At 36.4% G+C, this 144179-nt stretch overlaps 8 protein-coding genes, 3 long non-coding RNA genes, 1 other non-coding gene and 3 pseudogenes across 21 annotated transcripts in view; 8 read left to right on the top strand and 7 right to left on the bottom strand.

Moving 5' to 3' along the window:
• Positions 1 to 33364: 33364 nt before the first annotated feature.
• Positions 33365 to 36506, bottom strand: LOC125187387 (uncharacterized; annotated as a pseudogene). Its single transcript, XR_016130755.1, has 3 exons — positions 36499 to 36506; positions 33933 to 36284; positions 33365 to 33592 (listed from the first exon to the last, which is right to left on the bottom strand). The product of XR_016130755.1 is annotated as an uncharacterized LOC125187387 (transcript).
• Positions 36507 to 36997: 491 nt separating this feature from the next.
• Positions 36998 to 39351, top strand: LOC148924299 (uncharacterized; annotated as a pseudogene).
• Positions 39352 to 40760: 1409 nt separating this feature from the next.
• On the bottom strand, positions 40761 to 41258 carry LOC148924300 (uncharacterized). Its single transcript, XM_089058107.1, has 2 exons — positions 41100 to 41258; positions 40761 to 41009 (listed from the first exon to the last, which is right to left on the bottom strand). The coding sequence occupies exons 1-2, from the start codon at positions 41202 to 41204 to the stop codon at positions 40929 to 40931; spliced, it is 186 nt and encodes a 61-aa protein (XP_088914233.1). The 5' UTR covers positions 41205 to 41258; the 3' UTR covers positions 40761 to 40928.
• Positions 41259 to 51784: 10526 nt separating this feature from the next.
• LOC125189921 (protein FAR1-RELATED SEQUENCE 5-like) lies at positions 51785 to 54498 on the top strand (annotated as a pseudogene).
• A 1375-nt stretch (positions 54499 to 55873) lies between these two features.
• Positions 55874 to 56703, bottom strand: LOC148924301 (uncharacterized). Its single transcript, XM_089059046.1, has 4 exons — positions 56624 to 56703; positions 56365 to 56545; positions 56115 to 56237; positions 55874 to 56038 (listed from the first exon to the last, which is right to left on the bottom strand). The coding sequence occupies exons 1-4, from the start codon at positions 56701 to 56703 to the stop codon at positions 55874 to 55876; spliced, it is 549 nt and encodes a 182-aa protein (XP_088915172.1).
• Positions 56704 to 57371: 668 nt separating this feature from the next.
• LOC148924302 (uncharacterized) lies at positions 57372 to 58383 on the bottom strand (the record flags this gene model as incomplete). Its single annotated transcript, XM_089059047.1, has 4 exons — positions 57372 to 57392; positions 57463 to 57522; positions 57624 to 57641; positions 57724 to 58383. Coding segments are annotated over 4 exons (759 nt in total), but the record flags the coding sequence as incomplete, so codon positions are not given.
• Positions 58384 to 67166: 8783 nt separating this feature from the next.
• Positions 67167 to 72161, bottom strand: LOC125186831 (RNA-binding protein BRN1-like). Of its 5 annotated transcripts, none has more exons than XM_089058000.1 (12): positions 71883 to 72161; positions 71721 to 71803; positions 71599 to 71650; positions 71396 to 71521; positions 71179 to 71258; positions 70459 to 70638; positions 69974 to 70304; positions 69692 to 69835; positions 69483 to 69613; positions 69079 to 69170; positions 68692 to 68799; positions 67167 to 67614 (listed from the first exon to the last, which is right to left on the bottom strand). In XM_089058000.1, exons 1-12 carry the CDS (start codon positions 72025 to 72027, stop codon positions 67488 to 67490), a joined length of 1599 nt encoding a protein of 532 aa, XP_088914126.1. In that variant the 5' UTR covers positions 72028 to 72161; the 3' UTR covers positions 67167 to 67487. The 5 variants fall into 5 exon arrangements, with proteins under 5 accessions (XP_088914126.1, XP_047939246.1, XP_047939245.1 ...); XM_048083289.2 differs by lacking the exon at positions 67167 to 67614 and adding an exon at positions 68838 to 68919 and having other exon boundaries at positions 68462 to 68736; positions 71883 to 72159; XM_048083288.2 differs by lacking the exon at positions 67167 to 67614 and having other exon boundaries at positions 68462 to 68799; positions 71883 to 72160.
• Positions 72162 to 93150: 20989 nt separating this feature from the next.
• LOC125189919 (uncharacterized) lies at positions 93151 to 94671 on the top strand. Its single transcript, XR_016130556.1, has 2 exons — positions 93151 to 94298; positions 94408 to 94671. It is a non-coding gene; the product is annotated as an uncharacterized LOC125189919 (long non-coding RNA).
• Positions 94672 to 102576: 7905 nt separating this feature from the next.
• Positions 102577 to 104088, top strand: LOC148924303 (uncharacterized). Its single transcript, XR_016130552.1, has 2 exons — positions 102577 to 103715; positions 103825 to 104088. It is a non-coding gene; the product is annotated as an uncharacterized LOC148924303 (long non-coding RNA).
• Positions 104089 to 108955: 4867 nt separating this feature from the next.
• Positions 108956 to 109957, top strand: LOC148924304 (uncharacterized). The gene is made up of 2 exons (XR_016130430.1): positions 108956 to 109159; positions 109397 to 109957. It is a non-coding gene; the product is annotated as an uncharacterized LOC148924304 (long non-coding RNA).
• On the bottom strand, positions 109435 to 111847 carry LOC148924305 (plant/protein). Its single transcript, XM_089058403.1, has 2 exons — positions 111559 to 111847; positions 109435 to 109818 (listed from the first exon to the last, which is right to left on the bottom strand). The coding sequence occupies exons 1-2, from the start codon at positions 111793 to 111795 to the stop codon at positions 109558 to 109560; spliced, it is 498 nt and encodes a 165-aa protein (XP_088914529.1). The 5' UTR covers positions 111796 to 111847; the 3' UTR covers positions 109435 to 109557.
• A 2504-nt stretch (positions 111848 to 114351) lies between these two features.
• On the top strand, positions 114352 to 118569 carry LOC125186509 (tubby-like F-box protein 3). Of its 2 annotated transcripts, none has more exons than XM_048082880.2 (5): positions 114352 to 115379; positions 116325 to 116412; positions 116627 to 116756; positions 116835 to 117014; positions 117966 to 118569. In XM_048082880.2, the coding sequence occupies exons 1-5, from the start codon at positions 115038 to 115040 to the stop codon at positions 118441 to 118443; spliced, it is 1218 nt and encodes a 405-aa protein (XP_047938837.1). In that variant the 5' UTR covers positions 114352 to 115037; the 3' UTR covers positions 118444 to 118569. The 2 variants fall into 2 exon arrangements, with proteins under 2 accessions (XP_047938837.1, XP_047938838.1); XM_048082881.2 differs by having other exon boundaries at positions 116835 to 116921.
• Positions 118506 to 121629, bottom strand: LOC125186510 (membrane-anchored ubiquitin-fold protein 3-like). 4 transcript variants are annotated; one of them, XM_089058300.1, is made up of 6 exons: positions 121448 to 121629; positions 120960 to 121052; positions 120608 to 120831; positions 120116 to 120286; positions 119849 to 119944; positions 118506 to 118895 (listed from the first exon to the last, which is right to left on the bottom strand). In XM_089058300.1, exons 3-5 carry the CDS (start codon positions 120738 to 120740, stop codon positions 119877 to 119879), a joined length of 372 nt encoding a protein of 123 aa, XP_088914426.1. In that variant the 5' UTR covers positions 120741 to 120831; positions 120960 to 121052; positions 121448 to 121629; the 3' UTR covers positions 118506 to 118895; positions 119849 to 119876. The 4 variants fall into 4 exon arrangements, with proteins under 4 accessions (XP_088914426.1, XP_088914427.1, XP_088914428.1 ...); XM_089058301.1 differs by having other exon boundaries at positions 118506 to 118918; XM_089058302.1 differs by having other exon boundaries at positions 118506 to 118961.
• A 17042-nt stretch (positions 121630 to 138671) lies between these two features.
• LOC148924306 (small nucleolar RNA R71) lies at positions 138672 to 138778 on the top strand. The gene has a single exon (XR_016131890.1). It is a non-coding gene; the product is annotated as a small nucleolar RNA R71 (small nucleolar RNA).
• Positions 138779 to 143563: 4785 nt separating this feature from the next.
• ABP1 (endoplasmic reticulum auxin binding protein 1) overlaps positions 143564 to 144179 on the top strand; it is a 2197-nt gene continuing 1581 nt past the window's right edge. Inside the window, exons 1-3 of the mRNA XM_048083555.2 lie at positions 143564 to 143737; positions 143816 to 143922; positions 144160 to 144179. The exon at positions 144160 to 144179 is cut by the window's right edge and continues 184 nt beyond it. Coding sequence (XP_047939512.2) covers positions 143587 to 143737; positions 143816 to 143922; positions 144160 to 144179 — 278 coding nt within the window. The 5' untranslated portion in view covers positions 143564 to 143586. The remainder of the gene's footprint in view (positions 143738 to 143815; positions 143923 to 144159) is intronic.

Genomic DNA, 144179 nt, shown 5'->3' on the forward strand with positions numbered 1-144179 from the left:
CACCTCAAAAAGGAATAAGGGTCTAATATCTTGGGACGGAGGTAGTATAACCAAATCTGTGGGCCCTACTAGCCTAAATCTGCCCCAACATACAAATCCAAGCATTTCCTCATCTGGTTAAGCGAACACGTCCTCAGTATTTTATGAGCTAATGTCATTAATAAAACAATCTTATAAACATGTAAGTGATGATGGGATTATTTTATTTTGTTGTGAGTGTGGATGGGAATGATGCACCATTGTTGGAGCAGGAGATCCGCTCACGATTTATAGTGACTGATGCTCTAATTAATTCACAAAAAAAAAGGTATAAACAACTAAACTATAAATTATACGCGTATATACATGTGTATACTATCAATTGGTACTAGTTGAAGTAATGAATTAATGTATTTATTGAACCCGTCGGAATTGGCAGGACTCAATCCGCAGCTGCCGCCTTGATACGGTGCTCTTACCGATTGAACTACAATCCAACCTAAACATTCTTCAGATAGAGCTTATCTAGAGGTTTATGATTAAAGTTTTTCATTTATTAAAGTCTATCTTTGTATTCAAGTTATTTCTCTTAAGCTACAAATAAGCGACTTGTACGTACCTTCAATTTGATTTTACTCTCCAACACATTTGAGTAAATACAATTTCAAGTTTTGTTTAGTTATATTATTTGATTCATTAACATAAAAATGTGTAATTTTTTTGGTATCACCTAATATAAATAATACATACATACATACATATATATATATATATATATATATATATATATAGAGTTGTAATCAATGTCGAACCCTTCTTAAAGACCGAACTAGAGAACATATCTGGGTCATAAGATCTAGTTTTTTGATGAGATATGTTGCTGTGTAAATTTTTTTCGCTCTTCATTACAAGCCAAATTTACTTCATTGTATAGGTTTATTACTTCATTCTGTACGTAATACATTGAAACTACAATATGTTTTAACTTGCTTCAAGTAGGTTTTGAAATGATTCAACATATGTTTCGTTCGAATTCATTGACATGAGTTTTTACTTTATTCACATTAAAAAATGCAATTTATTCAAGTGAATTTATTACTTCATTCAGAAACGTTATTACTTCATTGGATAAGGTTTTTACTTCATTCCCGTAGGACTTCAAATGCTTCTACACATACTTCATTCATATAATTTATTATATTATTCCATGTGTTTATTACACCATATCAGCGTCGTAGCGGTGGTGATAGATATTGTAGAGAGAAAGAACGGCACGTGACGGCGAAACTGCATTTACGTACTAGAATGAAGTAATAATCCTATTAGAATGAAGTAAAAACCTACCGGAATGAAGTAATATATTATGGAATGAAGTTAAATATTCGTAACGTGTTAGTATGACTTATTTACCTTCGGATGAATAAAAATAGACTGGTGATGAAAGAGAAAATAATTTATAAATTTGTGAATCTCATCCATAAAAAACTAGATCTAAAAACCCTAATTTGGTATGGTTCGGTGGTTCGGTCTTTAAGAGTGGGTTTGTGGATAATGGGACTCTCTCTCTCTCTATATATATATATATATATATATATATATAGGATTGTGATCAATTGGGATCTCAATTTTTTTATGCTAATTGAGAAATGAGATGCAATATCAGCCACTCATTTTTATTAAATGAGTGGTCCAGATTTTACCACATGGAAAATATTTTTAGATTAATTAATTATGAAAGGGCAGAATGGTAATATCATGGTAAATTTCATTCAATAAATATTTTTTTTAATTTTTAATTTTAATTTTTGTAATTTTTTTTAAAATTTTTTAAATTTTATTTTTTAATTTTTTAATTTTTATTTTTCAACTACATATACAATTCATGTCAACTACACACATATAATGTCAACTATGTGTATAATCCATGTCAACCACACACACAATTCATGTCAACTACACACATAATGTCAACTATGTGTAGTTGTGTACAATCCATGTCAACTACATATACAATTCATGTTAACTACACAATATAATGTCAACTATTGAATAAAGTTAAAAATAAAAATTATAAAAAATACAAAAAAAAAAAATTAAATTTTTTTTTTTAAAAAATTATAAAATTTTTTAAAAATAATAAAAAACATTAATAAAATTACAATTATGCCCATCTGTTGACATAAACTACATGCTATTGACATTTCACAAATATTCTGGATGAGTGGCTGATATTGCATCTCAATTCTCAATTAGGTTGATAAATCTCAACCTAACAAGACCCTCTATATATATATATTTAGGCTAATTGAGAAATGAGATGCAATATCAGCCACTCATTTTTATTAAATGAGTGTCCAGATTTTGCCACACAATAAATATTTTTAGATTAATTTAATATGAAAGGGCATAATGGTAATTCACATCCATCTCTCCTCTTCTCAAAATTCATTTTTTTCCAAATCGCTACCACCAATCGCCCTCCATCTTCATCCCTCCAATTTCGCCGACGACAATGGCGATTACCGCCGCCATATCGCTGCTGCTGATCGCCGTCAAACACTGCTCTCGTTCACCAGTCTCGTCTTCATCTCTCAGTTTCTCCTTTTCGTCAATTCATGAAGATCTAATCTTCGCTTCTTCTCCGCCTATCTGTACGCAATCGGCCGCTTCTTCACCTGCTCTGGCCTGACCGATTCTTCCGACGATGAAACCGAGGCTGGCTCCTTCTCCGCCGCAACGTCTCCTTCACCACCGCCTGCAAGTACGACAAATCGTCGATCCGCGCTTCCTCGAATCCGTTGCCTTATCCGACGACGCGGCGGAGCTCGTCCTTCGCCACCGGGTGGCGGAGGAGCTCCACCATCGCCCACTCGATCGTGCTGTTGTCATCCCCGATCTAGCGAGGAATAACTCTTGTGGTAAATTGAATCTAAAATCGATGAATTAGGAGTTTAATTAATTGTTTAATTCAATCAATTACCATGATGATAATGTGGTGTTGATGATCTTCATGATTAGAAGCAACTTAATCCTTCTAACTATATCTCAATTTCATCAGCAACAACTGTTCTCAATTTCAGACTTGTCTCACTGATTTTGAGTGTTCAAGGTATCCTATGTTTTCAATTGAATACTTCTACAGTAAAGAGAGGTTTTGTTTCTGCATAAATTTCCTAGATCTGAGGCTTCTTTATTCGTTTGGATATACCAGTTGTTGTTGCTTTGATCTTTCTGCAAATTTCTTTTTTGTTTATTAATTTTTGTTTGGCTGAATTGAATTTTTTATGCAGTTGTTCAGATTTCGAGAAATCTTGTTGCGTTTGCCTATGGGTGAAGGTTCAATTCGTAGGAGAAATAGGAGTACACTTCATATTCGGTTCAATTCGAATCTTCCCAACGCTGCTGGTGGTGGAGCTGCAGCGGCATCAGGTCGGTGTGAATGCGATTGCGTGGGCGCCGCATAGCTCCTGCCACATTTGCACGGTGGGAGATGATTCACAGGCTTTGATTTGGGACCTCTTGTCGATGGGGCAGCCGGTGGAGGACGGATTGGTCCCGATTGTGGCGTACACTGCCGAGGCAGAGATTGAGCAGCTGCAATGGTCGTCTTCGCAGCCAGATTGGGTGGCGATTGCGTTTTCGAACAAGCTACAGATTCTGAGGGTATGGGTAGAGTAGATGATGATTCTGTTTGTGAATTAGTGGTGCTTTACTGACCATTGTTGGTAGCCAAACAAGGTTTATTTTATACAAACATTGTTCAGTTTTGTTTAGTCTTTCAACTCTAATTGCAGTTTCTTGATTGCACGCCAATAGAAGTCGTCGTCGGTGAAAGCTGTTGACATTTTGCTATAAATTATTGACATTTGATATTCTGGCTAGTGATATATGAATTATAAGTTTTATTTTAGTTGTTGACATTTTAATAAGAGTTGTTGACATTTGATATTCTGCCTATTGATATGTGAATTATAAGTGTTATTTTTTATTTGTTGACATTTTAATACGAGATGTTGATATTTGATATTCTGGCTATTGATATGTGAATTATAAGTGTTATTTTTTAGTTGTTAACATTTAATATTCTGACTATTGATATGTGAATTATAAGTGCTATTTGTTAGTTGTTGACATTTTAATAGAGTTGTTGACATTTGATATTCTGGCTATTGATATGTAATTATAAGTGTTATTTTTTAGTTGTTGATATTTTAATACGAGCTGTTGACATTTGATATTCTGGCTATTGATATGTTATAAGTGTTATTTGTTAGTTGTTGACATTTTAATAAAGTTATTGACATTTGATATTCTGGCTATTGATATGAAATTCTAAGTGTTAGTTTTTAGTTGTTGACATTTTAATACGAGCTGTTGACATTTGATATTCTGGCTATTTATAACTGTTATTTTTTAGTTGTTGACATTTTAATACAAGCGGTTGATATTTGATATTCTGGCTATTTATAAGTGTTATTTTTTAGTTGTTGACATTTTAATACGAGCTGTTGACATTTGATATTCTCGGTATTAAAATGTGGATTATAAGTGTTATTTTTTAGTTGTTGATATTTTAATACGAGTTGTTGACATTTAATATTCTCGGTACTGATATGTAAATTATAAGTTTATTTTTTAGTTGTTGACATTTTAATACGAGTTGTTGACATTTGATATTCTCCGTATTAAAATGTGAATTATAAGTGTTATTTTAATACAAGTCATATCAACTACACTTTCAAACTATGTCAACCATATGTACAACTCATGTCAACTACACGTACAAGCCATGTCAACAACAATTATAAGTCATGTCAACTACATATACAAGCCATGTCAACTACACGTACAAGCCATATCATGTCAACTGCACATATAAGTCATGTCAACTGCAGTACATATCAACTCCACATACAAGTCATGTCAACTATGGTATATAATATGTCAGCTACACGTACAAGTCATATCAACTATACGTACAAGCCATGTCAACAATTATAAGTCATGTCGACTGCACTTTCAAGCCATGTCAACTACACGTACAAGCCATGTCAACAACAATTATAAGCTATGTCAACTACACGTACAAGCCATGTCAACTACAGGTACAAGCCATATCGTATCAACTGCACATACAAGTCATGTCAACTGCACATACAAGCCATTAGCTTCTCCAGTGAATCTGCAACCCTACCATGGACTCTCAACCCTATTCATAACCCCTTCCTCCACCCACAAACACAACAGCAAGGGCTTTTGACTATTTTGTAATAATTTGATATTTGAAAATTTTGTATTCTTATGTAAAGTTGATATGATTCAATGACATTTGCTTCCAGCCCAACTTGACTCATTCCTGCTGCCTTATTTCTTTATGTCATGTGCCACAGCATGCAAAGTTGAAAAATCTACGAGCCAATTGGGTTAAAAAAACAATTGGAAAGAATGAAAAATCAATCAGAAGATTACAACTCAATACAACAATGTAACTCTCACAAATTATCACGAAAAACAAGTTGAGAAAAAACTAAGCTGTCCAAGACTAGTGCAAAAATGAGCCGACCATTAGATGCCAAATAATGTAATTACTTTTCAGTAAATAATTTATGCCTTGACCCGACCATAATACTTTAGCTTCTCCTCAGTGGTCTGGAAACATCCATGTCCAAACTTGGATGAGGTATCCACAAACTTCAGCTTAATCTCATCGAGGGCAACACGAGATGTCTGTTTGAGGAGAGATTGACGAAGAGTCACAACACTTTTCTTAGGACCCACACACCCGCATTTGATCATTGATAAGGCTAATTTCATGCATCGGTTATATGTGAAAAATGTTATAATTGCTGGGTCTAACACGTTTCCTAAGCCAGGTGTGTAAAGAAAAATCGCTAGATCGAGGAAATGCTGAAGGAGATGATCTAGCGAAGGAAAGAAACGAAGTGAGCAGGATTTAAATGAAAAGAAGGCGTGACAGAGGAGTCAATAGCTGAGGGCAACAAAGTCTTATCTATACCTCGCTGGGCCCCACTCCAACGCCTATATATAGAAGAGCATGCAACGCACATCATATCACTTTTTTTCACTCTCTTCTTAGCTCACACACATTACACACACTTGGGAATGGGAGATCTGGGGTCGTTGCAACACCGTCCGAGTGTGGACGAAGATACAATTTCTCTTAATTTCAGTTGTTTGCTCGTTTTGCCGTCGAACTTCACTTTTGGGAGTCGACTTGGTTGTTGATGATACTTATTACCTTTTCGCTTTGGTTTATTTGCGTTTAGTAGTTGAATTTCAAGTTGATTTACGTAGATCTCTCTGCTGGAAGTTTATTTTTACAAGTATTATGTCAATCTCTGTTTTATTTTGATATTGTGGTGTTTGATATGGGAAATTGGTGATAGATTTGTGGTTTATTGACTGTTTGGAGGTTGTTGTTCAAATCTGAAGTGATGAAGTGTTTCTGTTGGTTGGAGTTCGTGTTGGACGCTTGGATCCGGAGTGGATTTAGCGTCTGAGGTTGGATTCGAAGTGAGAAAAGAAAGTTGTTAGATGGATTTGAGTTTTCTTTTTGTTTTCTGTTTTGCTTCGTCTAGCGTCTGCAGATCTGTTCAGTTCTTCGTTGATTATGCTTTGATTTGACTTAAAATTAGTTTGCTCTGTTTTGATTTTGTTCATGTTAATTTTCTTATTAGTTTTACGCAATTTGGTTGTAGAAGATGATGTCGCTGTTAGTTAGTACTAGAGTTAGCTATTCTGCCAGCTTTTCGTACGTACTCTGGTTTTTCAGTCATGGTCCCCACAGTCAGTTTGTTTCCTAGGTCTAGGTAAGTAGAGCAGTTTTCTTAGATCAAGTGTTGAGCAGTTTATTTCCTTTGCAACGTTCTCTTATAATTTCACCTAGGTCTAGCTGTTAGCTTAGGAGTTTTAAAGATTCCCAAGTCAAGTTTAATTTGTTTTCCTCAACCCAAAAATGCGTGGCAGCAGCCAACACCAAAAACACACCCAAATCCTTGAATATGAGTATTACGCATCCTTCTCTGTGGGATCGATCCCTACTTCCCTATACTAGGTTTAGTAAAGTGGTTGAGGGTTTTTGAAAGAAGTGCTCTGTGTGTCCGACGACCGGGATTTCCTGCGACCAACGAGTTCCTAGACCGCGTGATCTAGTGGATTTGCTGGACCTAGGGAACCTGTTATTTCCTTTTGAACACACTGTAAACACGCACAATCCAGCATTGTAACCTTTCAAATGGCGCTGTTGCCGGGGATGGATGACGTTTGTTGTTATTTCGTTTAAGGATTTGGAGTAAATATTTTAATTTCTGTTATTTTCTTTCTCCTTGACAGTTTATGAAAGCAGGCTTCCAATCTGGAAGTTGGGCAAGCTCATCTGGATCAGGGAATGGTCAATACAAGTGGCGAGTCAAGGAATTTACATCTACCATCACCACCAGATCAGGACTGAGGACGAAGGATCCATTCCCGTTCGAGTCAGAAAGTGAAAAGGAGTGGAATTCGTCGACAGAGGAGAACCCAGGGTCGTCAACAGAACCAGAGCATTCCGAGACCGAGGAGGAGGAGGACCTAGATATGGCTCATCTGCTAGATCCCGATCCGGAAATAGGGTCGCTCACCGCACATCTTGACGGTGAACCCGCTCATGCTATAGTCTCGAACCCACGACGGAGGTCGATCGACATCAAGACGAATGTACTTGGAGTTCTACCTACTTTCTCTGGGCGTAGGAACGAATGCCCCTATGAATTTTTGAACGAGTTCAGTAAACTATGCAGCATTCAAAAGCGACCCAACGAGGCAACAGAGGAGGACTACCGTCTTCGAGCAATTCCGTTTGCTCTCAAAGGGGAGGCGAACACTTGGCTGCTAAGGCTTCCACCGGACTCGATCAACACGTGGAAGGATTTTAAACTGGAATTTCTGGATTACTTTTTTCCATCCAACAAGACGAATGCCTTGAAGAAGGAGATTCAGGAGTGCATACAAGAATACGATGAGTCTCTGAGTTCTTATTGGTCCCGTTTCAAGGGGCTGTTGGATGCTTGTCCGAACAACAGGATGATAGAAGCGGAGACTTACTATCTGTTCTACGAAGGTGCAAACCCTGAATCAAAGGACTTGATGAACTCCTCGAGCGGGGGAAATTTTACCAAGAATAAGGCAAGTGAAGCTCGGGAAACCTTGGGAAGACTGATCGAGGCAAAGAAGGCCTATGATAACCCGCGAAGCATATTGAGGAGAGGATCAGCTAATGCAGTGATGGATCAAGAAGACAAGAAGGTGGAAGATAGGATCGATAAACTGGAAAAGGCCTTGCTAAATGCAATTGAGAAATACAATCCGCATGCTCCAGTGGAAATTGAGAAACCCCGTGGTCAAGAGGAAAGACAACTTCAACCGTACTACAGTCAGCCCTGCGAAGGGGAGTGTCAAGCTCAAGCAAATTAGATGGGAAGTTGGAATCCCGATGGAAGTTGGAATCAAGGAAGACAGAGAGACGCTCCATGGAGGACTCACCCAAACTTCAGATGGACTGACCATGATCAAGGCCAGCCACCTCCACTTCAGCTCACGAATTATGCACACCCTCCGGAGAGGCAGTCCAACTGGTCATGGAAAGGTCAAGAGGGACAATTGCAGCTGGGGTACAGGAATCAAGATCAGACTAATTGGGGAAACAGAAATCAGAACAATCCAGGGAGTTCCTATGTGCCACCTCATCAGAGAAATAATCAAGGAAACTACCAGAATTCCAACCAAATCATCAAGGGAATCAAGGGTCTGGTAGCCAGTACAATAACCATCAGGGAAATTAAGGGTCTAACAACCAATACAACAATCATCAAGGCAACTATCGTCAGAACCAAGGTCAAGGACCAAATTCTGGTCAATTCAACTCTAGACCACAACGGAGTTTGGATGACATGGTCCATGATCTAGTGAATTCACAGCAGTTCATGCAAGGTAACCTACACTCCAACAATGGTGCACAAGTTACAAGATGCTCAGTCTGAACATAAAGCCGCCATGGACATGATGGAAAAACAACTCTCTCAGATCGCAGTTTCCTTGAATGATATGCGAGGGAATGAAGGAAAACTTCCTGCTACCGTCAAACCGCCGGACCGAGCAAACATTGGTCAAATCACCTTGAGGTCTGGGCGGGGTTATGAAGGGCCGACGTTGGAAATTGATGAGGAAGTGCCTATGCAGGCCAGTGAAGGGAAACGGAGTTAGCAACATCAAGAGGAAGGCGCTAGACCGAGGGAAATCCTTGTTCAGGGAGACCTCCAGAAGGGAGATTTAGGGGGATCCCTACCTCGATCAAGGGACCCGTTCTTCCTAGACCCTGAACCTGAAGAAGTGAGTAAGGAAGGAAACAAGGGAGTTGATGAAACCCAGGCTGGGACTTCCAGAAATGCAGTAAAGCGAGCAAAACCATTTCCATATCGTGGGGAGGCGAAGAAGAAAAAGGATGATACAGAGGATCTCATGGAGATTTTCAGCAAGTTGGAAATCAATCTGCCATTCTTGCAAGCCTTGAAAATGTCCGCCTTCAGTAAGTTTATCAAGGAGTTTATTGCAGGGAAGACCAAGCCAGATGGGAAGATTGTGATCGGGGAGACTGTGTCTGCTGTGATACAAAAGAGAAGGATGCCCTCAAAATGCACCGACCCAGGTACATTCACATTACCCATCTCTCTAGGGGATATCAAGGTCGGGCATGCTATGTGTGATCTAGGGGCGTCAATAAATGTTTTACCACTTTCGATCTATAAGAAGTTGACTGGGGTAAGAATGGTTGCTACCAGGGTAGTGATCCAGTTAGCAGATAGAACTTGCATTTGCCCTGAAGGAGTGTTGGAAAATGTTATAGTCAAGGTGCATGATTTTCTATATCCTGCTGATTTTCTATAATGGAGAAAAGTATACCTTTAGCATAGATGAGGGGATGAAAAGGCCTTTAGATGTTGAGAATCTCTATGCTATTGATGTTATTAACCCTTTAGTCCAAGAATATCTTGAGACGGAATTGATACAGGAACAAATCGACAACTCGGAGTTGAGCCATTCGATTGACAGAGAAGTTGTAGGATGGTGTGCGGCAATGAACACAGCAGAATTAACAGATGAAGAACTCACAGAGGCCATTATGGAATTCTGCAGAAGCCCTGAATCAGCTAGATCTAAGGGATCAGCTTATGTGGCTAGTCTGGAAAAATCTCCTGGATCTGGGAAGGAGACCTTACCAGAAATAACAGACAAAAATCCCTTGCCCCAGGAGACGAATGGAACAAAAAAGGAGCTGAAGACACTTCCACCGGGCCTCAAGTACGCTTACTTGGAGGAGGATGAGACATTTCCAGTAATAGTCAACAGCAACTTGACCAAGGAGCAAGAGAAGGAGTTATTGGAAGTCATCAAAAGAAACAAGAAAGCAATAGGATGGACTCTCTCAGACTTGGTGGGAATAAGTCTGGATCTTTGTATGCACCATATTCGTTTAGAAGAAAGTGCGAAGGCTCATCGAGATGCACAACGGAAGCTGAACCCGAACATGCGAGAGGAGGTCCTAAAGGAGGTATTGAAATTGCTTGCTCTAGGGATCATCTACTCCATTCCTGACAGCGAGTGAGTCAGTCCTGTTCATATGGTACCAAAAAAATCAGGAATACAGGTTGTCAAGAATGAGAAGAATGAGTTGGTGCCCACCAGATTAGTGACAGGATGGAGGATGTGCATTGACTACAGGAAGTTGAACGAAGCCACAAAGAAGGATCATTTTCCTTTACCTTTCATTGATCAGATGTTGGAAAGACTGGCAGGCAAACAGTACTTTTGTTTCCTTGATGGATACAACGGCTACTTCCAAATCTACGTTAATCCAGAGGACCAAGGGAAAACCACATTCACGTGCCCCTTTGGTACATATGCATACCGAAGAATGTTGTTTGGATTGTGTAATGCACCGGAAACTTTCCAACGGTGTATGATGAGCATTTTCTCGGATCTGTTGGAAGTATGCATTGAGATATTCATGGAATATTTCACTGTATATGGGAATTCATTTGATACTTGTTTAGCCAGCCTTGATCTAGTGTTAAAGAGATGCCAAGAGAAGCATTTAGTGTTGAATTTCGAGAAGTGCCACTTCATGGTGACTGAAGGCATTGTCCCGGGTCACGTGGTCTCTGAGAGGTGTATTCAGGTAGACAAAGCAAAGGTGGATGTGATATCAAAATTACCATACCCTACGAATCAAAAAGAGGTGAGAGGTTTCCTAGGCCATGCAGGGTTCTATAGGAGGTTTATCAAGGATTTTGCAAAAATCGCACAACCGCTCACTCGGTTGTTACATAATGATGCGGAGTTCGTCTTTGACGAAGGATGCGAAAGGGCGTTCCAGCTGCTCAAGGACAGGTTAGTATCAGCACCAATTATCAGAGCACTAGACTGGAGCCATCCTTTCGAGATAATGTGTGATGCAAGCGATTTCGTTGTGGGAGCTGTCCTAGGACAGAAAATTGATGGAAAAAGTTATGTGATCTTCTATGCTTCCAAGACGCTGAATCAGGCTCATAAAAATTATGACACCACGGAGAAGGAAATGTTGGCTGTCGTATACGCGTTTGAAAATTTCCGACCCTATCTCCTTGGGTCAAGGGTTATAGTTTTCACGGATCACGCTGCAATTAAGTACTTGCTGGCTAAGAAGGAGTCTAAGCCGAGATTAATCCGTTGGGTGTTACTCTTGCAGGAGTTTGATTGGGAAGTAAGAGACAAGAAAGGAACGGAAAATAGAGTGGCTGATCACTTGAGCAGAATACATCAGGGGGAAACGGAAGAGGCCATACCCGATGCCTTCCCCGAGGAGCATTTGTACCTTCTGGAGAAATTTCCTAGACCACCTAACTGGGAAGCAGTTTTGGCTTTGACCGGTCTAGGGGAATCGGATAAGGGGAAGCGCACACTGAATGCAGAACCATGGTTTGCCGATTTAGCCAACTACTTGGTCACGGGAGAGATGCCAAGTTCAGACAAGACTTCCCGGGCCCAGAGGATGAAGATTAGAAGTGAAGCTAAATATTACTTTTGGGACGATCCTTACCTGTGGAAAATGTGCTCAGATCAAGTGATTAGACGCTGTATTCCCGAATGGGAACAAAGAGATGTGTTAATTCATTGCCACATGTTAGCATGTGGAGGCCACTTTGGACCAAGGAAGACAGCGAGGAAGGTCTTGGACAACGGTTTTTATTGGCCGACGCTAAATAGGAATGCTTTTGATTTTTGCCAATGTTGCGAAAAGTGCCAGCAGACGCGGGGGGGGGGGGGGGGGGGGGGGGATTTCAAGAAGAGACGAGATGCCTCAGGTCCCGGTGATCGTGTGCGAAATTTTTGATGTGTGGGGAATGGACTTTATGGGACCGTTCCCATCATCTTGTGGAAATACATATATATTGGTTGCAGTGGACTATGTGTCTAAGTGGATAGAAGCTAAGGCCACCATAACATGTGAATCGAAGGAGGTGGCAAAATTTTTGAAGGCAAATATTTTCAACAGATATGGAGTTCCTCGGGCCATCATCTCAGATCAAGGGACTCATTTCTGTAATCGCACCATTGAGGCTTTGATGAAGAAATATGGTGCTCACCATAGAGTGTCGACTCCTTACCATCCTCAGTCTAATGGCCAGGCAGAGATTTCTAATCGCGAGATCAAGGCGATATTGGAGAAAACAGTTAATCCATCAAGGAAGGACTGGAGCAAGAGACTCGGGGACGCATTGTGGGCTTACAGAACTGCTTTTAAGACGCCTACTGGAATGTCGCCTTACAGACATGTGTTTGGCAAAATGTGTCACTTACCTGTTGGTATTGAGCACAAGGCGTACTGGGCAGTGAAAGAAATGAACATGAAGCCGATAGCTTGCGAAGAAGAAAGGAAGTTACAATTGCAAGAATTTGAGGAACTTCGGCTGGAGTCATTTGAGTCTGCCATGTGGTACAAAGAAAGAACGAAGTTATGACATGATAAGAATCTCCGGGTCAAGGAACTTCATGTCGGACAGAAGGTGCTCCTTTTTCAGTCTCGGCTCAAGCTAATGCCAGGAAAACTGAAGTCTAAATGGATCGGCCCATATACCATCATCGGCATCCGAGCAAATGGAGCAGTGGAGATCCAGGGAAGTGCTCCAAACTCTGTTCCTTTCCTTGTCAATGGTCATAGAGTGAAAGTCTATAGGGATAATTCCGAGTTGTGTGTTGTGGACGAAGTTCCACCACATGCACTCCCTACTATCGCCTAAACGGACGGGGGATATTTCCGATGAATTCCTGGGTCAAGGAGTAAGTTGACAACTTTGAAAATACAAACTGGACCAGGGAATCTCGGAAATACAAAAAGTGTGTAAATAGTTTAATTGCTTTTTAAACTTAGAAAAAATCCAAAAGTATTTTCAAAGCACCAGACTCCAAAGGGAACCGATATTTTATACTCTAACCTTGACCTAGGAGTCTGGAGCCTTCATTTCTTTGTTATGTAGGACATGGTCGAGGGAATTAGCTAGAGAAGAACCTGAGGGAAGAAGTCAAGGGAAGTCTAGAGGAAGGAATCGAGGAGGGAAAAAGATATTTTGAATTTCAAAATCTGGCCGATAATTATGGAAGTTGTACGGTTGCTTACATCATGCCTGCAACCGCACCATCTTTTCATCAGAAAAGCAACCGTCGTCCTTCTCTCTCCAATTATCCCCAAATCGACGAAAATCTGATTCACTCTCCCTTCTCTCTACTTTCGCTCTCGCTCTAAAAAAATAAACCCTAACCAAATTCGACCAGTTTTTCTCTCATTTTTCAGATCTGCACCGATGGATTCTACCCAAAGCACTGTGTACGACCCAACCTTGCTGGCAGAATTGACGCAGAAAGTGGGGAGCGTCGAGAAAGCAAAGGAGGTGTATGCCCTATTCGCCGCTAGCCTGATGCCGTCTGCACCGGTCGTACCACCACTGACGATTCCGGCAGACTCGGCTGCATAACCGGCGAATCTTCCTGAAGAAGGACCGCGAGATTCTACATCTCAACATGCAGGAACCGCTTCACAAAAAGCGGAGGAAGAGGGGGCACCACACGAACGGCCGGAAGGTGATGAACCGACTCACGACGAGACCATGGTGGAGACAGAAAAGCAAGAAACTGAGAACCCTAATCTTGAGGGTAGGGAAGTTTGTAAGGGAGAAACCCCTATTTCTGATGAAGTTCGTAAGGGGGAAACCCCTGTGTTAGATGAAATTGCGGAGGGGGAAACCACTATTTTAGAGAAAGTTGCAGAGGGGGAAACCCCTATGGAGACGGGGGATGAGACCCCGGTTGATTTCAGGGGTGCGACCCCTGAGTTCATGGAAGAGGGGGCAACCCGAGGAGATGTCAGGGGGGAGAACCCCATTTATATTGAGGGGGTGACAGGTCCAAAGAGTGCAGTGCAGGTTTGTGCTGTGTGTGATATCACTCGATCTAATAGGTCCAGAGGATTCGACTAGACTTCAGAAGCTAGAAAACCATGAGACTTATCAGAAAGGGGTCGTTGGGTGCACTCTGTCCCTTCAAAAACCTCAACCCACTATACTACAACTAGCACAGGGAAGTAAAGGATCGATCCCACGAGGAAGCAGGTGTCACGGAACTGTAATTGAGGATGTTTTGGGAAAGGGTTGGCTGCTGCCACGCAATTTTTGTGGGTCGAGAACTTAAACTACTGGGTCTGAGAGATAAGCGAAACTTTACTCTACCTATTGGGTCTAATAGATCAGGAGAACTTTACTCTACCTACTGGACCTAAGAAACGAAAGCGTACGGAACATACATGACTCAGAGAAAGTGAGATATTTTAATGTTCTAAGACAGCTGGGGTAAACTTAACTAGACAGACTTTCCTAATTTGGACAGACAAGCATAAAGTGAAAAAGCAAGACAAGTTCCTTAAACTACCAGGGTCTGGAAAAGCATGCAGAAAAGTAAAAGAGACAAAGTAGATCGTACTGACAGGTCTAGCAGATATGCAGAAAAAGTAAAGTACATGCAGAAAAGTACTGACATAAAGCAGATCTGGTTCTAACTACCACCAACTTCATCTTCTTCGGGAACCAAACGAGAATAGCAGAGAAAACAGGGTATTAAACACCATGAAAACAGAGCAACCTTAAATCTAAACTTAAAACGAGACTTAAAACGAGAAATTAAAGCCTAAACTAACAGATCTACGCTACTGGACCTAAAGGATGCAGAAACAGAAAGTAAATAGCCATAATCATGCATAACGTAAACATCAAGCATCAAATATGCGAAACTCCAACTCCGAAACACCAAGATTCAACAAATCCAAACACCTTCATATGCAAATTCCCAACCTCCAACAACAAACACAGATCTCAGCTCCAAACATCCAACAACAAACAAAAACGAGAGCTAAAAACTAGAGATGAACATAAACTCAGAGATATTCAACCAAAAGCAAACATAAACTTCCATAATAACTTGAAATAGGTCTGAATCCAGTAGATCAAAGCAAGAAACTAGAGTTGCGAAACTTAAAACCAACAAGGTACTAAACGAAAGCAAATAAAATTGTTTCTTCGCCTCCACGAGGCGGTGTTACAAAGCAAAATAGCAACGATGACGATGAGAACCACGGTGGCCAGAATCCTCCATGTCCAAGTGCGCAGCAGTCGAAATGAGAAACTTGAAGTGTGGAACTAAAGCATGGAACGAAAGCTAGAGCTAAGAAAGTGCAGAAGTGGCTGTTCACGGACTCTTCTTTTTTTCTTCAAGGTTGAGCTCTTTATATATGTGAGGCTCTGATCCCTAGGGTATCCCTCCGGTGATTTTACGCCCTTGCCCTTGAGTAAGACTCTTTAAGATAATTTGCTCTCGCTCCATTCTGCTCCTGTCGCCAACTTTTGATTCTCCCAGGTCTGAACGACGACTTCTGACTTTTGCTTCAATTTCATCTCTTTTGCATCTGCCAGGTCAGGTAACAACAACTCCTGGGTCTGACAGATTTACTACGCACCTGAACTCAATAACACACATTAGCGCCCCAAATGCACAGAATTTTAACCCTAAACCGATGCATGAAACGAGCCTTATCAGGGGGCAACCCCGATGTTGGTTGGTGAGGGGGAAACCCTAGAAAAGCTTTTAGAGGAATCAGATCTACCTACGACTGGAGTACCGGAGCCCGAGAAGGGCAGGAAGAAGATGTGCCAAAGGTTGATGAGAGGACAGAAAGGAGGCGCACCAGGAGGAGCCTACTCGACGAAGTCGATGACTTAGTTCCTGACGCAACAGAGGCAGAGGAGCGCCGCTTGGTCAAGGAGAAGGCAAGGAAAGGAAAGGCGGGCAGCGACCTTATCCACCCGGTCTAGGAAAGCTCCCTCCATCCAGGAGGTCGAGGAGACCCTTTCCCCTGTAACCGAGGAACCCTTTGTCGAGGAACAAGACGAGCCCATCCCTGAATCCAGCTATGACTCTGAGGAAGCCGAGGAAGAGCCGATTCCAGGACGTCCGGAAGTCTGGCTGACTAAAGAATTGCTAGAGGAGATGAGGCAGTTCGACGACCAAAAGAGGATCGCAGTGTACAAGGAGAGATGTAGCGCCGGGAAGATGGCCAAGTCAGGAAAGCAGTACAGCTCGAGGGAGCTTAAAATGATTGCATGTGATAAGGAATTCCGCGCCTGTATCCAAGCGATAGGATTTGAGTGGTTGTTGCAGCACAGTCAGGAGAGGGTGCCAGTGGATCTAGCAAGGGAGTATTTCTCCACTTTTTGTTTAAGGAATACCACTGATCTCGACGCAGATTCTATCACATTCAGGCTTTTTAATGATGAGTATGAGATGAGCATTTGGGAGTGGTCTCTGCGGATGGGGTTGTTTACTCACGCCGAGGATGAAGAGGGGGCGTGGAATGATAGGATGGTCGGAGTGCCGAAGGACACGCCTGGTTTCAAAGTACAGACGGCATGGGAACTGGTCACACACCCCAAGTCGGGGACGTTTAAGTCCAGCTACTCCAAGGCCTCCCACATTGAAGACCGGATTCTCCGCTTTGCTCAAACGTTTGTCAGTTATAATTTGATGGGTACTGCGAATTCAGCTCTCACTACTACCGACCTCTACTTCACATGGTGCATGGCGAAGGGTGTAAAGGTGCACCTCGGATATTGGCTGGCGCAGGCGTGCCACCAAATGACGAGCAACCCTGGGCATCATATGTACACCTGCCACCTCATCGGCGCTTACCTCCAGAGAAACATAGAAATGAAAATTGCCAAGACCGCTCCGTTGGTAGTCATGTGCGAACCCCCAGAGGTGTTTAGTGTTGATTATTTCTTCAACAAGGGGTTACTGCAGACTCAAGGCACCAAGACTCTCTTCTATTCGTTGGGAGACAAGGTGAAGGCAGAGCCGGAGGAAGTTGAGGAAGCCATGCCAAGTGAAGAGTTTGAAGAGCTACGCAAGGAAGTCCAGGACGTGAAGAAGGAAATGCAGTTGATGAGGAGAGAAATGATCAAGGAGCTTGGTGGGATAAGGAAGGAATTGATGGGGAATCGGGAGGAAGTGAAGACCCTAAGGGGCAACATTGCTGATTTGGCGGTGAAGTGCGCCAAACAGAATGAGAGAATGACGGAAGCGGTGGAGCTTTCAATGAAGATGTTAAAGTGGATGCAGCAGACGCTCCCCTTAACCCAGTCGAGGACAACTCCTGGGTCCAGCAGTGAAGTCAGGCAGCCCACTCAGAGCAGTCCCTCCGTCAGGCAGTCGCAGCAATCGCTCAAACAGTTGATCTCCCCGGCCGTTCCCATGCAAGTTTCAGCCCCATCTAAACCAAAGTCTATAGTGAGGAAGCCAGTACCCGAACAAGCAGCACAGGAAGAAGAGCTGGAGCAGCCAGCAAAGAAGAAAGTAAAAGTGACCCGACCCGGAATCCCGCCCCAGTCTGGCTCTCGAGGGAGCCAGCTCCAGAAGTGAACCACCATCTCTTGATCAAGTAACTTTTATTTTTCGTTCCTTTAGTTTTTTTTTTAATTTTATTTTTATTCCTGTTATCTACGTGTGTTTTATAATTGTTGTGTCTTCTCCCACTTAGCCCACTGCGTGGTCTAAGTGTGAGAAGTTTGTATTTTCTGTTTTGTTGTGTTTTTTCTTGTGTTTCTGTTTTATTGTGTTTCTTCTCCCACTTAGCCCAATGCTTGGTCTAAGTGTGAGAAGTTTGTGTTTTTATAATCTGCTTTGTTATTTTGCATTGATCTCTCTGTTCCCCCCTTCACGATGATGGCTTGGGGACAAGTTTGAGTGAAGTGGGAGGGGGAGAGGAGTCAATGCATTACCTTTGTTTGCATGATAAGAGTCTTTAAGTCCAAGTTTTGTTTGTGTCGCATGAGCCAGTGAATACAATACGGCATGATTCCCTTCGTGAAAGTAATTGAAGATAGGAGGCATTTCAACTTAGAAGCTTTTTCTTTAAATAAGCCTAGTCAATATGAGTGAAGTGAGAACGATGGAGGATGCCTCTACTTACTTAGTTGTGAAACTCTACTATAATAGTGAGTTATAAGCCTTAAATAACTTCGAGCTAACACATGTTTAAGGGCCGCCACTGAATGCTTAGGGAGAAGAGCTGCGAAGGAGAAAAAAATGGGAATTGGGTTATGAAGGTATAAGCTGGACGAAGTCCCGGGTAAGACGTTATAAGCTGGACGAAGTCCAGAAGAGAGGAGAAATGGAGGAATAAGCTGGACGAAGTCCAGAGAAAAATAAATGTATAAAAAAGGAAAAAAAATATATAAAAGAGGAGGAATAAGCTGGACGAAGTCCAGGGGGAAATGGTTTAGAAGGCATGAATGATAATAGCCTGACCCAGGAAGGAGGAACTCTCATAACCCGACGCTTCAGTGGTGTAGCATTAAAAGTTGAAGCTAGCTCATGTATATGTGTTTATATGTTTGTATGTTTTTCTTAAACTTTTTTTTAGTGTTTCTTTGTGTCTAGGTCTAGGAGTCGGTCAAGAGATAACCTTGCTTGAAATTCGCCTTATTCATTTTTTCTTTTCTTGTCTTTATACTTGAGGACAAGTATGGTTTAAGTGTGAGCAGTTTGATAAGGCTAATTTCATGCATCGGTTATATGTGAAAAACGTTATAATTGCTGGGTCTAACACGTTTCCTAAGCCAGGTGTGTAAAGAAAAATCGCTAGATCGAGGAAATGCTGAAGGAGATGATCTAGCGAAGGAAAGAAATGAAGTGAGCAGGATTTAAAAGAAAAGAAGGCGTGACAGAGGAGTCAATAGCTGAGGGCAACAAAGTCTTATCTATACCTCGCTGGGCCCCACTCCAACGCCTATATATAGAAGAGCATGCAACGCACATCATATCACTTTTTTTCATTCTATTCTTAGCTCACACACATTACACACACTTGGGAATGGGAGATCTGAGGTAGTCGGGTACGAAGGGTTATTTTCTTTAGAAGTTTCGCGTTGCAACACCGTCCGAGTGTGGACGAAGATACAATTTCTCTTAATTTCAGTTGTTTGCTCGTTTTGCCGTCGAACTTCACTTTTGGGAGTCGACTTGGTTGTTGATGATACTTATTACCTTTTCGCTTTGGTTTATTTGTGTTTAGTAGTTGAATTTCAAGTTGATTTACGTAGATCTCTCTGCTGGAAGTTTATTTTTACAAGTATTATGTCAATCTCTGTTTTATTTTGATATTGTGGTGTTTGATGTGGGAATTTGATGATAGATCTGTGGTTTATTGACTGTTTGGAGGTTGTTGTTCAAATCTGAAGTGATGAAGTGTTTCTGTTGGTTGGAGTTCGTGTTGGACGCTTGGATCCGGAGTGGATTTAGCGTCTGAGGTTGGATTCGAAGTGAGAAAAGAAAGTTGTTAGATGGATTTGAGTTTTCTTTTTGTTTTCTGTTTTGCTTCGTCTAACGTCTGTAGATCTGTTCAGTTCTTCGTTGATTATGCTTTGATTTGACTTAAAATTAGTTTGCTCTGTTTTGATTTCGTTCATGTTAATTTTCTTATGAGTTTTACGCAATTTGGTTGTACCTTAGTGTGAGCCAGGACACGAATGACGCAAGAATATTTCTTCAATTTCTCCAGCTGTGCCTGGGTGTCTTTCTTCCCCTCGTCAGTCTCCAGCTTCTTCGAGTATTTGGAAAATGCCTTCTTCATTGACTTGCACCAATTCTAGTAGAACCTTCTCTTTACCTCCTCACTCAAGTGCTGAGCCCAAACTGTATTTAGGTAGCGAAGACCACGAGGAGTCTTCACATACCCAACGACACCAACAATTACCATAGGTGGTGTTTCAATCATGGTGACAGCTTCACATCTCTCCTTCTTGTGAAGTTCTGCAATAAATATTTCAATACAGAATATTCACATTTTGTGCTTTCAATAAAACTTTAGCCTAGTTCAACACAGAATCTCTGTAATATAATAGAACATGTCTACCACTGGAATGACAAACAAATTAGAAGTCAGTAGGAATGCACATCAATTCAAATATCAACAGATTTGCAGTTATGTGAACAAGAAATTATCATGATAGCAACAGAGAGTATACATGATATCAATAAATTCTACATAGAATGTCAGCAAATCTGCATTTATGTCAACAGAGTATAATTCACCAACAAAGTACAAAAAGTCATGTTAATGAAAATCAAACCAAAATACCTTCAACATTCATCGACGTCGACTCTGAATAAGATGAAGAATCCATCAGATGACACCTTAGGCTTTGATTATGAAGTGTACTCGAACCTAAAAATGAAAAAGCAAAAAAAAAAAAAAAACTGATTAGGAACAAATTTGACTGGGCATCAACAAATAAAGCATAAAAACATAATCGAAGTCGATAAAATCAACCTAAAAACTCCAGATTCAACCAAACTCCATCGAATTAGTCGTCTGTTGTTAAAAAATTCTTCAATTTTTGGATGAACGACTATTTTGAATGCCGATTTTGAAAATTCATCAACTTGAAGAAGTCGCTTCAACCACCGCCGATTTGGAATGTCGATTCTCTTTGATCGTTGCTTCAGCCGATTCAGCTACAATCGTCGCTTCAGCCGATTGTCTTCGATTTTGCTTTTCTATCGTCATTGCACAAAACTGTTCGATTTTGCTCTTCGATTTTGAAGGTCTACGAATTGAAATTTGAAGATCAACAGATTTTCAGCGAGATTTGCAGGTCTTCGATTTTAAAGGTCTTCGATTTTATGAAGATTTGTATGAAGATTTGCAGGTTTTTAGCGATAGTTTTAGAGAAGATTTTAGAAAATGGTTTGAAATATAATTTTATGTTTTCTGCCTTTTATTAATGAAATTACAATTATACCCTCTTGTTGACATAATGTGTTATCTGTTAACATTACATGAATCTTATGGATTAGTGGCCCATATTGCATCTCATTTCTCAATTAAGGTAAATAATCTCAACGTAACAATACCCTATATATATATAGGGGGTCTTGTTAGGTTGATAAATCTCAACCTAATTGAGAATTGAGATGCAATCTCAGCCCCTCATCCAAAATATTTGTGAAATGTCAACAACATGTAGTTTATGTCAACAGAGGGGCATAAATTGATATGAATTGTATATGTAGTTGAAAAATAAAAATTAAAAAATTAAAAAAAAATTAAAAAAAATTAGAAAAAATTAAAAAATAAAATAAAAATAATTTTAAAAATTTTTAAAAAAATTAATAAAGAATTAAAATTTAAAATTTAAAAAAATATTTATTGAATAAAATTTACCATGATATTACCATTCTGCCCTTTCATAATTAATTAATCTAAAGATATAGTACATGTGGAAAAATCTGGACCACTTATTTAATAAAAATGAATGGCTGATATTGCATCTCATTTCTCAATTAGCATAAAAAATCTCAATTGATCACAATCCTATATATAGGGGTACGATCATATCATAACTCATATTTATGTGATAACCTAATAACCCTATCATTTTATGGGTCAAAAGTATCATTTTTATTAAAAATGATATTTATACACGATAAAATGATATTTTTTCAGCATGCATAAAATGATACTTTTATTCCATAAAATGATATTCTGTTTCATAAAATGATATTTTTCGTCCATAAAATGAGGGTTATTAGGTTATCACCATAATTATGGGTTATGATATGATCACATCCCTATTAACCACAAATCCACCCTTAAAGATCGAACTAGAGACCAAATTAGGGCCACTCATTTTTCTTATATGGTTATGATTAATTTACAATTAATTTAATATTTTATTAAATAAAAATATTTTTTTATTATTTTATTATTTTAATTTTTTTTTATTATTTTTAATTTTTTTTAAAAAAAATTTAATTTTTTTTTATTTTTTAATTTTTTTTATTCGAAAAAAACTTGCTTTAGTAAATAATGAACTATATTCACTATATAATGAACTAAATGAATGTATGTTATGAACTTATTACTTCATTCAGTCGTGCTATTACTTCATTCTGTTAGTTTATTACTTCATTTATTCATGCTATTACTTCATCCTATTAGTTTATTACTTCATTCCGTTAGTTTATTTCTTCATTCAGTCATGCTATTACTTCATTCCATTAGTTTATTACTCCCTCCGTCCCATTAAAGATGACTCACTTTCCTTTTTGGTTTGTCCCAACCAAGATGACTCATTACTTAAAATGGAAACCCCTTTATCTCTACTTTATCCCCTCTCTCTTACTTTACTCTCTCCATTTAACACACAAAATAAAGTTGCATAAAATCCCGTGCCGTCCAAAGAAGGGGTCATCTTCCTTGGGACGGAGAGAGAGTCCGCGTCGGCGGTGTTGCAGCGCTCTGCTTCAGTTTGGCGCTGGGATTTTTGGCATACATTTGTTAATTTTCTTTTTTCGTTTTTTTTTAAAAAATATTTAAGTATATTTGTAATTTATTTATTTTTGCTTTTGGAATTGTGATGTGGATTTGATTCAATTGAAATACGAGTTGTTGACATTCGATAGTTTCGGTATTGATATGTGAATTATAAGTATTACTCCCTCCGTCCCCCATTACTTGACACGGTTTGACCCGGCACGGGTTTTAAGAAATGTAATGGAAAGTGTGTTGAAAAAGTTGGTGGGATGTTGGTCCTACTTTTAAAGTATTAGTTTTATAATAAATGTGAGTAGGAATGTGTTAGTGGAATATGGGGTCCACTACCAAAAATGGAAAAAGTGAAGTGTGTCAAGTAATGGGGGACGGACCAAAATGGCAAACTGTGTCAAGTAATGGGGGACGAAGGGAGTATTTTTTAGTTGTTGACATTTTAATACAAGTTGTTGACATTCGATAGTTTCGGTATTGATATGTGCATTATAAGTATTATTTTTTAGTTGTTGACATTTTAATACAAGTTGTTGACATTCGATAGTTTCGGTATTGATATGTGAATTATAAGTATTATTTTTTAGTTGTTGACATTTTAATACAAGTTGTTGATATTCGATATTCTCGGTATTGATATGTGAATTGTAAGTGTTATTTGTTAGTTGTTGACATTTTAATACGAGTTGTTGACATTCAATATTCTCGATATTGATATGTCAATAGTAAGTGTTATTTGTTAGTTGTTGACATTTTAATACAGGTTGTTGACATTCGATATTCTTGGTATTGATATGTGAATTGTAAGTGTTATTTGTTAGTTGTTGACATTTTAATACGAGTTGTTGACATTCGATATTTTATCGGTATTGATATGTGAATTTAAGTGTTATTTTAAAGTTGTTGACATTTTAATACGAGTTGTTGACATTCGATATTCTCGGTATTGATATGTAAATTATAAGTGTTATTTATTAGTTGTTGACATTTTAATACGAGTTGTTGACATTCGAAATTCTCAATATTGATATGTGAATTGTAAGTGTTATTTTTTAGTTGTTGACATTTTAATACGAGTTGTTGACATTCGATATTCTCGATATTGGTATGTGAATTGTAAGTGTTATTTGTTAGTTGTTGACATTTTAATACGAGTTGTTGACATTCGATATTCTCGATATTGGTATGTGAATTGTAAGTGTTATTTTTTAGTTGTTGACATTTTAATACGAGTTGTTGACATTCGATATTCTCGGTATTGATATGTAAATTATAAGTGTTATTTGTTAGTTGTTGACATTTTAATACGAGTTGTTGACATTTGATATTTTCGGTATTGATATGTGAATTGTAAGTGTTATTTTTTAGTTGTTGACATTTTAATACGAGTTGTTGACATTCGATATTCTCGATATTGATATGTGAATTGTAAGTGTTATTTGTTAGTTGTTGACATTTTAATACGAGTTGTTGACATTCGATATTCTCGATATTGATATGTGAATTGTAAGTGTTATTTTTTAGTTTTTGACATTTTAATACGAGTTGTTGACATTCGGTATTCTCGGTATTGATATGTAAATTATAAGTGTTATTTGTTAGTTGTTCACATATTAATACGAGTTGTTGACATTCGATATTTTCGGTATTGATATGTGAATTGTAAGTGTTATTTTTTAGTTGTTGATATTTTAATACGAGTTGTTGACATTCGATATTCTCGGTATTGATATGTAAATTATAAGTGTTATTTGTTAGTTGTTGACATTTTTATACGGGTTGTTGACATTCGATATTGATATTGAAGATTTGATTGTTGAAGATTTGAAGATTTGAATGTTGAAGAAGATTTGAAGATTTGAATGTTGAAGAATTCAAGATTTGAGGATTTGAAGATTTGAATGTTGAAGATTTGAAGTTATGAATGTTGTAGATTTGAAGATTTGAATGTTGAAGAAGATTTGAAGATTTGAAGATTTGGATGTTGAAGAATTGAAGATTTGAAGATATGAATGTTGAAGATTTGAAGATTTGAATGTTGAAGAAGATTTGAAGATTTGAAGATTTGGATGTTGAAGAATTGAAGATTTGAAGATATGAATGTTGAAGAATTGAAGATTTGAAGATTTGAATGTTGAAGATTTGAAGACTTTAGAAAATGATTTCAAATGTATTTTATTTTTGTCCTCTACATTATTAATGAAAAGACAATTATACCCCCTTTTGACATAATGTGATAGTTGTTGACATTAAGTTAATCTTGTGAATTAGTGGCTGAGATTGCATCTCATTTCTCAATTATGCCCAAAAATCTCATCCTAACAAGACCACACACACACACACACACACACACACACACACCGTGTCAACTTAGACTTACAAATGTGGGTCGTTATCGGGTCAACAATGCAACAATATATGGCCTAACTTAAACTGAACTCGAAATCATCAGTTTTATTGGATCATCCAATAAATATCCAAACCAAATAAGACTTGTTACGAACCATTAAATTCTTGGGTGTCCGTGTTGGAGTTCATGATATAAATTTTTTTTAACAATACGATGATAACGATCCGAACATGATATTAAAGTAAAACTAATTACGATGCCAAACAAGCCTCCCAAAATTGTCTATCCGTCTTCTCGTGGTTTTGAGTGGCAATAGAATTGCATTGATCAACCACTCCATCCTCCAGATCAGTTGCACAACCATCGTCCTCATCAAAATCAGCATCAATATGAGCCGCGACGCTAGTGTGGGATAAAAAGGCGCAGATGCATGTGCACGACTCGGCATCGTCCTCAGTCGTGGATCCGGCTTGCTCCCCCGTGTCATAATACTGGGATTCGGAATCGCCACTCGCCTCAACTAACATGCATGAAGATGCATCAACCAATACTGTTGCACCCACCATTGTTGGAGACATGGTCATCATCTATACTATTACAATTTACAAATTACAAATTACAAATTACAAATACAACTCTCCCTCTCTCTCTCTCTCTTTATAGTTGCATTAGCCGAAATGCTGTAAGGAAATGTTGTGGGCCGACAAATGCATTTATACTTTAGGTTTTTGTAAATTGACTTCCTCTTCCTACTTCCTAGTACAAAATTGGATATATTTCAACCACACGCCACCCTTACTTCTAGAAGGAATTGGGGGGCCTTCTTTATTGCATTTGCCTCTACAATGGAATGGATGATGGACCACTAGCTGCTCGCAATTCATTACTAGTACTATATCATAATTATCATTCAACCCTCGAACAAAAACTTATCACAAAAAATGAAATTTTTGAATAGTAGTATTTTGTATTCTATTGTAAAAATAAAAGGAGAATTAAATATAGAACATTATAATTGGATTGGTGTATCCTAGTTGTGAAATTATACTACAGTAAATCACAAATTATTAAAATTGAAGAGGAAAAATGCAACAAGAACTAAAACACTAACACAGATGATTTTGAATTTGATTTGTACACTGGTATATAGTTTTAGTATAAGTTTGTCTTTTAAAATTCTGGAATTTGATATCATGCTAAGTTCTGGTGAAACCGTGTAGACATAAAAATGAGTTTAATTAACACATGCATGTTTGACTGTGACAAGTTCTTGGATTTGGATCATTCTTTTTTGTCCTCTCTACAAATTGTTTATATTCCAGCTACACAATACTTTAACATGTAACGCACGCTTTTAATTTTAAAACGGCCGCTCCTCACCAATCTAGAATACATACCTAAAATATCTGACTCAACTCAAAACTATTCAGTTCAACTCAACTTATTATCATCATCTCCATTACAGCATCCACAAACATTTCTTAGTCCGGACTAACCACCTACAGCAGTGTGGACTAGTGTCCGCCCTTTCAATTTTATATTAAATTTTTTAATTTATTTTCAAATAGTAATAAATAGCAAAATATAATATATGGAGTACTAAAACACAAAATTTTAAAAAACACTTACATTAATTGAAAAAAACACCTACTTATAGGAAAAAAACACATGCTTACATAGGGGAGTGTTATATTGCTAACTCAATACCTAATTGCTAACTACAACTAAATAATAGCCATTAGATATTCAAATTAAGGGCCTAGATCATCAACCAAGAAATATCAATATGATCAACAAAAAACGTCAAAAAAGTCATAAGATTAATTCTATAAAATATCAATAGGGGTATTAATGTCAATTAACTACATGTTTAGTTATAACCAACTTTTAAAAGAAATCTCAAAACTTTAAATTCATATAACATATATCAAATTAAAGATAATTTTATAAGGATTCCAACGATATCATATATGCATATGTTCCGACGTCAAAATTTGAAAAAAAATTCAAAAATTTTTCTATTTTTTCGTAAAGCAGAAATGTCAACATACTATATAAAATATGTCAATATAATACATGTAGAATGTCAATATAAGCAATGGGTTAACATTCTTAAAACATCGTGTTGACATTCTCAAAGCATTGTGTTGATATTTCCGAAACACTATATTGACATTTTCACCTAAAACCCTAATTTGGCGTTTTTTTTAATCTTTTTTTATTTTATTAATAAAATCGAAAATTACACGTGGCAAATTGTAGACCACACGTTTTCTAAAATCCTATGGCCTTAAATTAGTTGTAGTTAGCAATTAAATGATAAGTTAGCAATTGATCACTCCCCATAAATAGCAAAATAGTATATGGAGTACATTAATTACAGTGGCGGATACAAGATTTTTCGTCTGGGGGTACGAAAAATACTTATACTGACCGACTCGGAACTTCAAAATCTAACCAATTCTCTTTCTTTTTTTAAAAAAACTAATTACTCTATCCCAAAAAATTGTCCACTTCGATTTCGGCACAAGTTTTAAGAAATATAAAGGAAAGTGGATTGACAAAGTTAATAAATGTGAGTCAATTTTTATATATAAGGTTTATAATAAAACGTGAATATAATAAATTAATGGAATATGTGGCCTATTTAATATTTAGGTAAAGTAGGGGACAGAGGGAATATATATTATGATGAAACAATATATAATTAAATACATTAGAATATTTTAAAAACTAAATATGCTTTAAAAGGCTTGAAAAAATAGGAAAGATTAAAAAGTATAGTATATGTTTTATATGCATTACAATTTTTTTTTAAACAAAAGAATGAAAATATTAAAATAAATAAGATTTAATAGAACAGAAAATATATATCTATGCATTAAATGTGTTTCTGTTTTCGAATGCATATAAGAATATTTAAGAAATACCTATAAAGGATATGAAATATATAAAAAAAGATTTAAACAAAAAATTCAATTTTCGTATCCAATTTAGAATATTTTAAAACAATAAAAAAATTTGAAGATATACAAAATGAATAATAAGAAAAAGGTCGCAAAGCACATGCTTTGAAATTGCATAAAATTTAATAAAATTTATATTATCATAAAAATATAAACATGCTAATAGGAAAAAAAAGTATAAAAAGAGGAATCGAATAAAATGAAAAAAGTATAATAAAAGTCAAAATAGAAAAAATGTTGAGTGTGAGGTTTAAACCCACAACCTTAATGACTTTTCAAGACGCGTTTACCACAAGACTAAACATAGATTTTGTATTGAAATCAAACAAATTTTTATATAAAGCTACAAAAACTCTATTTTAAGTGTAAAACTACTTGTCCTACATCGAAATCACAAAGAAACTCGGAGTTGAAAACCTATCTATAAATCAACCATTTATCCCACGTCGAAGTCACAATGAAAGTTGGAGTTGAAAACCTATCTATAAAAGGTTTACTCAATTAATGCAAAACATGTTCATCTGTGTGAAGGATTTTACTCTAAAAAATATAATCTTTCATTAATTAACGGGTCCGTCTTCTAGTATAGATCATGGTGAAATTACTCCCCCGTCCTACCACAAGTGATGAATTTCTTTTGGGCACGTGATTTAAGAAAATGATACTCCCCCCGTCCCATAAAAATAGACCATTTGGGATTGACACGAATTTTAATGTGTAATTGGTAAAGTAAGAGAGAAGAAAAAAAATAATTGAAATTGTGTAGTGGATGGTGGGGCCTATAAATGCTAAAGTAAAAGAGAAGGAGAAAATTGTTTCCATAAATGGATGGAGATTATTTATATAGGACAGACGAAAAAAGAAATATGGCATATTTCTATGGGACGGAGAGAATACTATTTACTAAGCTAAAGTATGAGAGAGTAAAATGTAAGAGAGATAAAGAGAAAATAAAGTAAGAGAGATGTAAAAAAGTAATAGAGTAAAAATGTTTTTTTTTTTTTGCTACAAGAGGAAATCAATCACTTGTAGTGAGAATCGAAAATGGAAAGTTGATCACTTGTGGTGAAACGGAGAGAGTAGTTTTTTTTTTAATTCTAATTTACAATTTGATTTTTTTAATAAAAAATTGAATTTTATGATTAAAATTGTTTTTTTATAAATTAAAAATTGATTTTTTATCGTCTTGGCACCTGCAGTGGCCAAACGATAGGTCGGACGAGACACCACTGTGGAGCCCTCGTCCGGCTGATCATCTGCCCAACTTTACCACTGCAGACGGACGGACGATCGCCACGCCCGAACTTTCGTCCTCGAACAAAGGGGCACCCTTGCATCGTTAGACCTATCATCCAGCCATGCAAGAGCCCGTACGATAGGTCTGGAGGATAAAAAATCAATTTTTAATTATAGAAAAATGATTTTTAATTATAAAATATTAATTTTTATTTAAAAAATCAATTTTCAAAATTAAATTAGAAAAACTATAATTTCACAATGATCCATACAAAAAGACAGATCCGTGAATCAGTGAAAGATTATATTTTGTAGAATATACCCCTTCACACTAGATGAGCAAGTTCTGCATTGCTTGAGTAAAACCTTTTATAGATAGGTTTTCAACTCCAAGTTTCTTTGTGATTTCAATGTGGGACAATTAGTTTTGCACTTAGAATAGAGTTTTTGTTGCTTTATGTAAAAATTTGTTTGATTTCAATACAAAATCTATGTTTAGTGGTAAATGTGTCTTGAAGAATCATAGAGGTTATTCGTTCAAACTCAAAACTCTAACATTTTTTTATTATACTTTTCTCATTTTATTCAATTCTTTTCTTGTTTATACTTTTTTTCCTAAAAGCATGTTTATATTTTTATGATAATTGTAAATTTAATTTAAGTAATGTAGTTTTTTTTTTAAATTAAGTAATGTAAGTGTTTTGTTTTAATTTAATTTAGGTTGTCCCAAGTTACTTGAGTCATTTCATTTTTTGACTAAAAGCAAAACATCTAATCTCACATATTGTATTCTTTCTTTTACTTTATTCTCTCATCTACTTTATTTAACTCACTAAACACAATTTTCTTAAATCTCGTGCCGAAAAGGAACGCCTCAAGGAACGTGGGACGGAGGGAGTACTTGAAAACAAAAAAAATTAAATTAAATATAAAATAGAAAGAGCGGATCCTAATCCGGCCACTAATCCGCACCACTGCAGGAGGATAGTTCGGACTAAGAAATGTTGATGTGGCGGACTATAGTCCGGCTACTAATCCGGACCATTGTGCATGCTCTTACAAGTGTGATTATAAAACATTCAATGGAATTCAAATATTCTTTTGGGGGAATGGAATCCAAATAATATTTAGAATTCACAAAGTTAGATAAAATTATAACTAATGTTGCTAGAGCTAAACAAATGTTCCTCAATAACACCAGAGAGGTTGTTTTCGTCAACAACACCAAAGTGGTTTGTTCAAACTTGGAATGACTGATATCGGTGATGACAAGTGTGTGCAATGCAGAGAAGAGCTGAAGCCTATTGAGCATCTCTTCTTCAGCTGCAAAATCTTTAGAAGCTTGTGGAACTACGTTTGTGATCAGTGGAACATATTCGTTTGTATCCCCAGCCAATCGTTAATGTGTTTTTGTTCCTGGCATGGTACTCCTTTCAAAATATTTTGCAAGAAGATGTGGATCCATATTCTATGTCAAATTGTGGTCAGTGTGGGACATTCGAAATGAGATTACATTGCAAGAGTTCAAACCCAACTGGGAATTTGAAAAGAAATGATTGTTTTGGCACCTTAGCTATAGGAACAAATGATGGTGAATAGAGGAAGAACAGTTCCTAAGAGTACGCAAAGAAGATGGTTTTTATGATAGAGATACAAGACAGATGGGCCATGGAGTGTCTTATAGCAATCAATGATTGTTGAACTGTTGACTAAGGTATTGTGTTTCCAACGAAGGTTATGTTTTCTGATGCTCATTTCTTGTTCCTTAGTCTAGGCGTTGTTCGGCTATCGATGGGTAAGTTATTGTTTTGTGTTGCATGTTTGGATCCTTCTGTATTTGCGTTCGTGGTGAGATCCCACCCGACTAAGTCTTCATGTCTTTGTTTGCTACTTTCCTCTCTCTTGACATTTGTTGCATGAGCTTAAGTAATGTAGGGACATCTTCGGTGTTAGTAGGCTTCTTGCTTTGTTGACTATGAAATGCAACTCAAAGACGTTTTTTCTTCAACTATTAGGTTAGAGGTTCAAGTCATCACTGGGTAGATGGAGAACTATTATTTATTTTCTTTTTTAAAAAAATGACTTTTTTTTATAGATATAAACTCTGCTCTCCACACTTGTAGTTTGAGCATTTCTATTTATAAAAATGAAACGAATATTTTCCTAACTAGATATCAAGCATCAAATATCGAGACTCAGTTAACTTGGAGTTTAGTTCACTTGGAAAACTATTACTTCAACTTGAGATCAACTTGACACCATTAGGTATTCACAACCCTCATCTCTTAGATGTGACACACCACTTTAACTCATAAACCATATTTCTATTCATCTCAATACTTTCACTATTCAAGGATTTAGCATAATTGCCGAATGAGAGCCTTTGTAGTTGCTAGAGTATACACCAAAAATTTTCCAATCAGTGCATAAAATTAGGGGAGGACGAAAAAAAAACTGATGGTAAGAACTGGACTTCACTATATATTTTTTCACAGACAAATATAATAGTAGGGTTAATGTATAAAACCTGGTTAAAGATTAAAACTAATTACATCCCTTGATTAATGGTGATCTGATGGTTAATATTAGGTCCACTTGGAATTAATTAAATTATTTTAAAAATCGAAAAGGTTAAAGACGGAACCCGCAAAAAATAGTAGTTATTTTTATCCCATGATTCACGTTCTTTGATTTATCTGCGATTTGATTTCCGTATTTATCAATTCCCTACCCTGAAAACTCTCTATGCGGCTATTTTGAAGAATTATTGTTTTATTGTTGCTTCTACAAACCTTATTCTCAATCGCCTTGCTTAGTTCATCTGGGTTTATCATTGATGGAAGAAGATAAATTACTTTTTGAAAACAGATGTCTGATATTTGTACAAGGTTCATCGAATTGCCTGATTTTTATCTGGTTTCCGAAAAACGATTGTGTGTAGATCACCCTACTTCGTTTTGCTTTGATTAAATCTGTTCATTGTCATTTTTCTTTCAATTTGGTTTCGTATTTGCATGGAGTTGCACCGTTTTTTTTTTCCATTTTATATTAATGATTACAGATAACTTCACCCTAGGGTTTAGATTGCTATGTGGCTAGGGTGTAGTACCCACTTATTTAGAAAACTAACTATACCACAACATAGACATGAATTCATTCCCCTAGGGTTTACCAATCCATTGGGCTAGGTTGTAGTATCAACAATTTTCTCGTAGAATATATCTTGATATAATGTATGTTAATGAATGTTTAATGTAATATATCTTGATATACAAATTAAGAAATTGAACGTATATGCAGTATGTAGTAATCTTCAAATTTATTGCTTTAATGTAATGCAAAAATTATTTTTGCATTCATTGAGTTAGAGCCTTCCCCTTTGGGTTTAGAAATTCTTGGGGCTAGGTTGTAGTGTTGGATTATTAAGTCACTAATTTTATACAGAGTAATGTATATTTAGCAAACAATAATGTAGCAACCTATGATGTACCAAATTAGACAGATAATGTAGCATAGCAACAACTATATCACCAGAGGCTATTAATGTAGTAATTTGTATGCTTAATGCATTATAAATATATTAGCAATCTACCATTCCTCTATCTGCAATGTACCATCAATGTAAACTTATCAAACAATGATGTTGTAACAAAGGATATACCAATTTGTCCGACATGATGTATCACAACATTCATTACAGCAGAAGCCTATAATGTACTAAAATGTATCAACAATGTAAAATACATGTATTTACAATGCACCACCAGAACATAAGGACAGATTGCTACATTATTAATGCACAGAACCACGTAAAAAATGAAGCATAACCCACAAATTGCAAATAATGTACCATGCTAAAAATGAACAATCTACAAAATTGGTTTATCATGATGTAATTTAAACACATAATAATGTACTAAATAATTGATGAACAAAACTAGCCATGATGTAGCATAGGATTTGGAACAATGTAAACAACGATGTTAACAATGTTCAAACATTACAGTAAACCAATAAAGCCATTTACTTGTCGCTTGGCTAGCAGGCCTCCTCGAAGTAGTGCGTTTGTTCACCATTTTGTAGGAAGTTCTTCCGGTGCTGTATGTCATCAAAATTTCGTTGTTGATTAATCAACTGTACTGAACTCATTATACACAAATAAAAGGGGTCGAACAGAGCATCACAAGAATGACCAAAAATTGCTTCCAAAAAAATGCCAGGAAAGGAATATAACTGCTAATTATAGGGCAAAATGTATTGACAAAAAGCTTCAATTTTTTGCAAAAACCAGAAACTCAACCAACCAAAAAACACTAATTAAAAAAACCAAACTTAGAATTCAAAATTGAGGCTTGAATAATGTAGAAGAACAATGAAAATCACTTCCTCAAATGTGAATCTACACCAATTTGAAGCAATTTAAAAGTTGTAGTCTTACCTCCCGATTTCGGAATTCGTCAGGGGAGAAAACAAAATTTCCAGGTTATATATCAGACGGCGTCGTGATGTTGACCGATTCGTCGTGCTCTAGGTCGTTCGTCGGTACAATTGACTGTAGAAACCGGTTCAACTAGGCGGCGGCTAGGGTTGAGTTGAATTGTGGGAGGAGAGAGGGGGGAGAGAGGATGGAAATAATGAGGGGTGAGAGTGGGAGGGAAATGAATTGATCGTGAGTAAGAAATACCCCTTAATGTATGAAAAGTGTATGATAATGTACTGAGTGACAATTAATCCAAGCCATTAAATTAATAGATCCAAGGGATCAGATTAGTCCTATGTTTTACACTAGGGGATATAAGGAGTATATATATATATGAAATTATACAATATAAAAACCGCAAACACTGTAAAAAATGCATATATATTTAACATGAAGTAGTCCAAAATATATCTAATAAAAAGAACATGTCATAGCTATGGTTTTACATCTAAAGCGGTGACAACTAAATTCTACGTTCTCAATCGTTGAAAATAGGTCCTTCTCAATGTACACAATTAATCTATCATTCATCCACTCATCTCCCATTCGATTTCGCAAATCAATCTTGATAGTCTTCATTGCAGAAAATGCTCTCTCAACAGAAGTAACGGGTAAAACCAATGCCAACTCAATAATCCGATAAACCAACAGAAAAAACCAAATGCTTACCACTTTTGACCATCTCCGTAGCAACGTCTCCTAAGTTTCTTAAGGCATCAAATTGAGGATCACATCGGATATTAACAATAAAATTACTAAGTTAAAGTGGAAGACGTGAACAATTATTTGCAGAGAGGTCCTCGTGATATAATGTAGCAAGATGAATTACTTGATCATCATTGAATCAAGAGAAAGAATTTCTCGAATAAAGACATGATATGCATCCTAGCTATTCGGTGCTAGCTTCAGAAAATCGATCATCCATCTCTTGTATAGTTAAATCAACAACCTTGACATTGCAACCACAATAACATAAATTATGATAAAAAAATATATGTATAGAAGACATGAATAGGAATATTATAGTACCTTATTAAAAGTGTCTACACGATAATGATGCAAATTCGTGATCAACTTTGCTCCATACTTTTTATAACCACGGCGTGGTATAATTTCATCCATATCAACTTGTGTAATATTATACAATTCACAAAAATTTGTTGTTTGATCATGTACGTCTTCTCATCCATTGTCTCTAAAACTTTGCAACTGATATTTCACACTTTACACTTTGGATCAATGATATGGCTTGAATAATATTTTGATATTTCTTTTGTAAGGCAATGGATAATTCATTGGTTATTCCCAATAAATGTTTCATCAAATGCAAAGTGAAAACAAACTCATAATTATCCATCTTTTCAATCAATCCTTCAGTGGTACTTCTGTTATCACGGAGAGTAGCATAGTCACGTACAACTTCCAACACTTTCTCAACCGAAGACCACATAGAGCATAGACGAAGCAATGCAAAGTAATGTGAGCCCAACAAGTGTCTCCAGGCCTTACCAAACTAGTTTCTTGATTTTTACCTCTTCTACTTATGACTTCTCCATCATTAAGTTGTTCAGAAGTTGGTCTTTTCTTTTACAAGATGCCCCGACCATACTCACAATTATGGAGACATAGCTAAAAACATTCTTCACAACTCTAATACCTTGGCAACCGCAACAACAAATAATTGGAGTTGATGAGAAAAACAATGAAAATACATGGCATATGGATTTTCTTGCAATACTAAGGATTTCAATCCATTAAACTCACCCCCCATATTAGAAGCTCCATCGTATCTTTGCCCTCTCACTTTAGATAGAGACAAATTATGCTTCACCAACAAATCATCAATAACGCATTTCATAGTATGCGAGGAAGTGTCAGTTACATGCACGATCCCAATAAATCGCTCAATCACATATCCTTCGTTATTTACATATCTTAAAACAATTCTCATTTGCTCCTTCAATGAAACGTCTCGAGCCTCATCAACCAAAAGAGTGAAAACTTTATCTCCAATATCATTAACTACGGCAAGTGTGACCTCTGAAGCACAAGCATTTGCTAATTCCTTTTGAATTCGTAGTGAATTCATTTGATTGTTAACAGGAGCATTTGTAAACAAAGTTTTGGATACATCATCGTTGAATTCACTAAACCATAGAAGCAACTCAAGAAAATTACTTCGATTTGAAGAACTACTTGACTCATCATGTCCATGAAAAGATAATCCCTCCTTAGAGAAACCGAGTCACATTCAATGAGACTGTCAACCGAATTTGATTTGCAACTTCCATCTCACGAGTACAGAGGATACTTGCCCAATTTTTTTCTTATTTTCTACTTTCAAATTTTTCAAAATTTTAATAATTATGTTAAGCCCTTACCAAATAATGCTACTGAAGAACAAATTATTTTGGGATGAATAACTGTAAGGAGCTGAAAATTAAAGAAAGGACAAGTAAGAATCTGGAGAAGAAATGTGTAATAATAGCGTTGGAAGAACAAGGAAGAAGAAGAGCACTTTCACTAGTTCATAAATGAATTAATTAATATAAAAGTAAAAGTCAAATGGACCCACTTTATAATCTTTAACTCCTTTTTAAAAACCTTTTTTAAAAAGAGATTGTATTCTTTAAAAGTGCTATCACTTTTTATAAAGTGATATATGTTTCTTTAATTAAAATTTAAGTAAAAGGAGTTTAAATTTTAAGTGGCATACGTTTTTTAAGATTTTAAAAAATTAAAGAAAGAGAAGCAGAAAGGTTTTTGTCTTTTTGAAGTTTACAGCAGAGGTTGCAATACAGAAACGGCGCAACTTTGTAAAAAAGGAGGGTTTGAGTCTTTGAAACTTTAGAGAAATTAATTTTCAAATTCTACACAAATTGTGAGGCAAGGAGTTTATTAAAGTTGTTAATTTTATATTCTATTTCTTGTTTTCTGTAAAATTTTGATAGAATAGTTGCAAGCTAAAATTTGTGATTGTCGTATAGAATACGGTTTATGTTAGTAAGTGTTGATAGTATCTTATGGAGTTATGGATATAAACTAATATTGTACTTCAATCATTATTGCTTAGGTTGACCGTAGATGATGGAACGCTTTTTAAAAAAAAGCATCGGGATGAATTTTCTTCTCCAAGTGAACCCATTGTTAAAGCAATGGAAAATTAGCCCCGAAGAGAAGTCGAGTTGAACTTGAATGATATTGTTGGTGATTCGGGAAAACGCAAGCCAATTGAAGAGTTCAATGTTTCAATTCGTGATAAAGTGTGAAGGGGGTACTTGAGTAAGGGCCCTGTCAACCAATTGGACATAAGTACGAAAAAATGAAATATGATATTTAAGAGAGAAGTTTTCAAGATATTTGGTTTAAAATGTATACATGGTTAGAGTATAGTGTATCAAAGGATGCAACTTTTTGCTTTTGCTGCTACCTTTTCAAGAAATCAGATAAAGGAGGTCGACAATCAAATGATGCTTTTACAAAGACGGGTTGTAGAAACTGGAAAAATGCATGATAAAGATTCAATTATCATGTTGGAGGCATAAATAGTTGTCATAATAATGCTAGAATTCAGTTCGAAGATTTTCAAGATCAAAGGATTAGTGTGGCAAGTATATTAAAGTCAAATACCCGTGAGATGGAAGTTGCATATCGCATTTGGTTGACAGTCTCATTGAATGTGACTCGGTTTCTCTTAAAGCAAGAATTATCTTTTCGTGGACATGATGAGTCAAGTAGTTCTTCAAATCGAGGTAATTTTCTTGAGTTGCTTCTATGGTTTAGTGAACTTAATGATGATGTATCCAAAACTTTGTTTATAAATGCTCCTGCTAACAATCAAATGAATTCACCACGAATTCAAAAGGAATTGGCAAATGCTTGTGCTTCAGAGGTCACACTTGCTATGGTTAATGATATTGGAGATAAAGTTTTCACTCTTTTGGTTGATGAGGCTCGAGACGTTTCATTGAAGGAGCAAATGGGAATTGTTTTAAGATATGTGAATCACGAAGGATATGTGATTGAGCGATTTATTGGGATCGTGCATGTAACTGACACTTCCTCGCATACTTTGAAATGCGTTATTGATTATTTGTTGGTGAAGCATAATTTATCTCAATCTAAAGTGAGAGGGCAAGGATACGATGGAGCTTCTAATATGAGGGGTGAGTTTAATGGATTGAAATCCTTAGTATTGCAAGAAAATCCATATGCCATGTATATTCATTGTTTCTCTCATCAACTCCAATTAATTGTTGTTGCAGTTGCCAAGGGTATTAGAGTTGTGAATGATGTTTTTAGCTATGTCTCCATGATTGTGAATATGGTCGGGGTATCTTGTAAGAGAAAAGACCAACTTTGGTTGTTGCAACATGACAGATTAGTTAAACAACTTAATGATTGAGAAGTCATAAGTGGAAGAGGTAAAAATCAAGAAACTAGTTTGGTAAGGTTTGGAGACACACGTTGGGGCTCACATTACTTTGCATTGCTTCGTCTATGCTCTATGTGGTTTTCGGTTGAGAAAGTGTTGGAAGTTTTACGTGACTATGCTACTCTCCGTAATAACAGAAGTACTATTGAAGGATTGATTGAAAGGATGGATAATTATGAGTTTGTTTTCACTTTGCATTTGATGAAACATTTATTGGGAATAACCAATGAATTATCCATTGTCTTACAAAAGAAAGATCAAAATATTATTCAAGCCATATCACTGATCCAAAGTGTGAAACATCAGTTGCAAAGTTTTAGAGACAACGGATGAGAAGACATACATGATCAAGCAACAAAGTTTTGTGAAGTGTATAATATTTCACTAGTTGATATGGATGAAATTATACCACGCCGTGGTTATAAAAAGTATGGAGCAGAGTTGATCACGAATTTGCATCATTATCGTGTGGAGATTTTTAATCTGGTACTATGATATCCCTATTCATGTCTTCTATACATACATTTTTTTTTATCATAATTTATGTTATTGTGGTTGCAATGTCAAGGTTGTTGATTTAACTATACAAGAGATGGATGATCGATTTTCTGATGCTAGTACTGAATTGTTAGGATGCATTTCATGTCTTGATCCGAGAAATTCTTTCTCTCGATTCAATGATGATCAAGTAATCCGTCTTGCTACTTTATATCACGAGGACTTCTCTGCAAATGATTGTTCACGTCTTCCACTTCAACTTAGTAATTTTATTGCTAATATACAATGTGATTCTCAATTTGCTTCCTTAAGCAATTTAGGAGTCGTTGCTACGGAGATGAGTGGATGAATGATAGTTTAATTGAGTACATTGAGAAGGACATGTTTTCAACGATTGATAACGAAAAAAATCTTGCAACGTTTTCAATTGATGATAACACGTAGAATTGAGTTGCCACCGCTCTAGATGTAAAACCACACCTATGACATGTTCTTTTAATTAAATATATTTTGGACTACTTTGTATTAAATATATATGCATTTTTACAGTTTTTGCGGTTTTTATATTGTATAATTTCATATATATATTGGAATGTGGGTCCTATTTTTTTATATTAGTTTTATAATAAAATGTGAGTGGAAAAAAGTTAGTGGAATGTGGGGCCTAATACCATTTATGGAATATTCCAACTGAGACTTCTAAAGTGGGACAACCAAAAATGGCATACCCGGACTCCTAAAGTGGGACGGAGGGAGTATTATATTTGACCGTGAAAAAATATATAGTGAAGTCCAGCTCTTACAGTCAATGTTTTCTGCGTCGGCCCCCGCGGTCCACCACTCTCATTCTTGCGGGAGAAGCCAGCCAGCAAGTCTGTGTTGCTGATGCCCTTACGCTGAATAAAATTCTAATTATCAACCGTCAAAGAGTTTTTGATCTGTACTCCTTTCAAAAGATTTAATAAGAAGACGTGGATCCATATTCTATGTCACATTGTGGTCAGTGTGGATATTCGAATAAGATTACATTACAAGAGTTCAAACTCAATTGGGAGTGTGAGAAGAAATGGTTGTTTTGGCACCTTAGCTATAGGATCAAAGGATGGTGATCAGAGGATGAACGGTCCCTATGAGTACGCCAAGAAGATGCGTTCTATGATAGAGATACAAGACAGATGGGCCCTGGAATGTCTTTCAGCAAACAATGATTGTTGACTAAGGTATTATGTTGCCAATGGAGATTATGTTTTGTGATGCTGATTTCTTGTTCCTCAGTCTTAGTGTAGTTTGTCTATCGATGGGTAAGTTATTGTTATGTGTTGCATGTTCAGCTCCTTTATTTGCTACTCTTTCCTCTCTCTCGACATTTGTTGCATGAGCTTAAGTAATGTAGGGACGGTGTTAGTTGGCTTCTTGCTTTGTTGACTATGAAATGCAACTCTAAGACGTTTTTTGGTGTAGTTTGTCTATCGATGGGTAAGTTATTGTTTTGTGTTGCATGTTCAGCTCCTTTATTTGCTACTCTTTCCTCTCTCTTGACATTTGTTGCATGCTTAAGTAATGTAGGGACGGTGTTAGTTGGCTTCTTGCTTTGTTGACTATGAAATGCAACTCTAAGACGTTTTTTCTTCAACCATTAGGTCAAAGGTTCAAGTCATCACTAGGGAACTATTATTGATTATATGTAAAAGAGAAGCTCTTTTTTTTAGATATAAACTCTGCTCACCACACTTATAGTTTGAGCATTTCTATATACAAAAATAAAACGAATATTTTCCTAACTAGATATCAAGCATCAAAATTCGAATAATCAAATCACATCGTGTTTGGTTTTCTCGTGATACAAAACTACGAAGGAGAAGATGACTATATAAATTCGAAGTGTCTGGATTCACAGTGAATTTAGAAAACAATTCGTCATGTATAGTTGTAGAGTACTACATTTCAAATCATTCATAAATAAATCACACAAAAGAAGAGACAAATTACAAGGAAAAAATTGGGACAAAGACGTACTGAATTTATTTGGATTTAATGTTATCTGGTAGCGGAGGCAATCGCAGCACGGCTTCCTCGGTCTCAATTGGGTCGGATCTCAAAATCTATGGAGAATCAAATCCCCAAACAAAAAACCTAATTAGGAGGCATAGACTTGAATTAAGTAGAGGTGAAAGTAATTGGGCAATTCTTACGGGGTCTCGGAGCGCCGGTTTGGTATCGTCTTTGGCCAGCCGGAATTGAGGTTTCCGAGTTACTTCGCCGCCGCTGGGCTTCGCCGGAGTAGCTGATGTCTTCATTTTTCACGAGTGCCCTAAAATTTGAGAGCTGCGATGCATAATAAGACTCTTATGACATTTTTTAAAATCGCGCAGCATAAAAAAGTTTTAATTTGGGTCTACCATTTTCTTTTTCTTTTTTAAAAAATTGATTAAATTGTTGTTAGTTCCCACTTATACCACTAATAAAGTGAGTCCATAATCCACTAACATTAATTCCATTAGAGCATCCGCAATGGTCGGCTAGCGACCGGCTAGCCGATTCGTCGCGCTAGCCGATCGGCTAGCCGAACCATTGCAATCGGCCAGCGCATCGGCGTGGGCTGGCCGATCGCTCGTCGCTAGCCGATCGGCTAGCCGCCATTGCAGAGGCCCGATCGGCTAGCGATCGGCCAGCGGTGTTTTCCGATATTTTTTTTTTTTTTTTTTTTTAAATCATATATAAACGCGATTTTCGTTTCATTTTCATTTGCACCACTTGTTTTAACGAGTTTTCTCTCTCTCTAACTTTCTGTTCAAGAGCATCATCGAGCGATGGATCACGCGGGTGGTAGCGGTAGCGGTAGTGGTGGGGATCCTGAGGAGTACGAACGGATGAACGAGGCTATGGAGGCCTACATGAACCGCGGGATGGAGCGGTACATGCGTATGGTGGAACAGCAGGCGATACCTCGCCCTCCTCCACCAGTTGTCCACCACCGAGCAGTGATTGATCGGGATCACGTAGCTGCACATCAGCGGCTGTACGAGGACTACTTTGCAGAGTACCCGCGGTTTCCCGCCAACATGTTCCGGCGGTGTTTCAGAATGCGCAGGGAGTTGTTTATGCGCATCGTTAGGGCATTGGAGCGTCAATATATGTGTTTCCGCTTCAGGCACGATGCGGCTGGCAGACCCGGCCACACCCCTATCCAAAAGTGCACGGCGGCAATCAGGCAGTTGGCCTACGGAGGCGCGGCAGACATGTGGGATGAGTACCTCCACATCGGTGAGTCGTCAGCCCTGAAATGTCTGAAGGAGTTCTGTGGGGGCGTGATCAGCATTTTCGGTGAGCAGTACCTTCGAAGCCCTACTCCCGAAGATTGTCAGAATTTGATGCAGATGCACGGGGAGAAGCATGGGTTCCCCGGGATGTTAGGCAGCATAGACTGTATGCATTGGGAGTGGAAGAACTGTCCGACTGCCTGGAAGGGGGCCTACACGACCAGCTACAAGTCAAAGAACCCCACGATAATCCTCGAGGCCGTAGCTGATTACCGGCTGTGGATCTGGCATGCGTATTTTGGGATAGCCGGGTCGAACAACGACCTCAACGTCCTGAACTCGTCTCCCCTCTTCAACGAGAAGTGCCAGGGCGTCGGTCCAGCCGTCTCATTCGTGGCCAACGGCAACCGGCATGATATGGGCTACTACTTGGCGGATGGGATATACCCTCGGTGGCCGGTCTTTGTGAAGACGATCCGACAAACAAGTGATGAAAAGAAGGCCTACTTTGCGCAACGACAGGAGTCGGCGCGCAAGGACGTGGAGCGCGCATTTGGTGTGCTCCAGTCTCGATGGGCGGCAATCAAGGGCCCAACGCGTTTGTGGGATGTCGGATGCGTTTCCGAGATAATGTACGCCTGCATTATCCTGCACAACATGATCGTCGAAGACGAAGGCGTACAACTGACTAGTTGGGTCAGTGACGATGAAGCCGGTCCAAGCCACGGAACGGCCACCCCTAGTGTACGACAGGGGGTACCCCTCGATGAAGCCGGCCGACTCAAGGAATTTGCCAGCATGCGCCAAGTGGATGCTCATATTCAACTCCAAAAGGATATAATTGAAGAGTTGTGGGCACGGAGGACTGCACGACGATAGTTTTTTTTCTTTATTATGCATGTACTTTTTTTTTTATCTATGTAACTTTTTAAAATGCAATTAATGAATTTTCCCGTACACGTGTCTAAATTTAATTCCGTATTTTAATCGTAATTTTAATTCCGTAAATGTAGTATATTTTGAATTGTTTTTATTGCGGCTGGCCTATGGCTGGCCTAAATCTGACGTGGCAGGTGGTTTTTTTAGTGTTGCTGACGTGGCAGATGAGAGAATGGCTGGCCTATTAACCATTGCGGATGCTCTTACTTTTTTCTTTCTCTCTCTTATTTTATTATTTTTTTCTCTTCATCTCTCTTACCTAATTTTTCTCTCTCTCTCTCTTACTTTACCAAATTATGCATTAAAAAACGTGTCGTTTTAAATATCCCTATTTTTAATAAATGGAGGGAGTATTAAATTATATACTACCACTGTTATAAAAAAAAATTAAATGATACGAGTTTTAACGCACAATTGGTAAATTAAGAGGAATGTAGAAAGAAAAAGTGATTAAAGTATTATTAATAGAGAATGAGACTCGCTTTATTAGAGAGGAAAAAACAAAGTTTCCTAAAATAGATATTTTCTATTTTTAATAGACGTACTAAAACAAAAACAGTTTCTATTTTTAAAAGACGGGGGAATATATTATTTTGTATCCGTGATGTCATGACTTAATAAAATGTATTCGAGTAATTCAAGTTCCTATTTAAATATCAACTAAATTAAAAATATGTTTGGTGAGAATGATATGTACAATATAATACTTCCTCCGTCTCATTAAAGATATCTTACTTTTCTTTTTATTTTGTTCCATTCAAGATGTTGTATTTCTATTTTTAGAAAAAATTCTCTTTCATAATAATATAATATTATATTTTCTCTTTCCACTTAACAACACAAAACAAAACATCCTAAAATCACGTGTCGTCACACAAGTGTGACATCTTATATAGGACGGAGGGAGTATTAATATTTTGTTCAACACCGAAAATGTATTTGTATGAAAGATATTAACGCAATAATTGACATATTCTATTTAATTATCAAAAAAGATGTAATTAGCAATTAATTATGAATAACATTTATTTGGATTTAATTATACTCCCTTTGTCCTATAAAAATTAATAGATTTAAATGGTATGAATTTTAATTCACAATTAGTAAAATATAAAAAATAATAAAAGTTGAAGCATTGGTAGTGGAGAATGAGTCTTACCTCATTAGAGCATCCGCAGCATTGCTCTTCCGCAAGAGCAGTCGTCGTGTTGATGGCACGGCAAGAGCCATGCTCGTCGCCGCGCTCTTGCCGTCGGCACGGGCGTGCTCTTCCGCAAAAGCACCATCGTGACGACGGCAAGAGCACGAGTAGCCGACATGGAATGCTCTGATTGGCCATTGGTTAATCATTTTCTAAAAAAATACTCCCTCCGTCCCACTTAAAATGCAACATTTGAGAATCGGCACGGGATTTTATGTAGTGTTGTTTTGTGAGTTAATGAAGAGAGAGTAAAGTAAGAGAGATGAAAAAGTAGAGATAGAGTTGTTTCCATTTAAGGAAACGTTTCATTTTTAATGGGACAACCAAAAAAGAAAAACGTTGCATTTTTAATGGGACATAGGGAGTATATGAAAAATCCAGATTTAATAACAAAAAGATGTTCCAACTTCCTAATGATATATATCCGTTTTTTTCACACTTTTAACTTATTTTTCATTATGTCTATCGCAAAATTCACACTTTCATCTATATATACTCACACTTCAACACAAAAAATCACACGAAACCAAACAACTCTCTCAATTTAAATTTTTAGGATTTTAATTATGTAATTTTTAATAGTATTTTAGGTATTTTTAATACATTTTAATATTGTGAAAATATTTTTAGTAATTGAAGTATTTAAATTGAATAATAGAATGATGAGACCCTTGAGCATGTTCTTCCCTGCTCCTAGGGAAGAGCATGGATGGGGTATTGTGCTCTTACAGAAGAGTAGAGAATTAAAAATGAATATAGGGGGTCTGGGCCGACATCCGTGCTTTTGGCAAGAGAATGGATGTGGATGCTCTTAGACAGAAAAAGTTTCCTAAATTAGAAATTTTGGAATAATTTTTAGGGATAAACTAAAATAAAAATATTTTATATTTATTTTGTTTGTATTTATATTCAAATTTCTTTTTATATACATTTAACTTTTTTTCACATTGATCAATATTTTTTTTTACAACTAAATTATTTCTCATTTTTGTAACAGTCAAATTGATAGTAGTTTATTTTTGAATTATTTAGTCGTTGAAATGTTATTGTTCTATGTAATAATAGTACTTAATCCTTACTATAATAGATGACACATTTCGGAAATGGCATGAGATTTTAAGTGATGTTTTTTTGTGTGTTAAGTGCAAAACCAAAATAGTATGTTTATACTAATGCGAGAGAGAAATTTTTTTTTAAAAAAAAGGAAATGTGACATCTTTTCTGTGACAAACTAAAAAGGAAGGTGTAACATCTATAATCTATTATAGGATGGTGGGAATATTATATTAGTGTTTTAAAGTGTTCTAATCAATACTATTAATTTTTTTGTAATTTTAAAGTTAATATATGTAATTGTATTACTTATTTCTTATTTTTATTAATTTTATTAAAATGTTTAATCAGTGAAAATTATATAGCCCCATGCATAGCACGGATGATAATACTAATTTTTTAAAATCACGCAGCATAAAAAAGTTTTAATTTGGGTCTACCAATTTCTTTTTCTTTTTTAAAAAATTGATTAAATTGTTGTTCGTTCCCAAAAGTTATTTATTGCACATAATAATCAATTCTGCGTATATAACTACAAATTATGAATATTTTATGTATTTTTAATGGACTACTGCCTTATATAATGAACATTAGAAATTATATTACAACGGAAAGTACATTATATATTAAAAAAAAATGTTTATTATAAGTGCATAGTTATGTAATGATAATTCTATGTATTTTAACGCACCCTCACATTATATATATATATATATAGGTTTGTGTTAAAATGACAACCACCCTTAAAATGACAACGTGACAACGCTTATACAGCAATATTATAAAAGCTACACAGCAATATCCAACAGTTAGACAACAATCTATAGATTGCTGTCTAACGTGTTGGATATTGCTGTTCAAGAAAAATTGTTGTTTAAAGACCACAAAATTGCTGCCCGTCTTTTTTGGTTTTTTTTTTTTTTTTTTTTGCCACGTGGCAGCTTATTATTCGTCCATGTGTACAAATGATTGGCTAGAAATGGTGGTATGGTGTTATTTTAAGGGGTGGTGGCACCCTAACATGCCCCTATATATATATATATAGGGATGTACTAAGATGACAACCCTCTTTATTGTAACACCATACCACCATTTTAGGCCATTGGATCTGAAAATCGTGTGCTTGTCATGCTGCCACGTGTAAAAACACGGAGGGGTAAAATAGGAAATTTCTAATTTTACGTTACCAGATTGCAGTGCTGTTCATTGAATATTGCAGTCTTACCACAACAATATTGCAGTTTACCACGACTGCAATATCTAATACAGTAGACTGCAATATCTAATACAGTAGACTGCAAACCCGTGTTTTTTCACGAAACTTAATCCTAGGCGTCCATAGATGAGATCTAACGGACTATATTGGTGGTATGATGTTATTTTAATTATGGTGGCACCCTAGTGCACCCCTATATATATATATATATATATATCTATATCTATATTTAGGGGTGCGTTAAAATGACAACACTCTTAAAATGACACTGTGACACCACGCTAGACTGCAATATTATAAACGCTAGACTGCAATATCCAATACACTAGACTGCAATCTATAGATTGCAGTCCAGCGTATTGGATATTGCAGGCGGGAAAAATTGCAGTCTAGCGTATTGGATATTGCAGTCCGCGAAAATTTACCCTTGAATAATTTTTATGATTGCCACATGGCAGCTGATTATTCGTCCATGTGTACAAATGATTGGCTAGGATTGGTGGTATGGTGTTACTTTAAGAGGTGTTGTCATTTTAACACAAACCTATATATATATATATATAGGGATGTATTCACATCCTTACACTATATATTTGAAAAACGCAACACTAATTACAACCGTTGGATATTCTCATCTAATGTCTCTAATTATGCCAGTTGGAAATTATAAAAAGTATATAAAAAATTCGAAAAGGGTGCTTCAGGAAATATGCTTTTTGAATTGGTTTAAATGTTCCTAATTTCACGCCACCCACATTAAAATTAGTTTTCTTATTTACACGTATGATTCTAATTACCATATCTTTTTATAATGAAGATCTTTCCACATCACGTATAATTTCTTTAATTATAATTCATATGATAATTCTTTCTTTAATTAAGTTGATTTTTTTGTTATGATATACCATATCCATATCACGTATTATTCACGCCACCCACATTAGACGTTTTTTTTTGTTATATTATTATTTTTGCATGAACCAATCCGACATGTACATTGTTTCATGTTTTTTTTTCGTCTAATGTTCATGTTGCGCTCTAATAGTGTATATAAATATTTGATATGGAGCTTGTGAACTAAATAATGTACGCCAAGTGGCCTTTAATGTACATGCGTAATACTAAATGATGTAGTTGTGTAAGTATTTAATGTTTGGCGAGAGTTGAATCCATACCCTTTGGGTTTAGCAATCCATGGAGTTAGGTTGTAGTACACACTTACAAAAGAAACCATCACCAAGGGCAGGGAGTTTGAATCATTCCCCTTGGATTTAGCAACACATGGGGCTAGAGTATAGTACCATCACATGAATTAAATTTTATTTTTTAATGTGTGTTTTAGATTTGGTACAGTAAATAATGTACCAGTAGTATCTAATAATGTACTTTGTAACACTGAATAATGTACAGATTGAAGAGAATAATGTTGAAAGGAACTTGAATCCATACCCTTTGGGTTTAGCAATCTATGAGGCTAGATTGTAGTACCGCTACACTAACAAAACTTTCACTAAGGCAGAGAGATTAATCCTTTCCCCTATGGGTTTAGCAATCCATGGGGCTAGGGCATATTACCAACACTTGCATATAATTTTTGTTTTTAACTGTATTTCATAGAATTAATGTACGAATATTGTATTTTAATTTACATGCCTAGTACTGAATAATGTAGATGTTGAACGGTTTAATGTTTGACGAAAGTTGAATTCATACACTTTGGGTTTAGCAATACATGGGGCTAGGGCATATTACCAACACAAGTTGTGAATACTATACCCTAGTCCAAATGGATAAATGAACCCTATTGTGATGACTCTAACTAAATGCACTTGTTGAACGTTGTGTTACTGGGTTGATACTACATCCTAGCCCCATGGATTGCTAAACCCTTGGGGAATCGATTTAATTTCCGGCTCTTATTGTACCATACAATTCACACAAGGTATAAACAAATAATGTATATATCTACTTAAATGATGTAACAACATATGATGCATCAAAACAAAACCAATTAATGTACATAACAGGCTAAATGATATAACATAATATGATGTATAAAAACGGAACAATTAATGTACACCTAGCTAAATTCCTTTCACCATCACTTCAGTGAGAATTGACATTTACTGGCTGGGTGGGTACTACACCCTATCCCCACATGGATCATTTGTCCATTTGAATTTATATCATCGCCCTCCACATCTTCAAGCATTTCTTGTCACAGCCGGTGGATGTCATCGTCGAAGTGCTCCTCGTACTCAATTCTTGCTTTCTTTGTACCTATTCAGACATATATACATTTATTAGTTACATTTATAATAAACAAATAATTACATTATAAGTAATAGCAAACCATAATGTAACATATCAGTATAAAAGAATGTAAATATCTAATGCAATGATGTAAATATTTGCATAAATAATGTATCAAATCCAAATGTAATCAGATAATGTAACTCTTAAATGTATTAATGTAAGATATCATATTAAAACAAACAATAAATCTGCATAAATAATGTATCACAGCCTAATGTAAACATGTAATGTACCATTATAATTCATATAATGTTACTTAACAACTGAATTCATATCACCAATCATATTACAACACATAATAATGTAGCACATGAGTATAAATGCTGTAAACAATTGCAAAAATAATGTATCAAAGCATTATTTAATCAGATAATGTACCATTATGAATCCTATAATGTAACTTAAAAAGTGAATTAATATATAGAGTTTACTACAAAACCAAATAATGTAGTGCATGAGTCTAAAGTAATGTAAACAATTGACTAAACAATGTATCAGAGAATAATGTAATTAGATAATGTGCCCTTATTAATTAAATAATGTATCTTAAAAAGTAAATTAATATACAGAGCATACTATAAAACCTAATAATGTAGCACATGAGTAAAAAGTAATGTTCATATTGGAAGAAACAATGTGTAAATCAGATATTACATTCTACGCAAAAAAAATGAATTCAACAAAACCCAACAATCGAAATGAATCACTAAACTTGAAAGTATAAATTTACCATATAATCATAGAACAACTAAAAACACATACCAAAACATCAATTAATGAACGGAGTAATGAATCACGACCTCAAATCTACTACAAATGTAGATTTAGGTGTACGCGAACTGAAACTATTGCACAATCATCAAATTTCAGTCGAGAATTTTACCTGATTTAGGGCTAGAGATAAAATCGACGACGTGTGGTAGCGACTAATCAGCAAAAATGACCGTCGAATGATGACAACAAGAATGAAATCAGCTTTGTTCTGATTTGCAGTCATGTTTGCAGCTTCAATCGTCATTTTTTCCTGTTCTCTGACTGAAAAAAGGGACGGTTAAGGTTTGGGATGAGGGGGGAACTGTGAATTGAGGGAGGAGAGGAGATTGAACTATGAATTGAGGCGGCGCATATGGTTTGCTTCAGATAGAGAATTGAGAGAGAGGAGAGAGAGTGGGTTGTGAAATCGTCGCTCAAATTAATCTCTCGCTGAAATTTAGGAATTGCAGTTTTGAAACTGCTCCACATTATTGTGTGATACCAAATTTGCCCCGATAATGTACGAAAATAGATGAATAATGTAGCTCGGATGATTTGAATCATATCCATCCAATCCATCTATCCTATGGTTGTGATGTGTTTTGTGTATAACACTAAAAGGGTGTAAGGACCTTAATGCACCCCTATATATATATATATATATATATATATATATATAGAAGTGATCAATGTTTAACTAATATTAAGTGTATAACTAGAGAATTAATTTCAGCCACACATTTAACATTCCAAATTAATCATATGGTTTAAATAAACTTTCAAATTTGTATGAAAAAATACTTGCCTAAGGGTATTTTGGGAATTCAATATTTCAACATGAATTAATGAAATTTATAATCACCCATCGTGAATTTATCGTCAACAATCTTCCCAAATCATTCTCCAATCTGAACCAAATTTAGCTTAGGATTTCTTCCAAAAATATGAAATTCCCGATCTGAATCAAATCTGAACCAAATTCAGCTTCGTTCTGATTGAATTCAAGCGCGATTTTCTCAAATCTGATTGGATCGATCAGCGCGATCTGATCAGGATTGACCAGCGCGAATCAAATCTGTTTGATTCTGATTGAATTCATCACAACTGATCAAATTCGCTCAGGATTGACCAACGCAATTTGATTCATTCTTCCCGTTCATTCCTTCATCGCGATGTCTGGACTCCTTCAAATGGATTCAATTCCGATACATTCATCCGAAGATTATTTCGATTCTGATTCCTCTTCATTGGGAGAGGAAGGAGAAACTGAATCTAAAGGTAATTATCAATTATTATCAATTAAGTGTTGTTGCTCAGCATGATTAGATCGTGTATGATGTGAAAAAACGTTAGAGTGAACTATATGTGACGAACAGTGAAGTAAATATGCTCAATATGAGTTGTAGTGTAGTAAATATGCTTTATATTGAAGTAAATATTGTTTGTATTGATGCATTTAGTGAATTATTTTCATTTTAGTGATGTATATTATGCATTACAGTGAAGTACATCATAATTAAAGCGAAGTATTCCAATGTTAGCGTAAAGTGTTTGTGATTCATGGTTAGAGTGAAGTAAAACATGGTTAGATTGAAGTATTCCAGTGTTAGAGTGAAGTATCTGTCATCTATGCTTGTAGTGCTCTGTTTTTCCCTTTCAGTGAAGTAAAACATGGTTAGATTGAAGTATTCCAGTGTTAGAGTGAAGTAACTGTCATCTATGCTTGTAGTGCTCCGTTTTTCCCTTTCAGTGAAGTAAAACATGGTTACAGTGAAGTATTCCAGTGTTAGAGTGAAGTGTCTGTCATCTATGCTTAAAGTGCTCTATTTTATCGTTTCAGTGAAGTAAAATATGGTTAGACTGAAGTAGTCCATGGTTAGAGTGAAGTGTCTGTCATCTATGCTTGTAGTGCTCTGTTTTTCCATTTCGGTGAAGTAAAACATGGTTATAGTGAAGTATTCCAGTGTTAGAGTGAAGTGTTTGTCATCTATGCTTAAAGTGCTCTATTTTTTCATTTTAGTGAAGTAAAACATGATTACAGTGAAGTATTTTACGCTTACAGTGAAGTATATATTTCTTACAGTGGTTTACGTACCAAAATGTCCCGATGATTAGAAACCAAAAATTGGACAAAGTTTCATGACCCTTGATCGTGCATTGGACTTCTACAACAATTATGCTCGATATGTTGGGTTTGACACCCGTAAGAAGGGATCAAAAAAGGAAAAAGATGTCATTACTTGGATTTATGTGGTGTGTAGCCGAGAAGGTACAAAGCAAAGAAAAAATGAACAACATGAGGTGAAACGCAAGTGTTCTTCTATTAAGTGCTTTTGTAATGCTAAAGTGTCTTGGAAGTTTTTTATGGGTGTTGGTTATGTTATACAAAGTTTTGTTGAAGAACATAATCACGAGATGGTTGAGGAACGCCATAAGCGTTTTATGAAGTTGAACCGCAATTTGGATTTAGTCCATCAGAAATTCATACTTGATTGCGCTAATGCAAATATCGGTCCAACTTTAAGTTTTAGTTTACTCAAGGAAGTACTTGGTGGATTAGATTATGTAGGGTGTACTGTTTTAGAAGTGCGCAACTACAGACGCGACCTTAGAGCATACGTGGAAGGAGCTGATGCACAAATGCTATTAAATGAGATGCGCAGGAAGAAGGAACTTTGTGGAGCATTTACCTATGAATTTGAGGTCAACTCAAAGGATAGACTGACACGTTTGTTTTGGTGTGATCCAACTGCCAAGAGAAATTATCATTTGTATGGTGATATTGTTTCTTTTGATACGACATACTCAACAAATAGGTACGTGCACACTAATTACATTCACATGTCTTATAGTTTATATTCAGTGAAGTATATTGAGCATATAGTGAAATATATTGTTCATATAGTGAACTAGTATATGATTACAATGATGTTTATTTCCGCATGCTTATAGTGTATTGTTTTTCATTTTAGTGAAGTATATTGAGCATTTAGTGAACTACAATAAGCTTACAGTGAAGTATATTGAGCATGGCTTATACTGTACTGTTTTTATTCATTTTAGTGAAGTATATTGAGCATTTAGTGAACTACAATATTTGCTTACAGTGAAGTGTATTGAGCATGCTTGTATTGCTTTGTTTTTCCATTTCAGTGAAGTAAAACTTGCTTAGAGTGAAGTATTCAAGTGTTAGAGTGAAGTCTCTGTCATCTATACTTATGTGCACTATTTTATCATTTCAGTGAATTAAAACATGCTTAGAATGAAGTATACTAGAGTTAGAGTGAAGTGTCGGTCATTCATGCTTATAGTACTTTGTTTTTCCATTTCAGTGAAGTAAAACTTGCTTACAGTGAAGTATTCTAGTGTTAGAGTGAAGTGTCTGTGATTAAAGTATATTCTTCATGTCTTATAGTGATTTTAACATGTAGGTACTGCATGATATTTGCTCCTTTTACGGGCAAGGATAATCATGGTCGCCCTGTGACATTTGCTGCTGGCCTTTTGTCCAAGGAAAATGCCGACTCCTTTTCATGGTTATTTAAACAATTTGTGAAATGTATGGGTGTGGCTCCGAAGCTAATCGTAACCGATCAAGACTTAGGAATGAAAGTTGCTATTGCAGAGGTTCTTCTTAGTACGAGACACAGGTGGTGCATGTGGCATATAATGAATAAAGTTGCTGACAAATTGCCAAAGAACATGCTTGGTAGTGAAGAACTAAAGAAGGAATTGAATGCATGTGTTTGGTCGGAGTTGATAGAGCCGATGCATTTGAAGAATCTTGGCATGCTATAATGGAAAGATATGGGTTGGCCAATAATGACTGGTTTTCATCAATGTTTGCATCTATAAAGTTTTGGGTTCCAGCCTTTTTCCGTGATTTTCTGATGAGCTCGTTGATAAAGACAACATCTTTGTCTGAATCACAGAATAGCTTCTTTAAAAGGTACTCAAAGTGTCGGGCTAACCTTATGCTATTTTATATGAACTATAACCATGCTTTGGAGGCTCAAAGAAGTAACATCGCAAAGCTTGAATACTATGATTCAACAAAAGTGCCTATATTGCGAACAGAATTGGAAATTGAGAAACATGCATCAACGATATACAGTGGTAGTGCTTTTAATGCAATTCAAGAGGAGATAGTTTATGCATGTTTCTTTTTGTCTTGTTCAACTCTAGGAATGTCTACCAATAGAGAGAATGAAGTATATAACATAAATGACAAGGATTCAAACTCATGGACAGTGACTTACTCCATTGGCGATGACACCTATGTGTGTGGATGTAAAAAGTTTGAAAGACTTGGTCTATTGTGCAGCCATATATTTTGTGTGTTGAAATATAAGTTTGTTAAGTTGATACCCGAGAATTTGCGTGGATGGAGATGGTTGAAGTCACAGTTTGTGAAGCCAATACATGGAGGTTTTTGTGATGATGAAGAAATATTCTCTGTTGTGGACGAGAAGAAGATTGCATTTAAAAACTTGTATGCATTATTCTTTGAAATAGCACAAAGTATTGAAGGGAACATTGACCAAATCAATGCATTTACTGCAATTATTGAAGAAGGTAAGAAGCAGCTTTTCGGAAGTGTTGTTCTGTCTTCGACAGAGAAAAGAGCATTGATTGAGAACTTCTATGGCTCACAAGTTCCAAACATTATTGAAGTTCATCCTCCTAATGTTGTCAGTACAAAGGGAAGTGGAGGTAGGAGAAAATCGAAGAAGGAGTCGGCAATAAAGTTAGCAATGAAACCAGGCCGAAAGTGTGGAAATTGTCATGTGATTGGACACCATGATTCGAGGAACTGCAAAAAGGTGAATGAGAAGACAAAACAGAGGCAGTGAGGATTTGGAAAGAAACAGTTCACTTTGTAGCCTTTTTAGAGCACTAATGACTCATTTTTACTACACTTTTGAGTGATTTTTATCTCAATGCAAACTTGGTTTTTATGTTAAGCTCAATTGCGAATAAATTCACTTTTATATGTGTTCGTTTTACTGCTTACAAGTCTTTAGTTCGCTTATTACATGTTTTGGTTCATTTATAGTGAAGTAATATTGATTATCGTGTACTGTTTTCCATATCAGTGAAGTATATTTAGTGTACAGTGATGGATAAACAGACACTTCACTCTAACACTGTAGTACTTCACTCTAACCATGTTTTACTTCACTAAAATTGAAAAACAAAGCACTGCAAGCATAGATGACAGATACTTCACTCTAACCATGTTTTACTTCACTTTAACCATGTTTAACTTCACTGAAATGGAAAAACAGAGCACTTTAAGCATAGATGTCAGACACTTCACTCTAACACTGGAATACTTCACTCTAACCATGTTTTACTTCACTGAAAGGGAAAAACAGAGCACTACAAGCATAGATGACAGATACTTCACTCTAACCATGTTTTACTTCACTCTAACCGTGTTTTACTTCACTGAAATGATAAAACAGAGCACTTTAAGAATAGATGACAGACACTTTACTCTAACACTGGAATACTTCACTCTAACCATGTTTTACCTCACTGAAATGGAAAAACAAATCACTTTAAGCATGGACGACAGATACTTCACTCTAACTCTATAATACTTCACTCTAACCATGTTTTACTTCACTGAAATCGAAAAACAAAGCACTACAAGCATGAATAAACAGACACTTCACTCTAACACTAGAATACTTCACTGAAATGGAAAAACAAAGCACTACAAGCATAGATAACAAATACTTCACTCTAACACTGGAATACTTCGCTATAACCATGTTTTACTTCATTCTAACCATGTTTTACTTCACTGAAATGATAAAACAGAGCATTACAAGCATAGATAAACAGACACTTCACTCTAACACTTGAATACTTCACTCTAACCATGTTTTACTTCACTAAAATGGAAAAATAAAGCACTGCAAGCATAAATGACAGACACTTCACTCTAACCGTGGAATACTTCACTCTAAGCAAGTTTTACTTCACTCCAATGATGTACATTGTGCATATAGTGAAGTATATTGTGCATATAGTGAAGTACATAGCTCGACAGTGAAGTAAACATTGAACGGGATATTAATGTAAAATAAGAACTGACTATTGAATTTAAATGAAGTTTTGTACAATAGTTCATGAACGCTTGAAGTTTACAATCATTTTTTCCATATCTATGTTCACTGTAAAGAGTATTCTAGTTCACTGTAATCACAAAATACTTCACTATATATCATGTATACTTACCACAGTTTCATGTATGCTACCATAATTGATTGTGATGTCCTCATCGCTGCCATTCTTTGAATTGTCAATCACCACTATGGTTTTAGTGCTAAATCTAAAGCATATGGTGTAGTAATGTTCCGCAGCACAAATTGGAAAGAACACCTACAAAGATGATAACAATTTCAGAATAAAAACAACCAGTGAATATAGCAAAGAATCTTTTGTATTCAATATTTACCAAATCTACGTCGACCCATTTGAAATACGGAATTTGTTTAATCTCATCTTCTAGATTGCTACAGAATCTATCAATTATGGTGTTGATGTCCACCCCATCAGGCCGTTGTACAACTGTATACAGCTGAAAGATGAGACAAGTCAAATCTGGATAGAAATAATTCACTATAGTGAACATATAGTGAAGTAAACATGGTTTATAATGAACATATACCATGTAGTTCATTTTTCAAAATTTATACTATTCTTACACATTGGTATGTTGTAAAAAACAGGCGCCTCGATGAAGATAGAGCCCTGTATTCTTCCATGTTATTCAAATAAGAAGCCCAAGCGTTGATCACACCCACTTCTACTAGCTCATGTGGCAACAGTGAACAAAATTCTCTTTTTGTTACGATTACAACATCATCATCAAACAATATGTTGTCCATGTTCAAACATGTATATGTGTTAAGATTTCTTTTGTATATTTTTTCTTCTAAATAAGAACTATAATATAAATCTTACTCATTTAATTTATGTGTTGTCATAATCCAAAAAAATATATGTGACTCTTGCAAGCTAAACTTTGTTTTTGCCTGAACCATTCTTTCATGGAATGGAGATCGCAGTGCAGCGGATATTCTCTTCTCAGCTTTTGAACGTACTGCCATTTGTTCAATCCTAGCACTTGTCTGTCAGGGCAAGAATGAGATGAAAACTTCACTATATTGTTTATATACTTCACTTTATAAGACATATAGTTCACTGGATGTGTATTTTTACATTACTGAAATGGAATAATAGAGCAAGTTTTACTTCACTCTAACCATGTTTTACTGAAATGGAAAAAAAAAGCACTACAAGCATCAATAAACAGACACTTCACTCTACCACTAGAATACTTCACTCTAAGCTTGTTTTACCTCACTTAAATGGAAAAACAAAGCACTTTAAGCATGGACGACAGACACTTCACTCCAACACTAGAATAATTCACTCTAACCATGTTTTACTTCACTGCAATCGAAAAATAAAGCACTACAAGCATAGATGACAGACACTTCACTCTAACACTGGAATACTTCACTCTAGTCATGTTTTACTTCATTGGAATGGAAAAAAAGAGCACAATAAGCATTTTATCAATTCTTACAATATCTGGATCGTAAACTACTAATTGGGCCGAAGGATTTTGGTCAGCTTCTTTCAATTCTGACTGAATGTAGTCATCATCATCACCTATCGCCATGAATGCTTCTATTGCAGATGCAATTTAGGCATCCACATTGTCGTCCTATTTTCATAATAAGAAAAGAATATCAAATATAAATACCACAATACACATGTATTAGGTATCTGTATACCTTCAACTGCGTGTTTCGTGATGCTCCTTTAGTTAGATCTGCACAAAATTCATTTGTCTCCTGCATATAGTGATGTGTATTTAACCATAAATACAAAAACTTAAAAGGTAGATATAAACAAGAAGTCAAAAAGTATTATAAATTAGAATACAACATCATACAAATGTTTTTAGTTCACCCTGAATCAAATGTCAAGTTTTAGAACACAACAGACCAAAATCAAAATCAAATTGTTTACATCATTCCAACACTTCAACTTACGTCTTTCTTTTCCAAGTTAATTTCAGGCAAAATTGATGTGCCTTCAGTCACTCGTTTGCTCTTCTCATCATAGATTTCCATCATCTTTTCCATTAGATCAATCCACTCTGGATTATCCTCTTGATCGACTTCCATAGCATGTGTCACATTATCAATTGGATTTGACACAGCTTGGTCGCCTTGAGCAACCTCGACACCCACCATCCTAAGGGCAGTTACAGCTACAACCTTGAAGCAATTGATGTCTTTGCCAGTTGCCGGAGCATTCTTTATAGAGTTCATCATTTTTTTAATAGAAGCTGCAGCCTCCCTTATTGAACTTTTTACTTCATCATTTGAAGGAGCTTCATCAGTTGAAGAAGCTTTGGTTGTTGGCAGAGTATTCCCAGGAGCTTCATCAGTTGGTGGAAGATTATTCCCAGTGGTAGAAGGGACAGGGGCAGTGACAATGATTGAATCATTATTGACATATAAAGCTTCAATGGAGACCGGGTCAACAATGCTTTCTATGCTTCCTCGACCTATAACACCACCATTTTTGAATTCCAATTGACCTCTTTCCCTAAGAAGGGTGGCTGTCCAGTTCCGGACAGTGGGAAATCTTCGAACCACCATCCTCGTCCTGTAGACAACCCTATCAACATAGCAAGCCTGCAAAAAGGTTCAAACATGGATGATAAGCTGGGATGACAAACACTTCACTCTAAAAGTAGAATACTTCACTCTAACCATGTTTTACTTCACTGAAATGGAAAAACAAAGCACTACAAGCATAGATGACAGACACTTCACTCTAATACTGGAATACTTAACTCTAACCATGTTTTACTTCACTGAAATGGAAAAACAAAGCACTACAAGCATAGATGACAGACACTTCACTCTAACACTGGAATACTTCACTCCAACTATGTTTTACTTCACTGAAATTGAAAAACAGAGCACTACAAGCATCGATGACAAACACTTCACTCTTAAACTGGAATGCTTCACTCTAACCATGTTTTACTTCACTGAAAGGGAAAAACAAAGCACTACAAGCATAGATGGTAGACACTTCACTCTAACACTGTAATACTTCACTCTAACCATGTTTTACTTCACTGAAAGGGAAAAACAAAGCACTACAAGCATAGATGACAGATACTTCACTCTAACACTGGAATACTTCACTCTAATCATGTTTTACTTCACTGAAAGGGAAAAACAAAGCACTACAAGCATAGATGACAGACACTTCACTCTAAAAGTAGAATACTTCACTCTAACCATGTTTTACTTCACTGAAATGGAAAAACAAAGCACTACAAGCATAGATGACAGACACTTCACTCTAATACTGGAATACTTAACTCTAACCATGTTTTACTTCACTGAAATGGAAAAACAAAGCACTACAAGCATAGATGACAGACACTTCACTCTAACACTGGAATACTTCACTCTAACTATGTTTTACTTCACTGAAATTGAAAAGCAGAGCACTACAAGCATCGATGACAAACACTTCACTCTTAAACTGGAATACTTCACTCTAATAATGTAATACTTCACTAAATGAAAAACAGAGCAGGTAGTTGTTACTCACGATCGGAGTCTAAGGTTGTTGTTTTTCTTTTTTTCAGTCGATCAAAACCTACACAAAAAATAGAAGTAGTTAACTGTAGTAATTAACTGTAAGCTAACATCTGTTCTGTTCAATTTGGATTCCATAATAAACTACTGCATATCTCACTTATTAAAAACTCTCGTCGTTTGAATTTGCAGAATTCTCAAAACTAACTTTTATTCTAAAACTAAATCTAAATCAGAAACTAGTAGAACAACTTACATTTTGAAAAATCTTTCTCATTTGGATTCATTGTTCGACTATGGATGGAGGCGACGGCGATTGCAGCAACGATGGATGGAGGCGACGGCGATTGCAGCAACGATGGATGGAAGCGACGGCGACGATGGATGGAAACGGCGGCGACGATGGATGGAGGCGACGGGATGAGCAGTGATGGAGGCGACGGGATGAGCAGGGATGGCGGAAGATGAATTCTGCAAATGAGAAAATTAATTCAATTGTTAACCCTAATTTTATTAGTGAAATGTCCATTATACCCTCGCCTTGTATAGTGAAGTAAATCTGTGATAGAGTGAACTGATTTCTCCTTCAAATTCGAAAATCACATGTGTTAAAACTAGCCCTTGATTTTCTTGATCTTGTGGCTGTGATTTGTTCTCTAGTTATATACTTAATGGGCACTTTCCCCATATCACTACTCTATATATATATATATATATATATATATATATATATATATATATAGGGGAGAATTAGGGTGCTTTTCCATCCTTAGTGTCTATTTCCTTCTTAATATCATTCATTGGATTAGATTAATGGACCGTCCAGATTAAATTTCTGCAATTAATCCCGTGTTGCATTATTGGTTACATTTTGTGCATTATGAGGGTATAATAATAATCATATAATGGCTGGAACACGTTTCAAAACGGAGGTTCCGATAATTAAGCGGGATTTTCATGGACCTTCTGTCTCCCTACACTCTCTCGCATTCCATCCCATCAAACCACGATCAAACAAATTCTCTTCTTTTTCAAAAAATACTCAAACCCTAGCCGCCGCTGAAAAAGTTGAGACCAAGGCGTGACATCCGTTCTCGACGAGAAAAGCGACGTCGGTCGACGATTCGGAGTCTCCAATTTCGAGTTTCAGTTCGCGCGCACCGCCAGTCGACGATTCTGCTTTGATTTTCGAATACGGTGCGCTTCTAAAGTCACAATTTTTAGTTCGATTTAGTTCGATTTTGGGGGGAAAAGATGAAATTGTTAGCATTATATTTATGGTTATGCCAATTTTGAAGTATATTGTTGGTTTCTGAGTTGTATTTGGTTTGAAGTCGTCCTGAATTCGTCGAATTTTTCTGTATACCTAAGAGTTTGGGTTTAGTGTTTATGGTGGTTCCTATTGATGAATTAGCTGCGATGTTGGTGTAAAATCTAAAGTGGTTTCTGTTTATGTTGTGTCTCTATGTCGAAAAGAGGACGCCCCTTCAAAAACCAGCCTACGCAGACCGAAGGTGAGAATGTTGTTCCTTTTTAAAAAGTTGAAAGTATCTTGTACCTTAGTTCGATGCATTATTTATTGGTTTTGGTACATTGTTGTTCTTTGTTTTTGCATTTGATCTCTATTCCATCTCTGTTTAATTGTTGGGTGAAGTGTTGTCCATGTCTGACACATTATTCTATTCATTTGCTGCATTATTTCGTTGGCGTTCAACATTATTGCTTATTTGTTTGGAATTGAGCATTATTGCTTAGTGGTTTATAAGGATTAGTAAATTGCTTGCAGTCATTATTGGTTAAATATTGGTTAAATCTTATGCATTATGTAAGCGTTGTTGTACATTATTGTTCATTTTTTTGGTTTGGAGGTGTGTTATTCCAATTAGCACACATGTTTGTGTTTTATTTTATGCATTATTTGATTTTTGTAGGTCATTATTGATGTATGTGGTAATGTATTAGTTGTACATTTATTGGATTATTAGGTTGAAATTATGCATTATTATATGCACTGTCAACATCATTATATAATCAGTTATGTACATTATACAGTTATTGTTATACATTACTGAAATTCACTGTTGTATTTTTTTTGGCCAGCATCCAAGCATCCACGGTTGGCTATTGACGAGGCAGTGGATGATGTTCTTCGTAGCATCACTTACAAAGTCTAAGGATCCAAAAATGGCGGCAAAGGTGAGAAAATGTAATGCGCATGTCGTGACAATGCCTTGGAGGGACAACAGCGGCACCGTGGACACGGAGGTCTATGCGATGAGGCATATGGAGACCTACTTAGGAGAGCGGGAAAAGGATTGGGAGTGCGGACTAAGTGCAAAAGGGACAAAGAGCCTTGAAATGTTGCGAATGAAGTTTGCAACGACTCTGCTTACTTCTCCATATAACTCAAAAACTGGAACCAACCAAACTCTAGCCACCAAGCATTGGATGGTTAAGCCGGCAAAGTTCAGCTTCGAAAGGTGGGTCGAGAATTATGGGATCGAGTGATATTCTGATGGCTGATTGGAAAGGATTTTTATTTTGATATGAACTAGAAGTTTTTTTTTTTTTTTGATAACTCATGCTGGATGGGGGAATAGCGGATTTGTGGCGTGGAATGTTTTGGAACAGTATACATTGTGCTGAAAAATGTTGCAAGATGTTAGATATTTTGTTACTACTGTGTTCTGCACCACACTTGTAATGACTCCAAAAAACTTAATAATGTCACTTTACTGCTTGATAATGTAAAATATTAAGGAAATAATGTAGAACAAAAGTAGTAAACTTTATAATATTTTACAACAAACTCAATATATAATCGATGTAAGTAAACAAATAATGAAAGTAACTAAACTCAATAATGCACGTTCATGGGATGATAATGGATGATACTATTTTAGTAATGTACTACTTCTACAATAATAATGTATGATACCATTTCAGTAATGCATGATTATTAGTTTTAATTTAAATAGTGTTTCCACAAAAATAGTGTTTTCTACTAAGGGTGAAAAATAACTAAGTACTACAAATTAATAATGAAACATTTAAATATTAATAATGCACAAATACCAATTAAAAATGAGCAATCATTACCAAAAATAAGTTGACAGTGTTAAGACATCGAAAACAATAATAAGCCTAAACCCAAAACAAAAGCAATAATGTTGTGAGATTCAAAATACATCAACATTTCCTCTTTCTCTTACACAGCTCTTTCTCCTTTTCCATCTCTTTAAGCATTGGACAATTTCGAGAGTCGTGATGTCCCAAAATCTAGTGATTTGAGAGTCGTGATTCCGAGAGTCGTGATTTGCGCGTATCAAAACCAACAGCACGGGCATACACATCATAGAACACGAAACCAAAATCTAGTGATTTGAACTTCTGCCCAACCACAGGCTTCAAATCTGAAGAACAATCAGGAACAACAACCACTGTATACAATAACAAAAAACAAGTCTCAGCTACACATACGCATTACGAAATATAAAACGTGCATTATATGTTTTAAATTTTAAATTACACAGTACTAAGTCTACATTAATTTTATCTACTAAAATAACACCCTGGCCGCCCGGATTTCTAAACCCTAGCCGAGACCATAACTAAACTCTTGCACCTAGTACACGATTGTGGTAGTAGCACCAATCAAAACTGATACAATTAGGAAACGATCACATTAAGCCCTACAGACTACATACAAGCCACAAGGATTGTGTCTATCCTTGGGAATAAAGGAAACGTGGAAAGAATATTCATAGAGTTTTCTAAAAAGATTACCTTCTTCCATTGTTGAAGAATAATCTTCTTCCATTGGAGAAGAACAACCTTCTTGCATTGTAGAAGAAATTACAGTGACGCTCCGACAAAATATAATTATCAACGACTTCTCAAAAATATGCAAAAATCGTCAGATTATGGCTTGGACTTCTCAAAATTCGTCAGATTAATTACAGGGAAATTAATCGGTGAAGAAGAGAGATATATTTGAGTAAAATCACGGCAATATTTTGAGAAGGAGTAAATCTTGGACTTTCCATAACAGACATGCATGTGAATCTCCTAAACACCCTTTTCTAATTTTTTAATGATTAAAAATTATTAAATTAGGCTCTAATTTCAGCCCTAAGATCTGGAAAATAAATGGTAGAGATTAAGAAGGAAAAAGTATTAAAGATGGAAAAAGTATTTGAATACATCCCTATATATATATATATATATATATATATATATATAGGAGCGTATTCAGATGAAAACCATAATGTATATTAAAACATCAAACCATGTAAATAATGTACATTATACACACTAATAATGTACATTTATTCATGTATAATGTACTGTTCTAAATATTGTACACACTAATAATGTACATTTACATTATATGAATTCTGTACATTATGCTGAAAGTACATTATACATGAATAAAATGTACATTATTAGTGTGTATAATGTACATTAATTTACATGGTTTGATGTTTTAATATACATTATGGTTTTAATTTGAATACACCCCTATATATATATATATATATATATATATATATATATATATAGAGTCTCATTATACACAAATCCACTCTTAAAGACCGAACCACCGAACCCTACCAAATTAGGGCTTTTAGATCTAGTTTTTTATGGATAAGATACAGAAATTTATAAATTATTTTCGCCTTCATCACGAGCCTATTTTAATTCATCCGAAGGTAAATAAGTCATACTAACATGTAACGAAGATTTAACTTCATTCCAAAATATATTACTTCATTCTAGTAGGTTTTTACTTCATTCCAGTACGTAAATGTGGTTTAGCCGTCGCGTGCCGTTCTTTCTCTCTACAATATCTATCACCACCGTCATGGCGCTAATATTGGTTTAATAAACACATGGAATAATGTAATAAATTATTGGAGTGAAGTATGTGTAGAAGCATTTGAAGTCCTACTGGAATGAAGTAAAAATCTTATCCAATGAAGTAATAACGTTCCTGAATGAAGTAATAAACTCACTTGAATAAATTGTATTTTTAAATGTTAATCAAGCAAAAACCCACGTCAATGAATTTGAATGAAACATATGTTGAATCATTTCAAAACCTACTAGAAGCAAGTAAAAACATGTTGTAGTTTCAAGGTATTAGGTATAGAATGAAGTAATAAACCTATACAATGAAGTAAATGGGCTAGTAATGAAGCAGACTAAATTTTCACAGCAGCACATCTCATCAAAAAAACTAGATCTGATGGCCCAGATTTGGTCTCTAGTTCGGTCTTTAAAATTGGTTCGACATTGATCACAACTCTATATATATATATACTTTTTATCTTTAATTTATTTTGAGTAGTGAAAGGATCGTACGCAAGACTTGAATTCTTAAATTATAACTTCATAATTCATTTGCTTAAACTTATTAGATAATTTTTTACCGATATTAATTTAGTTGACTTAATAGAAATCGTGGCAAACCAGAGTTTAAAGCTCAATGAGCTCAAGAGTAGGCCTGCAAATTTAGTCCGTGGGCTTCGGGTATACCTGATCCCGACCCAATACCCGATGGATTTTTTATACCTGAAACCCGAAATTATGGATTCGGGTACGGGTTTGAATAGTTAATGTTATGATTTTTCGGGTTTAGGGTATCCGAAATTCGTATTAGGGTGCCCGACTAATGCCTGATTAATTATGTATTTGTGATAAATATTTTTAATTCGTATTAGGGTACCCGACTAATGCCTGATTAATTATGTATTTGTGATAGATATTTTTATTTAGTACAAGGCCTATGGCCCGTAGGATAAATCTAGAGTAAATTTATTTAATCACATGTAGATTTATGCCAAAAATTTCTTTATTTTAAAATTAAGTAGTTTCTATTTGTCTAATGTCTATATACATGTAGTCATAGAATCATAATCTAGAGAAAGCTAAAGCCTTAGAATTGAAGTTTAGACTTTTAATAATAGTCAATAAATAGTATTATTGTGTTATTTATAATAATTTCTATTCTTATCACAATATAATTTACATAAAAGAATAAATTTGAAATAGTAATTTTGGGTTTATGGGTACCCGATTAGTTAGGTTCGGGTACCCGAATTCATATACGGGTAGGGTATTGGGTAGGCCTGTCAAATTGGATACCCGCGGATACCCGATCCGAAATTTTCGGGTACCCGATCCCGAAATTCCAAAAATCCAATACCCGATACCCGACCCGAATTTGATTTCGGGTACCCGGATACCCGACTCGGGTATCCAGTCCCGAAAAATCGGGTATCCAGTCCCAATTGTGATTTTGAATTTATTTTATTTTATTTTTGAAAATTAACTACAAACTTTTAGAATTTATTTAATATTATTTTAATTCAAATTTAATACAAAGTTGAAGTACTAGTATTCAAGTAAAAATAACTACAAACTTTTAGAAATACAAAATTCTTATAGTAGCTCGAATTTAAGAGAAAATAACTACAAATTTTTAGAAATACAAAATTCTTGTAGTAGTTCGAATTTAAAAGAAAATAACTAAAAACATTGAAAAATACAAAATTCATAAGTTATAACCATATTAACATCTTTAATCCATCCACAATAAGTCAATAACCGTCAAAATTCATAAGTTCAAACATTCATCCTTTATAAATACACAATTCAATAATTCATAAGAATCAAGATCTAACAATAATATCATCAAAAATTCAAAATATCACAAGTCAATGAAATTAAAATATAATTAAAAAAATTAAATTACATATCTTATATGCTAACTATTAAGTATTAATTAAATTATAGTTAAGAAATTAAATTATATTTAATTATAATAAAAATATAATTTATTAATTTTAGAAAATAAATCGGATAAATCGGGTAATTCGGGTATACCCGATCGGATATCGGGTAACCCGATACCCGATAATCCAAAATTCTCACTACCCGATCCCGATCCGATATCCGAAAAATCGGATTTCGGGTATCCAATTATCCGACTTTTTCGGGTTTGGATATCGGGTATTGGATACCCGATATCCATTTTGACAGGCCTAGTATTGGGTATGATATTTTTTAAATTTCGGGTTCGGATACCCTGTGGCGGAATCAGAAATTTAAAGAAGCTGGTGCTGAAATTTGACAATAAGATAGTGTGACACCGACACCCTTATTATTTTCGAGAGCTGATAGCCAATTCTAGCAGTACCAGTTGTCTGCAATGACATTTCATATTTATCAATTTATAGGCGCGAAGCAAATATTAATACTTCATATCTTAGTACATATACATAGAGATTGTGATATTGTGAAAGTATGGCAAAATGAGCTACTCCCTCCTCCGTCCCACAAAGATTGTCTCACTTTGACCAGACACAGGTTTTAAGGGATATAATGAAGAGGAGTTGAAAAAGTTAATAGAATGTGAGTCCTACTTTTATATTTTAGTTTTATAATAAAATATGAGTAGGAATGAGTAGTGGAATATATGGTCCACTGCCAAAAATGGTAAAAAATTAAATTAGACAATTTTGTGGGACGGGCGGAAATAAAAAAATGGGACAATCTTTGTAGGACGGAGGGAGTAAAATATAAAGTAGTACTCCCCAAGTCTCAAAAGAATATGCACTCTTTGTTTTTTAGTCCGTCCCACAAGAATATACACTTTTTAATTTTAGAAACTTTTTTCTCTTTAATGAAGTGAGATCCATATAAGATATTATTACAACAAATTTCCAAATGGTAGCTAAAAATATATAAATATAGAAAACTTTGTTAAGAAAAAAACAATTAAAATAAAATTATCCCATGCTCTTAATCAATAAAGGATAAAACGATACTACTAGTAAAATTATAGGATTTCCCAAACTATAAACTTTTTAAAAAAAGGATAAAATTTTATAAATAAAAATATTACCTACATACTACATTAATACCTACAAAATGAGTAAAAAATGAAAAGCATGCAACTAGGTAGAGTATTTGACTCTCTCCCCTCCTCACCATTCAACGTTTCTCTCTCATTTTTAAGCTTCTCTATAAAAATGGGGCCGAGACGCTGCTCTTCCTCAGTATAAATAGGTGGATGGCTCCGGCAAAGCCCCCGCTCAAGCGGGGGCTTGGCCTATGCTAGTTCTGCCAGAGCGGATACCCGAATTTTAGGGTTTGGGTACCTACGGAAACCCGAATTTACAGGCCTACTCAAGAGCACACACAATGGTTATCCCGTTGGGTTGTTGCCCAGTCCAGCCAGGAGGGGGTGGCAATGGGATGATGTTGCAGGTGTCTTGTCCCGGAGGGCTTCTCGCTCTGAGGAGCTGAGCCCTTATTCAAGGAACATCAACATGCATCATAGACCCATAAATAGCGAAGGTAAAAAATGTTTAAAATATGAATATTTGCAGGGATTGTCTCTAAAATAATATGTAGATGTAGTAAAAAGTGATGTCGGACCAATAAATAGTTAAGGGACGAAAAAGATAAATGATGATTGTTGTGGATGCTCTAAGGCCCGTGTCAACAAAAAAATATTACTAGTATTATTAAATATTTATTATTTTGTGTAAATTAAAAGCACTTATTATAAAAATTAATTAAATGAAAATTCTCCAACATTTTTAACATACTACAAAATACAGTTTAAACCGATTTTTTTTTCCATCCACCTATGAGTAAAAAGTGTTGTGACTTGAATAAAAATTGAACTTGGTAGAATATATTGTGAGCAAAGTTAAATGTGGAATAAATATAAGTGCATGTGACAACTCTATTGTAGACCTGGGCACAAAGTAGTTGAGGAGTAGTTTTCTTTCCTTACATTAAATTTTAATCATTCCTTCCCCGTTCCTAATTTCAGGTTCTGGATCCACCACTATGAATAAGAAATACATAGTTGAGAACAAATTTAGGATTTGGTACGAAAATCACATCGATAGAACCGCCACCTACCGAGCTCATCTAGCGAACCACATAAGCATACACGTTCCCTCATCTTAACCGATTCTTTTTTATCCCCAATAGTAAAATGGTGGATTGTTTCTCCATCTAACCATGTGATGACTTGAATCCCCAACCTATTGGTTAGAGGGGAATCGTCATACTTAATACTTGTATTGTTTATCTGTCTGTCCTATCAGCAAAAGTAAACATCCAACGATACTACCAATTGAGATGACACAAAAGAATCCCCCATTTCCACTGATATGACTTATATTGTACTATTAGCACAGCCAAATTTCCTCCCAAAGCCTAAAAGCATAAATTAGATACCAAGATCTCAATCACATAGGAGTACAAGGTTGTTCTCACTCTAGTTAAAGGTGAAGATGCATATGGTTGTAACCCCTCTTTCTCTCTCTATCCAAAAACAAACATTTGACTCACATGGTAAATGTTTCTAACCTTAAAAAATATCGTCTTATGAAATAATCGACGAAATTTAGTAGCCTGCATTGGTCATAACGGAGAGAATGAATTGTACTCAAACAACCAATCATATATGCAGGAAACCTGAAAAAAAAAACAGTTTTCAATCCAAGTAAGACTACCTTTATTCATAATGGATCATAAACAGGAAGCATCTGTTACAAAACTGGACCAGAGACGTTAGAAGCAACAGAAGGTGAAAATCTAAAATCAAATAAAACATATTTCAGCTAGGAAGTACCGTTGCAGTGAAGCAAGTCAAAGAAACCACCAGAATACGAGCAAAATATGGTTTCAACAGTCAATATGATAATATTGGTCACATTAACAACTGCAGTAGTAGTTAAATTTGCACGAATTCACCTTGATACTCCAGCCTCCAGGTGATTGCAGGATGCTTTAGAAGCTCGATGCAGGCATGGCAGAAAATTTCCAACCTTTTTGTGCAGTTGAATCTTACACAAGTAGGGAACACCAAAAGGTCAAAATTTAGAAGACGATATTTTTAAAAATACTAAAATAACTTCAGAAACAGTCTAGTTCTCATAAATAAACAAGTCATATAAATTAAATTAAATAAATAAATTCAATGTGTAATGTGCGGCAACTGTTTTACAAACTACAAGTACAATATACAAATTGGAGATGAAGATTGGCCAGAACTGCTGTATCCACCCCATTTGCCCAATCTCAACATTTTCCATATCCGAGATTCTAAATCATGTCAAGATTCACACTTGATGAATTCAGCTGTCTTCATCACTTACCTCAAAGTTCAGATTTTTTTTGTTACTCTCCCTTTTAAGTTGAACCTTCAATTTTTTACCACCTAACTGATAGCCATTCATTGCACTAATTGCGTTTTGTGCTGCTGCTGGTGAATCATAACTAACAAATCCTGCAAATAGCGGCTCATTAGAAGGAAAACCGTTAAATATAACTTGCATCAGATAGAAAAATTTAAGAGAGTTTATACCAAAACACTTGCTGACATTCGTTGCTTTGTCAACAAAAACTTTTGCACTCAGTACCCTACCAAAACGCTGAAACAGATTTGCAAGCTGTATATCACCATATTGTTGAGGAATGTGGAAGATAAATAGATTAGCTCCGCGAGGACCTGCTCTTCGAAAGATTGACAGCATATAAGATAGTTGCAAAGGCAGATATGCATCAAGTGCATAGACACATCAACTAATATTTACAAAATAAAAGAACTAGGGAAAAGACAGCAGAATAAGAGTGAAGATTCAGCGACCTTCAACGTGAACAGCAGAGCTTGCTCTAACACGTGAAGCAGCTACAGAACTAGATGGTGACAAAGTTGAAGAAGCTCCAAATTGCTGATTATTCATGATTGCTCTAGGATGTGTCCAGGGATAATGAACCCCTGGTGTGGTTGGATAAGCAGAACCTATGTAGTTTGCAGATGGCGCTGCATAATTACTTGGTGAAGCTCCGGATGAAGGATCAGGTATGGCTCCACGTATAGAACGTCCTTGGTCTGTAGTTGGTACCAAATTAGGGAAGGTTGGTCGATTCTGCAACTGAGGTAGGCGATAGCGCACAAAATTATAAGGACCTGGTGTCTACAAAAATGAGAAATTGATATAAACGTACATTCAGTAATAAATACCAGTACGGTAGTACCAAAGGAGAACAGTACTCCTTTAGCTACAAAACTGCATTGTACAATAAGAAAACTTCTGAAGAGGACATTTTCCTAATAAAAATCCAACAAACCTGATAACCATAGCCATTATATGCAGGCACATAACTCATTGGTAGAGCACCATATACGGCATGATGTTGTCCAGAAGCTATTTGCAAAGTCGAAGCTTGCAAAAGTGCTTTTCGAACTTTCCGAGTCTGTCTTTCCTTCTCTGTATCAGCCCACTTGACCACCAAAGGAATAGAAGAACCCTGTCACCACCGTAAGATTAAAATTTCAACAAGAAGAATGTTTTTACTTGGAAAGATAAGAGATGCATACTTCTACTGGGGATCATCATAGAAAAAATAACTTTGCTTAAAAATTCAAAATGATATGGAGGAGTGGTTTCAGAAGCCAGATAAATATAAACAAAAAGACACCCATGTTCATAGTATAGATGATTTTGCGAGAAGTAGAGTCTTGAGTTTCCTGCATATGCTCAAAGAATAACCAAATGGAACTTGCTATACAATAACGGTCCAATTTGTAGTACATATGAGAAATACAAAATTTTCCCAAGGAAGACTAAAGCACCCTTGTATGCGAAAAATATCGATTATAAATCAGATACTGCAACTTTGAGTACAGACAACCTTTTAAGACATGAATTTTGACATATTAGATTAAGTGAAGAGCATAATTATGTCACAGAAAAGGTTTGGCTCTTAACAAGTTTGTAGATGCATCAAAGCATGCTGAGTGAATACTTAAAATTTCATATAAACATGAACTGCTAAATTGACACACACCTCGATCTTATGCTTTCCATTAAGTGCCTCTATCGCCGCGAGTGCTTGCTCTTTTGTCTCAAATTTCAAAAAAGCACAACCTATATGAACGAAGATGGATGTTAGCTTAAAATACAAGTAAGATCGCATGCTTTGCTTTGCTAATACGTATATTGCAAAACAAAGCTCACAAAACAAGCCAAATTGAACATAAGGAAAGAGGATTCAAGCCATTAACCTTTGCTAGTTTGACCAGACCCCCTGAGAATTTGCAAGTCTTTTATCGTTCCATATACCGAAAATAGAGCTGACACCTCAGCATCAGAAACAGTTTTTGGAAGCATACCAACGAACAATTTATGCTCTGATAATACATTTAGAAGATGAGAACATTCAAATAAGAGAGAAACGTAATAGGAAACACAAAATAGCTACATATACCTAGTCTTTCCAGTTCTCCATCAGCGTACTTCATTTGCAACAGCCTAGATGCCTGAATTGGAAAATTAAATCATTCTAGCGACATAAAACAACCACATTGCCTAAATTGTGATGATACTAACCCCAGGCAGCGTAATCTTCTCATGGCACGCGTTGACAGCCTTGTCTGCTTCCTCTCTAGAAGGGCATATGGCGAAACAACATCCTGATTCAAGCTAATTTTAAATCAAAAAAACATAAATCGCATTTTGGATACAGACATGCAAATGAGGATGGAATCGAACCTCTGGAAGCGCGCGTCTCTTTGTCTCTGATGAGTTTGACCTCGTCGACGAGGGCGAAATCTCTCAACAATTGGAGGAGCTGAACCTCCGACATCGGCTTCGGCACTTGCCCTACGAAGAGCTTCACGCTCTCTCCTTCCGCCATTGCCGCGTCACAACTACAGCTACTACTACTTTCTCTCTCTACAACTCTCTTTCTCAGTTTGAGGGAAAATGCTTAACCTTAACGGTGATCTGTGATGATTTTCAAAGTGCTTTCCATTTTTGTTCCGAGTCGTCTTCCAAGGAAAATCGTCCCTGGATTTACGTCGCCAAACCACCCTCCTATTTCCTTTTATTTACGAGATCTGCCATTCAGCGCTTGATGTGTTAAAAAGTTAAAAATCATAAACCATTATTAGGAAAAATCTGAATAAATTCATTTATGGAGTACTCTCTTGCTCACATTGCTCACATTTAAGCAACACATTGTAAGTATATATCTCTCTTATTTTATCATTATTTTATTTTCTTCTCTCTATTTTCTTCTCATTCATACTTTATTCGGATGAAAATCCTCTGCTTTGCTATTTATTATTCTTTCCGTCTCATAAAAATATGCACTCTTTCATTTTTAGTCCGTTCTTTAAGAATATGCACTATCTAATTTTGGTAACTATTTATCACTAATGAGGTGAGATTCATTCTCCACTAACAATACTTTAATTATTTTTTCTCTCTATCTCTTTCTTAATTTATCAATTTTTCATTAAAATATGTGCCGAATCCAAAATGCATATTTTTTGGGGACGAAGGAAATATAACACAATAACAAAAAAATCAAAGAAATATTATATTAAATATATACAGTACATTTTTTTATGTCATATTAGAAACATCAGAGGTTGTTGTGCTGAAGAGAACAACAGAGGATCCTCATCCACTTTATTCTCTCTTTATTTGGTACTATTTAAAAATTTGTGCTCAAAAGAAATGTGTCACATATAATAAAATAGAGGAAATAGTATTTGTAGAATTATACCTTAAAAAAGATTTTTTAAAAAAAGCATTAGTATACGGACCCTGAACAAGTTTTATTTGAGTTTTGATTAATTTTCTCGATTTCACTAATACTTTATTTGTCCTATTAAAAATGAAACGTTTTCCTTTCTAGATCATTCCATTAAAAACTAAACGTTTTTTAAAATGAAAACAACACTCACTCTAATTTTTTCCTCACACTTTTACTTTACTCTCTCCTTATAATCTCATAAAATAAGACTATACAAAATCTTGTCTAAAAAATCAAATGTTTTATTTATTAGGGCCGAGGGAGTAGATTACTGGGCTTGCTTTCCATGGCCATACTCCATAGGCATAGGATTCTACATTCAACTATGTCGTGGCAAAATCGTATATAAACATGAAGATGAGGGCAAAACACAAACGTGACAGACTGTCCTGCCTAGCCACGTAAGCAAGAATACAAACAATGAATTCAGTTCCCGTGCCAACTGTGATTGTATAAGTTCTATTCCAATTTTGCTTTTTCCATTTTATAAATTCCAGTGTTTTAATAAAGAGTGATGCTAAATGGCGGCTAAGGCCCTTAGAGCATTCCCAATGGAGGTGGCGAATTCTCGGCGATAAATCGCCGGTTATCGCCGAATTATCGCCGGCCATTGTGGCGAAGTCGGCGATAATTCGGCGATAATGTTGCCGTTGCTTCGCCGAGTGGCGTTCTAACGCCGGATTATCGCCGAGCGATCGCCGGCCACTGTGGCGACGCTCGGCGATAATCGGCGATAATTAAAATTTTTTTTTTTTTTTTTTGAACCCAACGGCTATTTTACATTCCACCCCTATAAATATTTCCTCCACTTCCTCCATTCATCACCCACAATCTTCATTCTCTCCATTTTCAATCTCTTCTCCCAATCTTCAATTTTCATCAAAATTATGAGCTTTTGGAAGAAAAGTTCCCGATCGGGTAAGGATAAGGGTAAGGGGAAAGAGTCGAGTTCACAAATTCCCAACACGGATGAAGCAAACGAGCAGTGGATGCAGTCGTTGTTGGCGATGGGTTCTCCTCCCGGCCAACTTCCATACGGGGGTCCGTCTCCTTTGCAGACTCCTCCGGCGCGGAGACTTTCTCCGTACTTCAACTCTGCCGGCAGAATGCCCTTTCCAGCCGACGATGTGTATCGGCCCCAGTTCGACACCCCCGGATCAACCCCAGGCGACCAAGAATCTCAGGCCGCGACACTGAGCGCGGAGGACTTCGAGGTGGAAGAAACGCCCACCGAGCCGCCTTCTAGGAGCGGGAGGGGGAAGGCGCCGGCGTCGTCGGCTGCGACTGATACGGGTTCCGATGAGAGGCCGAAGCGGGTAAGGACTACTTACACTCTGCAAGAGTCCGAGCTGATAGCCGACTGCTGGGCGGACACGTCACAGGACGCGGAGCGCAGCAACTACCAGACTGAGATCATATTCTGGGAGCGGATTGCCGCGAAGTACAGGAGCCACAAGACTGCCTCAATGAAGGACCATGGCAGCGAGGCGATCCGTCGGCATTGGGAGCGCCTCATGAGGGACTGCGGGCACTTCAACGGTATTTATTCTAACTTGATGACTCACATGACGAGTGGCCAGAACGAGCACATGGTCCGAGATGAGGCCATCCGGATGTATAGTAGCCAGTACTTGTCGACGAAGGGCTTCAAGTATTGGAACATCTACGATAAGCTGAAGGATCTCCCCAAATTCCGGACGGGAATGCACGACGCGCTGCACGGGAAATCGGTGCGCTCGCGACTTAGCGTTTCGGAGAGCGAGGGGAGCGCGGCCCACATCGACTTGAGTGGGGATGGTCCGCACGAGCGCCCGGAGGGAGTGAAGAAGGCGAAGGGGAGGCGGAAGGGGAAGGGCGCAACGTCGGAAGTCGCGTCGGAATCCGTCATCGACTTAGAAAAAGCCACTTATTCGAGCAATGTCGCCAATCTGACCCAGATGTACACGCTGTACTTCACCGGCGGCGGGACCCCTGAAGAAAAGGCGGCCCTCTGGAAATGCATCCAACACCTGCAGAGTACGCTGGGGCTCGATCCCGACGCCCCTCCGGCCCCTCCGTCTTAGATTTTTTTTTTTTAAATCTTTGTTTATTTGCGTTTTTTATTTGTAGTTTTTTTTTTCTCGTTGTATTATATTTTCCAATGATTAATACAACGATGAATTGTTCATTATTAGTCTATTTATTAAATACATTTGTAGGGAAAATTAAATAATATAAAAAATAATGATGTAAAAATGAAATGTTGAGTTAGGGAGAAATAAGGGAGAAATAAGGGAGAAACCAATGTAGCACTTGGCTAAAAACTGGGGATAAATTTTGGTGCTGATGTGGCGCTGATGTGGCAGGAGTTAGGGAGAAATAAGGGAGTTTTTAGGGAACTCCATTGGGAGTGCTCTAAGAGCACTCCCAATGGAGGTGGCGAATTCTCGGCGATAAATCGCCGATTATCGCCGAATTATCGCCGGCCATTGTGGCGAAGTCGGCGATAATTCGGCGATAATGTTACCGTTGCTTCGCCGAGTGGCGATTTATCGCCGGATTATCGCCGAGCGATCGCCGGCCACTGTGGGCGACGCTCGGCGATAATCGGCGATTTTTAAAATTTTTTTTTTTTTTTTTGGCCGAACGGCTATTTTATCCCACCCCTATAAATATTTCATCCTCTTCCTCCATTCATCACCCACAAACTTCATTCACACAAATTTTCAATCTTTTTTCTCTCCATCTTTATTAAATGAGTTCTGATTCATCGTCTCGTGCTCAGTCCGACGAGGAAATATCACATTCTTCTTCCGAAGAAGAGGTACCTCCCGCTCCCACCGGATGGGATGTAGCGGGTTTCGCCAACAACCCAATCAACAACTATATCTCCCGCTGCATACAAAGCGAGATCGCTCGAATGCAGCAGCCACCCCCCCAACGGCCAATCCGCCGGCGGCGCCGATACATCCCTCGCAACCACACTGGTGCGCACGATCGGCTGTTCGCCGATTATTTCGCGGAGGAACCACGTTATCCGGCAGATGTATTTCGTCGCCGGTTCAGAATGCGCCGCTCCCTCTTCCTGCGCATTGTTAATGCGTTGTCCGCGCGTTACCCCGAGTTCCGGCTCCAGCGAGACGCAGCAGGGAAGCCCGGACTATCGCCCCTACAGAAATGCACTGTTGCCATCCGGCAGTTGGCATATGGAGGGTCCGCCGACATGTTCGATGAGTATCTGCAATGCGGCGAGACGACTGGCAACGAGTGCCTGAAGAATTTCTGTCAGGGCGTGCGAGAGATATTTGGGGAGCACTACCTTCGCTCGCCGGACGCAGCTGACTGCCAGTTCCTACTGGATTGGCACTGGAGGACCCACGGCTTTCCGGGGATGCTCGGCAGCATCGACTGTATGCACTGGCAGTGGAAGAACTGCCCAACCGCGTGGCGAGGCCAGTTTACTACCGGCTACAAAGGTACGCATCCCACCATCATTCTTGAAGCCGTTGCCGACCAACGGCTTTGGATTTGGCATGCTTATTTTGGTATAGCCGGGTCGAACAACGACCTAAATGTTCTCAATTCCTCGCCCCTTTTCAACGAGCGGATCAACGGATTAGGCCCCTCCATCGAATTCACGGCCAATGGCAATGTGCATAACATGGGGTACTACCTGGCTGACGGCATCTATCCGCAATGGCCCGTGTTTCTGAAGACGATCAGATGCCCACTCGGAGATAGAAGAAGGTATTTTGCCCGAGCGCAAGAGTCTGCGCGCAAGGATGTGGAGAGGGCATTTGGGGTGCTCCAATCGCGATTTGCACTGGTAAAGGGTCCGACGCGCTTTTTCTACCAGGGGGATATTGCCGATATCATGTATGCGTGCATCATCATGCATAACATGATCATCGAAGATGAACACGAAGGCGTCCTCGACGTCACCAACGACCCAAGTGTTGCATCATCGAGTCACGGTGTCTCAACCGAGTCCGCCCGCCAGGGTGTACCGCACAACGAACATGAACGGTTCCAGGCGTTCATGGACATACACCAGAAGGAGGCCCATCAAGCACTACAACACGATATCATCGAAGAATTGTGGGCAAATAGAAACCGCGCCCACCGCCCTTGAATTTTTTTTTCTTTGAATTTTTTTTTTGATTTTTTATTTCCATTCGTGTACTTTTTTTTTTTTTAATTTTCTTCGTTGTAATGTGTACCCGTGTTTAATACAACGAACTTTATTACTATTTATTTGATTTATCTTTATAAATTAAATAAGCTAGCTTTATTATATATAAAAATAAAACAATTAAATTAGTGATGATGTAAAAATGAAATGTTGAGTTAGGGAGAAATAAGGGAGAAATAAGGGAGAAACCATTGTAGGGGTTGGCTAAAAACTGGGGATAAAATGTGATGCTGATGTGGCGCTGATGTGGCAGGAGTTAGGGAGAAATAAGGGAGAAATAAGGGAACTCCATTGGGAGTGCTCTTATAAACCAGTAAATATAAGTGTATATTAATAAATAAAATATTAGTTATAGTTAGTGGATGACTTAAAATTACTTGTATATCCTTTACCTTATTTTTAGTTATTTATTCTCATCTCAAATTTTCAGACGAGGAGGGAATCTGTATACTATTTCAAATTTCAATAAATTAAAGTTGCATTAATAACTACTCCACTTCCTATTTAATAGCCCTCTAATTGGAATTTGAATCAAAGCAGACATTAATTAATTGAGTTTTATTTATATGCCCAATCGATTAATATATTGTTTACTATACTACAAAATTAAATTATATATTAACAAAATATATTTATAAATTTGAAACATATAATACCGAATCTTAGTTAGCATGAAGTGTAATTTTTTAAATAAAAAGTTAAAAATAAGTGTATTAGTAACTCAATTAAAGAAAATTAATCTGCTATTTTTTTTGTATTATAAGTTTTAAATGTAGTTGAACAATTAGATGAATTTTAAAGTCAAATGCACAACTAAATAGTTACACCCTCCATCCAGGATAATTTGGGTCATTTTGATCGGGCACAGGTTTTAAAAATTGTAATGAAAAGTGGGTTGAAAAAGTTAGTGGAATGTGGATCCTACTTTTATATACCTCCATCCCACTTTAGGAGTCCCGGTTGAGTTCGGCACGGGTTTTAAAATATGTAAATGAAAGTTGGTGAAAAAAGAATGTGGAATGTGGGTCCTACTTTTTTATATTAGTTTTATAATAAAATGTGAGTGAAAAAAGGTTAGTGGAATGTGGAGCCTAATACCATTTATGGAATATTCCAACCGGGACTCCTAAAGTGGACACCTAAAAATGGTAAACCGTGACTCCTAAAGTGGGACGGAGAGAGTATTAGTTTTATAATAAAATGTGAGTATGAATGAGTTAGTGGAATATGAGGTCCACTACTAAAAATGGTAAAAGTGAAATGGGACAAATTATATGGGACGGACCGAAATGGAAAACTGGAACGAATTATCTGGGACGGAGGGAGTACTTCTTATAATCGAGTGAATTTTTAAATAGTGGAATTGTTCAATTTGATAATTGAATAGTACCAATAAAAATCTCAAGTGTATCAATTTAAAGGATTACTACCTTTTATATACTACAGTACTACGTTTAGATGTAATTGGGCAAGGTGAATTTTAGATTCAAGTGAACAATTCAAGTGAATCTAAGCACTATTGAATTGTTCAATGGATTCTAAGTTCATTTGAATTATTTAATTACATCTTACAGTCGAGTGAATCTAAACAATAGAATTGTTCGATTTTATCTAAGATTCAATTAAATTGAGTAGTATCAGTAATTCAATTAATTCGATTACCTTTATATACTATACTATGTTTAGATGTGATTGGACAATGAAGGTTAGTTTTAGGTTCAAATGAATAATTCAAGTGGATCTAAGCACAATTGAATTTTTCAATGAATTATTTAGTTACATGTTATAATAAAGTGAATCTAAACAGTAGAATTGTTCGATTTAATCTAAGATTCAATTAAATCGAGTAGTAACAGAAAAAAAAATATAAGTGAATCAATTTAATCGATTACCTTTTATATACTATGTTTAGATGTAATTATGCAATAAAGGTGAATTTTAGATTTATATGAACAATTCAATTGAATCTAAGCACTATTTAATTGTTCAATTGGTTTTTAAGTTCAGTTAAATTATTTAGACACATCTTATGCGATTGAATCTTAAATAGTTGAATTGTTCGATTTGGTTTGAGATTCAATTGAATTGAGTAGTATCAGTGTATCAATTAAATACCTTTTATATATTATGTTTAGATGTAATTGGGCAATAAAGGTAAATTTTAAATTCAAATGAACTGAGTAGTATATGTAAAAAATCTAAAGTGTATTATTTTAATTGATTACCTTCTGTATGGAGTAGTACTATGTTTAGATGCAATTGGCCAAAGGTGAATTTCAAATTCAAACGAAGAATCCAAGTGAATATAAGCACTACTGAATTGTTCAATTGATTCTAGATTCAATTGAATTATTTAGTAACATCTTTTAATCTGGTAAATTTAAACAATCGAATTGTTCAATTTGATCTAAGATTCAATTGAATTAAGTAGTGGCGTATTAGTAAACTCTCAAGTAGTCAAGTGTATCAATTTAATCGATTATTTTTTTATATAGCATGTTTAGATATAATTGAACAATAAATGTGATTTTAAAATTCAAGTAAATCTATGCACTATTAATTGTTCAATCCATTATAAGTTCAACTGAATTGTTCATGTGAATATAACTTCCAATTATATTGTTTAATTTAATAACTCAATTGAATCAAACACCAAATTAATATAATAGTATTAAATTAGATAATCGGATTCGATATTTTTAAATTTTGACTAGATTTTTAGATTAAACTTTATTTATTCAGGGATTATTTGTTGCTTAGTTATTCTTATATCTATTTTTAATTAATATTACGTTGTATTCCACATTTTTCTTAATTTAGTTGAAATAAATAAAATTAGATATAAAATCCAAATAAAATTAAATATAAATAAACTAAATTTAAATATAAAATTGAAATATTTTGACATTTTCTAAACCCGAACGTTCGGGATTCATTTTCTTTGGAGTAATTTTTTATGGCAACTTTACTTTTAGTCAACAAACATGTGAATCAAATTATCAATTTAATCTATTACATTTTGCATTCATTTTTAGATTAATTGGACAATTAAGGTGAATTTAAATTCAATTAAACAAATCAACTGAGAATCAGATTTTATTGTTAAAATTTGCGATGGAGTTACTGATTTTATTTACTTAAAATTGTGGATGATCGATAGGATGCTTCTTTAATTGCAAGATTTCAATTAATTGTCTACAACATCTACATTTAAATTCTCACTCCTTTTTCGTTCATTTATCGGTCCATTTATCGGTCCATTTATCAATACAAGCATGCTGCTTCCACTAGATGTAAGACATGTACATTTAAATTCCTGCTCCTTCTTTTTCGTTCATTTTTTTGTCCATTCAATTAGAAATATAAGAGCATCCACTATAGGGGCGGCGCGCCGGCCGCCCCGATCGCGGCTAAGCCGCGGCGGCCTATTGCGGTGGATGCGTCCGCCCCGGAGGCGGACGGATTTGGTGGGGCGGAAGGGCAATCGCCCCGAATGCGGCGAGGACGAGCTGGAGGAGAGAGAAGCGCGGCGGCCGCCGCGCCTATCTATTGCACGGCGAAACCGCCGCGGCGGTCGCCGGTTCCTATTTTTTTTTTTTTTTTTTTTATAAATTTCGATTTTTTAATTATTTTTTTGGCTTATTTTAATAAATACCCCACCAATTTGTTTTTCACTCCACACCCATTTTCACTCCACCTCCAATTTCACTCTACAGAATTTTATACCAAATGCACGGGAGAGACGAAGATTCACCCGGCACGGAAGAATCGGGATACGGATACTATCCTTATTCTATAAAATGTTCGTTGTATAATTTTCCGGTATCCATTAATACAAAGAATATTTGGTCTCATCGCACTTTTTAATTTTATTATTATCTCGTTTTCTAATTATTTTTAGTCTAATAACTTTAATTTTAATTGAATTAAAATATACAAAGAATAAAAATAAAGTGAAATGTGGCTAACAAAAATGTCCACTATTGCTGCGGAAACTTTTTTTTGTGGCTATGGACAAAAAAAAAAGTGTCCACCAAAAAGTGTCCTCCTATAGTGGATGCTCTGACTCTTGCATTCTAACCTTTAATTGCATAATTTGTCCCTTATATTATTCATTCGTGGGAGAAGGGATGACCCTGATGGAACACTATGGAGATCAACCAAGGGCAGTAGCAATGTGTAGAGCAACAAATACTAATAAACTCATTCTCACATTTTATCATGTCAATATAAATCTATTTTACTTTATCTTACAACGAATCTAACCAAAAATAATAACAAAAATTTACTGAAAATCAAAAATACCTTCATAGAAAACATTTAAGAAATCCATCCAAATTTTATAGAAAAACAAAAATATCAACACTGGAGTCTTTTCCATCGCCGCTGCATCGATTGTGAATTTCAGTCAAAATATCAAAATTACGTAGACTCTTTCTTGACAACTTCTCCACTGATTCAAAGTTTGTCTAAAAAATGTAAATCGGGGCTTTTTTGCCACTAAACCTATTCAAATTTTATCCAAAAAAATGTAAATGTGTGATTGAGAATTGCTGCACATTTCCTTTTTCAATCTCAGTTTCGCGGATTTGCAAATTGGGGACTTTTTTTTTGCATATTTTTGTGGAGATGGGTGAGGGTTCCAGATATGGGAGAGAGAGAAACTAAAAATGGGTGAGGTTTCCAGATATTTTCAGTTTCAAAGTCGCTGCTACATCAAAATAATTTTTCAGATGACAGAGAAAGGCTCAGATATGGGGGAGAGAGGATGCTGAACATAATAGAAGAGAGAGAGAGAGTGACGACGCAAAATGTCATGGCTCCAAAATGTCATGGCTCCAAATGTCATGGCTCCAAATAGCGCCAATTTCACCTCCAAATATGAAAAGGATATAAAAGTAAAATCAATTACTAACTAAACCGGAAATTTTAAATAAACCGGTTTTTTTTCTATAAAACCAGTTTATGGCTGGCCATAATGTGGCCACGTAGCATTTTCCTTTAATAAATTATTAAATGACTCTGTAAACTGCGACTTTTAGATATTATTATTATTATATTTAATCAATTAGGAAAATTAGGAACTCATAAGTCTACTCCATTCGTTCCCTTAAAAAAATATTTTTGGCACTTGATTTAAGAAATTAGAGTCTCGGTAGTTAAATAGAGAATTAATAAATAAATAATAATAACAATTAAATTAAAAAAAAGTAAAAAGAGACTAATTAAACAACAAATGACTCATTTACCACGAAAAGTTCCAAAAAGAAATTTTATGAATCACTTGTTTGAAATTTTACAAAGGGAGTAGTATTAGTTAGTGTAAAATATAGAGAATTGAATAGGAATGGAGAAACCTCCATTAAAGGAGGATGGAGAATTGCAGAAACCGTCATTTACGGGAGAAAGAAGAGAGAGGGAGAAAATATCTTTATTGACTACATTTTGGAAGAGTTAATGCAAGGTACAATGGAAAGCCTTATATATAGGCACAAAATAACAACTAATAAATCCTAAACTAATTCTTATTCTAATAGCCTCCCTCAAGATGGAAGCACAACAATTGCTACCATCTTGACAACAAGCATCAAATCACAAAATAACAACTAATAAATCCTAAACTAATTCTTGCTGATATAAGAGAGGAGTCAGGAAATGCTGAAAAAGTTTGAATCAAGCTCCACCCCAAATTTCAGTAGCACATAGACTTGAGTTGTTATTCACTTCCATCACAAAGGAAACTTGTCTTGCAGTTAGGTCTTCCATCACGTGGGTAGGCAATGCAAGAGATAAGAGAGAACCATCATCGATGTGGGCCGGAAAGGACATCGGTCTTCCACTCGTGAGGTAGATAAGAGATAAAGAGAAAGCCATCATCGACTTGGGCCCGCTCTGATACCATGTAAAATATAGAGAATTGAATAGGAATGGAGAAACCTCCATTAAAGGAGGATGGAGAATTGCAGAAACCGTCATTTACGAGAGAAAGAAGAGAGAGGGAGAAAATATCTTTATTGACTGCATTACTGTACCTCCAATTGAAACAAAAGCCAAACAACATGCTAGATCATAGACTATTTTCCAGATTTTGAACATCTCGATCAGAGAAACCAAAAAAAAAAAAAAAATTGGAGAAGGAGATTTGTAGAGAAATCGAAAAGAGATTTCGAGAGATTTATAGAGATTCATGAGATTGAGAAACAGAATTGAGATTTCAAATTCATTGAATCCTATTTCAACCTGTGAGAACAGAGAAAACAGATTTTGATCGGTGATTGAGATTGAGAAACAGAATTGATATTTCAGATTCATAGAATCCTATTTCAATCTGTGAGTAAAGAGAAAACCGATTTCTATCGGTGAAAACAGAGAGAACCGATTTAGATCGGTGAGAACAGAGTGAAATCAGAGAGAAATTTCAATGAGAAAAAAAAAATCAGATCGGTGAGATTCAAATCAACCGATTCAAAAATGAAATGAAAAACAGAGATTGATGAGAGGAAACTGAAAAACTGAGAGAAGAACAAACACTTTTTCGCCGGCGGTCAGTCGATCGGAGAACTCTGCGGCAACAAGTCACCACGATTGTTCATCATGATCAAAAAAGGAGATAGATCGGGAGATAAGGCTCGATTGCGATTGTGCATCGCGATAGGAGAAGATCGATCAGAGAAGATCGAGATATGAGAGAAATCAGAGAGAGATTGTGGAAGCTTGTGTCACTGATACCATGTAAAATATAGAGAATTGAATAGGAACGGAGAAACCTCCATTAAAGGAGGATGGAGAATTGCAGAAACCGTCATTTACGGGAGAAAGAAGAGAGAGGGAGAAAATATCTTTATTGACTACATTTTGGAAGAGTTAATACAAAGTACAATGGAAAGCCTTATATATAGGCACAAAATAACAACTAATAAATCCTAAACTAATTCTTATTCTAATAGTTAGAAATAAAGCAATGTTTATAAGAAAAAAAAAAGGTGTTTGTTTGAAATTGGTTTATGTATTAAAAATTTTGTGATAGTTGTCTATGTTTAAACGCAAATATGAGTAGTTGATATTGACTTAGACAGGAGTTGTAAAATGTCGATAATGAAGCTGAATAACCCTATTTCGATATAAATAATTTGAAGCTTAATATTTATATCTATGTTAGTAAATGGAGTATATAAATGTTATCTATGAAACTGAATTTCTATATGATCACTTGTAAAGATAAAAATTGTGAATGTCAACATCCATTTATTATTACAGTATCAACACTGAGCTTAATGCAATTTTTTTTACTTTTCCGCCTTAGTAACATTATTAACTCTAGACCTTTAATTGCTGGTTTCAAATATTTAGATACGAGAGTAATAAAGTATAATAAAAATTATAGACTATTAGGCCTTTAAACTCATAATTATTTATTTATTTGATAAAATTAAGATGAAGCTAGAAAGAAATAAAAAAATCTTTATCTTTTTTACTCTATGTGCAGCTCTATCTCATGTATAATTTGCAGTTATCGCATGATACCAAAGTTTATTCAATAATATATTGCAATTGTGAATATCTGCAATACAATGTTTATCAATATAAAACATAACCATAAGCAGGCTAGCTGGATAGGATCTCATCATTGAGCGAACAAAAATAATTTGTAATAATTAATTTGATATTAGTGTACGTTAGTTATTATTTGATTTTTATAATAGTAGAATACATTTAGCTAAAAAAAATTGTCGACACAATAACTGAAAAGCAATTAGCCATTACTATTGTTTGAATTTTTTTTTAAATAATTATAATTTAGGTTGACAAAAAAAAACATCTCTAAATTAAGGATAAATTATCTTAATCTTTTAAGTACTATAATTTTTTTTGAACACTTATATTTGTGTTCCACAATTTTAATTGAGATGTCAATAATAAGTACACTTTACACAAATTAATGTCTTTAATAGCATTAAAATATATCGCTGGCTTCTTTTTTGTTAGTGATTAAACATACATTGACGGTTGACCATTGACGACATCATGATTATTAAGATGGACGACTCTTTTATCAAATAACAATTTCTTCTGAATTGTTATCTCTTACATATCGATTTCGAAGCAAAGATCATCTAACGAAATCTAATCAAATCCCACAACGGACGATGTAAATAATTAATACTGTCTTGTTTGTATACATGAACTAATTTATCAGCATTTTTAGCGTTCTTTTGTTAGCCTAGTTAGGATCAAATATTCTTTTGTAATATATTCATCTTAATAAAACATTTTCATTATGAACACAAGAATAGTTTAATCAGTACATGCTTGTGATGCCAAAACCTAAATTTCACTAAATAATTCCGGCCTCAATTTACAATAAGAGATCAGCTTATATATAGGCAAAATTGAGGGTCATTGTAATTCTAGTGACACTAGGAAATATTTCCCCAAGAAAATATCATGAAAAAAGAAATCATATACTATAATAAACATATTAGCCTGATTTACTTCCTTTCAGATTCAGTGTTTAACTGGTTGGACAGTTAGACTCTCCAGAGAGCTTAATGGTGCATTTCGAGACGGAAAATACTATGGCATAACCACTTTTCCCGTTTGTACAAATAAATTGTTGGTCAATATCGATATATCTATATAATCTATACATATATAAAAGGGGAGTTTTGGGGATATTTACACAAATGTCATTTTAGCTGAAAAAATACAATTTGATTAAAACTGTTTTTTTAATGAATTTCTACATTTTAGGTCTATATGAATGTAATTCAAGGGGTAGCCGGCAGTTTCACCATTTATGTCAATAATCAAATTTTCTTTCTCGCTGTTTGTTGTGACGATACATTCTATCCATGATTTCATATTAATTGAAAAACATAAATTCTCATCATTGTTGTGAACAATACTCATCCCAAACCACTTTATATACAACTCTTAATATTCCTCATCCCAAACGTTTACGAACAATGCATGATTTGTATATTAATGACAAAAATCCGAACGTTCAAGCAAAATCTCTATATATATCTTCCCAAAACAGCCTCATTCGTCGAAATTCCAATATTCATCGACGACTCATGCGGTGGTGTCATTTCAATGCGTGGAAAAGTCGAGCACACGGAAAGCCGTGGTGAATGCAGGAGATGATGATCTCAATTTCACGTTTGAAGTTGGTCAAGTTAATAGGGATAAAGCGTCCCTCTCCGCGAAGAAGCTCTTTGACTGCGGCGTGATCGTTGCAGATCCTAATGGAAGCAACGGCTGTAGGCTTGGAGGATAATCCATGGCGCTTTCTCGCCACAGCACTAGAAAAACGGGGGAACGAGCTCGGTGGCGAAGAGAGGTGTAGCGCCGTTGAGACTGCTGAGCTGAAGGACGACACTGTCTCTTTCTCTTATCAGAGATGAATTGTGTTTCCTCACCGTTTCGTTTAATTAATTATCAATGACATTAGAATTCATTACTCTTAAATCAAATAGTGATTTTAAATTTTCAGTTAAAAATTAATTTAAATAATTATCATGTTATTGATAATAGTCATTTATAGATTTTGCATATTTTAAAGAAAAAACAGATGCTACAAATGAGTTGTAGCGCAGTTAGTGCATTTTATGTTTTATTATATTATGTACAGAATTCCAATGTTTAAATATGTGGTAACGTTAATTTAATGCACAATAATAATAACAATAATTATTTTTTTTAATCCAATCAAATACATGAACCTAAATTATTTTATAAATTTCAATATTTACAATGATATTCATATAGATTTTTATGAGTTATATAAAATTGGAGTTTAGGAAAGAAAAAGAATGTCATCATGTTTTTTTAATTAAAACCACTCTTTCTTGATATGAGTATATAAACAAATTTACAGCCAAGATTAAGGTAAAAAAAAAAATCTCTACTATCAGTAAGGGTTATCAAGTAGGCCAACGCAGTGTAAGATATCGAATACTAATCTAAAACCTCCCAAAATAATCAACAAAGTAAAATTGAACCAGGGCGGACGGAGAATTTTATTGATATTTGGCTCATTTGTTGGTCATGATGAGTATATTTTAAAGTCAAGAGTTTAGAATTTAGGTTTCAAGGTTTTGGTTTTTAGTGTATATGATCACTATATTGTAATGGAATGAAGCTCGGTGATATTTACATGATTGCCATTCGAATAATATATTTATTTATTATTTAAAATTAATTTTTATAAATAGTTTATGATTTGAAATGTAAAAAGAATAGACATTTATTATTGATATAATTTGTAACAAATGGCATTAAACTTTATTTTCAATGTCAGGTTAATAAAAAAGTTATTTATTAATTAAATTAGCTTTTTATTAATAGTCCATGATTTAAATTGGTGGCGTATATTCTAAGCGTTTTGCTTTCCACGTTCCAAAAACCACCGTACGTGACCTTTAATTAGCATTTCTTCTATAAGCATTTCACCTACAAATATTAAATTTTAGTAAACGTTTCATATGTAAATATTATAATTATGTTGAAGATGGTGGAAACTAAAAGGTCTTTTGTTTATGAATTGTGGAACATGAAATGTTAACTTTTAGTTTTCTATAAATACATGTTCTTTCATTGCTATTTATATTTGCAATTTTTTTTTGACATTGTTGGTGTCCGAAGAAATTACAGGAAGAATATCAACATGAGCCTCACAGACCTTATTGGTGCGGAGGACACATCGATGTAGATGGCAATCGACTATTTCATATATGTGGCAGCGATGGAGCCATAGATCTAAGGGTTTTTTTGTGTTATTTTATGTGATTTCACCATTAGGGCAGTCATATTCGAGTTGTCTATAGTTGCTCGGTTAGTTGGTTGACGAGTATCTATATTTTTTGCACGGTAGTAGAGGGTTTACAAATTTAAGATTTGAAGTTGTATCTTTTTATGGAGTTTACAAGGATGATGGAAGAAGGAAGAAAGAAGGTGTAACATCCCGGAATTTCGAACCCTAATTTTAGAGCCCTAGAATTCTATTGATGACGTGGGAGACGAGAATTAATTGAGGAATGAATTTATTGCATGAGTTTCTTTGACCGAGTCGAGTCTAGGGTTTTACGTTGGAAGTTTGAAAAGTCAAACTTGTTGATTATATGATGTGGCATGCGATTAATTAAATTATGAGGTGAATTATTTGTTTAAGGGTGAGTGAGATTATTAGGAAATTTCCATAAATACTATAACCCCTTTTTTTCCTTGTTGAAATTTTCGAACCCCTCGACTTTTGGAGAAAGAATTCTATTTTTCTGGATTTAATTTAATTCTTGGGATATTTATCCAAATTAAATCCAAAACCCAATTATTCCATATTTCTTAATGAGAAAAATCGAACCATATTGTTTTTAAGGTGATTTTCGAAAATCACCTATGTTTGGGAAGGAAGAATTATTTTATTGTTTAATTGATCCCTTATTTGATTTCCTTCCATACCTAGAATTTAAATATTCTACCAAAGCTTTCCATACCTCAAGAGATCTTGTCATATCTTATTTTAGTTAATATTAAAAATCCATGCCTTATTTAAAAGGCATAGAACACGCCTATTTTCCTTTCTTCAATAGGAGGATTTTTATTTTTATTTTGCTCCGTGATATTTTATTCTACTCCGTAAAATATACCAAACGAAATCTCGACTAAATAAGGGCCATAATTTTTGAAATCTCCATGCCTTGAAATCCTAGTTCTTTTTATTTCTTCTTCCCTACTCCACAATATTTTATTTAATTGTGTAGAATCAAATCTTCCCAAATATTCCATTTTATTTACCTAGAGATTCTATTTAACTCTATAAATAAGAGAAACTCCTAACCCTAGCCATCAAAAATTTCGCCCCCCACCCCAAAGTACACGCCTCCCTCTCTTCTCTCACTCTCTCAATTTTTCTTCTTCTATTCTCCAATATTTCGACATTTTTGGAGAAGAATTGAAGTTTAATCCAAGAATCTTGAAGAACTAAGGCTAATACTTTGATTTCTACCGTTCGTTTTCTCAAAAAGGTATTCTAATATTAATCATCTTCTTTCTAGCCGATTAATCGGTATTCTTGAACCCTCATGCATCTGGATTGAGTGAGAGTGGGGTATGAAGGACATAGAAAACGTATGCATGTGTGTATGTGTGAAATCGTGTGTGTGTGTGTGTGCGTCGTGTGTGTGTGTTTGTGGGCGTGCGTTGGCAAAACACTCATGTGTGACATATGTTGATGATAGATCTAGAGTTAAGATGCGAATGAGATTTATATGATGAACATGATTTTGATTGGTGATATTAAGACAAACCGATGGGAAAGGGAAAGCGTTGAGACATGCATGAGTAAGGAGTTTGTGTTGAATCTGATTCATGATATGTGCCTATGTGATTAGAAGGTGAAACCTCAGTTCCGAAGCAGGATAACAAAGGAAAAGAACATACTTGAAATCTAAGCAGTCGAGGTGAGTTTTACTCTTAAACTCTTTTATGTGCAAATATATGAATGTGGAGAGATAAGGGTGGTTTAACTGTTATACCATGCCTATGTCTGTTTTGTTGTGATATTGTGCGCCTGATGCCCAGTTTGAGAGTTCGCTCCATTGGGCTATAGGGCTATGGATATGTTTAAACGAATTCGGGTCTGAGTAGGGCCGCAAACCCTACCAGGCTGTGTACACGGTGGGATCGGGAGCCGTCCTTGCTAGTCGGCCAGTCTCGTGGGCGAAAAGTGTGGCCACACTTTCGTCGCACCATGGAACTGTTGTGATTGTGGAAATTGATGAGAAAAGTGGGGAGTTGTTTGACTGGCCAATCTATGGAAATATTTTTGTGATACTCGTTGAATATTTATTTTGATAATTGTAAAACCTCGAGTTCACTATGGTAAGGGTGACATAACTTATAAAATGTTTTGGCAACGAGTTCACTGAGTATTTCAAAATACTCAGCCCTGCATATGTTTTCCTTATGTGCAGGTTGAACGACGACGAGCGGTGGCGGTGTTGAGCATATTAATTAATTAAGATGGATGTTTTGAACTTCGAGCGTAGTTGTGTCTTCATACATAGCTGCACTTTCTCTTGGTCGTTTCCGCTGAATTTTTGATGCACTTATCTGGATATTTTGCACTTATTCCTTTCGGTTTAGAAGCTTTAGACTTCTTGTGGTTTTCTTGGAAATTATGTCAAACTCTTGAGATATTTGATCGTAGTTTATGGTACCTTTCTTTTACTTATTGAAGCCTCGAGGTTAAACCGTTGACTTATTGCTTTGATAGTTCCTTTAAATACTTTAGTCAAATCTCTTTAAATGAATCCCTAGCCTATGTTTATTTCTTTTAAGTCCGTAGCAGTCGCCGTATTTATTATACCCTTGGGAGGCGGGCTGTTACAGAAGGTTTAGGCTTTTTCGATATTCGAATTATTATTATGATTAGTCAAAGTCTTTAACTGATTAGATTTATTCTTTTAGTTAATTGGGTACTGAACTAATTGGCTAATTAAGTATTTTTTTTTATTGAGAACGTTGAAGGTTTTTGAAGAGCTTAGTTATTTTCTAGACTATAAATATGACATTTAGTAACTTATTATTGATACACTTTTATTTTTATTTATTTTTCGTTACTTTCAAACAGCAAATTGACACGCTTCGTGAGTTGGTATTCGTCTGACTCATCGTAAATTTTGTTGTAATATGAGTACATTTTTTTGTATTTTTGAATAGCAACAAAACTAAAATTTGATATTTTGTTCTTAACAAAGGGAGAAAGATTGATACTCCCTTATAATCATTACAAACCTTGCTCACCAAACTTGATATTTTTGGTTCCTTTTGCTATTTGCACGGTTATTACTTCATTACATTTTCTAGATTTGCAGTTTTTATATTAGATATTCAACAAATTTCAATCAATACTATGTATAAATTCGAATAAATAATCTTTTACTATGCATTATTATTATTATATACGTATAATATGTATGTTTAGAAAAATTGCATTATGTCGTGCATAGCACGGGAGAGATACTAGTAAATATATAAAAGGAGAGTTTTAGGGATATGTTGGGAAATAAGTAGAGTTTTGGGGGGTATTTAGGGAAATATCCTTTTAAAATAGATATTATTATTTAAATAAAAACTACTTTTTTTTATTAAATTGTTATTTGAAGTTTCTTTTCTCCTCTCTAAATCTTCGGTGTTTTTATTGTTATGGTGAATGTTTTTATTTTTGCAGATATTGCAGGTCAATTTATTGCCATAAGAGGTTAGCTTTCTTCTCTAAAATATCATTCTATTTATTGTTGATCTAATGATCTTTTTTTTTTGGTATATGTTCACAAAATATTTGCTCAACTTTCTTCTGTTTAAACCATTTATCTGTTTATTGTTGAAAGGTTCGCTTAATTTTCCTCTCTCTAAAGTCTAAACTATCTTTCTGTTTATTGTTCATCTATTGTGTTTTCCTTTGTCATTTATTGCAGATGAATTCATGAGCTTAACAGGTTAGTTTCCTTTCATATTGTTTTATGTTTTTAGTTTGATTATTTAATTTATTTTTGCTTCTTATCGTGTTACTTTTTCTTTTGGATCCTATCTACAATAGAAGAATGATATTATTGTCACGACCACATTCTCCCTAGTGGTAGTGACTGCATCTATACGTGACTAAATAACACTTTAGAAATAATGAAACGGGATAAACATGATTGATAAGTCGAACATAGGACATTAGTCTCATAGGCGAATGTGAAACAAGGCCAATATAAAGTCAGAGTGCGGTCTAGGTTCATAAATTCCTAGTACAAAATCCTAATGCAGCGGAAAAGTCCAAGACAAAGTAGTATGTATGGGGACATACTACCTTGGGCTACCTATCAACTTATTTAAGGACCGTTCCCAACACCTTCGCCTGCTCGTCCACGTTCAACCTGCACATTTGAAAATAACATGCAGGGCTGAGTATTTGATATACTCAGTGAGCACATTGCCAAAAACAGTTCTATCTTTATTTTGTCAATGCCACAGTTGAGTGATCACGGGGTTTTACTTAAAAGACCCGAGTCACTAAATACTTTTCTTTTCATTTGATTGCGCAATCACGTAACATAGATATACCATATCTGAAACTGATGTGAACCGGGAATGTGGCCACATTCCACGACGGTCACTGGACCGGCCAACTCCTTTGTTAGCTCACGGTACCCTTATGTGTACACTAGTCCGAGTAGGGTTTGCGGCCCTACTGGGACCCGAATTCGATTTAACTTAAATTGGCATAGCCAAGCAGATAGGTAATCATAAACAAAATATGGCATGACAACATACTTGAGCAAAGATTCACATTTTCATACTGAAATCACGTTTTGAAAGAATGCCCACCTCAAAAGCTAAAGCTCCTTCCGAAATTTCCTTAACTTGGTCTTAGATGACGTTCGAAGACATCCCTTTAGGAAATAAATGATACTTAATTAGACTTTAAGAAGTCAAGAAAATTAAACGTGAATGCATCCTAAGTGAGTGCTCTTTTATTCTTTTTTCTTATTTTTCTAGAAAAAGTTTCTAGAATTTCTTGAACATTAATTAAATCAGTAGATTTAATTTAATGGGAAAATTATTCGCTTAACTAGAGGATGTTACCTCCTTTGCCATTTATTTAAGCACTAAAATAAGCTCGAGGTCTACTCATCGTTAGCGCATAAATTCTTAAAATTAATTATTCGAGCGCTTAAACTAAGGTTCGGAACATTAGACTTATCTTCGTGAAAATAATTAGCGAACCATTAATTATTTAATCAACATCATAGGAGAGCCCATGATTTAATTAAATTCTTAGCCTATACTTTTATTTTAGTTGGTGGCCCAGACTTAATAATTAATTCACTAGCCCATCTTCCCATTTAAAACTTTAACCCATGCTTTTGGTTGAAAGAGGCCCAAAACACAAATAATAGTGGCCCAAATATTAAATTAAGAGAATTGGCCCAACTTCTTCTCATCTCCTTCGGTCAACTCCTTCCCCATTCACTTCAAAATCCCTAAAACACAAAAATCCCCAAATCGAAAAGGGGATCGATCGCAGAGGAAGAGCAGCGGCTTCGGAGCCATCACTCCAGCTCCTCCGCGGTGCTGCCGCCGCTGGTCACAGAACCAGCTCCTCCGCGTTGCTGCGCAGTCGGAAGAAGAGGGAAGGCATCGCCTCTGTGAATCCTTCTCCCTCTCGGCGACTGCTCCCTTCCGGCGTTCACACACCACCGCCGGAGTCCAGCAGAGCCCCTCGTCCCTTCGCGAGGCTTCTGCCTCTGCTGCTGCTCGGCGAGGCTCGAGGCGCCGCCGCTTCGCGCTACTGCATCTCCTTCAACGCCGTCGCCGTCGGTCTCGGCGGTCAACAGGCAGCAGCTAAGTCCCTACCCCCCTTTATCTTATTTTCCTTTTCGTCTAAGCGTGAAAGTTAAGATGTGGGAATCTACTTTATGTTATCTAAAGCATGAAAAGAGCTAAGTTTTCTGTCTCAAGTTAAAAACTAAAAGGAAGCATGCTTAAATTCTCGTTTAGCCGTTCTTCATTACCTCTTACCCATAATTTAAGCATATGGTTTTCCTTGTGAGAATTAGTGGCTGTTGTCATGGTTTCACCTGGTATGCTGTGATTGTGGAGTGGGGATATTCCTTACATGCTTGTGCTCTATTTGCTACATGATGACATGGCAATATGAGTTGGACTTGGAACGGAGTGGAGATTTCCTTCTTGAAGTAGTTGTTGTCTCTTCAAGTTTTCTGGTTCTAGACTCTAGACTCGCCCCTTCCTCTTCAAGGCTCGAGAGGTATGGGTTGCTGGAAAAAAAAAAAAACCATGCGGCAACTCCACTCCAAGTTTCTCCCAATTGCTTTCAAAACTTGCTGAAATTTCAAAGAGTGTTGGAGGGAGTCCAACGGTGGGGTTGAGGAGGGAGGGTTTTATAAGCTGATTTTGTACCTTAGGAGAATTAATTGAAAGCTGATCCTCCCCTTGTCCTCATGTTGAAACCTATCTTACTTTTGTGATATAGAAGTACTCTACACTAAATGCAATTTGGTCTTTAGTTAGAGATTACAAGTCCCCTCAAAACTGATTTTGGTTGATTGTGTGACTAGGAAAGCTGGTGTGCAGGGGCTGTTTTGGAGGAGCAAGAATGGCAGCTTTGACTTGCCTCTTTTGGGTAAGTCCTTAGTCCTCCATAGTTAAAGAGATGTTGTTTCCTTTCCTCTATTAAGAGCTTCATTAGTTCCTCTTGTTCTTTGGTAGCTAAAACTTGTTTTATCTTGCAGGTGAGGGAGAAGCTTGGCTGCCACGTTGCTGTCCAGAAATGGCTTGCTGCCCTGGGCCCGACGGGCTGATCTAATGCGGGCCGCGGTTCGGGCCTGGAGAAGAGGCCCGAAGTGCATCAAGATTTCTCCTTTCTCTTCTTTGTTTTATTTATTTGAAACCTTTGTTCCATGTACATTTTTTTTGGTTAGTTGTTCATTTTATTATCTATGTAATGCTATTTGAATTTCTTTATACCTGGGAAAAGACTTCTTGTCCTTCTTTCATTTACATATTGTTGACGTCGTTGTGTTCACTAAATTCTTACTTTAGCTTTTATCTCTTTGCGAACCACTCCATTAAACACAAACAACGAAAAGTGGCAGTTTGAATTTGATCATGAATCAAGGGAACGAAAAAAAAAAAAAACTCTAGTTCGTCGTTAAGCATTAACGTATCGGGATAATTAAAGAAGCGGGTATTACATTCTACCCTCCTTAACAAAAATTTCATCCCGAAATTTGCTTACGTCATTTTAAAATTATGCTCCTTCGTCTTATCCTTCAAAACCCGAATAGATCCCTCATGACCATGGCATTTCTTTCGCTAATATTTATTTTCCAGCTCTTGCACTTTCGGATTTATAGTAACCTCGTTTTTTTTTTTTTTTTTTTTTTTTTTCGGGGATACTTTCAGGAAAAACTTTCCCTCTAGCCTTGAACTGTAGGTCGGTTCTGCGAACATCTGCGTAAGACTAATCTGGTCCGAGCATCTTTCTCTCACTGATACATTTCTTTCCATACAATGCTTCATATGGGGTCATGTTTATAGTTGTATGTTGTTGTAAGCAAACTCTATAAGTGGTAGTACTGGTTCCCAGTTTCCTCCACGGTCGAGCACTACGGCTCCCAGCATATCTTCCAAGGTCTGGATCTTTTTTTTTCTTTTTTTTTTTTTTTTTTTCAGACTGCCCATCGTGGATGGAATGCAGTGCTAAAATTCAATCTAGTGCCTAGCTCTTCCTGTAGGCTTATCCAAAATCTAGAAGTGAACTTTGAATAATGGTCTGAAGTGATCGTCACTAGTATTCCATGTAGGCGTATGATCTCTTGTACATAGATCTGAGCTAACTTGTCTGATCCGTAAGTGTTACGAATTGGTATAAAGTGAGCGCTTTTGTGAGGCGATCTATAATCACCCAGACCTTGGCAATCCTGTCACGAAGTCCATCGCAATGTGATCCCATTTCCACTCGGGGATTTCTAGGGGTTGCAATTTCCCATAGGGTCGTTAATGTAGAGCCTTCACTTGTTGACATGCTAGGCACCTTTCTACAAACGACGCTATACTCCTCTTCACGCCATCCCAAACTGTTTCTTCATATCTTATTACATTTTCGTACCTCCTAGGTGGGCAGTGTAGGGTGTCTCATGCGCTCCACTCATGATCTCATTTCTGAGTGCCTCGTCATTGGGCACACACAATCTTCCTTCAAAAGTGATGGCGTTACCCACCTCCTCGCGGTAACTCTCTTCGTTTCCCGTCCTCGCTTTAAGACGAATCTTCTCCAATGCTTCGTCACTCCTTTGAGCCTCCTGTCCCTTAAGTCTGGTTCAATCACAAAGGTGGCGATCCCACTTTCCACCGTCTCCGGTGCTCTCACTACTTCCAGTCGCATCTTAGCAAATTCCCGTATAAGCTCCTCATTTTGTGTGAGGAGAGTGGCCACTTGGGGTGTAGTCTTCCTGCTCAAGGCATCTGCCACTACATTCGCCTTGCCTGGGTGGTAATTTATACCACAGTTATAATCCTTGACTAATTCGAGCCATCTGCGTTGCCGCATGTTCAAATCCTTCTGCTCGAAGAAGTACTTAAGGCTCTTGTGGTCCGTGAAGATCTCACATCGAACTCCGTAGAGGTGATGTCCCCAAATCTTCAAGGCATGTACCACTGCCGCTAGTTCCAGATCATGAGTTGGGTAGTTTAACTCGTGCGGCCTGAGTTGGCGTGATGCGTACGCAATCACCTTGCCATTTTGCATTAATACGCATCCGAGTCCGATCTTTGATGCATCGGTGTACACCACATAACCTGCTCCTGGTGCTGGCACGGCTAGGACTGGTGCGGTGGTCAACTTTTCTTTTAACAGTTGAAAGCTTGCCTCATACTCCGGTGTCCAATTGACCTTAGCTCTTTTCTTGAGCTGTTGAGTCATTGGTCTGGCTATTTTAGAAAGTCCTTCAATAAACCTTCGGTAATATCCAGCCAAACCTAAGAAACTTCGAATCTCATTAGGTGTTGTTGGTGACTGCCAACGTTGTACTGCTTCCACCTTTGCAGGTTCCACTCGGATCCCTTCTGCCGTTACTATGTGTCTAGCGAAATTCACCTCGTTAAGCCAGAACTCACATTTTCTAAGCTTAGCATAGAGTTTCTCGGCTCTCAACGTCTCTAAGGTGATTCTCAGATGTTCCTCGTATTTCTTCTCTTAATGAAGAGCACTAGTGCGCCCCATGGTGACACACTGGGTCGGATGAAGCCCAAGTCTAGTAGTTCCTGTAACTGTATCTTGAGTTATTCTAACTCTTTAGGCGCCATTCTGTATGGTGCCTTTGATACTGGAGCCGATCCTGGTTCGATATCAATTGTGAATTCCAATTGCCTGTCTGGCGGCAAATCCTGGTAATGCGTCAGGAAGGACATCCGGAACTTCTCGTATCACTGCTACATTCTCTATCTTTCGGTCCTTTTTCTCTTCTCCATTCAGATAAACGAGGTATGCAGGGCATCCTTTCCTTATCATAGTGGTTGCTTGTAGTGCAGAATTTATGGACTTTCGTCGCCTCATGGAGATTCCGTGAAAGATTGTGGGTTCCTTCCCCGGGTATTGCAGCGAGATCTGTCTTTCCTTACAAAAAATGGTAGTGTAGTTTTCGGCTAACCAATCTATTCCCGATATGATGTCGACGCTCCACATCAGCATCACATGCAAATTGTGAGCCACTAACTTAAGGTTTCCCATAGTGAATTCTACGCTCGAGCAAGTTCGTGAGATATCTATAATGCCTCCTATGGGTGAGGACACCCTCATCTTATGTTCGATTTCATCAGTAGGCAGTTCTAAGGTATCCATTGATTAATTAATTTCTCTAACTGGTGAAGCCATCCCCGACTTAGGTTTCATCGTCACCTACTAAGTTCTCTAATAGTTGCATCGGTCGTAATTGTAGCCATTAAGCTAGCGGGTTTGACCTCGTAATCCCCCTCACTTAGCTAGGGTAGTCTACCTTTAACAGGCTTTAGGATACTTTTGTGCTTGTCGTCATCCATTATGTCATAATTAAGCATAGACTTCATTTTACTTATATTTATCCTTGAATACATAAATAATATAGCGAGGTATTGGTTTCTTCCTTCAATTATTGCTGGCTTCGTGCCCTTTTGTTCGACTGAACGATTCGTGGTAAATAATTTATCATGACTTCCAAAATGATCTAGGTGTCATGTCTAGAGTACACAAAACTCTATCGCCATTTCCTTTTTGGATCGCTTAATCGGGGTGTGCCATATCACAGAATATTTCTTCGCATTTTTTTTTTTGCTAACGTTTGTTCTTACTCCACCTCGTAGGATTCCATATCGGTTCTCTCGCGATAACTCCTTAAAGAAAAAAAAAATTTGGTTCCTTCCTCCCGTAGCAGGGATGGTGAGGGTAATGGTGCTATCACGCGTTCTTTTCTCCGATATCTCTCCAACCTGTGGCTCTTTCTGGCCAACTATTAGATGGATCTTTCTGGTTGCTGGAATTAGTTTCATCGAACATAAACGACGAATGAAATCGCATTTTCTTCATGATTTTCACTACATACCCATGATTGAGTCTTCATTTCTTGTGGCTCACTTATCTTACTTCTAATAAGCATTTCGATCCATTAAACATTTGTACTTATGATCTTCTACATCTCCAAAAAAAAATCATTTGTTCCGTATATATTCCTTAAAATTTCTCTTCTTAAGCCTAATTACCTATCCAAATAGCATAAGATTCGATCCTTTTCCAGCTTGTTACAAGCGGTACGAAGATGTGAAATATTTAACGTTTCGTGTTGTCGATTATGCGATGCTTCTGGCTGATGTATCATTTTCTGCACGTGTGGTAATAGAAACGTTTTATCATACGTATCTTAAAGGAATTAAGGCTATGCCTTTCTCGAAAGTCTTGTATCAAGAACTTGGAGATTAATCTAACAGTCTTAACTTGGATAGGATCTGATATTACATAGAAGAAGCATGGTTGAAAATTTCTTTAATCCAGTTGTGACAATTTATTTTGAAGGAAAACACTAAGGTCAATTGAACTTATCATGTCCATTCAGAGAACTACGTGCTTCAAATGGTCTTAGATAAACCCATGGAATTGTGAACTCACTTCTGATGGAAGCTTGAAAGAACATGAGATGGATAATGCAATTAGGATGAAGTTAAATTAACTCTCAATTGCAATAGTGGGCTACCATATAGGATATTTTAATTGTCGGCTCAAAAAGATCTGAACATTAAGGATGATGGTTTCAACATGTCAAGGCCTGAGTTTATCAGTCATGGGAGAGTTTAGAAATATAGGCAATTGCCACGAATCAATGTTGGTCATGGCTCAACGACATTATAATATGACACTATGGAATCAATTCAATGGGTTCGCAAGTTTGGTTAGAGGCAACCAAGGTGAAAGGAACTTTTTGGAACGATCAAACAGGTCCAATACATCAAGGGATATGCAATACACTAGCCTTAACTTAGTGCTGCAGAAGAAATTACGAGCTAGAAACAATATATGTGATGGAACTGAGCTAGAAAGAGTTCCGTTCCTCAAAGGAAGATATCGTCACAAGCATTAGTTGCAAAATAGAGAGGTGAACAAAAGTCTCCACATAATATGCCATCCTAAAAAAATGATTGAGCGGCATAAATCTTTTGGAGGTCAAGTAAGCAACTTAACAATGAAGTTTCATCACCTGAGTTAAAGAATTTAAGAGTTTGTTCTTATACATTGTAAGTCATAGAAGACAACAACCAATAAAGGTGTTTGAGAAAATAGGAGTAATCCGCTTTCGAGAACTGAAAGTAAATCATTATTATTGTGGGATAGATGATAGTGTCGTATTACTTGAAAAAAATGCGAGTCAATCAAAAGTCTTAAATAGACAAGAGGACATCATTTTCAAGGGGGTTCGGAGAATGTCCGAAGAATGAGATTATTCTGAAGGTCATGATTGTAAGCAACTTTAGAATTGGAGGTTTATGACCGGAGCTTAAGAAGTCAACACTTTACATTTTCTAAATAATGAGCTCAAGTACTATAGTCAACAAACTAGAAGAGAGTCACAACTTTCATAGGAAAGGAAAAAGTGAGGCATTACTTGCATAAATGCGAGTCAATCTGGAGTCTAAAGTAGACGGGGGCATTTTCGTTAAGGAGGTTTGTAGAAAGAAATCAATGGGAATCCAAGTAAGTACTGTTGACCATAATCATTTGTTCCATTTATGTGACACTTTCTTGTTTGTTCTTTCGGAGCTCGAACATGGTCAGAGCGTTCTAGGAAACCCTGCATTCCAAGCTAGGATTCCTGGTGTTATAACTAATAACTGCCGTTGAGGGTCATATTTTCATAATGTTCTCGATAAGTCAGAACAGTCATTCTCGTAAAACATTGTACTCTCCATCGTGCTTCACCACGTGCTATAAGTGTTGTTTCGAGATTGCGTAGCCTCTTTGGCTTGCTACGCAAGACTGGATCACTTAATTAGATCGTAGGTACGATATCTTTTCGTGTAAGGATACACCTCCTTTACTGGATCGAGGGTACGCTCATTTTGGTTATGGTTAAGATCATAAAGGCAAATGGTACTTTCTATTGTTCACATCATTAAAACGTTCGATAGACGCCCATGCGTAGTAGGTAGTTTTTCGTGTCTCGTGCGATCATTACCATCTAAGAATAGATGGATTCATTCATAATTTATAAGGTTCATTCTTATACATTTGGAATTGTTCCAACTACAACATCATGAATCGTGGTTCCGTCAAAACATAAGGTGGAGGAAAAAGGCACAGGGTCCGTTTTCGGACTCATTCATCTATATTTCCTTGCCCCTTTTCTTCTCTTTTTTTTTGGCAAAATTAGGGGTTTGCCCTAACTTGCATATACTCATTCGTTTTATCGCTTAGAAAAGCGGTTGGGAATCATCAACTTATATTACTGTTCAAGAGCGTTCAACCTAATGTACTTCTTAGGCATCCTATGTTCGCATGCATTAGTCATTTCGTAACTTTCAAAAAAAAACTTCTTAAATCTGTTATCATACTTCACATAATCGAGCATGCGTAACTAATAATACTTTAGCATTTGTCTCAACGACATTCTTAAGCTTAACATTTTAAACTTGAAATTCCATAGTTCGTAGGAAAAATGGAATTTACATGCTTTTCCTTGAAAACCTTGAATATCTTCAAAATATATTTAGAAAGAAATCATTTTCCCTTTTATCAAGTTCTTTCATAAATAACTGAAAATTTTCCGGTAAGAACTTCTTTCTTACCTCATTGCTGCGGTTGAACGTGACGAGTCGAGGTGTTGGGCCCCTTTAAGCTTTCCATTTTAGTCATATTCTAGTCTAGTACTATCATTCTAGACTAGAGCTTGAAAGAAGGTTCTTGGGTCCAGAGCGAAAGAACGGTGCTCTGATACCACTCTGTCACGACCACATTCTCCCTAGTGGTAGTGACTGCATCTATACGTGACTAAATAACACTTTAGAAATAATGAAACGGGATAAACATGATTGATAAGTCGAACATAGGACATTAGTCTCATAGGCGAATGTGAAACAAGGCCAATATAAAGTCAGAGTGCGGTCTAGGTTCATAAATTCCTAGTACAAAATCCTAATGCAGCAGAAAAGTCCAAGACAAAGTAGTATGTATGGGGACATACTACCTTGGGCTACCTATCAACTTATTTAAGGACCGTTCCCAACACCTTCGCCTGCTCGTCCACGTTCAACCTGCACATTTGAAAATAACATGCAGGGCTGAGTATTTGATATACTCAGTGAGCACATTGCCAAAAACAGTTCTATCTTTATTTTGTCAATGCCACAGTTGAGTGATCACGGGGTTTTACTTAAAAGACCCGAGTCACTAAATACTTTTCTTTTCATTTGATTGCGCAATCACGTAACATAGATATACCATATCTGAAACTGATGTGAACCGGGAATGTGGCCACATTCCACGACGGTCACTGGATCGGCCAACTCCTTTGTTAGCTCACGGTCCCCTTATGTGTACACTAGTCCGAGTAGGGTTTGCGGCCCTACTGGGACCCGAATTCGATTTAACTTAAATTGGCATAGCCAAGCAGATAGGTAATCATAAACAAAATATGGCATGACAACATACTTGAGCAAAGATTCACATTTTCATACTGAAATCACGTTTTGAAAGAATGCCCACCTCAAAAGCTAAAGCTCCTTCCGAAATTTCCTTAACTTGGTCTTAGATGACGTTCGAAGACGTCCCTTTAGGAAATAAATGATACTTAATTAGACTTTAAGAAGTCAAGAAAATTAAACGTGAATGCATCCTAAGTGAGTGCTCTTTTATTCTTTTTTCTTATTTTTCTAGAAAAAGTTTCTAGAATTTCTTGAACATTAATTAAATCAGTAGATTTAATTTAATGGGAAAATTATTCGCTTAACTAGAGGATGTTACCTCCTTTGCCATTTATTTAAGCACTAAAATAAGCTCGAGGTCTACTCATCGTTAGCGCATAAATTCTTAAAATTAATTATTCGAGCGCTTAAACTAAGGTTCGGAACATTAGACTTATCTTCGTGAAAATAATTAGCGAACCATTAATTATTTAATCAACATCATAGGAGAGCCCATGATTTAATTAAATTCTTAGCCTATACTTTTATTTTAGTTGGTGACACAGACTTAATAATTAATTCACTAGCCCATCTTCCCATTTAAAACTTTAACCCATGCTTTTGGTTGAAAGAGGCCCAAAACACAAATAATAGTGGCCCAAATATTAAATTAAGAGAATTGGCCCAACTTCTTCTCATCTCCTTCGGTCAACTCCTTCCCCATTCACTTCAAAATCCCTAAAACACAAAAATCCCCAAATCGAAAAGGGGATCGATCGCAGAGGAAGAGCAGCGGCTTCGGAGCCATCACTCTAGCTCCTCCGCGGTGCTGCCGCCGCTGGTCACAGAACCAGCTCCTCCGCGTTGCTGCGCAGTCGGAAGAAGAGGGAAGGCATCGCCTCTGTGAATCCTTCTCCCTCTCGGCGACTGCTCCCTTCCGGCGTTCACACACCACCGCCGGAGTCTAGCAGAGCCCCTCGTCCCTCCGCGAGGCTTCTGCCTCTGCTGCTGCTCGGCGAGGCTCGAGGCGCCGCCGCTTCGCGCTACTGCATCTCCTTCAACGCCGTCGCCGTCGGTCTCGGCGGTCAACAGGCAGCAGCTAAGTCCCTACCCCCCTTTATCTTATTTTCCTTTTCGTCTAAGCGTGAAAGTTAAGATGTGGGAATCTACTTTATGTTATCTAAAGCATGAAAAGAGCTAAGTTTTCTGTCTCAAGTTAAAAACTAAAAGGAAGCATGCTTAAATTCTCGTTTAGCCGTTCTTCATTACCTCTTACCCATAATTTAAGCATATGGTTTTCCTTGTGAGAATTAGTGGCTGTTGTCATGGTTTCACCTGGTATGCTGTGATTGTGGAGTGGGGATATTCCTTACATGCTTGTGCTCTATTTGCTACATGATGACATGACAATTTGAGTTGGACTTGGAACGGAGTGGAGATTACCTTCTTGAAGTAGTTGTTGTCTCTTCAAGTTTTCTGGTTCTAGACTCTAGACTCGCCCCTTCCTCTTCAAGGCTCGAGAGGTATGGGTTGCTGGAAAAAAAAAAAACCATGCGGCAACTCCACTCCAAGTTTCTCCCAATTGCTTTCAAAACTTGCTGAAATTTCAAAGAGTGTTGGAGGGAGTCCAACGGTGGGGTTGAGGAGGGAGGGTTTTATAAGCTGATTTTGTACCTTAGGAGAATTAATTGAAAGCTGATCCTCCCCTTGTCCTCATGTTGAAACCTATCTTACTTTTGTGATATAGAAGTACTCTACACTAAATGCAATTTGGTCTTTAGTTAGAGATTACAAGTCCCCTCAAAACTGATTTTGGTTGATTGTGTGACTAGGAAAGCTGGTGTGCAGGGGCTGTTTTGGAGGAGCAAGAATGGCAGCTTTGACTTGCCTCTTTTGGGTAAGTCCTTAGTCCTCCATAGTTAAAGAGATGTTGTTTCCTTTCCTCTATTAAGAGCTTCATTAGTTCCTCTTGTTCTTTGGTAGCTAAAACTTGTTTTATCTTGCAGGTGAGGGAGAAGCTTGGCTGCCACGTTGCTGTCCAGAAATGGCTTGCTGCCCTGGGCCCGACGGGCTGATCTAATGCGGGCCGCGGTTCGGGCCTGGAGAAGAGGCCCGAAGTGCATCAAGATTTCTCCTTTCTCTTCTTTGTTTTATTTATTTGAAACCTTTGTTCCATGTACATTTTTTTTGGTTAGTTGTTCATTTTATTATCTATGTAATGCTATTTGAATTTCTTTATACCTGGGAAAAGACTTCTTGTCCTTCTTTCATTTACATATTGTTGATGTCGTTGTGTTCGCTAAATTCTTACTTTAGCTTTTATCTCTTTGTGAACCACTCCATTAAACACAAACAACGAAAAGTGGCAGTTTGAATTTGATCATGAATCAAGGGAACGAAAAAAAAAAAACTCTAGTTCGTCGTTAAGCATTAACGTATCGGGATAATTAAAGAAGCGGGTATTACAATTATATCGTATACTAACAATTTAATTGTAATTCCCTCAAGAGAGTGGGCAGAAAATTTTTGCTAAGAAAAAAAAATAATTTAATTATACAATTATTCTTCATATTTAGTTTATTCACATAGGGAATTATTTGGCATCATTGAGAAGAGTATCATCCACACAATTACCTTCAAACCAGTATTATGTAGAAGAAAAACTGTCATATCTTTACGATCTGTAGAATACAAAATCATCTTCGTGGATGGTGTGTATTTATTGTTGGCTGACTAAGTTTTAATAATTTTTAGCATGTGTATATATCTATATAGGTTCTGCATTTACGTTTTTTATTCTTTTGATATTAGTTATTTAGAATATTATAAATGACTATTAATATGACTAAATATTTTTGTTAATTAATTATGTAAAACTAAATTTTTTATAATATTATTTTTAATTTACTAATTAATATATGCATTGAATTATACTCCGCGTTAGTATTTGAAGTATTTACTAATGTGATTTTAATAAATTAATTTCATTTTATTCTTAATAGTAGGCTTAGGTTTGCTCATATATTAATAGTAGTATGCAGTATCTATATATTCCATTTGTCAAAATATAATATCCATATCCAACCTCTTTCTCTAAAGAATATTCAGATTCACTTTTATTGATTTTCAATTTCATAGTCTTCCACAAGAGCACAACACCATATCAATGTTCTTCACAAGACCTGCTCTTACACTATAAATTCAATTATATGAAATATGTGTATGTGATGGTTGATTTCTAAAGTTGTCTAATTTTTATTTTTTTATTTTTGGATCGTACATTTAAATTGTATTACACGTTTATAATTTTTAACCCTTAGAAAATATTGTTATATCTGATTTTAACTAATTAATTCAAAATATGAATTTATTGTGATGAAAGTAAATCTATCCGGCATATCGGTTGTATATTCCATGCTATTTTGCTGTATTTTTGTTGATGATTTTGATCTATACATTATTTTTATGACATGTGTTTGTGATTGATCTTTTGTAGTATAGATCTAAAAGTGATATAAATGATATGTGATTTGTGTGCAAGTTTTAGTTTATAAACTTATTTGGTTATATGAGTTTAGAACTTGAAATAATAATATTGTTTCTCATTCGGTATGTGTTATTTTTTTCCTTTGCTTAATTTTATATTTTTTTAATAATTATTTTTTATTTTATATATTTATGATTTCAGATTCATACAATGATATTTTTATTATGAATCTATAAAATCATTTTACAGTATAAAATAAATTTAAATAAAAGAAAATGGATCGTGCATGGCACGTGAGTGATACTAGTACATCATAAAAGATGAGTTAGTCTTTCTAACATAAAATCTTGTGTTCAATTCTTAATTATGTCATCTTTCTTTGTTTCATTTTGGTATTGATTCTCAATACATCTTATTCCGTATGTGCCAAAATGTAAAATTAAAATGTCGTTGATTTATATGTTGATTCATAATACATCTTAATATTAAAATGAATTCTTATAATATCTTTGTTCTATTCATATGTTCATTCATCATACATCTTATGTACTAAAATGAATCCTTAAAATATTTTGATATTAACGTAGGTGATGAGAATTTGCACAAAGAATTTTTGATGTGTAGGAGAAAGGTTGTTTTCTTTATCCTGTAAGAATATTTATATTCTTATACTTCCTCCGTCCCAGAGTATTAGACTCACTTCTTTTGGGCACATAATTTAAGAAATTGATATTTAAATAGTTAAAGTGGAGAGAGTAAAGTATGAGAGAGGGAAAAAGCAGGGGAGAGAAGAGAGAAAAAAGTAGGTGGAGAATAAAATAAGATAGATGCTTTTTGCTAAAAAAGGAAATGAGTCTAATATGTTGGGACATCCCAAAAAGGAAAGTTGGTCTAATACCTTGGGACGGAGGGAGTATGACTTATGTATCTATTGGTTTAAATTAAAGTTCAAGATCATAATATTAAAAGTTAAAAGAGATTCTAATATTGAAGACGACACCGTGATGGATCGGTTTCGATTAAAGAATTAGAATCGGGTGTATTGATAACCCTCCTCTCCTACCTCTAATTATAATATAATATAATATAATATAATATAATATAATATAATATATATTATACGAAAAAAATACATATATTTATGTATAAATGAATTGATTATATATGTGTGTTGTCGTACATGCATTAATTAAGTTGACTATAATTATGGCAGTTAATTATAGTAGGCCTGCTTAACCGGTTCTTCGGTTTTCGGGTACCGGGAATCGGAATCGGAACCGATCGGGTAATTGAAGAACCGGAACCGAAGAATCCGGTTCCGGTTCCGGTACCGGTTCTAATGTTTTCATAAATTCCGGTTCCGGTTCTACCCGGAACCGACCGGTTCCTACCCGGAACCGAATAATATATATTAAATTTAATTTTTTTTTTACTAAAATTGAAGTATAGTAATTAACAGTAATTCATTTATTATTATCAATGTTGGTTTTGATTCTTTAGTATTACTGAATGTATTCCTTTGCTACTTTGATATTGCTTAAAATAAATGCTACTCTTGGTTTGACAATATAATTTTCCAATTTATGTGTTTGGATCATTATTTACCATTATACTTTGAGTTCTTTAAACAAAAATAATTTTAACAGATCATGAAAGCTCTTAGAGGAGTCAAGGTGGAGGTTACCAATTGAGGAAACATGCGAAATAATATACCGTAATTCTGGTTTGACATCACAGATAACTTGTGGGCTAATGTGAGAATCATATTTCTTGATACTAAGTGGAGATAATGTAATTGTTGTTATATGGAGTATAAGTTAAATCTAGTTTGGTGTCAGATTAAAATTAGGTAAATAATAAACAACTTTTCGTTAATTAGTATACTTAAATTAAAATTAAAACTACAAATCGGTTCCGGTTCGAAACCGGTACCGGCCAGTTCTTACCCGGTCGGTTCCAAACCGGAACCGGACGGTTCCGGATCCGGTTCCGGTTCCAAGATTCATGAGATTTTGCAACGGGTACCCGGTCAACCGGACCGGGTAGAACCGGAACCGGCCGAATAAGCAGGCCTAATTATACATTAACTGTAATATTTATAAGTATTGCATGTTTATGAAAGTATATGGACGTGCATGTGTGTAATGTGAGGAATCAGTTTCTAATTAGTTTCTAAACTGATTTTATCGAATGGGTGTGTCGATTGCCTTATTAGAGCAATATGGTTTCCAAATAAAAAGACACATCCATTGGTCTCTCCACGAAGTGGCATGTATACGCGATGGCCTATGCATGATTTAAACGCACCATAAAATACCGTATACACACATATATAGTTATACATATAGGGTAGTAATAAAATGCAAACTTATATATTGTACAAACTCAAAATTCTTCAACACTGTTTCAATACAATATCAACACAATGTAAAATTTCAAGATTTTAATGTCAACACAGTATCAATCATTGACTACCGTTGAAATTCTGTTGACGTTTTCCTGTTGATGCTTTTTGTGATCTATTGACATTTTTCAATGGTCCAGATTATAGTTTTGAGTTTGTACAATATTTAGAGTTTTCATTTGATCACATCCTTATACATATATATAGAAAAGTGCTCTTGATTCTTTATCCATTAAAGGAATCAAATAGAAGGCTTGAGGTCGAGGAGAGGATAATCATCAAAGGAGGATTCAACTTCTTCTTCAACCCAAGAAAAGTATGGATGGAGGTTAGTGATCTATCTCCACTTTATAGTCTAAATATTATGGTAGAATTAATTTAATTCTAGAATTAGATTTCATTATCGAAATTATTAAAGTTGAGATATGGCTTACATATCCGACATCAAATATACTAGCTTCCCAACAGTAAGACTGTTTGCAATGCCTTTGTAGAAAATTGAACCAACCCAATGGTTGACGACAAACACTTGCATTTGATTTGCATAAGTTGCAAGCAAAAATGACAGCATGATTTTTCTCAAGTCTTTATCTATTTCCATAACATATGCTAGATAAAAATATTAATAGAGGAGAAGGAGTTTAATAAAAAAAAAGATATCAATCCATTTGGAATTAAAGATTTTCTAGTTCGTTCTCACTGAGGGTGTCCACAATGGTGGTCCTCTTGGGCATGCCCAACAAACTTGGCTTTGCCCATGAAAACTTGGCCACCACAATGGTGGCCCTCCGACCACCAATTAAAATTATTTTCTTACATTTTTTAATATATTTTAATTTAACTAGAATAAAAATTATTGAACTATAATAATTAAAAAAAATCTAAATTAATTTTAAAAAAATTGACAATAACAAGTAAATATATTTATTGAAAATTTGAATTTTAATTATTTCCGTAATTAGGGTGTGAATTGAAATCACAATCCTTAATTAAAAAGTTGACCAATTTAATAGGGATTTAGTGATTGAGATTGATTTGTTTCCTAAATTAATGCTAAATTAATGCAAAAGTTTTTTGATAACTACTGTTTAATCACATACTCTCTCTCTCCACTTCATCTTCTTCACTTCATCTTCTCCAAAATCCTAAAAATAACATAAAAACTGAAAAAAAAAAAAAAATATATTGAAACCATGGCCCGGGGGCCGCGGCTCTCGGCCCGTGCAGTGGCGAGCCGCGGCAGGTGCCCAGGAGCCTCGGCCTGGCCGAGAGCTCGGCCATCGCTCGTCCACCCCCCAGGCCGCGTCCTCCTCTCGGCTCAGTAATGGGGGGCCGCGCCCGGGCCAAGGGTCATGGCCCTCCCACTGTGGACACTCTTATGACAATAGTTGTTTTGTATTTCTTGGAAAGGATTGTGACAAACTGACATAGATAATGATAGAAGTTCATTGTCAGTTTCCTCTCCCCCTTCCATTTCAGTTTAGTTAAATATAGAAAATATTTCATTGACATAGATGGGTATTTGGTCTAGAGGTATGATTCTCGCTTAGGGTGCGAGAGGTCCCGAGTTCAATTTTCGGAATGCCCCTAAATTTTGTGTTTATTTTTCCTTCTTTTGTTACTTTAGTGCGTCAAATAAAATTAGTTCAGTTTCTATTTCTAACATGATTTTCTCTTTCTCTTGCAGACTTTACTAATAAATCCGAGACATCCAATCAGGCCCTATTTACAAGGAAAGGAGGGAGTAATAAGACAAATAAAGTAGGAGTTGTTGCAATGACATGAAAATTGAATCCATCAACAATATTTTCCACTACATAGATTCTAAGAAATATATACATTGATTGATTACTCCTGCAATATTCGCTGAACAATAAGATTAACAGCTGCATTTGCAGAGGAGAAGGCTCCATGGAAGCTATCTTGGTAGGATATGGATTCCAATTCTAGAGCCATTTTCAAGAGGATATCTCCCAAATCAGCTCGTTTTTCTACCAATGATTTGTAAAATGAATCACCAGCAATCTTGCTTATTTCTATGTTCGTCGCCTCAGGGCAGTACTCCTCGTCCAACCACTTCTGCAGCGTCGCTCTTAGCCATGCCGATTCCTGCACATCACAATCAATTCTACGGTTTTTTAGGTGAATTTATAAAAAAATTTAAAAACTGCATCATTGTGCACTACCATCCGAGATCTTTGGCCTTCAAACATTAACTATTAACCCGTAAATGAATAGAGATTTTAAATGCCACATCATAGTGGACTCGAACTAGAAAACTTTTGCTTTGAACATTAACCACTATACCAACTCGAACACAAAATCAATCAATCAGATTTACGTCTCACCATAAATATGCTTAAATTGTTACAAACAATGGCAGATCCCAAAACTAGAAATCGTGGGGTCGAATTAAACAAGATAATAAATAAATATTTTAGCAAAAAATACATAAAAATATAAATACCACAATCTTATGTTATGTGAGATAGTTGGCTTTTACTAGTATTAATAATCTGAAAATGACTCCAACTTTTTTCATTGGGAATAGTGGCAAACACCTCCTTCTCTCTATACCATCAAAATGTTATTGAACCAATCATCTCTAATCATATTTTGCAGCTCTAACTTCACAAATTTTATAGTCGAAAACACATTTTTAATAGATGTTGTGTTTTCGCTACTAGCAGAGAGTAAGATCAATTTAATTAATTAACAAACCACTGAAAAATATTACTCGTATTTATCAAATGGAAATTACTAAAAGTCAGATACCACATGATCAAGCCTCTAGAAAATTTAACTTTATATTCAACCTTTAATAATTTATCTATAACATTTTGAATGTAGTCACGTTAAGCATAGGATAAACAAAACAATTAAATCAATAATTAAATGACTAAAAGCTTATTACAACATCTCCAACCATTTACCCTAAACTCAAACTTATTTAAGTGTAAATATCACAATAAATACAGTTTTACTCTAATCATTTATACTAAACTCAAACTTAAAAGAATATTATCTATAACATTTTTTACTTACAAAATTTGAAAAAGTTTTTGGTTTTGGTTTAGTATAAAGGGAAATTGGTCTCTAAAATCATGAACTTTGTCTAAAATTTGGTATTTCCCATGAACTTTGAAATTGGTATATAATATCACAAACTTTGCATTTTGTTTGGTATTTCCCACGACATGTCTATTACTATATTTGACTAACTTACGAAGCTTTTTCATCATACTTCACACAATTAAATCAACGTGATTTTCAACGTAACTTTTTATCCTACATGTTATGAAGTTAAAAAGTGGTTTTATAAAACATATCACGGTTGCCTACGTTAAATAAGATTTTGATGAAAATATCTTATTTGAGTGAGTTTGGGAAATACCAAACAAAATGCAAAGTTCGTGATATTATATACCAATTTCAAAGTTTATGGGAAATACCAAATTTTAGGTAAAGTTCATGATTTTAGAGACCAATTTCCCTAGTATAAACCTAAAGATAGGTATTACACAAAAACCAAAAATGAGATTGATTTTTTAGTACTATTGGAGCTAATTACCTACCCATTTTAGATTTTAGTATACCCTTACCTTAGAGATGGCCTTGGGCGTTAAAACGATAGGGCATTATGCTACATAAACATTTTGTGTAAGCCAACTTAATTACTACTCCCATGGATATATATAACTTCTCTAAATTGTTTTGTAAAACTATCCTCTCCCAAACCAACTTTCCCACTCAATTAATCAAATTCGATGGCTCATAATTGCATTGGAAAAATAGTAAATTTGATCTAAAAACAGAAACAAAAATAAGTAATTAGAAATATTGATTTACCTCAGCGGCTCTACGAGGCTCCAGCCAATGGCTAGGAACCCTGAGTTCTTGAGGTGAATCCAGCTGTTGTTCGTCACGAATCGAGCAATGGAGTCTTCTTCTAGTGTTGGGAAATCCGGCGCGGCGGAGTTGAAGGTTGTTGTTTGGTGATTCGAACTTGGCGAATTTATGCATCCCGTTGTTGATTATTGGGTTTACGATTGCTGGTGTCGCCAAGCCAAACACATTAATTCCCATCTTCTCATTCGGTGGCTTACCAGTTTCAGCAGCCGAGGATAAGATATGTCGACGGTTCTTTTTATAATCCTACTATTAATAATTCCTCTTTTTATTTCACGAAGAAATAATTATTTTTTGATAAATAAGAAATAACATACTCCCTCCGTCCTCGATTAGGAGTCACACTTTGACCGGACACGAGTTTTAAGAAATGTAAAGAAAAGTTGGTTGAAAAAGTTAGTGGAATGTGAGATCCATTTTTTTATATTGGTTTATAATAAAATGTGAGTGAATTGAGTTAGTGGAATGTGAGACCTACTTACTATTTATGGTAAAAATGAAGTGTGACTCTTAATTGGGGACGAACCGAAATGGATAAGTGTGACTCTTAATCGGGGACAGAGGGAATATAATTTTTGGGTAAAATAAGAAAATCTTAGAATAATTGAATGCTGAAAAATAATTCAAAACTCCTTAGACCAAGCAAACTAAGTACCTAGTGCCGTCAATTTTTGATGCGACACAAATATGCACGAAAATAATGACTTTTGGGTTAAGCCTTTTTAGGTCCGTGTCATTATTGGATTGAGGTTGGATTAGATACAGATAACCTAATTAAAAATGAAATTATTATTATTATTGCTCTCTGTCCTATTATAAATGACACATTTCTTTTTTGCATGTACTTTGAAAAAATCTTACTCCCTCCTTCCCCGAAAATAGACTTATTAAATTATTTTGGATCATCTCTCAAAATTAGACCAAGTCTAAATATAGAAAGTTTTCAACAAATAATAATAATGTTACACATTATTTATAATGTGAATCACATAATCCACTACCACCTCTTCCATTGCACTTTTCCTCTCATTCTCTTACTCTTTCTCATCTCTTTCTTACTTTACCAATCGTACATTAAACTTATGTCATTTACGATATTGTCTATTTTTTAGAAATGGGGGAAGTAATAAATAGTTAAAGTGGGGAGAAAGTAAAGTAAAAGAGAGAACAATGTAGAGAAAAGTCTTATCATTCGTATTATCTCACTTACTTTACTCTCTCTCCACTTTAACTATTTTAATTTTTACAAAACGAATGCAAAAAAAAAAGAAGTGACTCAAGTAACATATGATAGATGGAGCATGTTTTACTCCCTTCGTCTCATTCAAGATGTCCATTTTTTTTTCTTTTTTAGTTTGTCCCACTCAAGATATCCATTTTCTATATTTGGAATTAAATCCTTCTCTTATCTCTCAGCATTAAAATATTCAACTATTCCACATTTTTCTTTTGTCTTACTCAATCTAACTACTTCTCCTAGAATACCGCACCACTCAAGAATGTGGACATCTTCAGTGAGACGAATGGAATACTACTTTAATTCTTTAATTTCTTGTAAATCAGGTTTAAATGGGGTAAAATAGATTTTTATTATATAAATTAGGTATAAACACAGACTTAATTGTGTAATAATTAGGTTTAATCGTGCAATATGAAGTTTTAATAATGCATTATCAGGTTCAGATCGTTATCATCTTGTTTTAGCATCGTGTCAACCCACATTATATCGTGACATTAATGAATTCGTTTCAAGTGCGGGTCAAGTTCGGATTTAAAGTAGCAGGTTGAGTTTATTTTTTGGTTGACAGTTTCCTAAACATGTAAAGTTCGAATTAGAGTAGTATTTTGTTAAATCGTTATCAGATTTATTGAAGATGTTTTAATAGTACTAAAGGAATGAAAACGTATAACTAATATTAAAACGAATATTAAATAATATACTCCATCCATTAATTAGACTATTAATTAGACTATTAACTAGACTATTAGGTAATTCATTCTAATTTGACAATACATTATATTGATGATCCGTCCATTTCAAAATTAAAGAGATACTATTAGAATATGTGTTTGGGTTAACAAAATGGTACAGAGAAAATTTCAAATCACACATCAAACTTAAATTTGTTTTTGTTTTTTAGAATTTTGTAAGACATATATTTCAAAATGATGTAAAATTTTAATTTAATACTCCCTCCGTTTCAAGAAAAGCAAAATCACTCGTTTTAAAAAAATAATATAAAATAATTAAAGTGAAGAAAAATAAAAGTAAGAGAAATAATATGGAAAAGACTGTTATGTACATTATTCTCTCTCTTACTTTATTTTTTCTCCACTTTAATTATTTTATACTTCGTTCATCCCCAAAGAATATACACTTTGGGTTCGGCACGAGCTTTAGTGCAAAATTGGTAAAGTAAGAAAAAGGTAGAGAGAAAAAATAATTAAAGTATTGTCAGTGGAAAATTGGTCACATCTTATTAAAGATAAAAGAGTTTCCAAAATTAGAAAGTGTATATTCTTATGGAGCGGACTAAAAATGAAAGAGTATATATTATTGTGGAATAGAGAGAGTATTATTTTTTTCAAAACGAGGCGGAAAAGAAGCGTCTCGTTTATCTTGGGACAGAGAGAGTATAAATAGTTGCAATAAAACTAGTTTTATGTGATATATAAATAGTTGGAGATAGATATTAATTAATGGAGCACTATATATAATACAACTAACAGTCTCGCGGAGAAACCCAGTTCATAATTCCTGATCATAAATCATTAAGCAGCAATAAGGGGTTCACAAAAAACACACTCACCAACCCTAATCTCTCAATCTTCACTATCACTACAATTGTCTTCTCTCTATGTAAACTGTTCATCAATCTCTAATTAAGCCTCAAATGCGTCTCCTGTAACCGTTTCTTTCTTCTCTGACCCCAACTCCTTGCGTAATTATTTCTGCTACCGTTTTGAAGGAATAGTTTTTGTTTAAAATCTGTGTGGCTTTTTCTCGTTGGAGGATTCCTCGCCTAAATGCTGATATTTTTGTTGTTTGGACCTTGTTTAGTTGTTTTGCATTTATCCTAATGTGTAAATTTTGGATTTTTTATCTTGTGCCGAATTTAATTTTGTCTCGATTTGAAGCTCAAGGTTTGTAATTGTGTGAATAAATTACTTGTTAATATTTTTGCTTTGTTATAAAGATTGCTTTTTTGGGGTTTTAGTAGAAATACCGGTTTATGGGGCCAGGAAGGTTTGTTGATGATAGCATTTCTGGAGCAATTTTAGTGAGTTTTGATTATATTTTCATCAAAAGTTGAGATTTTTAGGCGTTAGGCTTAGAGTGATACGAGATTTGATTTTAACTGATATGTAGCAGGAGATAGAATCAGTTTCTGGAGTTGATATATTATCATTTTTTAAGTATGTCATTCAAGAGTATACTTCAGGATATGAAGGGTGAATTTGGGAGCATCTCTAGAAAGGGTTTTGAAGGGAGGTTTGGGAGGTCTAGGTCTCACCGGGTAGTTGAGGAGTCTATGGTGACTGATGTGGATGCTATGAGGCAGAGCTGCTGGGCGAATATGCCGCCAGAGCTCTTGAGGGATGTGCTTATGCGCATTGAGGAATCAGACTGTGATTGGCCCTCGAGGCAGAATGTTGTTGCTTGTTCTGGTGTTTGTAGGAGCTGGAGAGAAATCATGAAGGATATTGTTAGAAACTTGGAAGTGTCTGGAAAGATTACCTTTCCCATTTCTGTGAAGCAGGTTTGTGTTGTGGAAGCTTCGTGAATCGTGATGTGAATTGATGTGAATGTGAATGAGAATGTGAATATGAATGTGAAGTGTCTGGAAAGGTTTCCTTTTACATGTGATGTGAATTGATGTTTTGTTTGTCTTCCATTCTCATTTATCTGATGTTTAGTCTGTAAACATGTAGAGTTATGTTCCCTCCAAATACTAAGTTCATAATATTGCTCAAAATTTTCTTGGTTAGACCATATGCAAGATTTAGTATGATAAGACAATCTTGAATCATTATACACCTTCTAGAGATGCAATTGCTATTTATTTTATAAATTAGATGTTCAAGAAGGGAAATGCATTCAATGAAGAAGAAAGAAGGTCTTGTGGCTTTGTACAACTTGTTTGGGATTTAGGATTGGTGTTTAGTCCTCATTCCAATTCCATGTTGGCTCCCTTGTTTAATGTGAAATGGTGCTAATATCCGTTGTCATATTTCATTTTCAAAATATCTATGGATGAAAAATTGCCTCAGTAAGAAAGTCTTACTCGAATTTGATACATCTAACCCCTCTTTCTCTCTTTTCCAAATGTTTTAATGCACATAGTTGTTCAATGGCCTTGGGGGATCTATATATTTAGCCCTTTCTAATGGATATGGCATGCAGTTTTCATATTGAATATTCACAAAGAAATCCAGACCTAGCTGAGTGGTTATATGACTTGCATCGGAAAATAACTAATCCAGCTGACCTTCTGTGTAAAAGTTACATATTTTTGAAATTTTAGTATGTATAGGCAGCACAGTTTATTGAGAAAATAATGTAGTTGATGTTAATCGAAATTGAGTGTCTCGATTTGACTTATTACGTACCTGTTTTGATAGCGTGGATATTTGTTAACCTTGTACCCCTCTCTCAGTTGAGTGCTGATTACTGCTGAAATATTTTATTTGTTGTTCTTCCGCAGCCTGGTCCAAGAAACATCCTAGTTCAGTGTTTCATTAAGCGGAACCGAAGCTCTCAAACATATCACCTATACCTTAATTATACTCAAGGTAAACTGCTTAAATTGCTTCCCCCACCCCTTCTATTTCCTTTCTACCCTTGTTTGGTGGATAGTTTAATTTATCCACATGAAATGTTTAGTAACAAATTTATCTTTTTCACACACCTTTATCCAATATTCCATAAGATCTAAATGTACAAAGCCATTTTTTCCTTTTTAAGTTGTAATGACAACTGACAAGTCATGTCTTCATCTTGCCATAGCTTCTAATGATAACGGGAAGTTTCTTCTTGCTGCTCGAAGATGTCGACGACCAACTTACACTGACTACATAATATCTCTGAATGCTGGAGATGTATCTAAGACCAGCAGCAATAACATTGGAAAGTTGAGGTAAATCTTTTAGTCTAGGGTTTTTTTGCTTCCAAACCCTTAAAAGATTAAGCTTTTCTCTTGTTCCGGTCATCACAGGTCTAATTTTTTGGGAACCAAGTTTACAATCTTTGATGCTCAGCCCCCAAATGCTGGAGCTAAAGTTACTAAGTCTCGTTCAACAAGGTTAGTCGGAATGAGACAAATCTCTCCTAGGGTCCCTGCTGGCAACTTTCCGGTGGCCCATATTTCATACGAGTTGAATGTCTTGGGTTCAAGGTGAAGAACTAAAACCCCTAAGTCAGAAATTTCACATTAAAGTTAAAACTAAAACTATATCATGTTGGACTGAACGTAGCCAGTGTTATGGACTTATGGTTAATACTTCCATGAATAGTGTACCTTTTTTAAATCTGAAAGTGGTATACCACTCTAATTAGGTTTGCCAATTCTTGACTCAGTACAACATAATGGAATAAAGTTAGACTGTTAGTCGTACCAGGTCTGCGACATTATCATATTGACATGATTATGGGATCAGGTGATCATTTTGTGTAGCGAACAAGCTGGAAAAATAGTGATTTTTTCAATAACATGCGCGAAAAGTTTGTGTATTTTACATTTATTGGATGCTTTTATAATGTTCTTGCTGTATAATGCTGTGGCTCATCGTGTATTAATATTTTTTGAAAGACGTGTGTTAATATTTTTATTGTTATAGTCCCCCTGTTTTATAAGAGTGCTCACTTTTTATTGCCACCACGAGTTTTAATATAAGTTAGGTTGTGATAGTTTTGAGTGGAGGTATGATCCACCTTTTATTATCGGAGAATGTTGGTAGGTGGAGAAAGGTCCAAACAAGGTCTCACCTTTTGTTGTGAAAAGATAAAGGGCGTGCGTCATCCTTGATTTTGCTGTGATTAAGTTGAAATAATGGCGTAAAAGTTGAAGTAATTTCCAAAAAGGAATTTAGTAAACTCTTGTGCGACAGATGGAAACGGAAAATTAAGTACACTCTTGTGGGGCAGATGGAAACGGCAAATTAAGTACACTCTTGTGGGACGGATGAAAACGGCAAATTAAGTACACTCCTGTCTTGTGGGCTTTGTTTTCTGCTCGTGTTTGTGTTTGGACTCAATGTTTTGTGTTGCCATTGTGCCAACATAAAACATGCTGTAACCGTAATATAATGTTCCCTCTTTGCTAATTTACATAAGCTTCATCACGCAGGGGACCGAGGCGGATGCAATGCGTGATGGATGCTATTCCAGTTGCTGCAATCGAACCAGGTGGTATTGCTCCAACGCAAACGGCTTTCATACCAGGAAACTTCGATTCGTTTCCCTCCCTCTCCTTTTTCAGGTCAAAATCGACGCGCTCAGATAGCTTCCAATCCGGACCCCTCTCAACGCCCAAAGACGAAATGCTTGTATTAAAAAACAAGACTCCTAGATGGCATGACCAACTCCAATGCTGGTGCCTCAACTTCAATGGGCGTGTCACAGTCGCCTCAGTCAAGAACTTCCAGCTCGTTGCATCTCTCGAGAATGGAGCTGGCGGGCAAGAGCAGCAGCATGAGAATGTTATCCTCCAATTTGGGAAGGTTGGGAAGGACATCTTCACCATGGACTACCAGTACCCAATCTCCGCTTTCCAGGCGTTTGCCATCTGCCTCAGCAGCTTCGACACCAAGATCGCGTGTGAATGATGAATCAGGTGTGAGTTTGCTTGTGTTTTGACTTAACAAAGGATGTATGAAATGTGACCACATTGAAAAATGTATGAATCGTTCCTTATTTAGCAGAAAAAGAAAAAGAAATATTTGTTGTTTGCATGAATCATTCTATTATACATTTTTCAAATAACTGAGTTCATTCGAGGCTCCAATTCCAAGGCCCGAATTCCACGGTACCAAACAGACACCCTTAAGAGAATACTTGACACTCAAGCTCCTGACTACTTGATACTCGAAACCACTTGATGCTGGTTGTCATAGTAGAGAACTGCAAGGAATTACTATGCCTTTCAATGTCCGGCCTCCTCACTGATCGGGTTTTTGAATATGTTGGAAAGCATGCTAAGAAATCGGAGATGCTGTCCATATCTTTTGCCGGGGACAGTGACTTGGACCTCCATCACGTTTTGTCTGGATGCGATAGCCTGCAGAAACTGGAGATCAAGGACTGTCCGTTTGGGGACAAAACTCTCTTAGCAAATGCTGCAAAGCTGGAGACAATGCGATCACATTGGGAGGCTCATTGTTTTCCTTTCTCTTATACAAACTTCAAAGTACCACTCTTGAACCTGTATTATATTGATTTATTATAGTATTGATTTTTTTTTTTCTATCATTGGATACTACTCCCAAAATTCATTTCTGATTCCGACCTGGTGAGTTGTGATGATGTAAAATTGTTCTTGATAAGTTGGGTATTTTGGCCTTTAAAACTCCATGAGCATAAATTCTTGCATACTAAAAGAGAAACTGAATCAATGGTGATAAAGATCTTAGATAATTGAACTTTATTTTCATCCTATTTACAAATAGAAATAGCCATGGGTTCATTTTCGCCAACAATTTTTTGTAGCTTGAATAAGTATTTTATTTTAGCAGAACAAGTTAATTACTTTCTGAATCCATTGAAACTATAGTAAAATTAAAAGCATTGCAATGAAATTCATGCATTCATGTTGATACTAAACTCAAACCACGTTGTGGATACTTTTGAGTACGATTTTGTTTAATGACCGTGGATTAAAATGCAATAAATTAAAGTATGGCTGCTGAAATCTGTTATAACGTCAACAATTAAACAATTGAGCCTCAAAATTAAAGACCATTATTACATTCACAAAAGTAGAAGCTGTGTTTTTTTTTATTCCAATTTCATCTCAAAGTTGATTTGCAGACCAGAAAACAATAAGTACACAAATCTAGATCCACAAAGATTGATGATTACATGTATGAACGCAATGTTTCAAATTATAGAGGCCAATTCATTTAGTTTCTCAAAGAGCCTTTCATCGTTGATGCTACAGTGCACTATATTATATTTCGATGAAAGTAAAAACTAAAAACAAAAACAAAAAAGGGCACGAAATAATGGCCTCACCATTTTGATGCTCTTTACAGGCAGACCCCTATAGGATAGTGCAGGAAAAAGTGCAGGAACAGGAGCCCTGTTTTTGTTTCCCAGATAGATTCTTATCTGCATTGAAAGTACAAGAGGATTGCTCAACTTTAGACCTTATGGTGCAACAAGTGAATCGTGATTAAGAACACAAGCTTTACTATGCTGATATCTATCACTGCCATCACATTGAAAATTGGGATGCACATAACATGGGAAACTTTTAATGCCAAGTCAAGCGAAACGAACCTGTCTTTTTCTTAACAACAGCTGGCTGTACAACAACATGCATTGTAATAACTCCACCAGGATGGTCGCCTATGTGCGCTCTAGATTCAGCAACTGTTTTGCCATTCTCCAAAACCTTCCCAGCATGGATTATTTTCATATCATTTACTGACTTTGGGACTACTGATTTATCTGTTGATGAAGAAGAGAAGAGGGTTGATCATTATCTCAGATAAAAGTTGATGAAACAGACATAAAAGTTGTAAAATCCCATCTTATCAAACAATCTACACTGGTCTAAGCAACTACTCATATATTGCTCTCCAGAAAAAAAGGGAAATAAAATTACCGCAGAAAGAAAATTCGGCATTGCTTCACATCCTAACAATGAAACTAGAATATCATTCGACAAAACAGAATATCATTCGAAAAAATGGAATGCTCAGAATTGATTAGGAAAAAGAACCACTTATGTAGAGAAAGTTAAGTAACAAATAATAAAGAGCAGAAAACCTTGAGGCCACTCGGAAAGAAGCCTTTGTTTAAGAGTTGCAACTGTGATGGATGACGAATAAGAACCATGACCTATATCTGTCCCATCGAAGATTCTGAACTTAAGTTCAAGTTGCTCGACTCCCTCAGCCATAATACCCTCCCTCTACTAGTATATTACTAGAATTCCAATACAACAATTCGACAAGCTTATGCGTGAAAGAACTCAATTCACCGAAATTCACCTGTCCAGTAGGAATTCAGATAGAAGATTAATCATTCATGACTCCAAAACCAAAGAAAATTGAAGCTGAAGCTTGTAAGTACTATACTCGAGATCAACGTAGCTAATTCAAGAAAACTAAAAACACACCAGCAATTGTACATCTGAATCGCCCAATGAACCGAGTAAGCACCTCATATGATCGATCCAACAGCTACTCTTATCACGGAAACTCAGAGGCCCCTGCATAAAAAACAACCACATACTGCCTGTAAAATCCTCAGCTCCCTTTTCATACACACATACAACTCCAATTTCAAGAATTTCATAACTTCAGTTGCAGAAATCTTTGGCGCAATTGTATTTGAATCCAAACACACACAACAAGCTACCAGAAATTCGAATTGAAATTGAATCTTAATGCCCAATTACACACTTCCTTTCTAAGGATCAAAACCCTAGTTCGCAAAATATAATTTATTTGAGAACCAACGGAATTAGCAAAAAAAAATAACCTTGATCGATGCAATAAATTCTAATAACAAAATCACACAGAAATTCTTCCAATTAGAATGAATAAGAAGGCGTAGAAATCAATAAAACCGAAAACGAAGAGGAAAGGTAAAGTGTAGAATAACCTGATCAAGACCCCATTAGCGAAAGATCGGCGAGTGAAGGGAGAAAAATTCCGGGAAAATGAGATTATGATACACCTCCGGAGACCCGGAACGACCACCAAAGATTAGGAGGAGCGATTAGAGAGAGAAAACGGTGGTGTTTATCAATTTCTTTTTGTTGTCAGCTTCACTCCTTTTCTTTCTTTAAGGCCAAAACAAAAATTCAAAATATCGTCTCCATTTCTATTTTACAATCTCTGTATTTTGCAATATTATTAATTTTATTAGGAGTAATTATATAGTACTAGTAGTAGCTATTTACAGGGGAAGTAAGAAAAGATTGAAATTAGAATAACTTTGTAAAATACTACCCTCGCCTTAAAAAAAAATAAACCAATTTTACCATTTGGATCGTTCATAAAATTAGAACAATTTTTAAATATGAAAAGTTTTAAACATTTAAATACTAATAATAATATGGATTCTATATTCTACTAACACTACAACTCTTTTACTGTTTTCCTATCTATCTTAATTTATCAATTATACATTATTAAAATCTGTATCATACAAAACTATGTCTATTTTTGATTGATTGGAGATGCATCTGGATATGCGTTCATGACATTGGCCATTTGGCAGACATAGTTAGACTGATGTTTATGTTGTTGGTCGTTCAGATAGATGCACCTAGGCAACCCTATGTGCATGCATGAACCCAATGCAGAAACTGTGCAAAGTCTTATTCGTATGTAATTGTGATCCAAAAGGATTAAGTTGAGACAAAAAAAATCACAACAAACAGGCCTAAAGACCACCCCAAAATCAATTGCTAAGATCTGAATCCATAATGTATGTCACCTAGGGGTGGCGAAACGGGTTATCCGCGGGTACCCACTCCCGACAAGTCGGGTACCCGTACCCGATTTTAGCCAAATTTGTTGTCCTAATACCCGCCCCGCGACATACCGGGATTACCCGATACTCGTGTCAGATATCCCGTACCCGACCCCGAATCCTAATAAAAAATTTAAAAATCATAATAACCGTCAATGTTCTCTAATTTACTTTATTAATATCGATGGTAAACGTTGAATAGATTGAGTATAAAAGTGAGGAGACACTCTATAGCTAATTCCGGTGAGTTTTCAATTGTATATTCCTTAGAATATAAAATCTTTTTAAAAAACTCTTAGATTATATAAAGTACTTCCATTGGTCTGCCTTAATAGATGCATTTCATTTTCTTCACTCATTTTGGAAATATAATAATATAAACACTCTTCTCTACATTATCTCTCTCACTTTATTTTTTCTCCATTCTAACGATTTATTTTTAATTTTCCAAAATTAGTGTGTATGTATGGCTATTATTATCTAACTATTTACTTTTTTTTTCTCCACTTTAACTATTTGAAACACCTCTATTAATATGGAACGGAGAAAGTATTAAAAGATGGAATATGGCTAATACTAATAATAACGGGTATTATCGGGACTAACGAGTATACCCGCGGGTAACGGGTATACCCGCTACCCGCAAAATTCTAAAACAAACTACCCAATCCCGCCCCGTTTCCCGTTATTGTCGGGTAGCGGGTTGAGATGGAAATTACCCATTACCCGCTACCAGTGTTTTAAAAATCGGGCCGAACCGGCTGGTTCAACCAGTCCGATTCAAGCATAAAAACCGTCTGCTAGTTGGGCCGTTTTAGACCGGAAAAACCGGGCGGTCTGGCCGGAAACCGCGAACCGGTTTGGCCGGTTTTGCTAACTTCTATTCTTTTTTTCTGAAATTGAATTGCTTGCTGCCAAAAATATCATTTCCCCGTCCGATTTCTTATTGGGTTGCTATGAAAGAAATGGGAGAAAAAAGAGATTGAGCGTGAGTTGTGTTGTTGCTCGTCGACGGCGAACAAAAGTATCAATTCGAAACAGATAAAAGAAGAGAGCAAGTGAGGGAGAAAGAGTAGTGAATTTGAAAAGAAAAGGAGAGAGAAGATAGAGTGAATCTAGTTCTATGAAATTGAATGAGGCGAGATAGAGAGAGATAGTCAGATAGAGAAGAGACTGTGAAACTAGTCAGATAGAGAAGAGACTGTGAAACTAAGAGCATCTCCAATAGCGGCTAGCCGGTGGGCTAGCCGATTCGCGTCGCTAGCCGGTCGGCTAGCTGAACTACTGCAACCGGCGAGCGCACGCCGATTCGCTCGCCGATGCGCTGGCCGCCATTGCAGGCTGACGATCGACGAGCGATCAGCCATCGCATTTTTTTATTATTTTTTTTAAAATTTTTTTGAAACACTATATATTCGCGATTTTCACGTCATTTTCATTTGCACCACTTGTTTTAACGAGTTTTCTCTCTATCTAAATTTTTGTACAAGAGCAACATCGAGAGAGGACAACAACAATGAGTCTACTCCGGCGACGAGCGGGTCTCAGACTCCCACGGTACCCGTGGGGGCGGGATGGGGGCAGATAGGCGGGCACTACAACATGTACCCTTGGCAACAGTTGATGGGTTTGATGGCGGGTGGGCAAGCTAGCGGCGGGCAGGCAATGCCGGGGTGGGGAGGTATGCCGCAGATGACTCCGCAGATGATACAACAGATGATGGGATGATGTCGGTATGGCGGGGGGGGGGGGGGGGGGAGGGGGATGTAGCCCGGGATGCAGGGGTCGCCGGGGGAGGGGGGGGGACACGGAGGATCACGGAGGATAGCAGACCGAGGAGGACTATCGGAGGATAGCGGAGAGTCAGTTCCCTGTGTCGGGGACTTATAAGGAATTCACCTACTGGAACTGCTATCTGGTGCTGAAGGACTCCGAGAAGTTCCGGGCGGGGGTCGACGCTGGGTGGCCGAAGAAGCAGAAGCTGAACTATTTCGGCGATTACAGCGGTAGCGGGGCGGTTCCCACGACCTCCCCCCGGATGCTGAGGAGTTTCCATCCATCGTTTGCTCGCCGCACTCGCCCGGTTGGCCAAAGGCGGGCGCAACGGGCAGCGAGGGGATCATCCCCCCTATCGTCCCAGGAGGTCCAGTCGGCAACCCCCCCACCCGCGCTCACCTTCTTCTCGCGTCAAAAAACGCTGGAGCAGATGTACACGGTCTTCCAAGATTGGAAGGCCGCAACTGACCCCATGGAGAAGAGGTTTCTTCACTCGATACTCGAGAGCATGCGGGTCGATTTGGATGCCGCGAGGGCACAGTTGGGGGGCTCAGACGCGGGCTCAGATGCCACAGATGTGGAGTTCCCGGGTGGCGGCGGCAACGGCGACGAGGAATAGAGAGAGGCGGGGCTCGTGTGTGGAAGTCCGGTTTTTTTTATTATGTAATTTTTTTTAATTAATGTAATTTTTTTTAATCAATGTACCTTTTATTATTTAAATGAAATTAATAAATTTTTCCGTATATATCTCGTAAATTTAATTCCGTAATTTGTCATAAATTTAATTTCGTAAATTGAATTATTTTTATTGCGGTTAGCCTATGGCTAGCCTATCTCCAATTCCATGGGAGATTCTCTACAAAGAAAGAGAATGAGGAATTGAAAATTAAAAATGGTTCACCTCTTGCCGCCTGCAACAGAAGTGACCACTCTTCTTCTGCTCCAAAAGTGGAGAGTAACGTGACTCACTTTGTTATACATAGAGTAATTATATACATAATTGTTATTTATATCTAATTTTAATATGTATTATATATATATATATAGGGTTTTAATCTACCAAAAGAAGCCCCTAAGTATAGAAATACAGACCATATATGGTCCGTTAGATCTGGAGATGAATGGCTACGATCTGGATTGGTCAACCATTTCTTTGGGTCATAATAGGAGTGTTCTGTGTCATGAAAGGGTAAAATAGGAATTGCAAATATAATGAACCGCCCTTCCGTTTTTTAAGAATTGATTTATTGGGATAATTACTCCATATGCTATTAAGTTGATTTTTCAGTTCTCGCACCATTCAATTCATTCTCTCTCACCAAAAATTCATCACAAATTCCAGAAACCGTACAATTTCGACTAAATAGAATCCAAATCGACTGGGAATCAAATTCACCAAAACCCTACAAAACTCTAGGCACATTATCAGCGAAGAGGGTCTCGTCTGGGCATCAAAATCGACTTCAAAATGCAACTTGTCAAGCACGATTGTGGAGCGTCTTCTCCAACCATGGTGGACACAAGATCTTCTCGGACCGCGCCTCATGACGGAAAAGGTTTGTAAGTTTTTTTTTACAGTCTGTCCGAAACCCAAATCTGACCCAAAATTCAAATCCTTTGTTCGGTTGTAACCTAGTCTATCAACGAAATACTGTGAAGACGAAGGCACCGCCAAAACCTAAGGACTAGAAAAGTATGTCGAATACATTTTTTGGGTTATTATTTGATGGAATGAAGTTTTTTAATTCTTTTTGTACCGCGCCTCATGACGGAAAAGGTTTGTAAGTTTTTTTTTACAGTCTGTCCGAAACCCAAATCTGACCCAAAATTCAAATCCTTTGTTCGGTTGTAACCTAGTCTATCAACGAAATACTGTGAAGACGAAGGCACCGCCAAAACCTAAGGACTAGAAAAGTATGTCGAATACATTTTTTGGGTTATTATTTGATGGAATGAAGTTTTTTAATTCTTTTTGTACACTTTGATTTTTGTTCGTGGGTTTTTTATTAATCTGATTTTTAAAAGTTCGTCACTAAACACTTGGATTTGGTATCCGGGTTAAACATATATGTATGTATATTATGTACCTCTGTTTTCTGAAGAATGAATGAAGGCAGATGTGATTTACTATTATAATAGGACAAATATGAGATATATTTGATGGAAAAAGGTTATACTATAATGCTTTGTTTGTGTAAATGTTAAATACTAAATTATTGATTCTTCATATACAGCACCACAAAAAAAACCTCTGCAGCTTTTGAAAAATGGATAGGAAATGAAAAAGATGTTACGAATTCTGGAAAAGGTGATTAAACACAAATCATAACTTAATATCTCAACTACACAATTGTTGTTTATTAACGAGTAGGCCGCACTATTAACCTCGTTTTTTTTGCAGCGAATTTGGAGGCAAATACCAAAGGGATGGAACCAGCAACAAGCGTAAACATTGCTGACAAAGGTTGTAAATATGAATTTATTTGTTTGACACTTTGGAATATAATTTTGAACACATAGATTAGTGAGAACATGTCATAGTATGTTGAGCCTTTGGTCTTTTTAACAAGGTTAAAGTTATAAGTATTCACCTTATGTACCAATGTTTTTTGAGAATCGCATTTGTTGCTGTTTCAGATATGAGTTGGAGAATGATAGGTAATATTGAGGACAACGGTGTTTATTTGCTAAGACACCTTGAAGTCTACGTGGGTGAAAGAGAGGGTCAATAGAATTGTGGACTATCGACCAAAAACTATGCGAAGGAGAGCTAAATACAATCGTGTGTTGATGGAGGACATAAATAATCATTGCGCATTATTGAATAAAGATGCGCATCCAAACACTATGCGAAGGAGAGCAAGAAAACAAAGATCAGCGTAGAAAAGATGATAGCAAACTACGGATCTTAATCACTAGTTATGTCATACCTAAAACTAATGAAAAATGTTGTCCATTTCTGTATTGATTACCACTATTTTCATTAAACGATGTTTAGATCTTGTAATTCTCATTTTATGGACCATGTTTTATATATGTCAGCTTGCTGATATTTTTTGGAGTCTCTATGTACCCCAGAATTAGTCATTGAGTAAAACTGTACTCTGAAACACCTTGTAATACTTCCTTCTTGTTTCATGCGTACGAAATACAGTGTGATAATAAATACTCAATACATTGGGTCATAGTAAATTAATATATGAGTCATAGCATTGTATGGTCAACTAGTGTCATAATAAACCAACATTTGAGTCATGACATAACATTAATGAGTACTAGAATGTATTCGACCATTCTGATCGAAATGTTCATTTCAAACAAAGTGAAGCGAAATACTCAATTCTTGTAATGTCATTATCATATCAAAATAAACACAAAAGTATTACAAACGCAGAATAAACAAACAACAACCCAAAACATTGTCAGCCCTTTTGGGTCATAATAAACGAATATTTGAGTCATGGAAACTAAGGGGTCAATTGGGTAATAATAATCCACTATTCGAGTCATGACACAAAACTATTGAATACCAGAATGCCTCATACAATACACGAACTGAGTAATTTCAAAAAACCTGACAATGAACTGAAGTTACTTAAAAAAAAAAAGAATACAAGGTATCAAACTTCAGAATCTCTTCTAGACTACTGTTTTTCTTTCTCTTTGAATTTGTCGCAATTCCTTGACTCGTGGTGACCCCACTCCTGACATTTCTTGCATTGACAAAAACATGTCATAGTTGCCCCATAACAAGGTAATACTTACATTAGTACTAATACTGATAAAGACTCAATAATAAAAATAATAGATAATAACGTTATATCATACTAAGAGCGGATTGAGGTCATACAGAATAATGTCATAATAAAAAGATAAATAAGTTATGGTTGTAACATTAATAAAACAAAAGGATAGATAATTCATGGTTGTAATATTACTAAAGTTACAGTCACAAAATTAAAATCAAAACCTGTATTCTCAAGAATGTCATCGGAGGATAATTGATTATCTACAGGCGAAGTAGATGGCGTTTCGGATCCAATTTCGAAAAATATTGGATCTGGCAACAAGAGTTACAAATGTAACAGATTGATGCAACGACGAAATGTTAAACGAAAATAGGTAGTTTTCGAAATTGTGGAATGCAAACTCAAAGGCTGTGAAGACGAAGATAAATTGAAGATCGTATGAATCTTCATGGAAGATATGAAGGAGAGAAATTATGGATTGTTAACTCACATAACTCACGCTGATGATTAGTTAGTGGAGAGAGGAATATGCAACATTATAGGAATTTCCATAACCAACGACATCATGGATTGACAAAAGTAACCTTTTATGAATATTATTGATTAAATTAATAATATCTGACAAATTAATCCAGCCATTAGATAATCATATCTTAAGATGAGATTAGCTAATCCTATGGACAAGAAACGGTCCGTATTTCTTTATTTAAGGTCATACTTGTTTTGATCAAAATCCTATATATATATATATATATATATATATATATGGTCTTGTTAGGATGAGATTTTTGGGCATAATTGAGAAATGAGATGCAACCTCAACCACTAATTCACAAGATTAACTTAATGTCAACAGCTATCACATTATGTCAACACGGGGGTATAATTGTCTTTTCATTAAATTGTATTTGAAATCATTTTCTAAAACCCTCTCTAAAACTCAACATTAAAATCTTCAAATCTTCAACATTCAAATCTTCAAATCTTCAACATTCAATAAAATAACACTTATAATTCACATATCAATACCAAGAATATCGAATGTCAACAACTCGTATTAAAATGTCAACAACTAAAAACCAAGACTTATAATTCACATATCAATAGCCAGAATATCGAATGTCAACAACTCGTATTAAAATGTCAACAACTAACAAATGTCAACTACGATGTCAACAACAACATTTTACAAATAATTTATGTCAACAACAAATATTTTCATGTCAACGACCTATATTATTTATGTCAACTACGATATCAACAACAACATTTTACAAATACCGAGAATATCGAATGTCAACAACTCGTATTAAAATGTCAACAACTAACAAATACTCCCTCCGTCCACGAATAGGAGACCCGTTTTTCCATTTTAATCCGTCCGCGAATAGGAGTCCCGGTTGACTTTTACCATAAATGGTAATAGGGTCCCACCATCTACTAACTCATTCTACTCACATTTCATTTAAAACTAATATATACAAGTGGGACCCCTATTCCACTAACTTTTTTCCACCCATTTTTCTTAATATTTCTTAAAACCCGTGTCGCCCATGAATGGGACTCCTAATGGCGGACGGAGGGAGTAACACTTACAATTCACATATCAATACCGAGAATATCGAATGTCAACAACTCGTATTAAAATGTCAACAACTAACAAATAACACTTACTATTCACATATCAATATCGAGAATATAGAATGTCAACAACTCGTATTAAAATGTCAACAACTAACAAATAACACTTACTATTCACATATCAATATCGAGAATAAAGAATGTCAACAACTCGTATTAAAATGTCAACAACTAATAAATAACACTTACTATTCACATATCAATATCGAGAATATAGAATGTCAACAACTCGTATTAAAATGTCAACAACTAACAAATAACACTTATAATTCACATATTAATAGCGAGAATATCGAACGTCAACAACTCGTATTAAAATGTCAACAACTAAAAAATAACACTTATAATTCACATATCAATAGCCAGAATATCGATGTCAACGACTAGTATTAAAATGTCAACAACTAACAAATAACACTTACTATTCACATATCAATATCGAGAATATAGAATGTCAACAACTCGTATTAAAATGTCAACAACTAACAAATAACACTAATAATTCACATATTAATAGCGAGAATATCGAACGTCAACAACTCGTATTAAAATGTCAACAACTAAAAAATAACACTTATAATTCACATATCAATAGCCAGAATATCGAATGTCAACAACTAGTATTAAAATGTCAACAACTAACAAATTATATAGGCAATTGACATTATACGTGTGTAGTTGACATAAATTATATATGACACAAATCTTCTTCCAAATATCCAATCGGAAGGCATCAAATCAGCAAATTTGAACTTGAATATCAAAACACATATACAGTCATCGAAAATCCAGAATTTATTGTATATACGAAACTTTCTTCAGTTAAACTCGCTGAAATATCCAATCGGAATGCATTACCACTCAGGAGATAACACAACCCTAAAAACAAAATAGATTCTGGCAGCAGCTCCACAGAGCTTCAATTTCACTCTCACACTTCAAATAGAGCTAGGAGCTTCGGCTTTAATCTAATGGAAGAAATAATTAAGAAACGAACCAGAGACGAAACGAAAACGGAGACGGAGGAGATTGACTCGCCGGAGGTGAAGCGGCTGAGGGAGGATCTGCTGGACGAAATCGACGAGGATTCCGATCTTTGAACTTCCATCCACGACTTGTTCATGAAGAGCTTCGAGGAGGAAATCACTGCATCTCCCGCTTCCGGTCACGGATCCGAAGCGGCTGAGGAAGGAATCGTCGAATCGGCGTCGGATTGCGGCGAATCCGGAGGGGTTGAGGAAGGAATCGTCGAATTGGCATCGAATTCCGGCGAATCGTCGGCCGGATCTAGGCTATCTGCTCGAATTGGCGTCGTAATCCAGCTTCAGCGACACACGCTGCCGGTCCACGGCGGAGCTCGTCACCTCCTCCTTCTTCACCTTCCTCTCCACCACCTCCGAGTAGCGCACCCACTTCTCATCGCCTGATTCCCGATTCCTGCTCTTCAACGACGTATGCACCAGCGCCGCTGATGCACTTTTTATTCGCACTATAAATACCTGCAAGTATACAGAGTAGGTATAGTATAGCAAAAGGTTAGTACCGGGTATCGAACACGGGGAAGATGTACACAAAGTGTCTATCTTCTACTAGAACTCAATTACTATCTGGAGAAACAAGAATTTTTGGAAACTTTTGAAAACAGTAAATATTAAAAACAGTAAACAACTAAATGCAAGCAAATCACGGAGAGAAAAGTATAGAGATAAGGGGAATTCCAGGGATGTGCTTTCACTTTTATGGTTATACAAATTCCAAACTACAATACCCTAGCACAGTTAATACTTTGAAAGGACGAGTCACCTAGCTTATGCTCATGCGATACAAACGTTGATTACTAACATTAGGGTTGTCAATCCTAACACGTAACTCCAAAAAGCTCCTAAGACCCTTGAAAAGTCCTCACTCTCAATTAACAGTGCCGTTTTAAAGGAAGCTAACTGTAGTGTCTACTAAGTGGATCTAACTCGCTAGAACTCTGTCACAGTTATGAAGCAAGTTGTATTGAATCATACATAATTGTGTCACTCAATTATGAAGCATCATGATTAACTTAGGGAAGAAACAAAGTAAAAACAAAACGGATATTAAATAGAAAATGGAATTGTATAACCAAAGTTGCTACTAACACATCCCTAGAATCCTATGAGTTTAGTTACACATGACTGAATAAACTAAAAACATAGATTGAAGGGAAAACAATTTGAACATAAAACTAAAGCAAATAAAACCCGTAGGTTGAATCCTTGTCGTTCTTGATGTTCTTGAAATCCTTCTCCAACTCCTTGCACAATTGAAGTACTCTAGCTTTTGATCTCTATGAATGTTGCAAGTAGTCACTCTCTTTCTCTATGAATGTGTTCTTGTTGTGTGAAAACTCCTTTTTGATGAAGCTTGAGGTCCTATTTATAGGGGAAGATTATTCCTCATCATAGAAGGAAAAGATCTTCAAAGTTTGGTAAATCTTGGAGCAAATCTAGGGCTGGTCGGATTCGCCGCCTTTCTCCGGCGGGCCGCCGCACCTTGGCCGGCGGTCGCCGCGTTGGAGTCCAGAGACTCTGACCCTTCGGTGGCGGACTGCCACATGTCCTCCGGCGGTCGCCGGGCGAGACTCTTCTCCTAGCGTAAATTTCCGAGGCGGGCCGCCACATAGCTCTGACCGCCGGGCGCCGGCGGTCGCCGTACAACTTCGCGGCGGTCGCTGGTCGCCGTCTGACTCCAGATTTCCAGACTATGCGTTTTTACTCCCCTTTTCGGCTCAAATATGCACATTTCTCACAAAACACGTCAAAATACCAAAATGTATAGAATATGCAAATAATGGACATGTAGAGTGATTTTGATAACAAAAACGGACCAAATAATGGCCTTAAAACAGTGCAAAATCTGGGCGTATCAACTCCCCCAAACTTACATTTTTGTTTGTCCTCGAACAAAACACTAAAGACACAAGAATAGACGCACGGAATGCACAAGGACTAGACGTCATAATTGCCTCAAAAAATGAAAGAATAGATTAAGCATGGATTAACACAATCAAATCAAGCAAGGCTTAATAGTGCACTTTCATTACTAACTCGTGGAACACCTTGAATTCAAGCACTCACATGTGGCAAACTTCCAAAGATGGGAAGTGTTCTTTCTCTCACTCTCAAAGTGTATAAAGGTAAAGTGTAAATCACTCAAATCATGCATCATGCAAAGTTTACCATAGGCTTGCTCAAAGTCTAATCCCTCCTCTACTCAATGTGATTAAGCATCAAAAGTCCGAAAGATCTTTCTTTTCGGTTGTAACGTAGGCTCTTTGGTAGGTGAGGAATATTTGGCTAAAAAGTGACTCAAATATAAAAATATCCCAAGTAGAGTTAAGATGACTCCACTTTTCTAAAACTTAAGGCACTTCTAACACTTTATTTTTCTCCTTCAATTTACTTTCAATCCTTTGATTTTATTTTCTTTTCACAACCTTTCACACATTTTTTTTTCTTTTTTTTTTTTTTTTTCTTTTTTTTACACATCCTTTCTTTTTTTTTCCTAAGATCAAGCACATATTTGGAATTTTTCTCAATTTCACAACTTGTACTTTCTTAATATTAAGCACACTACTTTTTATACTTTCCTCCTTATCTCTCCAATTCCTTAACAAAAGAAGATAACAAAAACTATACTAACCCAAGGAATTGTCCCCCCATTTATTTTGGCTTCCAACGAAAAGGCTCAAAGGCTCAAAATTGGCTCCAAAGGAAAAATTTGAGAGGGTCGAAAATTTTGGATATAAAAGTAGCTAAGAAAAGACGGCCTAACATCCTCCTAAATCAACTTAAACACTATGTAAACTTAGGCAGACTAGGAGCAAGTTCTAGAAACATATACATGCATACAGATAAATCACACAAGAAAGAATTTAAGGCTCAAATCTCACAAGGTAAAAGCACGATTCAAGGCGAACAAGCAATTCACTAATTATGCACCTTTTTCACCCAACCATCATATCAAAACGTTAAGCCACACTTAAACATAGATGGAATATAATATCATTGGCAACTCGGTCTAATGTGTCCCTAAGCATGCGTGTTTCTAAGTTCTTCATGTTATGTTCATGACATGGATTCAAGAAAACATTTTTAGAACACTAAAATCTCCTACGGGTTTTTGGAAAATTAAAGCAAAAACAAACTAACAACAAAAAGAAAACCCTAAACTCACGGTCCACCACTTCATCCCCCCAAACTTATTTACAACAAAGTGTAAAATAAGTTTGTAGAGTCGGTAGGGACGTGAGTATACTACTGAAAAAAAAACGTACCCTGAAAAATTTCGCGTAGAGGTTGAGCGGGGCGAAAATTCGAAAAATTTCGAAAAATCGCGCTGGAAAATTATGCCCAGGTGGCGGTCCGCCGCAGCTGTTCGGCGGTCGCCGCACGTCAAAGATGCTTTCCAGCGTTCAGGTGGCGGACCGCCGCAGAGCTTGCGGCGGTCGCCACGGAGAGGTCAGAACCTGCGAAAATTTTTGCAAAGCACAAAATTAAACCAAAACCAAAAATACTTAAAATTAAAGCTAAAATTGTTAAAACAAGGAAATAAATCGTCTCAAAAATATCCAAAAACATGGTACAAATGCTCATTTAAAGTCATCGAGCTTGACTTCTTCAATCTTGAGGAGGTGGAGGGAAACGGGCGCTAAGATCCTCGAAAGCTCCAACGAGGTACGTGATATCACTCCTCATTGTCTCTCGTTCCTCTCTAGCTTCGGCGGCCATCCTTCGGAGCTCTTCATATTGTTGACGCCGATGAACGTCTTCCAAACGTTGTTGCTCCCAAAATTCTTGCTCCGCCGTGCGCCAATCGCCTTGAGCCGTCCACCCTTGGCGGTTGTAGGCATTCTCCGCTTGTTGCTCCGCCCATCGATTGTCCCAAGCGTTGGACATGTTTTGCATATAGGAGAAAATTTCTCCTAATTGGGCGGAGGTGTTGACTTGAAACTCCTCTTCCGGATTTGGCCTCCCGCGGCGGCGGTTCGCTCTTGTCCGGCGGCGATGTCCTTCCACTTCCTCTTCTTCTTCTTCTTCCTCTTCTCGTCGTGGTTGGGATTGCGGTGGTGGCGGTGCTTCACTCCTTTGAGCTTGTGAATGCTCCGCGCCTTCTTCATAGTTATCAATGGCATCAAATGCGGAATCCTCATCGGGCTCAAATTGAGGAATGCGAGAGGGAATGTTCCTCTTTCTAAATTCCCCATTGACGGGGTTAGCCTCGATAGCTCTCCGGTGGGCGGGTGTGTCGAGCTTCTAATTGGCTTGGTTTGCCCAAACATCGACCTTGGTCAATTGCGGGAGTGGAACGGGAAAGTGATCCCCCGCTACTTGCATAAAATACCCTTGACCCCAATGATCGGTCTTCAAAAGCCCCACCGAAAATAGCACCTCATAAGTGATAAACTTTTCTCCACCATCCTCCGTCATACCGGCAAAAGAGACCCCCAAATGTTCGCCAATTGCCGTAATCAATCCCCCACAACAAATGACGCCCCCGTCTTTCTTCGTGATCCTATCCACATAGTAAGTAAAGAGGGTCCCATAATCGATTCCCTTCTTGTTGAGTAGGCACCACATCACGTTGAGCTCCGTTTGGGAGACACTTCCCCCATCGATACGAGCAAACATAAGCTGAGTCGTAGCACGATGGAGGTACCTCAAGACGGGGTTGCGAATTGATGAAGACTTGGCATAGCCCGCTGCATGCTCTTGCTCATTTGTCATCGCCCCCCAAACCTCGGAAAATTCATATTCATTGTCCTCTTCGGGGATGGGGTCGAAGCAATGGAAGATCCCACTAAGCTCTTCCATGGTGAGCGAGTGCCAACGGTTCCCTAGGCGGAAATCGATGCTAAGTGGAAAATTTTGGTGGCGATCCTTAGTAACCTTTAGCGAGCTGAGGAACTCGAGAGTATACTTTCGAAACGATGGCCACTTCCTTTGGAACATGTAGACGAGGCCATTCCCATCACCCACGTCGCACAACTTCCAAAAATCCTCCATGATCCCCAAAGTTTGGAGAGGGAAATCGTGGGGATATCTAGAAGGTGCCGTTTCTCGGGCCGACACTTTCTTCCACATAGCCTTTTGCTCTTCCGTGGAAAGGCTAATGCCAAAGTTCTTTGCATTCTCCGGTTTCCCTTTTGATCCCATTATCCTACAAAAGAAATTACACTCTTAAAAGAGCATCAACAAGTAGGAGATCAAAAGTTCCCCCAAACTTGCATTCAACCAAGTAAAAATCAAGAGATAAGAACTTATATGCAAGCTTGGGTAAAATAGCATCCTAATTTTTAGCATAATAACATTTTAAGCAAAAACAACCAAATTAGGACACAAAAAATCATCCCCCAACGTGAATTCATCCCCCATGCAGAGACGTATCAACCAAATATCCATAAAAACCAACAATCTCTACAAAATCACAAATATTGCAATTCATGGAAGTATAATAGCCTCACAATGCTATGAACATGATTGCTACTTTTAAACTCTAAAAACCAAGAGAGAATCATCATTCACAACTTAATAATCACCAACCAAGCAAATTTTAAACCATAGAATTCAAAAATTCATACACATAATCATCCCCCATCATGAATTAAGAGATTCTACCGAACAATTCACCCAAAATAAAGCACAATCCATGGAAGAAGTAAAGAAAAACCCAGAAATTGAGTTAGGATTCATACCTTTTTGTGGAGAGAATTTGTAGAAGAAGAGCTCTAAACTTTGAGAGAATTGAGAGAATGATAGTGTGGGTGTGTGAATTTGGTGATTTATATAGGTGGGGGTTGTGTGCAAGGAAGGAATTTGAGAAGGAATGTGAAAAGGAATGGAAAACATACCTTTTATGGTGGAAATCCCGTCTCTGGACTGCGTGTGGCGACCGCCGCGTCTCTCGTGGCGGGCCGCCACACGGGCCTTCATAAACAGCAATCCTGGCGGGCCGCCGCGGCCCGTGCAGCGGTTACTCTGGCCCGCCCTAAGCCTGCCCTAGGCCCGATCCTTCCTGCACATGTTAACACACGTGTGGCGACCGCCGTGCTTTAAGTGCGGCGACCGCCACCAATTTTTTTTTTTTTTTTTTTAACAGAACATAAAAAAAAACGAGAAAATAAAAAAAAAATAAAAGAAAATTGGGTTGCCTCCCAATAAGCGCTATTGTTAAAGTCGTTAGCTCGACTTGAAGTGGCCCACTAGTTGGGCGGATCAATAACTCGAGTGTTGAAAATTGGCATAGGGAGCAATTTGGTCCCTAGCTTCTTCCACCACTTGTACTTCCCCTCTTTCGTTTTGATGACGTATATCTCGGGGTCCTCTTTGGGTGTTTTCTTTCTCTTCTGTTTCTTCTTCTGTGGAGCAGATGTAGAAGAATTAGCATCACCCTTTTTAGAAGAGTGTCTTACCTCTTTGACAATGTAGATAGTGGAGGTAGAAGGATCCTCCGCTTCAAAGGGATCTTTGGACTTGGTCAAGTCGGTAGCCATGACTGCTCTGCACTGTTGTTCCATTTTTGCCCGCTTTGCCTCCTCAAACTTTAGCATCTCGCTCTCGATCTTATAGGTGGATTGACCATGATTATCACTGATTGTGATCTCGCCACGACCTACATCAATCAAAGCTTTGCAAGTGGCAAGAAAATCTCTCCCTAAGATTAGAGGGACGTTCTTGTCTACTTTCATGTCAAGCACAATAAAGTCGGCAGGAAAAATAAAATCATCAACTTTAACTAAGACATCCTCAATCATACCTACAGTCTTGATGGACGAGTTATCGGCCAACCTGAGTGTTACATCTGAAGATTTGAGTGGCCCGATATTGAGCTTTTCGTAGTACTTCAGTGGCATGAGATTGATGGACGATCCTAAGTCGCACAGTGCTTTGTCAACCTTCCCTTCTCCAATTCGGCACCTAATGATGAACTGGCCCGGATCTCTTTGCTTCACTGCCCTTTCCTTTTGGATGATCTCGCTGCAATGATGCGGTAGCTTAAGGTCGGCTTTAGTCGGCTTTTTTTTTCTCATTACCGCCTCCCTTAGTAGCTTCGCATACTTTGGTATCTCCTGCAACGATTCAACAAGTGGAATGTTAGTATGTACTTTGCAAAACATGTTAAGGAATTGCTTGAACTGCTCTTCAAGCTTGAACTTCCTCTTTGGCTGAAAAGGGAGTACAATCCCGTTGTGCGGCACAAGCTCCTGCTTAGTGGACGATTCTGCCTTCTCAGTGGCGGGCCGCTGCGGGGTTTGCGGCGGTCCGCCGGCGACTGGGCAGTCCTGCGTGGTTGACTCTGCCGTCTCAGTGGCGGGCCGCTGCGGGGTGTTCGGCGGTCCGCCGGCGACTGGGCAGTCCCCAGATTTCTGCTTTGCCACCCACTTCTTGTTAATATCATCCACTCTTGCTGCTGCCTTTGCTCTATCCTCATCTAACTTCTTCTGAATTTGCTCCATTTGAGTGGTAATATTGGTTACAGCTGCCGAGATTGTGTTCATTCCTTGCTCAAGGTTGTTTATCCTTGCTTCGACCACTCCGATCTTGGTGTCATTAATCTTCCTATCTCGCGTAATTACCTCCAAAATCTTCGTGATTCCTTGTTCATACTTGTCTTCCTTCTTCATCGGCTCAACCACTCCTCCTTTGCTAACATTAAATCCTGCAGGGGGTTGCAAGTAATTATTGTTAGAATAAGAAAGATTTGGGTGCGGACGGTTCCCATTATAATTATTGAAATTACCGCCCCCCTGATTAGGGCGATAATTGTTATTGTAGTTTCTGGGACCGCCTCCTTGCACGTAGTTGATTTCTTCCACAGTTGATATGGCAGTTTCGGGTGCCTTGACCACCACTATGGAAGTTGCCGGAATTGGATCTTCCTTCCTCGAGATGTCCATTTGATCAATCCTGACTCTAAGTTCTGCTAACTCCTTAGCAAAAGAACTTTCTTCGGCCTCTTCTATGGCTGCTACTCTTCTCGTGGCATGCCTTTCCTTCGACCACCCCCGACTGTTGGTGGCGAACTCCTCGATCACCGCCATGGCATCCTCTCCTGTCTTTCTTAGAAATCCTCCATTTGCCCCTGAATCAAGCATAGCACATATTTTTTCATTAAATCCATTATAGAGGATTCCTACCTGATGGTCTATGGAAAAACCATGGTTTGGGCACTTTCGAAGAAGAGCTTTGAAACGAGCAAATGCCTCATAGAGGGGCTCGTCATGGCCTTGTGTGAACTGAAAGATCTCACTTTTGAGCTTCAAAATAGTGCCTGGCGGGTAGTATTTGTCGAGGAAGGTAGCTACGATGTCCTTCCATGTGGAGACCTTTTCTGGTGGCATACACTCAAACCACTCCTTAGCAGAATCAATCAATGAGAATGGAAAAAGTCTTACCCGTATGGCATCGTCGTCGACACCATTTAATTTCAGAGTGTTTGCGATTTCCACGAATTTGGAGAGATGGCGGTTAGCATCTTCAGTCGCCCTACCTGCAAAAGGAGTTTGCTCGACCCTTTGGATAAGGGGCATGCGTAACTCAAAATTATTAGCATCAATACGAGGGCCGTTAGGAAAAGTGATCATATTCCCATGATTGAACATGTTCATCACAGGTAATGTTTCTCTGTTCTTCTTTTCCATGGCTTCTCGGGCTGCTCTCTCCGCATCTCTCTCATCCATCAGCAACTTCACCATCTCCTGCAGCTTCTCAATATCTGTTCGGTCACCCATCTCATCCATCAGCAACTTCACCATCTCCTGCAGCTTCTCAATATCTGTTCGGTCACCCATTGTTCCTGATCCTTTTTCACTTCTTATTATTCTACGAGTTCTTTCAAGTTCTAAATCAAGCGGCTCTAAGATGTACTTCCCAGAACGCGTTCGCATACAAAACCTGCAAGACTCGAAAACAAAAAAAAACAAAAAAAAAAAAATTAAAACAAAAAGCAATAAAAATCCAAAGTAGTAAAATTATCGTTTGAAGATATCACTTCAAAGTGAATTGTCTTTCCCGGCAACGGCGCCAAAAACTTGATGCACTTTTTATTTGCACTATAAATACCTGCAAGTATACAGAGTAGGTATAGTATAGCAAAAGGTTAGTACCGGGTATCGAACACGGGGAAGATGTACACAAAGTGTCTATCTTCTACTAGAACTCAATTACTATCTGGAGAAACAAGAATTTTTGGAAACTTTTGAAAACAGTAAATATTAAAAACAGTAAACAACTAAATGCAAGCAAATCACGGAGAGAAAAGTATAGAGATAAGGGGAATTCCAGGGATGTGCTTTCACTTTTATGGTTATACAAATTCCAAACTACAATACCCTAGCACAGTTAATACTTTGAAAGGACGAGTCACCTAGCTTATGCTCATGCGATACAAACGTTGATTACTAACATTAGGGTTGTCAATCCTAACACGTAACTCCAAAAAGCTCCTAAGACCCTTGAAAAGTCCTCACTCTCAATTAACAGTGCCGTTTTAAAAGAAGCTAACTGTAGTGTCTACTAAGTGGATCTAACTCGCTAGAACTCTGTCACAGTTATGAAGCAAGTTGTATTGAATCATACATAATTGTGTCACTCAATTATGAAGCATCATGATTAACTTAGGGAAGAAACAAAGTAAAAACAAAACGGATATTAAATAGAAAATGGAATTGTATAACCAAAGTTGCTACTAACACATCCCTAGAATCCTATGAGTTTAGTTACACATGACTGAATAAACTAAAAACATAGATTGAAGGGAAAACAATTTGAACATAAAACTAAAGCAAATAAAACCCGTAGGTTGAATCCTTGTCGTTCTTGATGTTCTTGAAATCCTTCTCCAACTCCTTGCACAATTGAAGTACTCTAGCTTTTGATCTCTATGAATGTTGCAAGTAGTCACTCTCTTTCTCTATGAATGTGTTCTTGTTGTGTGAAAACTCCTTTTTGATGAAGCTTGAGGTCCTATTTATAGGGGAAGATTATTCCTCATCATAGAAGGAAAAGATCTTCAAAGTTTGGTAAATCTTGGAGCAAATCTAGGGCTGGTCGGATTCGCCGCCTTTCTCCGGCGGGCCGCCGCACCTTGGCCGGCGGTCGCCGCGTTGGAGTCCAGAGACTCTGACCCTTCGGTGGCGGACTGCCACATGTCCTCCGGCGGTCGCCGGGCGAGACTCTTCTCCTAGCGTAAATTTCCGAGGCGGGCCGCCACATAGCTCTGACCGCCGGGCGCCGGCGGTCGCCGTACAACTTCGCGGCGGTCGCTGGTCGCCGTCTGACTCCAGATTTCCAGACTATGCGTTTTTACTCCCCTTTTCGGCTCAAATATGCACATTTCTCACAAAACACGTCAAAATACCAAAATGTATAGAATATGCAAATAATGGACATGTAGAGTGATTTTGATAACAAAAACGGACCAAATAATGGCCTTAAAACAGTGCAAAATCCGGGCGTATCAGCCGCCCGCTCCTCTCCGTAGGCGTATGTTAGCGACGACGGAGATAAATAGTCCACCTTGCCGATCGAGATCGTCAATTTAGCTTAATTTGTCATATAATCAGTTTTAATTTTGGATCTAGATGATTTTTGGAATCACCCAAATTCAGAGAGATATCTCGCGCAGATCACCAAACACAAAATGAAGAACACTAATTAAAATATGAATTACCATTCTGCCCTTTCATAATAAATTAATTTAAAAATATTTTTTGTGTGGCAAAATCTGGACCACTCATTTAATAAAAATGAGTGGCTGATATTGCATCTCATTTCTCAATTACTCTAAAAAATCTCAATTGATCATGGACCTATATATATATATATATATATAATAAAATATAATTTAAACAGTGATAGGGTTCGACTAGTGGTTCAACCGGTCGAATCAATTGAACCGTGAACCAATAGCCTTGCCGGTTCACTCACCGATCCGGTTTTTAAAACATTGCCCGCTATCCATTTTGCCACTCCTAATGTCACCCGTCCCACGACGCATAACATGCGTCACACATCACATGTCTCACATCGTTGCAAGTAAATGTGGAATTTGATACTTACGTCATCTAATTGTCGGTTTTCGGTTCCTTTAAACGACGTTTACCGGACAGAATTTATAGTGTCGTAACAAAATATACAAATCTTTATTTGTCAAAAAATTTATTGTGCGACATTTACTACTACTACTACTGCAGTCTATAACTTAAAAGTTGATAGACGTATTGTACGGAAGGGATCACCTAATACACTTTATAATACATATCCTAATACACGACTTAAAAATAGACAAGTAGATATCTATTTTAGGAAAAGATCTCTCTTTTAGGAAAAGAAAACCTACTCCCATTATAATATCTCTTCTCCTACAATTTTTCTCACTTTTTTTCTCTCAATATTTTTAATCTAAATTATTATTTTAACTTTTAAATTTTTTTTACCGATACAGTCATTTTTTTACAATTTTTATTTATTTATTACTAAGATTTTTATTTATTCCAAAAGATTTATTTTACACAATTACATAGCTATACTAGGAGGAGTGATCAATTGCTAACTAATTAGCAATCTCAAACTAAGATTAAATTTTAGCCATTAGATTAGAAGATCTAGTGGTTGAAATAATGCCACAGATTATATTTTTAATTAAGAAAATTAATAAATAAAATTAGAAGGTATTAATTCAATTCCCTCTCATTATAATCATCTTAAAACTTTAAATTTACGTAACTCTCTCGATTTAAATTAATTTTTCGCAAAAAATATATCAAACTAAAGATAATTTTATAAGGATTCCAACGAGATCTCAATTGCATATGTTCCGACGACGTTCGGATGATGAAATTTGATATTTTTTATTTTAGCTTTCGTAAATGTTGATAACCATGTAAAAATCTCAATAAAACTATGTAAAAATCTCAATAAATATGTGTTGATATTTTCTTATACTAGTGTTGATATTCTTATGTCATATTGTTGATATTTGTAATACACTATGTTGATATAAAAAAAATTCATGAAAATTATCATACGATAACATAATGACGATATTACCCTTTTGTTGATATTTTGTCTATTATTTATTGAGATTTGTAAGATTTAATCTCACCCACTCATATTAAAATTTAAAGGTGGAGATTTGGTCTTGATTTTGAATTAGGGTGCTATAAGCATTAGAATATGACCCCTATACTAGAATACAAATTTTTGATTTATTAGGATTGTACTCCTATTGCATTTGATTGTTCTAAAATATAAAATGGTATGTAAATTTCTATGGATTGTTTTAAAGTTTTTTTCTTATTCTCTTTTAATATTATCAAACAAATTTTGTAAGCAGTGACTATTATCTCAATATAAAAAAGGATATAATCTTTAATATGATTCCAACATAAAAAATACAGAAATAGCATTACAATTCATGACTTATTGGAGAATTGAAATTTTGCAAAAATTGTTTTTCACTAGAAAGTTTGGAGAACTAAAATTTTACAAATATTGTTTTTCAGTAGAAAGTTCACGGTATTTTGAGTTGTTTTGAGTATATAAAATCTAAATAATAATACAGTTATGTTTTTAGCACAGAAGAATACTCATGCTATCGAAAATTCCCGTTTTCCACAATTTTTTTTTTTGGAAAGGCTACATTTTTTATAAAAAAAGTTAACACAATTATTTAGATTAAAAATAACAAAGAAATTAAGATATACTCCCTCTGTCCCATTAGAAATGCAACGTTTTCTTTTTTGGGTTGTTCCACTAAAAATGAAACGTTTCCTAAAATGGAAACATCAGTCTCTCTACTTTTCTCTCTCTCTTATTTTACTCTCTCTTCATTAACTCACAAAACAACACTGCATAGAATCTTGTGCTGGAAACTAAATGTTTCCTATTTATTGGGACGGAGGGAGTAGAAAGTAGAGAAGAGAGGATGAATTCTCCATAAAGATAAGCTCCACTTATCTATTTTTAAGTGGTGTATTAGGATTTGAAGTGAGTACTTAAAGAAAATAATTTATATATTTAAGAGGCGAGATGAAGTGAGTACTATTAAACAATAATTATAATTTCCATGTTTCCTTTAAAATTAAGATCGTGGAGCATAATAAATTTGCAAATTGAAGCCGAAGAATCTCGAAAGATGATGGCTTTTCTTTGGATTCCTTTCTTCATCGCACTTCACTTCTCTAGCACTGTCGAAGCTTCTTCCTGTGCAGTCAATGGTAAGCGCTTCATTTCGTCACACAGATTGCGTGCATCAACTTAATCAATAACTTATAAATGACATCGTTGAATTGCAGGATTTCCGATAGTCCGAAATATAAGTGAAATTCCTCAGGATAACTATGGTAGGCATGGTTTATCTCACATCACCGTTGCCGGTTCTGCATTGCACGGTTTTAAGGAGGTAATTATAGCTCAATTAATTCGTTTTTACGCTTTTGTGCTTTCTCAATTTTGAATTCTATTGAGTAATTATGGTCTTAGTGCTTTGATTGAACTAGGGTTTTTCTAATTCCCAGCTTATTTGAGTTTTATAGTATGATCGCAGTGCTTTGTTTGAATGAGGATTCTTCAGTTTCTAGTTATTTAAAATTTTCACATTTGAAATAGGTGTGCTTTGTTTGAATGATGCCTTTGGCAGATTGAGGTTTGGCTTCAGAC

The sequence above is a fragment of the Salvia hispanica genome, chromosome 5 (assembly GCF_029641045.1).
Source record: "Salvia hispanica isolate PSC_SH4W2 chromosome 5, Shi_PSC_v1, whole genome shotgun sequence".
Lineage (NCBI taxonomy): Eukaryota > Viridiplantae > Streptophyta > Magnoliopsida > Lamiales > Lamiaceae > Salvia > Salvia hispanica.

Coding starts and splice junctions, on each gene's coding strand:
- LOC148924300 (XM_089058107.1), bottom strand. CDS start 41,204: ATGAAGACATCAGCTACTCCGGCGAAGCCCAGCGGCGGCGAAGTAACT. Junction 41,010..41,099: donor AACCGGCGCTCCGAGACCCC/GTAAGAATTGCC, acceptor GATTCTCCATAG/ATTTTGAGATCCGACCCAAT.
- LOC148924301 (XM_089059046.1), bottom strand. CDS start 56,703: ATGGTTCAGGCAAAAACAAAGTTTAGCTTGCAAGAGTCACATATATTT. Junction 56,238..56,364: donor TTTTTACAACATACCAATGT/GTAAGAATAGTA, acceptor CTCATCTTTCAG/CTGTATACAGTTGTACAACG. Junction 56,039..56,114: donor AATGGGTCGACGTAGATTTG/GTAAATATTGAA, acceptor TCATCTTTGTAG/GTGTTCTTTCCAATTTGTGC.
- LOC125186831 (XM_089058000.1), bottom strand. CDS start 72,027: ATGGCGGAAGGAGAGAGCGTGAAGCTCTTCGTAGGGCAAGTGCCGAAG. Junction 71,259..71,395: donor GTCTGGTCAAACTAGCAAAG/GTTAATGGCTTG, acceptor TCGTTCATATAG/GTTGTGCTTTTTTGAAATTT. Junction 69,836..69,973: donor CTCTGCTGTTCACGTTGAAG/GTCGCTGAATCT, acceptor TTCGAAGAGCAG/GTCCTCGCGGAGCTAATCTA.
- LOC148924305 (XM_089058403.1), bottom strand. CDS start 111,795: ATGGGAATTAATGTGTTTGGCTTGGCGACACCAGCAATCGTAAACCCA. Junction 109,819..111,558: donor AGCCTCGTAGAGCCGCTGAG/GTAAATCAATAT, acceptor TGTGATGTGCAG/GAATCGGCATGGCTAAGAGC.
- LOC125186509 (XM_048082880.2), top strand. CDS start 115,038: ATGTCATTCAAGAGTATACTTCAGGATATGAAGGGTGAATTTGGGAGC. Junction 116,757..116,834: donor AATAACATTGGAAAGTTGAG/GTAAATCTTTTA, acceptor CGGTCATCACAG/GTCTAATTTTTTGGGAACCA. Junction 117,015..117,965: donor TTGAATGTCTTGGGTTCAAG/GTGAAGAACTAA, acceptor TTCATCACGCAG/GGGACCGAGGCGGATGCAAT.
- LOC125186510 (XM_089058300.1), bottom strand. CDS start 120,740: ATGGCTGAGGGAGTCGAGCAACTTGAACTTAAGTTCAGAATCTTCGAT. Junction 120,287..120,607: donor TCTTTCCGAGTGGCCTCAAG/GTTTTCTGCTCT, acceptor CTTCATCAACAG/ATAAATCAGTAGTCCCAAAG. Junction 119,945..120,115: donor TGTTGTTAAGAAAAAGACAG/GTTCGTTTCGCT, acceptor CTTTCAATGCAG/ATAAGAATCTATCTGGGAAA.